Here is a 108,734-nt window from a genome sequence, read left to right on the forward strand (position 1 = left end):
AACAATTTTTTTTTCAGAATTTTTCCAGAATTTTTTTTTCTTTTTTTCGTCACAAAGAGAGGAGGAAAGGGAGGGGTTTTATAGCCCATCTGGGCCCAGTCTCGTTGGCCTAAAAAGGCAGCAAGAAGCAATCTGCGGACTCGGTCAGCCCGCGGAGGGTGCTAGCACGCGCCCGTGAGCGCATGCAGGCGAGCGCCCGCGAGGTGCGCTTGGGCCGCGCCCGGGACTCGCGAGCGCACATGGGCTGCACTCGGGACGCACGAGCGCGCGCGGGCCGAGCACCCGGCACGACCCAAGACACACGAGCACGTGTGGAAAATTATTTTTTTTTTCTAACAATTATAAGAATTGAAAAGTTGAGAAATTATAATGCTTTTATGCAACTTTCGGCTGGTAACACTATAACCTCGTCTCACTTCATTAGCCACCTAATAGTGGCCTATCCTATGGATCATGGATGGCAACATGGAGACAAGCATTACGAGTTAAAGCATCCACTTGGTCTGCTCTTCATTATTTTTCTTTGGCTGAGTGGCATGTACTTCCATATATGCCACCCGTTTTTTCAATTATGAAGCATGGCTAAGTGATCCTACTCATATTGGACGTAGTGCCCAAGTAATTTGGCTGATAGTACATTAAGAAATATTAATTGGTGACATGGATGGGCAGTGTAACAATTTATAAGGTGCAGCACCTGAGTTCCGACAACTAAAACAACATGCATGCAGTTTTGGTAGTCCCATGACTAGCTGTAATAGTGAGCCCTATGTGATCGAAGCAAGGATTCTGTCTCCTCATGGGTGAGATGCTTTTTACTGATGAGATTCATCAGATGGGAATGAAGATCATAAGTTATAAGTTTACAATAGGGGGGTTTGAGGTAAAAAGACTTGCGAATTTATAAAGTATATAGTTATGTGGAAGCTTTTAAATCAAGTTGCACATCCACAACCCTGTATTTTGCCCTTGCTTTATTATCCTAATCAAGTTGATTGAGCTTTGCTCAAAATTTTGTTAAGAAAAAAAAAATGCATGTCCTCAAGAAGTGCTTAAAAAATTTGGACCTTGTGTTCTGAGTTAGTCTAGGCTATGGAAATATAAACGTTAAAAGTGAGGCAAGTCCAAAATTTTATGGAGCTAAACATAGATGTGTATAAGTAATCTACCCGAAAAACTAGGTTTATTTGGTATTGCCTTTTATTTCCTGTTATATTCAAGAAAAACAAAAAAAAATGTACTAGAATGAACAAATATGTGTAGAAAAATTATCTTACTTTCAAAATTGATTGCAAAGTTTTTATAGCTATTTTTGGAATTGTAATATATGATCTACAAAATAGATATGGATGGGGCAAATGCTTTTACTATTAAACGGACAAAAATCTTATGAGATAAGCGCTAGAAAAAAAAAATATAGGACGAACTTCCTCTTTTACCATATTTACTTTAATACTCATTTTAAAGAAGAAACCTCAAAGCCAAAAAATCTTCTTACGGATCGAGTCGTGTCACTCCTGTAATTAAAAATAAATAGCATCCTCTTTCTTCATCATTTTCAAAATATGTTTTTATTAGTACATACTACATAACTAGATGATACACATCAAGCAAATTAATTATTTAGCAAGTTGATACACATCTCTAGGTAAATCGATATACAATTTGCAGAACATGGTGTTCATCAGTATATAATACACAAACAAGTGATACACACTTAACAAATTAGACAACTACAAAACTATATATCAATTTACTTAGTGGTGTGTATTGGTTTATTGGCTTGTTAGATGACTAATTTGCTTAATGTGTATCATCTGATTATTTAGTGTACAGGGCCCAACTCTTAGGCGACTGAGGCGGTCGTCTAAGGCCCCGACCCAAAGATGGCCCACCGCAGGAAAGGCCTCAAAGACAAAACATAAAGAAAAAAGGCCCCTCTTAGTGAGTTCACTTTAGGGCAGCCCACTTCATGAAAGGCCTCAAAGATAAAGCAAAAAGAAGAAAGATATATTTTAGTGAGTTCGTCCAAATGCATTGGGCCACTCTTGATAGTGTGTAGTGATAAAAGCATGTTTTAAAAACTGTCTATTAATTCATTAAGAGGTATATATTGGATCACTGCTGAGTTTTGTAGTGATAAAAGCCACCCAACCCCCCCCCCCCCCCCCCCCCCCCCCCCCCCCCCAAAAAAAAAAACCCAAAAAAAAAAAAGGGTAAAGTAAGACCTAGAGGCTGCCCAATTTGGTTACATGGGGTTAAAATTAGCCGACTTATTGGACCCATTATTTTCAGGAGGTGCCGTGGGTGGGGCCATCACGTTGGACCACTCTCGGTATCATGTCAAATGATAAAATAGAAATAGTCTTTAACTTTTAGATTTTTTTTATTTTGAAAAAAATATATGATAAAATATAAAATCCACCCTATATACCTTTTTTTGGGTGCCTCGGTCTCGGACACAGCTGTTCCGCCAGAAAAAGCTAAAGAAAATCTGACAACGATCTTTGTCTTCATGCCCTTAACGCAATTGCAGGACACCTGGTGAGGTGACAGTGATGTTGATAAGACCGGTCCTACAGGCCGTACTCTTCTTGGGGACGATGGCTGGTGGCCTTCAGAAAATCCAAACCTTCAGAGAGGAGTCAATATTACCATTGATAAATGCCCCAATGCTTTTAATCAGAGTTCCCATATTATGAAATTATCATTAATCACATACATATTAAAACAAAATCGAAAGACAATTCTGCATGCCATTCACGAGAAATAATGCCAACTTATATAATGTTACCACCAAACAAGTCATGAAACATTACAAAGGTGCAACATAATTCTGTAATTGGAGCTATACTGAAGATAGTTCAAGCTAAGCACTTAGTTTGGTTCGCAGAAATTTCTTTTTAATCAAATTATTTTTGTAAAAAAAATATTTTTTTAAAATATGATGCCTAAAATGATTTTGTGATATGTTTGATGGAATGCATTCCAAAATAATTTATATTTAGTTGATATATTTATTATATTATTCATAAGTTTTGATAGCTTAAGAATAATTTTTCATATTTTTCATGATTTTTTTATAAAATATTAAAATTTTATTTTCGTTTTTTTTAAACTTTGATCAAACATAAAAATTTATGTACTTTTATATTGGGCTTTTTTTTTTTTCTTTTTCTGCCAACCAAACGCCAAACGAGCCCTTGGAAGTGTAAAAAAGCCAACGGCGGGTAGCGGGGACCAATCTCCGCGGTGTTTGCTAAATATTCCATCCACCACACAATCACATTGGAGTTCAGAAACCAGAGAGAGAGGATGGAAGCAGGGAACCTCAATATCAGCAGAGCACAAGGTAACGCATGCTGGGGAATCAAAATTGTTGGTCTCTGCTCTTTTGTCCACTGCACATATGGTGGTATTCTGTATTTTTATCTGCACTTCAGTTGAATCTTTCCTCCTTCCTCATCCACATATGCTTAAACCATCATCAGTTTAGAATGTTACTGTTTAGATTCAAAGCATTAATTGAGAAAGCACCTGAAAAAACATCAATCATTTGAAAAGCATTATTGCATCATTAACAATTGGGAAAGTAGGAGGAGGTTTCTACTTTCTCCATCACTCATGTTCAGTTTTCCTTTCAGAACTTGGTTGCTCTTCTCGGCTCGGATATTATTATACCACTTTGAAGCAATAGCAGTATTTCATAGATTCGTGCCTTCTCTAGCATGAAGTTTTTATGACTCTCTTCGGCCTTTCCATCTTCATGCCGCCCCTCCGTTAAAATTTAGCATTTCCAACTTATAGTTCGCTTCTGTTTTTATTCCAGTTTTATTCTCAGATGCTCAGCAAAAAAATTTTCATGGCTATTCTGATATTTCATTTTTTTAAGCATACAAATCTATTGGATTGGATGGCCAGCAACATGCCATGAAAACTTCAGCTGGTGTCTTCTCCTCCTTCTCTTGCTGACAGAAAGAACGCAAAATAAGCTTCATAAACTTGTGGTGCACTTTTGGTTCATGGCATAGCAGGAGAAATGCAGGAGCTGGACTCTGCAAACCATGGGGGGGAGAAGCAGTGGCCTAGCATGACACCAGAGGAAGAAGACCTCATAAGCAGGCTCCACCACCTGCTAGGAGAGAGGTAACTAGAACCTTAAACCTTTCAAGTTAAAAAAAAAAAAAAAAAGTGAACTCGGTTCTGCATAAAGTAATCACAAGTCCTTTTTTTATTGTGAAGTATGTATCCAGCGCAAACAAAAGGCAATCATAGGTGACGACTCATACAGATATATGAGATCAGGAGCTTTCCTTTTTTTCCCTTTCAATTGGATAAGTGTAAAAATTGCTAGCTTTTGCAGGGAACCACAATATTAATATTTGTGAGATCAGTTGATTGCTGCCTTATGTTGGGAAATCTGGAAGGAAAGGAATACAAGAACTTTTCTCAAGAGAAAAGGCACTATTTACTATGTTTTGCAGAAGACTCTCCATACGTACCAAAGCTGGGAATATTTAAGACCCAAGAAGATGATTGACTTGCACCAAAACTTGTGGACAGCTTCACTTCTGCCCATGAGGCCACCTTGATGTTTGTATTGGTGTTTGTTGTTTTTCAATACCTGATCCTCGTCTTATTTTGATGGTTATCTCCCTTCTACTTTCTTGTACATAGTGCTCTTTTCTGAATAAAATTTGGGGCAAGTGTCTTACTTCCTCCAATTCACACACACACACACGCACAAAAAAAAAATTAAAATTAACGAAAGCTAGCTTAACCTGGAAAACTGATGCCCATGGACCTCGTATCATTTCTCCACTGTTCTTCAAATGTTTATTCATTGTTTTTCCTTTTAATGTCAGGTGGGAGCTGATTGCTAAAAGACTACCTGACAGAACAGCAGAAGAAGTGGAGAGATACTGGGGAACGAAGGAGAGGAGAGAACTTGGGGAGGACAAGATCCATAAGCCTGTCTGTGCAAGATTAAGTCCATCCTTTAAGTTCACCATGGATGAACCAGTAGAAGGTGGGAAACCATCACAAACTGGATCTTGAAATGCAAGGCTCCTTCACTCCTGGTATTCGGACAAATAAATCCATCGCATGTCAAGAACCGCTTGTTCTTAGAAAACTTCGTAACGCCAACCATGTCTTGTATAAGTCATCAGTTAACCCACCTTTATTGCTATTTGGTATGCAACGTTTGCCATTTATGCTTCTTTAGATGTTGAACTTTGGAGTATGTTCTATGGTTTGCTGTATCAGTATGAATCGAATAGTATAGAGTGGACCATATCTTATTAGTATTCGGTATAGATTGCGTACCGACGTTCGATACGCCGAAAAAAATTCATACCATACCGTACTGACACGGTGCTAGTATAGCACTGGTATGAAGTTCTATACCGAAATGGCGAATCTTGATAAGAACAGCTGCATAGGTAGTTCTTGCGACAACAAATATGGATCAGATAGCAAAATAACATGATGTATATTACTGAAGCATCCAAAAGACTTAAATTATGAGAACTCTCATCAATATGATACTCCTTTATCTCACCTGCTAACACCACTGGTATTGTTTTGATTTATTAAACAGGGAGTAAAAGCTTGACAGATCTGAGCTATTAAAAAAAAATCATAACTTTGTGCTTATCTTGGACCAGAAATTCCGTGAGTCATCTACGTGGTCATATGGCCGGTATGAATCATATGATCCACCAAAAGTGGAGAGTGTTTTGTTATCGTCTCTTGTCCATATGTTATCCCTCCATAAGTGAGCTCCAAATTTCTACCGTTGGAACTCTGGGCAATAGAGGAGCTCCAGCATGAAACTTAGAAGGCCATCAGAAAGGCAGAAAGAAGGTTGCTCTTTTTTTTTTGTGTGTGTGTGTGTGAGTGTGTTTTTCTTCTCTCTCTCTCTCTCTCTCATAAATTGTTCAAACAAAATTTTTCTTATTAGATAGCTAACTCTCGAAGATGCAAGAAGCCTGCAATACCAGAAAAAAAAAAGGGAATTGTCTTGTTATTTTGTCTCCATATGGAAATTTGATGCAGAAATAGTCTAATTAGATACTAATTTCCATAGGTCCAACGTTTTAACAAAAAGCTAGGAATAGATGAAATGAAACTTCTTGAGTTTTTCTCTAATGGATCACAAAAGAAAAATATTTTAGCATCCATGTACTCAAAAAAAAGAAAAAGAACTTACAGCTTTTTTTTTAAAAAAAAAAAGAGTTAAGAGTTATTTTACAAATATTTTACAGAATTTGAGTAGGACTCTTCTTAATTATTTTTTAAAAAAGTAATTGGCCACTTGGCATCCATTTAGCGTCCATCTACCCAAAAAAAAAGAATTTAGAGTTATTTTAGAAAGTCGTTAACTAATTCCTGCACCTCCTCTCTCTCTTAAATTCTTCAAACATAATTTTACTTTATTAGATAGCTATCTCTCAAAGATGCAATAAGCCTGCAATACCAAAATAGTTGAGGGAAAGAAAAGGAGTTCTCTTGTTATTTGGTCTCCATATGGTAATTTGATACAGAAATAGTCTAATCAGATGCCAATTTTAGTAGCTCCAACCTTTAAAAAAAAAGCTAGGGATAGATGAAATGAAACTTCCTAGGTTTTTTCTAAAGGATCAGAAAAGAAAAATATAACTGCAAGACTGCCAAATAAAAGAGAAAACATATATATCGCCATAATATGTAGCTTCCATATGATGTTATGTATGCCGATGTGGCTGATCACAGGAAAGCCAAGGTCGATTAGTGTTTCTTGTTTTCTTTGTTGAGATTTTTGTAGATTTCTATAATATATAGAGACATTTTCTATAATTATAATATTTTATTATGGGTATTTTGGTCAAAAAAATAAAATTTATAAATCAAAACAGCTTTTCTACGCAGGGGCCTCGCTCTGTAACAAGATTGATCTCGCGGTGTACCATGGACTGTGAGATCAATCGGGAGATAAACAGAGAATGGGTGGACCGCGATGCCGTGGTCCACGCTTAGAGGTGGACCGTGATGTCGTGGTTCTCCACACTTAGTCTCTTCCTCTCTATCCCTCTGTCTATTTCTCTGATGCCGACCACACTAAGAGGTGGACCACAATGCTGCACTTCTCCATCACCTAGTCTCTCCCTCTTTATCCCTTTGTCTATTTCTCTAATGCCAACCACACTGAGAGGTGGACCGCGATGCCGCGGTCCACGCTGAGAGGTCGGCATTTAGAGAAATAGAGAGAGATAGAGAGGAAGAGAGTGGGTGATGGAGGATGAGGAGAAAAAGGGAAAAAAGAAGATGAAGAGAGAGCTTTGAAAGGAGAGAACGAGAGATCGATGGAAGATAGGGACGATGACGAGACTCCATTATGGATTGTTTTCAAAAAAATGGAGAACAAAACTAATTTTTTCTCAAATAAAAAATAAAATAATGGATAAATAAATGGAGAAAAAAGGAATACCTTGATCACGAAAAAGCCCAGGCCAATTAGTGTTCCTTGTTTTCTTTGTTGGGACTCCTACAAATGTCTATAATATAAAGAGATATTTTCTATAATTATAATATTTTATCATAAGTATTTTAATTTAAAAAGAAATATAAATCAAAAAAGCTCTTCGACACGTGCTAAAAGTGCCTTTTTTTTTCCAAGAAGCTGTTTTAGTTTTATGGCAAAATTAAAATAGCTTTCCGATTTTTTTACCAAATACCCCTATTCAATGCAAAAGTACTTTTGGAGAGTCAGAAAGTGCTTTCTGGCCCACCAAAAGATCTGCCTAATAGGGCCTAATTATCAGCTTACTAAAAATTGGAAAACACACTTTGAAGCATTAGGTTATTGTTGTGGAAATAAAGGGTCTCGAACTTAGTCCCACATTGGCTAGGTAGCGAAAAGGTCTGTGCTTTAAATGGAGGAGGAAACTATTTTCCTTGTGAGGCGCCTTTTGTGGGGCAAAACCGTCTCGGGACGGAAGAGACTATGAAACCCCTCCCTAGAGCAGACAATACCTTGCAAGGAACGCAGCCGTTCTTCTGCCTACATTTGGTATGGACTGAGCTCTGAGGTCGAGGGATACCCTCAACCTCATCAATGGTGCTTTTGTTGAGAGCCCTTGACCCCGGCAAAGACCTTCCCGCTAGGGGGGCTATATTGTGGGAATAAAGGGTCTTGAACTTAGTCCCACATCAGCTAGGTAGTGGAAACGTCTATGCCATAAATGGAGGAGGAAACTCTTTCCCTTGCGAGGCGCCTTTTGTGGGGCAAAACCGTTTCGGGGCAGAAGTGACTATGAAACCCCTTTCCAGAGCGGACAATATCTTGCGGGGGACATAGCCGTTCTTTTGCCTACATCCGATATAGACTTAGCTCTGAGGTCGGGGGATGCCCTCGACCTCATCAGTTACTTACCTCTTCTCGCTTTAAAATCCCACTTCAGTTAGGCGGGGTAGGTTCACCCATTAAAATACAATTAATTTTATCATTATTTTAAAAGCCAAACAAAGTTAAAAATTAAGATACTATTGGAGGTAGAGTCTCATGCCCAAGATGAATGAAAGATAAGATCGATCGGGCGGTAGTACCTAACCGCATAAATCGATCTAGATAAGATGAACTCAATCAATCAGGATCAGACATGATGTAAGCAACTCAACAAAGATCAATAGTGACGAATTCTAAATAGATCTGGCAAGGAACGAGGTAATGGGTCACCCTACCTTTCATTTTGGGGCCAACTTGGATCCGAGAAAAAAAAAAAAAAGTCAAGGCTTGAACTAAGATCTCTTTTTTTTTGTGGTAAAAACGGCTACTCATATCATATAGTACGAACGTGAGTACAGCCCTCCAAGTCATGGGAGAGTAAAAGGTACAACTGTGAAGGGACGTCTACATCAGACGTCCACAAAAAAGCACCTGAGTGCCGAGCGACAAAGGAGGCGACCCAATCTGCTGCCCGGTTCGCCTCCCTAAACACGTGTGCTGCCTGAAAATCAGCCATCATCTGAACTAAGATCTCTGGGTCTTGCTTGGAGCGAGAAAGAGGGCGAAGGGAGCGAAACAATGTAGAAAAATAAGAAGAGGAAAGTGAGGATGAAGAAGAAGAAGAGAGAGGAAGAGGAGGAAGAAGAAGAGGGCCACGACCAGGTGGCTGTGGGGTTCAACAGCCGAAAGACTGGCGACAAACGGGCAACCAACGACGGTAACAGGGCGGCCGATGACGAAAAGAAAAGGAATAAAGGGCTCAAAACAGGGGTTTGAGCCCCTCTCTCTCTTCCTTCATGATCTCCGGTTGGGTACAAGTCCCTATCTTCGGCGACAAGCGCCAACAGCGGAGGAGGCCAAAAAAAGGGCTTTTCGGATGGGAAAACAGGGGTCTATCGGATCTAAAAATAGAGCCTCATATTCTTGAATTTTTTCAATAAAAACTCAGCTGAAGGTGAGATTAGCGAACAAGAAAATAAAGGAGAAGAAGATTAAGTCTCTTACTTGTGCTTCCGATGAGGAAATTGTGGCATTTTCCGGCGAGCACAAGAAGCTTATGCAGTCGGCAATGAAGAAAGGAAAGAAAAGAAGGGCAGCGGCTATGAGATCTACCGGTGAAGAAGATCTACCAGAGCACTGCCCTGTTTCAAATCCTGACAGGCCTTCGGGCTTTCATTAGGCGTCGGGCCGGGCCAACAGGCCGGCCCAAGGAGGCTGAGCGTCACACTATCCTCTTGGATCATAATGGCTCCGAGGATGGTCTTCTTTAATGTTTGGTTCCTCTCACAGCCACCTTCAAAGAAGAGGAGAGGAAGACAGAGGAAACGGATTGCATTTTGATTACATGCTTCTTTTAAGTTTCCAACAAGAGGAGGTTGATTTAGTGGTGAAAAATACGACCTGAGGGAATTAAAACAATCTGTGCTTTAACAAAATATATTTCTTGTATTTCCTGGATGTCTGCATGATGTCTGGCCAAGCCTAGTATTACTTTCAATCAAACTTGATGCTGCCTTCATATTCTCCACTATAAACTGCATCTCACTGGGGGTGAAAAGGATTGCTTGGGCTTGCTGAGGAGTTTGCAGAAACTATGATCATAAATCTGAAACTATATAGGAGAAAGGGAGAATGAGAAGAAAAAAAAACCAAGAACATAGAGACCCTTGAACCAATTGGGAAGAGAGAGCCACTGATCTTACAGAAGGCATTCTATGTATAAATCTACAGGAACTCCTATCATACCCCAATTTCCTGGAAGAAAATTTATACAGATCCATTGACTTCTAGGAAAAAAATGGGGAAGCACCAGTATAACTGATCTGGAATAGATAAGGAAGTATCTTCTTGGTGTTCTTTTTAATTTGTCCAATTTTCATGCTTTGGAAGGTGGACAATGTTCAGAGTTCAAGTTCCAGCTTGGTACCTGCACTTGGTATACAATAATTAGGTCGAGTTCAACGACAGGTCTGTGTTCAAAACTCATTCTCTTTCTTCAGTTAGATTTATACAGAATGTTGTTTATTCCTTTATGATTTTATGAGAAGTGAAAGCTTTATAAGGTCATGCAATGAGACTTTAGACCATAAACAAAAAGTTGGAAAATTCAAGTTATTCTAAAATGGATGTCTTATAAAATGATAAAAAATCAGGGCCTTCCACAGAGAAGTAAACTGGCTTAGCAAAGACTATTGATAGAGAATTGGCACTAGAATATTCAGAGACCCAATTCACCAAAATATTGTGTCATTCAGTTGTATTAAGAATCTGTGCTCCTGGTATCAATGCATAACTATCAATATGGATACCTAAATTACATGTTTGGTTTAAAAATGCTATATAAACTCCATCTATCATGGTTTGCTAGCTTACTGTTCATTTAATTTTCCTTTTTCAATGTTCAATTAGTACAATGTTGTCAATTATTGTCATTCATCTTTGACCGATTAAGATAAGGTCATAAGCTAATGAATGAGAACATAGTAGAGGCCCCCTACCATGCCTAAAATGGTGGCAATTGCATACACTTATAACAAATATTTTACTAATAGAGTATATTTAAAAAAAGCCTTCTGAGATTTATATTTATTACACTTACATCTAATAGTTTGTAATTTCTACCCTTACATCCAATTAAATTAACGGTGTTAGTGAAACTTTTTTTACCTCATGTGAAAGTCAAAATTACCTTTGAGTAGAAAAGAGGATACACATATTTTCTTATGTCCTTGGATGATTGTTGTGTCACTTAAGATCATTTTGGTCTTTTTTTTTTTAAATATGGCATTTGGGCTGCATTTAAGATTAATGGTTTGGCTAACGTTTGTTAAGTTATGATTAGAGTGTCGGATGAAAATAAACCTTATGAGGATAAGCGTAGGTTTTTCAAACTATTAGGTGTAAGTATTATTTACCTCTAATCGCGGGAGGGTTTTTATAATTTACTCCTACTAATATTTAAAAAAAGAACTAACATATTCAAAGGGTAAAGTGTTTGTAGAGTACCATCTGATGCATACGTTGTTCACATCAAATCATATAAAATGTAGATTGAGCTCTATCATGGTATCATAAGAACATTGAAAATTTAATAAATCGGACAAAACATAAAAATGGGAGCACTACAAAAATTAGATAGAAAATCAGCTGTTAAATTCCAAAATGGGGGAATACAAATGACTTGGGTAGGCAATTCCAAAAGTGTACAGATTCTAGCAAGAACTTTCAAATGTATCTTTTCACATACATTTGTAAAGCTTGTTAAACTCAGAAAAGTTGATAGTGCACATTCCAAAATATAGCAAAACTTCTAGCATCAAATCATTAGAAAAAACAAGAACTTCCAAAACAGGATCAAAATGCATACTTTCTATTAGAACATAGCTATAAAGTTATTCTGAACTCGAAGAAGCTGACATCTCAATGGTCAAACTACTGAAATAAAACTGAAACTTCTCTTTTAGGAACTTGAAGCCAAGAAATCAAATAAAAGCTGTAAAATGCACTAGGTAGGCAAAAAATTGGGATATGTTTCAAAATTGAATGAGCATTACAGCCTGAATCTGGAACCTGCATTCAAAATGAAACTAGAAAGAAAAATAGAATCTTACAACTTAAATGATCTGATAAAAGCATAAAACAAAAGAAAAAAATAGGAACTTCATATTTGTAGAGTCATAAATTCTGACAAAATACTTGGAAAGAAAACTCATCCCACTAATTATATAGAAATCATCAAGCATAAGGAAATCAAAAAGTATATAAGCCTAAACAGTGTCATGTATGATACTCTGTAGAAATAACAGAGAATAACCTAAATTTTAGGCAAAGTCTACTTTCAGGATTCCACAGGCAAATACAGATAACATTTGAATAAATTTTGCCTAAGAGCTAAAAAACTATTGGGTTCAGAGATCCTGTGCCGAGTAGTCACTTAAGGTTGTAACCAATTAAGGTATCGTATAAGTAGCTTATTGTTATAGGTTTTTATTATAGAGTATTGCTGTGTTTGGTTATAGCTTGGTGGTTGTCACTCATCAATTGGCTACTTATTGTTATAAACTATGTTTTTATAGACCAGTAGCTATAAATGGAAGTGAAGAATGCTATGGTTCTAAAACATAAAAAGATTTAGGAGCTTTGTTTGTCCTCAAATTGAGTCAACTTATTGTGTGCATTCTATTTCATTGAAGAGATACATATCATGAACAAATTGCCAAACCTCCAAGAGAGATTCCACAAAAATCTTTGATAGGAAGTGAGACATCAAAGGGAACCCAAGATGTACAAATGGAAACAAATTCAAGATTCTGAGTGATGAAAATGGGCCCACAAATCAAATTAATTTTCATTGAGCACCAATATTTTTAGTTCTTCCTATTCATCTTTTAACTTGCGACATTTTTTATTTTTGTTTTCATTTTCTTGTTAATTCTACTGCCAAACATTGTTATCATGAAAAATAAAGCCAGATAAATCTTCCTTAATAAGATTGAAATCAAAATCTCTTTTCCTAATCAAATAGGAGATTTCTTCATGATATTCCACCGTATGAATTGCTCATGTCGAATGAATTCCAGTGTTCCACTAGGAAAAAAAAGAGGCACGCTCAACGGCTAGTTATACTTTAATATTCTAAATTTATTCATTTCATTTATTTTTTGTGTGATGGCATTGGAGCATGAAATTGGTTGAATCTAAATTTTGTGAGGCAGTTGATTAATTAGATTCAATTTAAAAAAAAAGTAGGGTCAAATCTAATTTCTAAACTTGATACTATTTCGAGTAAACTCGAGCATAATGGGCTATTCACCCGTCCCATATTTCACTTTAGTTATTTTATTTTTTATTTTTTTTTGTTACAGCGGCTATTCACACAACTCTAACATGAGTATAACCAGCCGAGTCAAATGAAAGTAGATGACATAGAGATAGAGGAGACGATCTAGTCTATTGCCTAGTTCATCTTTTGATATATATATATAAACAGCCAGAAAAGAATTACAATCTCTCATAAGACTTTTATTGGAGCGATGCTAACCAATTAAACTATGCCTTAAGCTCGGTCTCTGTCTGAGATGAGTCGAGCACTTGAAAACCAAGCCATTCCGGTCGCGCTCCTTGGGTATGCCGCTGCACCAAAAATAATGGAAAAAAAAAAAAATTCATTCCGGGTCACGTTTCTTGTCTCTTCCTTAGCCATTAATTTATTATTCCATGTACGCCAAAACAAAATACCAACCTTGTTCGTTCTTTCTGGGAAAAAAATGTCCTCATTATTAAATACGTACAAAGCTAGGCACAAAATTGAAAAAACGTCTCCACGGAAAAGTGACCACCCATCATTAGGTGTTCCTCTGTTGATGGTAACGCCCACCCAATATATGCTCTCCATCAACACCATCAGTTCTCGATCAGACGGTCAGGAGACGTTTGCTTGGCCCCTTTACTGGGCAAGTGGAATTCCGCATTACCGTACCGTCTCCAAAGCACGACCGACGAAAGACCCATCAAACGAATCAAGAAAACGACGGCGTTCTGTTGGAGAAAATCCCACCGTATTCATTGCGGGTGATTTCTGCCCCTTGGACATAACGTCGAATCCTCTCCATCTCTTCTCGATCAGACGGCTGAAAAAGAAAATATTTATAGACTATATCATAAATTCGCAAGTCCAAGGGACTGCTTATAAATTATGTACCGTCATATGCGATAACACGACACAAGTGAAGAGACATTCTAATTTCCAATAATGCCAGGGAGCTAATAGGAAGAAAATCCCGCTCCATGATAAAAGGCCCCAAGAATCTTTTCATTGTAAATAGAAAGAGGAATTCCTCTGGCATTCAACTTTCGTTCTTCGCCTCTCTCTCCCTGGCTTGGCGGAGTCTCTCTTCTCCGCCATTTCTCCTCTCTGTTGGGTTTTCGGCTGGAATTCGAGGGGGGAGTGATGGATTTCTGAGCCTCGGAGGAGTTCTTGAAGCAATCCTTCGCTTATATTCTTGCATGCAAGAAGAGAGATGGAGAGGTTTGGGCTCAATTTGGACAAAATCGGAAGGAGTTAATTGATACCAAGACCTCCTCTTCCTCATCCTTCTCGCCTTCCCCGCCCTGATCACCGTCTCCTCTGCTGGTGGAGGAACTGGAGAACCTCCGGGCTCGGTCCCCCTCCACCGTGACCCACCTCGACCACCGGTCCGTCGCCCGCGTCCTCACCTCCGCCCTCGTCCCCCGCCCCTACTCCCTTCTAATCTTCGTGGACACCACCAGCTCCTCTCCAAACCCGACCTCCACCTCCGCTTCGAGTTCGCCCTTGTCTCCTCCTTCACCGCCTGCCGCACCGCCTCCCTCCACGTCTTCTCTACGACATTGAGTTCCAAGAATCCCAGGCCTCCTCCATCTTCAGCGTCACCTCCTGTGCGTGGAGTTGGGTTTTGAGACGGCCTCTGGAGTGCTTTGGAGCTTGGTTCTGAAGAGTTTAGGGGGAAAAGGAAGCATCTTTTTGAGGTCTGTTTTGTGGTTTTGGTGCGTTTTGGGAAGGGGGAAGGGATAGGACAGATGAGGAAGACGAAGAAGAACAAGGAGGAGATAGCGGAGGACTACTGCTTCACTTGCAAGGATGGAGGGCATCTTCGAGTGTGCGACTACAAGTGAGCTCGATTTTTCTCCTTCTATTCTTGTAGAAATTTGCTTAATTTTTGTATTTGGGTTCCTTTATTTAATCTTCTTGTTTATTTCTCTCTATTGGCTTGTATATATTTCAATTTTTGGATATTTGGGTGCGAAAAATATGACATGCATTTTTTTTTAATATATATATATAAATGTTCCGATATTACGTTAGTAACTTTTTTTTCTTCTCTTTTTTCCCCCTTTTTCCCCCTGCCCTACCAAGAGCTGAATCGTATCTGTATCTCTGGAGAAATGTATGTTCTTTGCAGTTCTTTGAGTGGGGCTGCTTCTTTATCCCCTACCAGTTCTTTGACTCGCATACTAGTTTCGCTTGATGGCACGATATATGTTGTGGTGCCAGTGTTTCCTCAAAGTAGCCCTTAGCACGCCTTGCTTGCTCTTTCTATGATCGATGCGTTGTTGGCACTTGTTATAACTTCTCTTATAATTTCTGTAATTTAAATGATGTTCGTTTGTTGGGTATTTGAATATGTGTTTCTCATGCCTCCTGCATGAATTTCTTATCCAGTTGAACTGGAAAATTAGTATGAGCGAGTAAGTCGTAGCAATTTCATTAACATTATTCATCTTGCGTGCACACTTCAAACAATAGAGCCAGCATGCCCGTTTCTTACGTGACACTTAAGCATGCATATATATATATATATATTTGGTGGGCTTACTCTGACCATTGTATTTTTTACTGTTACGTTGATCATAATACGAACATTGCCATTTTCATTGGGAACTTGATTTCGACAATTTGCAGAATGCAGACTCAATCTGTCTGCATCTTTAATTTAAGGAAAGTCACTACTCGTCTCGTCTGATGTGTGCTTCCAATGTCAAGTACCATGAAGGAATGCAATTGATTATACACTAAATGTTGTTCATTTTGATCAAATTTAACAAACCTTCACGAATTGTCTGTTAGTTGGGTGGCTTTTAAATTATACCTTCAATTGGAAATTTTATTGGTCATACTGCTCTTTAAAAATAAACAAAAATTATCCAGAGTATTTTTATAAACCTTTACATGGCAGTGGCACACCTCCATATCGAAGCTAATGTTGTACAACATCCAGGGACACATTCTTCTGGTTTTTGCTTGAGTTAACCAATGTTTGCTTTGTTGTACATCTTTCTCATCTTGCCTTACGGGCTCGTTTGGTTCGCGGGAAGCATTTTCCTTCCTAGGAATATGATTCCTGGGAAGCATTTTTCTTCTTAGGAATATGATTCCTGAAAAACAGATTTCTAGGAAGAGGATGCCTAGGAAAGTATTTTTGATATGTTTGGTTGACCATGGAAAATTGATAGATTTTCAGAGTGCTTATGTTTGGTTGACTATCCACTTTTCTGAAAAAGTTATGTGTAATTTCTATTATACCCCTAATAAAAATTAGGTCTTTAATGCCTCTTTAATGCTGAAGGGCTTTTTTGGAAAAAAATAAAAATGGAGTGATTTTCGGCTTACGAAAAAGTAACTTTCCATGTTTCGCATGGGAAAGACTTTTCCATGAAACGTGGGAATCATATTTCTATGGGAATACAACTTTTCCGTCTTTTTCTTTAGAAAACTCTAACCAAACAAGAGGCATCTCATTACTTTTCTGTTGACCACACTTTTCCCCCTCATTTTTCCGCGAACCAAACGAGCCCTATATGTTCTCACCTTTACATCCCACCACAACTGGAAGAGAACAAAAGAGGAGGGGTCCCAATTGCATGCATTGTATAATACTAATATTTACATGAATCAGTTTAAACCGAAGGTACTTGCCTTAGCAGAGAATCTATAACCGAGTTTTTATTTTTGACAAGGGCTCAGTTTTAATATTTCTTTCTGTAGTTTAATTTCAATTTTCTGTTTAAAACTGTTAAAAGTAGGGGAATTATTTGAGTAAAATTCTAAAAGGTAAAGATAAGAAGTTCAGTTTTTCTTTTGAAAGAATGATATAAGTTAAAAATATATTTTAAATGGTCTGGGTTTAAAACCTTTTTTATACTAAAAATTATTCACAATTAAACACATTCAGAAAAACTATAGAATTAGAAATGAGGGAAAAATTTAAAAGTGTGAAATGAGTTAAAAATTTATTGAATTAACCTTAAAATATTCTATTTGATGATAAAGTCTTTATATAGACAGACAAGACATATAAGAGATAAGTCTATGGCTTGAAGTCAGAAGCTATGAAACAAATAACTAGCTATCTAGATCGGACGTGCATATATAAAGATATTCTTCATAAGAAAAAGGAAAGAAAAGATGTACAAAGTGACATACATTCCTAACCTCAGCTATTAATCTAACATGATTAGTAAGTTAAATAAGTCAGTAGGCAGGAATAATTGATGAAGAGTTAGGACTAAACAATTAATCAAGGGTCACAGGAACATTTAATTTAAGTTGTCACCATGCTAATGTGTTAGGGTACCAACAGGAAAAACAAGTGGGTTTGTAGCATGTCAGCTCGACCCACCTGATACCCCAGGATACTGCACCTAAAACCTGACTTCTTCAAAGTCACAGCTGGATTAGCTTGAGCTGCATAGGCCTAAGCAAATTGCTTGGGTTCCTGCTAAGTGGTCAAGCCACCCTACGTGGGATGCTTAGGGTCCACCTAAGCCTAGGAGGCTGGGATAGCTGCCCCTAAAAATACCACTCATTATGATGCTTCCTGATTGTACTTGGAACTAAGCTCCATATTTCTTAGTGCTTATGCTTTTCTATAAAAGAATGGAATGCCGACACAAGACTCTAATACCTTGTTAATATTGCTCTATTTTCCTAGCTATATTTCTACACCGGACAACTTCACTTCTTCGAGATTTAATAAATATGGGCAGTCTTTAGAAACCTAAAGGATATGGGAACCTATTAAGTCGGTTGTTATGAAAAGAGAACCCTCTTTGAAAGTGGGATTTTTTGAGAAGACAATGATAGAAAGAGAATGTGATTAGCTATCATGAAAAAGAAGGGGATTGGATTAAAATCAAAAATTCCTGCACGGCGGGCCGGGTTGGGGGAGCTAATTTTTGGAGGGCGCACTCCATACAAAACAAGCAAGACATAGAGAAGGTTTTGGTCTTGGGGGAGCCATAATCTCCCTTGGAGTAAACATAGCTCTGCCTCTGGCTTGGTTGAGTAAACTAGAGAGACGTAGAGGGAAGGAGAGGAGAAGAGGGTTGGGGGGGGGGGTGAGAATTTGGGTTTGGCGAGGCTAGGTGTTGGATAAGAGAGAGTTGCATTAGGGGTGGATTTGTGAGATAGGTAGATCCTGTGGAAAAAGGGAGGGGGGGTGAGACTTCTGACTTTAGAGAGAGAGAGAGAGAGGTGCTTGGGGAATTTGGCCAAGACTTAGGCCTAACATGTACAGGAAAGTTTTGGAGAGAGGAGAATGTGGAATACCAGAATCTCTCAAACTACACCTTCGTTTTTTCTTTTTTTCCCATTTTTAAAGAAGGGACATGTGATTGGAGGCACATAATGAAACTCATGATTGTTCCTTTTCTTTGACTGAAGTAACTACTCCACCTGGCAAATCTCATGCCTTTTGAACTCTTAACACTTGGGATTCTCCTAATGACACAACGGGGTTTGGGAAAAGGACCCAAAACTGACTTGGTTAATGGTTACTCCCAGACAACCCAAAGCTTGGCCCATACATTGAAATACTACACACAGACCTTGTTATTTTGAATGGTTTTGGGCTGAAAATTGCCATCCCATCATGTGGGCTTTTTTCAACTTATTTAGTGTGAGTTAGTAGTACTATACACTAGGTATCACGAAGATCATCGTTGAAGTTTCATGAATTGGTATTAAGGTTCCGGAAGAAAGAGAATTTATTAGTCACGAGGAAAGTTGCTGGCAATGCATAAGCACCAAAAATCATTATATGCTTTTGTGGGATTCAATTACTAAAATATCTAAAACTTGTATTGCATAGTTTAGTATCATAGAAAAAATATGTGGTTTACGTAATTCAATAAATAACGTCTTTTACAATTAAGCATTTGACCCAATGTCATATTTCCCAAACTCCAAGAAACTTGTTAACATAGTAATTTCTCCTTATAAAAGGGACAGAATTTGCAATTTGAAAACTTCCAAACATAATAAACTGGTCGTCCACAGATCTTTTGCAACTTTCGACATAAACCTTGTGACATGCTCAAATTATTCAACCCCGCCCTCTTCAGTGACTTGGTTATTGTTCTTGCTGAATCAAGGATTGTCCTATTCACTTTTGCCTTGATGAACCTGGCCTACTCATTGCCACTGAACCTCCTCATCAAAGATCATTTTAATCTAGTTTTATAACCAAGTTAGCCATCTTTTGTTTAACATCCATACTAATAGTCAATTACAATTTCCCCTTGGATGCATACCATAATCTCCTTAAAGTGCCATGGATTGTCAGGTTGCCTTTTAATGTCAAAATGCATACTCCTCCATGTTGGATGTTTTTATGGTAGCATAATATGGCAGGTCTATTGATGTTTATATTATGCTTTATACTTTTTGGGGACTTCAGCTGGGATTACATGGTTATGATGATCGCCATTGATTGCCAGAATGCATACTTGGGCATATCTTCCTCTTTTGTCTTTTTCATGATAGCATTAAATGATTCAGTTATTCAGACTTATATGATACCTTATATGTAAAGTTGCTTACTACATTGTTCAATTCCTTTGACATGTTCAAAGGTGCTGTTATTGTAAACTGACATGAGAAATGCCACACAGACTCGAAGAGCCTATCAGCAATAATGCATAAAAAAGGAAGCAAACTAAAGAGTACGGAAGTTAATTTGTTCACCTTGATGGTTTTTTTCAGCATACAAAGAAGATAATTCCCTTTGCTTGGTGGCCAAGATGATAACCCCTTTAAAGAGCTCCCATTAGATATTCCTAATAACATTTTGCCATAACTTGATATTCTACACATTTTTAACATTATCTAATCAAGTTATTCATGTCCATCCGAAAATGGTATCTAATGGGTTTATTCATGTCTAATAGTAGGCGTGGTGAAACCAATGGGTATCCAATTACTGTGGAGCCATCAACAGTTGGCATTAAGCCATTCCTCGTGTTGATTCAATGCATCATGGGTACTGGGTTCAGTTACAAGTACACAGTTTCTCCATATGTCAACCAATTTTGTGTAAAGTTGGCATTACAAATAGATCTGCTTAATCCTGCTGCTGAACCTTCTTGACTTTTGAGTCATACTTCATAGAATTCCATTTTGACAAACAAAGGTGTAGTTATTTGGTCGAATGACTAATATTTGTTAGTTACATGGAGTATGCACTTTTTGGAGCTTTTGGTTTGTGTGATGGTTATTATGAAAATATGCATGCATTAATATGCATAGTATGTGTATTTTCTCTAGGATACTAATTGCATATGCCAAAGCTTTAGTAGTACAAAAGGTTTACACATAATATGTGTAGCATATTACTAAATCAGCTTTCTTTTTGTATCAGATTTGGATTAATTGATATCAATTCTTTATTGATTTCTACGGACTTTCTGTTTTATTGAACGTTCAACTTGATAAATGTCTGGTCTATTGTCAAAAAATTCTCGTTCATTTAATATGATGCATTTGTAAAACTTAAAAAAGCATGTTTGCTCGGGCAACAATCATTATATTCCCCTCAAAAAAGGTAATGTTCTTTATATCTCAGAATCATGCTAATTTTCGTTTTTCCAGGAATTGTCTTAAATCTTACCATCCTCAATGTGTGGGGAAGGATCTTTCATTCTTGGAGACAGATGAAGTTTGGACTTGTGGTTAGTAATTTCCTGTATGCCTTCACAAGTTTGTTTTTCAGTTAGCTTTCTAACTTATCTGGAATTGAGAAATGATATTTTAATCTTTTTTGGCATCACTTTATGAGGATAGTTTGGTGCATTATAAATGATGTTCAATCTATTGTAAATTCATTGTGTGGGAAACAGTACCAGTGAATTTAATCACTAAAATCTGGGTAAGAATTTTTGATTTAAGCAGTATGGGAACCAGAATAATTGATTCCCATGTCTGTCAGCCAGTGGATTTGCCATCTTACTGTATGCAGTGTCCTTAAATAGACCCTGTTGCCCTCTAAATATGCTTCTTATCAAGCTCTGTCAATCACATATTTGTTATTCTAGATTTAAGAAAATCGATCTGGTGGTTTTTACATACAGAAATAATCTCCAATGCAAAAATTGTTTGTAGCCATCAGAGTATGTGAAAGTATTAAATAACTATTACTTCTTTTCTGTGATAGGATGGCATTTGTGCTTCATATGCCAAAAGAGCTCAAGGTTCCAATGTTTTTGTTGTCCAAGCTCAGTATGCCGCAATTGTATCAGAGAAGCTGAGTTTGTGCAGGTGAAAAAGAGGATGAAGGGCTTCTGCAATAATTGCTTAAAGCTGGCAATTCTGATAGAGGAAAATATTGATGTTGACTCTGATGGGGTAACACTACTAAATAAGCCTTGGCAAATTCTTAATTGCCTACTATAATTCTATTATTTTAATCTTTATTATTTTTGCCTTTACCTTGTCAAAATTTTTACCTGTCTTTTTTTTCTGTATGCATGGCTTGTGTTAACTTAGAAAATCACATTGGCAATAAGGAAAAAAAAACAGAAAACAATAAACACAACTTGATGTATTTTTAAGTTTGAACATAATGCAAAAAGAGAGCATTGATAACAACTAAATATCATAATTAAGAATTGATCTATTATTCATGCGACATTCTGCAATTCCAATCAAAAAAGACATTTTCTGATAAGATTTGTTTAGAACAAGTTGGTTTCATCGCACGATGTTCCAGAAGAGAGAAAAGGAATGGCTCTACATAAAACCTAACATTTTCTGTTGCCAAGTCTAACTCAATCCCATGAACAAAATAAAGTGATAAACAATTAAAAAAGCTTAGGAGAGAGGATTTATATTGCTCATCAATGAAGTCCTTCTGGAGAACTTTTAACATGGGAATTGAAGCTTTTTGTTGTTGTTGTTGGAAACACGAAGGGAGACATGGATGTTTCAGTATTAGAGGCGTAATCAAATAGACATGCTGTAAACTTGAAAAGAAAATTTAAGAAAGAAAGAGAAGATATACAGAACATAGTCACAGCAACTGCTTTCTCATTTTCATTTCTTCTATTCTTCTTCTTTGACTCCTACATGGCAGCCTTTAGAAAATATACCTAAAATATTGAACCAAATTAGCTGAGGCTTTACATGGGACTAGCCTCTTTAGGACTTTGATATCAAGTTCATGCTATTAAGGAAAGAAAAATCTTATAAATTCTACACTTGTGAATTGTTTGGGATTTTGTAATAAATAATTACACTGGCAAGTATTTCTAAACAAGGTTTTTGAGTACTGGCACTATCAGCTGGAGGATGGTCTTCAGCAATGGGATAGTTTATTAGGCAACTAGCTTGAAATGGCCCACATCTGCTCCAAATTGTCCATTATTGCACTTTACCAAGCTTAAATATATTTTACACCAGCTCTTTTTCTGTATGTTTTTTGTACTGATTGATGCTGTTAGTATAGGGACGCATTGCAAGATTTGAAACGTTGCTTCTAGATCAGATATCTGGTTGAGTTGAAACATGAATTTGTACCTTGACATTAAGACCGAGAAGCATCAAATATTTTCCGATATGGTTAGTTTAGTGCTTCAATGCTTGTAGGACTTGGACGCATGGTATGCTGTACTGGCCCGTACCGGTCGGTTTAGCATGTACTGTACCAGTCCAGTACGGTGGTGGAAAGCAATTCTGGCCCCTTTGGGGTTGGAACTGGCTTCATCGAACGTTGCAGGACATTCGCATCGACCGTCTCCGATACGGAGGCGTACCGGACCGGTTCACACCGGTATGCGTGGTACGCACGCTCGCGCGTGCTGGGAACCATGCGGAAGCGCGCCTGCTCGCGTTGGGCTGCGCTCCCGCGCGGTTGTAGGTAACAGACCAGTTTGGTATCGGTCCGAACTGATACCGTACTGGTCCGATAGGCAACTGGTACGCCTACCGGTACTGGTACGACATACCTTTTGGACATTATAAATTATTTTTTAACTATTTTCTATACTATGTGTATTTTGTTCTACATATCATGATGCAAAACTGAGTTAATTAGAATTTTGAATATGGTAATAGATGTTAGAAACCAAGGTTTTGAATACAGGTATTGAATCTTGTATTGTTTTTCTATTACAATTGTGCAATGTCGGTACAGTACGGGTTCCGACATTATGTACCAAAACTGAGAACATCAAAAAGAGCAAAAAATTGTCCGCATGCATTAGTACAGTTGGTAAGGTACCATCGATGCAAAGTGGTACAAATCAGTATGGTTAGTACGTACCAATACACTGGGTTTTGGCATCCAATCTTCATATTGGTGCTGGTTTGTGTCGAAACCATATGGCATCATGTTTTAGTGGTTTTTGAATCCATTCAACTCTTTTTTTTTTTCATCTTAAGGGTCATACTCACCTATTTAGAATTTACATAGTTTTCATCTTGGCCGAGACTCGGTTTGTATTGGTGGTATTGAATACCAGTCGATATGATATATGTAAAAATCTGGGCCCTATTATCTCGGTCGATATAAACCGATAAAACTCGAGATATTGCCTAATATGATGTAATTCATATCGGTCCGAAAATATCACCCAAGATATTAGAAAATCTCAGTTCCCTTTAATTTTTCCAACTTACCATATTAACTGAGCTAAACACAGATTTCGGTTCATCTCGGTCTTGGTCACCCATCTAGGTAACTGATGTATCAAGATTTAAAAACCTTGATTTTACACAAGTGAAAGGACCTAGTTTGTTTATGGTGCTTTGGGTGCTGCCTAGGTACTTAGACTGGGTAAGGCACATCTGAAGCCCCAATAACTCCTGGTGAGGCAGGTTTGATAAGGCGATGTGTTAGAGAAATCACTTCTCTAATCTTAATTCTTAAGCTCCATTCTTCAAAATTCCTTTTTTCTCAAGATCTTTAATATCTAACTTTTATTTGAGGGGCATTTTTGTCCAATGCAACCCTTAAAAGTGATGGGCTAAAAGAAAAAGGAACCCACTCTTCTGTATTCAGCTGGGAACTAGGGTTTTCAAGCAAGAGGGCAAAGGTGGAGCATGAGGTAAAGAAGAGGGTTAGCAATATCTAAACCCTTACAGTTTGCCCCCTCTTTGTTACTCCACCTTCTCCCTGTTTTTCCCATTTAATCGGCACTGGTCTTCATTTTATTCTTCCGATGTTTTTTGATGGTCTCTCTGTGTGCCTGCGTGCATTTATGTGTGTGTTAGTTTCATCAAATCAGGAAGCATAAGGTTTTTTTTTTTTTTTGTTTTTTTCTATTTTTTCTTTGTTTGATCTGTCTATTTAATTTCTGTTTCATTTCTCTTCTATTTTCTGCTTCTTAATTTCTTTTTATTTTTGAATGTAGTGCACATGTTTGATGTGCCAGAAGCTATCACCCGTGAAATGCATGTCAGGCATCTTGTACTTTAACCTAATCTTGTTACAGCACCAATTTGTTATCAAATTTAACATGATCGTGAACAGCATCAGAAGTTTGGGTTCAAATTTAGTGCTGAGAATCTGGGAATCAACATAGGCTGCTAATGCCTTTTTCTTTTCTACCTTAACTATTTAGTAAACAGAAGTCATTTATGTTAGGTAGTCGCCATAATAGATATTCTATTTTTATATGCTTGGTTCAGTTATAGAAGCAATTTGATGTATTCGTTACAAGAAACTTGAAAAATTTCATTATGACCTAAAAAATTTTCCATGCATTATCCATGAAGTCTATTAACTCCATATGATAGAGAAAAGGAATGGACAGCTTGATGTTTATATGATATAGATTGTTTCAAATAGACAGGTTTTTGAAATTATGAGCCTTTTTCATAGTTTGCTTTTTTTCAGTTTTCACCGAAATAATTCTTGTTTGCAGGGCAAGGTAGATTTCAAAGATACAGAAACATACGAATTTTTGTTTAAGGACTACTGGGAAATCATAAAGGATCAGGAAGGATTAACGTTGGTTGATCTTCATGCTGCTAATGCTCTTCTTAAACGAGGTGAAAATTGCAAGAGTGAATCAGATTCTGATAAGTTTCCCGAGGAGGAGTTCTTGTCTGAATGTGATGACTTGGGAGATGATTGTCATAATGAGATGTCACTCCTTGATGATTTAAAAGTAAAGCGTGGTAAAATGAAATTTCCAATAAAAAGGTGTAGGTCAAGGAGAAAGTATATTGGTTGGGGTTCAGAGGAGCTCATTGGATTCCTTACATCCATTGGTAAGGGTACAGAAGAACCTCTTACACAATTGGATGCTTCTGAAATTGTTAAGGATTATGTCCAAGCAAACAATCTTTTTCATCCTGACAAGAAGAAGAATAAGGTCGTAGTGTGTGATGAGAAGCTGTATTCTCTTTTCAGAAAAAAGAAAGTGAAGGTTCATAAAATCTACAGCTTACTGGAAAGCCATCTTGCTGCAGACGATGATATGGATGATGAATTTTCTTTTAGCTCGGATGATGATGACAACTCAATTATCAGGAGAAAGTGCCGAAGGACAAATTCTGATTCCAAAATTCGTAAATCAGAGCCAAATCATTACAAGCAAAAGGTTATGGAACCACTCAAAAGCTGCTATGCTTCTGTGATCGACAGAAATATTAAATTAGTCTATCTGAGAAGGTCTTTAATCATGAATCTTCTGAAAAACCCTGAGACTTTTGAAAACAAAGTCACCGGTTGCTTCGTGAGGGTTAAAAATGATCCCAAAGATTTCTACTGTCGACCTCAAAAGCTATACCAGCTTGGGCAAGTGACAGGTACCTGCATTCATGTGCATGCATTTATGCTTCCTGCTGTCCCTTTTAAGCATGTGCTCCTCCTAGGGGAGGAGTAGACCTCAAAATGGGTATGTGCCATATGTTGGCACCTTTTGTTTTCTGCCAGAGAGAAATATACAAACCCCTTTGACTTTTCAGTCAGGGGTAAGTGACTTATGCAAGTCTGGGTGAATATATGTCTACCATGCACCCATTTGATATTAGTTGGCCTTTTCACAGAATGGAGAGCCATGTATACACAAACACATACATACATACATACTTATATATGTATATATATTGGTTGTAGAAGACATAATTTCTGTTTTCATACCAGGTATTAAGAAGGCTCCACATGCATACAAGGTAGGAGAGACATTGATGGATACCGTCCTATGTGTTTCCAATATGTGTAGGGATATCCAAATAACTATGTTGTCAGATGATGATTTTGAGGAGGTATTCCCAGTAAGACTTCTGTTGTACACTTTGTTAAGCATTGCATCATTTCATACAATATCTTATTTCTCAAACTCATCATCAATGAGTTTAAGTGAAAATATGCAATTCTCTGTTCTGAAATGTATACTGTTGGGTTACTATACAATTCTTATCTTCTCTTTTGGCAGGTGTTGCTTTCGATGATATTTCTAATTTTTTAATTCACATGTAACTCAGCACTATCTTTTGAGATTTTATGCAAGCACCTGGCTTAATTCCTATTCTGCATCCCTATTGATAGGAAGAATGTGAAGATCTCTGTAAGTTGGTGAAGAAAGGCCTCCTTAAAAGGCCTACAGTTGTGAGTTTTTCCTCCTCAGAGCTATTTAATCTTGTGATACCATATGCCTAAGCATTGCTTTTGCATCTCTGTACCTTATAAACATAGAGAATCAGTATTTTTCAACCTACAACATGAAAGAGACTCGTATGTCAAATACTATCAATCTATCATGGTTATCAATATACACTTTTATGTTTGTATTTTCTTATTTTATTTGATAAGTTGTAGGCTACCAGAATTTATTGAAAATAGAATATTCATTCTTATTTCCTTTCTTCTGCAATAGTTTTTGTATGAAATGAAGAAAGTAGTAAGTTTCTAGGATGGTCATTTTGTTTCAGTAGCTGCATGAACAGAAGAAAAATGCTCTTTCATTTATAAGTTTAGGAGACTTCCATGCAGATAGTTGACTCGGTCGACTGAGTTTTTGAAACACAGTTTATATACTAGAGCAGTGTATGTTAAGTATGTTATTGTTGGATGGTCTGGAATTGTAGATAAGGTTAGTTCAAGGGCAAAAATGGTGGAAATGTGGTGCAAATTGCTAAGGAGGGTAGGCAACCGTCATTCAAATCAAGGATTATGAATTCAGCTTTCATTGGAAGACAAAGGAAAACAAGGGTTTGATCTTTGTTTGGTCCAGTGATATCCAAAAGCCATTGTTTTAATTATTTTCTTTCACAAGAATTGGGCTATAGATATAGGTATGTATAGCAGGATCTCTGTAATTTGGATGAAGTGGTGATGCTCTCATTCTTGATCATCAAAATGTTGGGGCTAGCGGCTAGCTAACAATGTTGTATGTGTTGGCATGTTGGGTAAAACGAATCATGTTTGCATAAATTGGTCAGAATAGAAATGACTGCTGAACTTAGTTTGTGGAAGCATTTGGAACATGCTTTAAACATGAGTGTGGAAAGTTGACTTCAATGCACTGTACACCGCAATGAAGCCTGAGAATAGCAAATAGAAGGGACTTATGGGCTTTGGCTGGGATTCTTAAATTGAAGTGATGAGACCAAGGAAAATGTGTATTGCAGTGAACTGAGGGAAATGTAAAAGCTCATCACTATAGAGGTTGGCCTTCTATAGTAGCCATTAAGGAAGCAGAATTCATAAACAATGCAAACTGAAAGACTTTTGATATTATGACTTTTTATTTGAACATAATCATCTGTACCTTTGCAACTGCATACTGATTAATTTTTGTAAGAGATATATTTATCTTAAATACAGTTTTAATCTTTCAGAGTACTATTTTTGAGTATAACTAATTAATTAAGGAAAACTGGAAAAGTGATAAGTTTGGTTAATTCTTAGGTCAATAGAGTCTTAGTCATTTGAACTGTTTTTTAGAGTAGCTTTAGTTTGTTTATATTAAGATTTATTTCAAATTTCTAAAGTCCACAATGCTTATTGGTTAAAGTTCAACTATCAAGATTTAAATGCTTCCAACCTTATGAACTTGACATTTTATAATTTGAATATTGGTCATATATCAAGTATTGAAGTATGACCTACTTCTGCTCTCGCCTATGTCTAACATCTCTTATAGTAAAGGGGTTCTAGTGTCTATCACTTTATCTTACTACTACCTTTTGCTTCTTTATGTTGTGAAGATATTAATTCATCAATATCGAGCTAAAGTTCCTTAGAGGCCTTCTTTTTTTGGTATTTGCATCGAGGCCTTCATTGGGTTCTAAACATTCCCTTCTTTTTCTTTGGCATGCAAGCATAAATTCTTAATTATTTGTATAAAAAAACCTTCAACTCTCTTTTCTAGGTTCATCGATATTGAATCAATCGAATGCACTTCTAAGATTTGTTCCACTTTTGGAAGACATTTCTCAGCTTTCGCTTCCTCCTTTTATTGGTCTTCTTGGGTGGGAAGGAGTTGGTTAGTTAAGTATGCCAACATGCCGCTTTTTCTTTTTTTCTATAACTTTATTGGTGAACTAGAGAGAGGACCTATTTTAATGGCATAAAAGCAAATGAGTTAATGGGAGTCCTATAGTTCTACCAACCACAGATGAATGGGAAGATGCAATCTATGAACTAAGGTAGCTCTCTCTTCTCCAGGGGAGGAATAAATAGGTGGATCAATAAGGAGAGTCTTACTTGAACCCACTTACTGAACTATTCACGAGTAAGTATGCATAGGACTTATTCTGAAGGATTCAACTTACAAAAGAGCTCTTCTTCAAACAAGAGCCTGTTCGTGCTTGTCACAGTTTCTTTCTAGCGAGGTGATGGAAATCCATTTTGAGGACAAGGGGTGGTTACAGCTTGAAGAGGAAGGACCACTCACTCAGTCCTTCTGAAAAAAGGAGAAGAAGCCAATTCACTTCCCGGGAAGAGTTGCATGTAGAGGGTTCGCCTGACGCTAGCTCCAGCTAAGGATTAGAACATCCTTGCTCCTCTAAAGGAGATCCTTTCATTGCAAAGTGTCTATGACATGCTCCCAGAACTGCATTTAGAGGGTGAACCTTGGCATGACAGTTAGGTTGCACCATTATGACTTGGAGGTTATGGGTTTGAAAAACGGAAACAACCTCTTTGCATGAGGGGTGAAGGCTGCATATATGCAATGGTGGGATCCTCGTGCGCTGAGCTGCTCATTTACATTAATTTGGTTTCATTTTCATATGTCCTAACTTCAGTTCTTTTGATTAACACTTTTTGGTTACAATATTACTCTTTGGCACTTGATTATGGGGGTTTTCAATATATTCATAAAGATGGCTACCTTTTAAATTATGCTCTCTTTTTATTAAAGAATGGTCCACCACACCGTTCTATCTTGTAGAAAAAAGATGTTGTTTTAGATATGCTAACTTTTTGGTAACCATTTGGAAATGCAGAAGGATCAGTTCTGGTCCATAGAAAGAAAGGAAAAAGGATTGATTGTGATTCTCGATGGAAAATGTCAGAAAAAAGGGATGTGATTTCTTTTCTTGTTTTATGACTAAGACAATAATAAAAAAAAAGAAATGGAAGAAAAAAAGGAAGAGTGAAACAAGATGAAATGATGAATCCTTGCATCAACAATATCAAATGTACATATACCACAAAAAAGGGATGAATTATTTATCCGTTAATTGTATTCTTCAATTTATGGCGTAAATATATGTGAATGCCAATTTTCTTGCTTCAGACAGCGAAGTACATTTACATTAATTGCACAGTTATCTAAGAAAAGGATCTTGTTTCACATGTCCTTTGCAGTGATTATTCGGTAACAGAACTTTGGTCGTATATGTTTTCTTCACTGTAATATTATGTCTGGAAAAACAAACTAAAGATACTCTTATTGGAAAACTCCATGAGTTATATTTATAGGCCTGGTTTCTCTTTTTCTGCTTAATTACATATTTATCCGTCTTTTTATGTTTTCCTGAGAAGACAAAATTATCAAATTTCTTTTAGTGATTATGTAAAACCCTAACAATATTTCTTTTACATATTTTCTTTTACAATGTAAGAAATTATGTAACAATATTTGATTTTTCTTGCTCTTTTGGCAGGAAGAGCTTGAGAAAAAGGTCAGAATTGTGCATGAGGATATTACAAATCATGTATGTAATTTTGCGTCTTAATAAATCTTTTTGTTCTTTGATAATGTTAACAACATGGTTTCCTGAGTCTGCCTTCCATTTTGGAAGATCAAAATTCATGTTCTCAGAAATTTTAGTTTTGATGATCTTCTTTTGTTGCTATTTTTTGATTTTGTTCTTTCAAAAGTAATCTTGAAAATTGCAATAATTGCAGCATCATGTAGTCTCATGACTTCCTAAAAATTATGTGCCCCTATGTTTTTTTTTGTAAGAATTAGTGGATTGATGCAAAACATAAGCCTGGAAACTAGTTCCTTTGTTTAATTTGCTGATTATTCTATATGTTAAGTTTCTCTTTTGCTAATCTAGTTGATTTCTTCTCAGTGGATTGACAGAGAGATTGTGAAATTACAAAAACTGATTGATCAGGCAAATGACAAGGGATGGCGCAGAGAATATCCTTCAACATAAAAACTGAAAACACAAATACATGTGCACATGCTATAAAATATGAGAAGTCCATTCATCTGCTGATCTAGCACATTATCATCTCGTACATTTCACTGGCTTAGTTGATATGCTTGAAATTATTTTTCCTTGACTTTATGGTACGCTATTTGAGTATATTGACAGAAGAGAACTGCTCTGCACGCCAGCTGAAAGAGCACGCCTTCTAAAGGAGATTCCACAGGTCATTGCAGATACAGAAGAAGAGGTTGAAGTGATCACTGATACATTACTAGAGTCCCATGGAGAAAATAAAGGTTCACTGTACTCATTGATTTCTGTTTAGCATTTGTTTTGGATATTTTCTTTTTCCTGGTCTTGAGAGTTTTCAGTTTCTGTATTCTGATCGGTTCTTTTTTGGGTTCTAATAGAAATTTCTTTGAGCCCCGACGGTGTGGGCTGTAAAACCACATCTCTTTTTGAGCTGTATGTGGATTCCAATTTTAAAACACTCTTATTTTCATAAATATAACCTCTCAAAATAAGAAGGAAAAAATACAGTCTAATAAATGACTACCAAAGAGTATATAAACCAGCAGTTCTAATGCTGCCAGTTTGGTATCCTGGTACCATACTATTCTGACAAGAACACGGGGCCTGTGTAGGTGCAGGACACCGGTCTCACCTGAACCAGTATGTACTGACTTACTAGAACGTACCAACCATATTGGTCCATGCCGATTCCCAGGACATGATGGGAGTTGGTATGCATTAATTCCTTTTTATTCTTGTTGATTCTAATTGTTTCAGTCCATGATGATCATACCAGTACGTTACTATTTTGGTTAAAACCAACACAGGCCTGGTACTTGTATTTTTAATCTTAAAATAAACTAAATTGGGAATATATTTTTTAAAGTACGACGCTCAATCTTGATTGATCAGATTTTGGCATATGCTTATTGTTTATCAATAAATCATGTAACTTGCATATGTGGGGATCTCTTCGTATTAACTCTAGTGTGGCATGAGTAATGCATGCGGCCTTAGAAACGTGGAAACATGGGTTCATGGAGATTCATGAATGAACTCCCCATCTGTAGTTTGGTTATAGAGTTTACCATGTAATATATGAGCAGCCTGCCCCTATTAAAGCAACTGCACAGCAAGTTTATTGATGTTACAGGTCTTGAAGGTTAACAAGGTTGTTTTGAGTAGCAAGTTGACCCGATTGTTGTCCTACTAAATTATTATGGGTTTTAAACCAAACTGTGATACTGCAGAAGGCCAAATGTGGAGTCTTGAAGGGAGTCCATATCAATTAAAAACTACTCATTATACTTTGAAATAGAGACTCGAAGGATTCAAGGTTTTCGGCAGTTTATAGTTTTATTGTGGTTACCCTGAAAATTTGAAACATTGCTGGAAAGAGAAGATGATATGATGCAGAGGTGTGAGATGCTCAAATTGAGATACTGATATTTCAAAATGATAATGCTTTAAGATTTCTCAAAACACTGGTTAAAAATATAGGAAGAAATTTCATTTGTCCAGCTTGCTTACTTAAACATTAGTCTTTCTCTTTCTCTGTCCTTTAGCTTTAAGCATTTATCATTTGATAACTTCTAATTATTTTCTTAAAGACATTCATTTCTTTTTCATGCATTAGTAAGAATGTTATGGAAGTCCAAGTTTTGGATGTATGTGTTGATGTCTGCATGTGTGATTCCTGTGACACTCTCATATCAACTGTTATTATGGTTTTGTCTTAAGTAGCTGTTAATATGATTGGCAGGTGGAAACATTGCCATCATGGAAGCCCTGCCAGAGGAAGCTAAATGTTTGTTCTCCTTATCCAGTTTCTCTCTTGGCCCATTACAGTTTATTTAAATTTTTAGTTTATTGAATTAAAAATGGGTTGGAGTAGATTGGGACTTTGATGTCCAGATTTTATATAAAAAGCTCCAATCTAGATGAAAATCCCATGGAAATTGCATTGCTTGGGTATCTCAACGTGATAAAATGACTATCAGGATTGGAGAAACAACTAGCCTGTGGATCTTAGAAGGAAATTCTTTCAATCTTGATGGAACGGATTTGATCAAAAGATGGATATGGGGATGGTCTGAAGAAACTTATTATAATCCTATGTTGAATAAATTGCCTCTCGACTTCTAGGTGTTAAATTTCCATCTAACAGAAACATGCTTTGCAATTTTTGTTCTTCACATCTTAATTGCAATACATGCTGCCTCTCAAAAGAAAAAGAGGCATGAAGAAGAAGTAAGGAACCCTTTGATTGCTTAAAGGCACAATTACGGACAGAAAAATGCAATGTGAGATGGAGGAAAAAATCATGAACTTGTCAGTTCTTTTGAAGAAAACAAAAACTCAGTTGTATAAATTACAATTTTAATTTTAAGACATACCCAAAATTAAAAAATATTATTTTTGTTACAATACATCCAATAGCACCCTTCAACTCTTGGAGTCTTGGTAATGATTTTCTAAAAAGGAAAAAATGCACATGTTTTAAACTGTTGTAGTGGTATAGCAGGGAATGGAGCGTTCTCTTGTGAAAATGCTGCTGAAGAAAGATCTGAAGGTATGCTTATATGTGTATTTGAATTTTTTTTGAATTCTTTGTAAGTAACAATTGCTAGTTATGCAAGATGGAATTAATATCTTCCATAACCTGTTTCAAGCTGCTGCTCTTGTTTTTCTTTGTAAGATTTATCTGATCTCAACACTTTGCATCTTTGCTTTCTATATTTTAATAAGCTCTTCCTATCTTAATTACTTTAGGGTGCTTAGTCAGCGGATTGTGCGGTGTTGAATGTTTGTTTTAAGGTTCGCAATCTCGGTATCAGACACCGTATCAGTGCTATATTGGTATAGTGTTGGTACGCTCGATGTAGGGTTGGTTCAGCATACCGACTGGGTATGCCGCACATACCGAGTATCGGTTTGTTATTGGTATGGTGTAGTATGCCTGTACGGGTGGTATATACCAGTATTGCGAACCTTGGTTTGTTCTTTTGCTCATAAATCATTCTCTTTTTCCATTCTTCTTAGTCCGCTTATAGTTTGCACTTGTAAACATTTTGGGATTTTCTGTATCATCTTGAGAATGACACTTTACTATTCGCTCACCATTCTTGGTTTTAAACCACTAGCAATGGTTAATCCTGAAATATAGAAGCACTTGTTGGTGGGATTGGAAAAAGATAAAATACTGAAGGGTCCTGGATGTTCCTGTCACCTTATTTTCTTTTTGTTTCCTCTGATGATAACTTGGCCACAGATTTTCTAAACTACTGATATAGGAGAAAGTTTTTTTTTGTATTCTTTTTCTCAAGTTTTTCGTGAACGCGTCATCTGCAACTCCTCTCTATCTAGCTTCATTCATCATCCAGTAAATTACTGATTCTTCATTCAATTTTCAACTTGCATTTGTGTTCACATATATTCTTTTCTTCTCTTCCTTCTTTAGCCCTGATCATTTATCATTTGAGAGTTTCTGCTTTCAAACACATTTCTTTTTATATCCCTAAACTAAGAAAGCTTTTTGTGGCCCAAATTTTGATTATGTTTTCTTCTGACATTTTTGATTTTTTTGTTCTATAATATTTTGTTTTTATTTTTTATTTTTTTGAAAAGATCACTTGGTTTATCAGATAGACATAAGCAGTGGATTCAGGTTAAATAACTGTTGTATATAATTAGAAGGTCTGCATGTGGCTACTGTGGAAGCCCCAGCACAGGAAGCTAAAGGTCTGGATACTTCGCAGATAAACTTGAGAGACTTCCTTGATTCCTCTAGGAATAAGGGGAAAGTTCCTTTTCTCGTCCTTTCCTTAGCTCCAAGATTGTTGAAACTATTGCTATTGAATCAGGGGAATACTTTGTTCACCTGCTGTCTGAACACATCCTTCATTTTTTTGTTTCTTTAGGTTTTCATCCATTGCCCATTTTTTAACTTCATTAAGTGGTAGTCCTTTCACTTCTTTCCCTGTTTTTAGTTTTGTGCATCTGTTAAACATTTCTGATTGCTTTCTTTCCTCTGTTTCCTCAAAAAAAGATTTTTTTAATGATAGTATAAATTTTACATATATTTATTGAGTGATGTTGTCTTGATATTTCTTTTTTTAGTATTATTGTATTTATTGATCTATGATATCGGTCGCTTGTTTGTCAATTTTTCATATGCAATGGATTTTGGCTTGAAAAGTTTTAAATATTATTATAAGTTATGTCGCTCATGAGGAAGTCCCACTATGATACGCTAAAGGTTCATCAAAATATACTTGTTTCTTTAATTTTTAAAACGTTATTATGTGCATTATAATCTGGTTCTGTTGTATGAACTAAAAACTGGGTGTACTTGGCTTTGCAAATGCAAGGCTAAAATGTATAAATAAAACTTCAGTCTAGGTGTATATACCATGGTTCTATTTTTGTAACTGCTTGGCTTAGGCATCTCCTCTGAGGATGAAATGTCTGCCAGAGTTGAAGCAGTCAGGCTTGCAAACTTAGACAGCCATCTAGACTTGATAGGACAGTTTTTTTATCAAAGAATGCATATGCCATTGTATGCAAATCTTGCCTAAAAAGCTTATTGGATTATCTTGACCTGCTACCTGTTAAGTTTCCATCCAATGCTATTGTCTAACTCTGCTTTGGATTTTTTGTCTTGATCTCTTGATTGCAATATATGCTGCCTATAGAAGATGAACATCATCATCATCCCAAAAAGTTGAAAATAAAGGGAGAATTTGCAGAAATTTAAACTTTTGCTCTGGTGTAGCAGGGAATGGAGCTGATTCCCATGAGAATGCTGTGGAAGGACAACCTGAAGGTTTGCTTATTTATATATTTTTAAATAATTTCAATTTGAAACATTTGTAACTAGCATAATGATCTTGGGTGTGATTAACTGTAAACCCTTCTAGAAGCAGAACCTATTTTTTAAAGTATGTCTTGTTGTTGCTGCTACTGCTGCTGCTGCTGCTTTGTAAGCCATTTTGGGTTTTCAGTTCACATTTTGCTTCTGATCTAGCTTCATTAAACATTTTATTCTATGACTTTTGGATCATAATTACATTCGCTTTTGCTTATTCCCCCGATTGTGTGGTAGCCTTTTATCTTATAAATCTCTCATATTCTTTTGTTATCTATAGAGAATCATCATATTAATATCCTTACAGAATTTGTTTTCTTTTTTCTTTTTTAATTGTATGCTTTATCTTGATTTTTGGGAATGGCATTTAACTGTTGCATTGCCACTTTTTAAACCTTTAAGACCTCTGGTGAGGTTTGATCATTAAATGTAGTTGCCAGTAGATGTGATTGAGGAAGATTAACTTCTGAAGGTTCAAACGGTACAATGTTGTGCATAAGCTTTTGGTTCAAGATTTAAAAACTATTTCTTTTGATTTAGAAGAAGACCTCATCATTGCTCGTCTAAACTTCTCTAGAAACACTTGTGATTTGTGAAGCTTTCTGTCTGCTTTTGAGCTAATTTCATTTGTAATCTCCATATCACTTCAATCATTTTTTATTTTTAATTTGCTTCTTAAACATGGCATGTCATTAGAAAATTATCTATGTTTCCTAGTCAATATCCCATTAATCTAGTTAACAATTAGGAACTTAGCTTGAGTTTTGCCTCCAACTATGAAGCCTTATTGTAGCTGTCTGGATTCAGTCTAAGAGTCCTTTATGCATTTCTTCCTGTTATTCCAATGCTATTGCAAGTTTTCCAGTTTCTTTTGTATAATTTTCGTCCATGCAACCCTTGAATCTTCTCCTGCTCTTTCTAGATCCTTAAACACAGATTTGAGTACCTTTCCTTAGGGGGCCTTAGAATTTTATGCACAGGTTCAAACCATGTTTGATTGATTCTCCATTACTTTAGCCCCAATTCATGCCAGTCTTAGGCCTTCTCCATTAAATACTTATTTCTCACTCCTCCTTTTCTGTTTATGCAACATATCTGTTTCAACATTCATTTTGTCATACCTACTTTGTCGAAGCATCTATTGCCTAACATTATTAACCATAAGTAGTGCTGGCCATGTTGTTGTCTTACAAGTTTTTTGCTTGTCCTTAGGGTATACATGGATATAGACACCACAAAACAACTTGCCCATTTTGTTTACTATGCTCCAATTATATTAGACATGTTTCATCCCCGTCCGCACCTCCGCACCCCCCCCCCCCCCCCCCCCCCCCCCCCCCCCCCCCCCCGCCCCCCGGGGTCTCATGCAGGGTTTCAAGTGCTGGCCCATGTTGGGCCAGTATTGGCATGTGTGCTGGGTTGATACTAGCATGGAATGGGTGTTTTGGCATAGCACTGCATGTATGTTAGCACGGCACAACATGTTCCTTGCTGGCCTTTGGCCAGCATGTTCCATGCGAACAACACTTAAATCCTTCGTATCATGTTTGTTGGGCTCTCAGTTTCAGTTTTTTACGTATCCATTACATTTCATATATGTTCCTATTGTTTTTTTACACCTTATCTTTTAAGATTCCTGCTCATAGTTCCAATTTCACATCTAACCTTGTCCTCTTATCATCAAGCAACTTTACATCATCCACAAATTAGATACACCAAAGCACATCTTCCAGATAAGTTCACCTTAAGCGATTCAGGCTAGCTTTGGCCCTTGTTGTAACCACAACATGACTTAAAATTCACCTGCTACTGAGAGCTACTTCTCTATGTACTCTATCCTGTGCTTTGTTGAAGTTGATAGCGACCATTCATGGAATCCTTTCTATACCCTACATCTTTTCATCTATTTCTTAAGAAACATTAGTCTTTGTATTACCCTTTTTGGTCTAAAATGATAGTTGATTCTCTTAGATTTTGCGTTCTAAACAAGGTCCGCTGAACCGATATCGAAACCCGTACCAGTCGGCGGACGGGTTGGTATGGTACTGGTTTGGTATCGTAACGACACACGGTACGGTAAGGCATACTGGCATACTCAATTTTTTTTGAGTTTTTCAAGTTGATTTAATTGGTAATCAACTTTTTTGAACTTTTTCAATGATTTTAAGTCTAATTTGATTTTTTTTTTGATGTTTCTATGTCGGCACACTCATTTTTTTTGAGTTTTTCAAGTTGATTTAATTGGTAGTCAATCTTTTTGAACTTTTTTAATGATTTTAAGTCTAATTTGATTTTTTTTGATGTTTTTTGATGTTTCTATGATCCTGGTTTAACCTAAATGATCCCTCTTATTGTTTTAAAATGATACAAATCATAAAATGGTTAGTAAGATGTTGCGTGCTACAAGAAGCTACATAAAATATCTTCAAATCAAGTAGTGAGGTAAAAAATATAAAATAATACAATCAGTTACATATATTTAAAATGCAACATACATACCGATTTCTAAAATCTCATCGAGTGGCAATGACTCTCCTATCTGATCAATCACCTCCTCCATTAGTTTGAGGATGTACGTGGCATCATACACCTAATCAGCAGCAACTGACTTGTGAAAGAAAGTCTTTATATCATAATATGTCAGAAAGTTGATAATAATCTACTTGGTAGGACCGGTCCAACCATCACACACCACCGTCAGTCCATATGTGGATCACTTGTGGGTCACTTGCTCTTGTATGAGACAATCCATTTCTCTAGCTCCTCATTACTGTCAAGAAGCTCACTATAGATGTTCTTTGGGCCTGGAGGATCTACATTGGGGCCGACAGCCTGTATAGCGGAAATGATAGCCCTATAGCACATCTTGTCTACCATATTTGTTGGAATGTGGCTGAAATGAAATCAGGATCTAATAGCTCGCCACATATCCTTCTTCTTATTCTTCTTCAGCATTGTGTCAACCTTCTACTGCTTCGAATCTCTGCTAGGAAGGTATGTGGATCTAAAGAATGGATTGCTGCTAAAGGTGAAATATGTCTGAATGACTTTTTTTTGCTATCAAAAGCCTCCAGCATAGATGTAATACAACTGCCGCCTTTGTTAATGGCCTCCCTGACTAAGGAGGTCCTTCTGCTCGTAGAACCGGAACCTGACTCATAGTATGAAAGCCCAAATCGAGCCTTATACCTGGCCACCTCATCCTGCTGCCATTGATCATCCACACTCGCCTACATGGCAGCCTGGATCTGTGCCTCCTTGTTATCCGGAGCGGACGTCTTCTTTAACTCTCTAGAGTGATAGGAAGGTGGCCTTGCCGCTTGGCGGTCCACCTCCGCCTTCCATTTGGAAACTCTCTCCTTTGCTTTGAAATCAGCAAAGTATTTCTTCGTCAGCTGCCGAAACTTCTGTGGGCATTTTCGGCACATAGATACGTCAGCAAGGTCGGTAGAACCATCCTGAACTGCCTGGTTTGGGGTATTCCGAGCCATACCGGCTGCGGACCGGGACGGTTTCGGCGACGAAAATGAGACCGACGCCGAAGAAGTTGAAGAAAAGAGAGGAAGAGAGAGCGGGGGAGGGAGGGAGAGGGAGAGGAAGAGAGATTGGTTGAGGCTGGCTGGGGAGCCTCCGTGCAGAGGGAGCCGTAGAAGAGGGGATTAGCAATTTGCCAACTTTCACTTAAAAACCTCAAAAATAAAAAGGCCCCCTCCGGCCCCTGTTTCGAATGAAACCGGTTCGGACCTTTTTCGGCTAGTTCCAGTCTGTTCGGAACTAGTTCCAGCCGGTTCGGGGCCGGAACCGACTCCATAGGCCGAACCAATCCGGTTTCCTACCGGGTGGGCTTGATACGGGCCGAACCGGATGGTTCAGTCCGGTTCGGCAATCCTTGGTTCTAAATATTCATTCTATCACTTGTTCCCGCTACTTTGCTCGTGGCTTATAAGTTTAGTTCCAAAATAATTGGTGCAAATGTGCAATTTTGTATAGCATGTTTATTCTTAAAGACATGTACCTAATACTTGTCCAGACATTTTTCCTCTTTTCTGCTTGGGCATTGCCTCTCAAGGTCAAGCAGCTATGAAGATTGGAGAAGCTACCAGACTGTTTGACCTGGTTAAGTATTTTTTCTTGTATAAGCCAGTGTTGATTAAACAGCACCTTTGTACTATATGCAGAACTCTTGCAATCCTAATTCTTTAATAGATGACCATGTATTTGCCAATTCTTAAGCTTCCATCTATGGTAGCTACATTTGATTATTATGTTTCACTCTCTTGATTGCTATATATGCTACGAAAAGAGGACAAACAGCTTGAAGAAAAATTGTCTGACTCACTGCACTGGTGTAGCAGGGAATGTAGCTGCTTTCCATGAAGATGCTGCAGAAGAAAAATCTGAAGGTGCGCCAATTTATATATTTAATTCAACATAGTATGAAATAATTTTATGTAATTATTCCTAATTAGGATGGTATAATCATTGCTTGTGGTAACCTTTTATTTTATTGTGTTGCTCACTCTAAATTAATTTTTATTCATGGGCATATCACAACTACATGCTTATTTGCTTTCTGGTCACCAGATGATCTCATAATACTGCTGGATCTTAACGGAAGCCCTTCATGTTCTTTTGCTATGTACTGTCCTAGAGAGCTAATTTATTTTGTTGCTTTCCACGTAGCATACTTTTTTCATCTTGAGAATGACATTTAACTTTATGCTGCTGCATTTATGGTTTTTACTGATGGCCTGTCCAAAAATGTAGTTCCCAATTGCTATAGTGGGAAGAATATGAAATGTTGAAGTTTCTGAAAATAAAGTTCCCCTTTTCCACTGATAATAATGTACAGTCTTTTGGTTTGAGATTTTTGAAATAGTTGTTTCTGAATTCTGATTAAGGAGAAAACTTCATTCATCACTTTTTCTGAACTTCCTGAAAAAAAATCCTTTGCTTGCTCTTATTGTTCTCTTACCATTAATATTTCAGCTTGTTTCTGGACAGACTAATCTTTCTTTCTCTCCTTGCTTTTGTCCATGTCGCTCAATTTTTTTTCTTTCTTAAAGCACTTTTTTTGTGGCTTTCCCTGTATTGAAATCTTCAAATTAGCATCTATTTTTCTGGTGACATTCTGGTGATATTTTCTGATTTCTATTCTTGTTCTATTCATCAACTTATTTATGGAATGGAGTTTGTCGTAGGTGATTGTAATATGATAAGTGGGTGCACCTGTTGCTGATGTGGAAGTCCTGACAGAGGAAGCTAAAGGTTTAGGTTGTTAACCTATACTAGATCAGCTTTTTTAGCCACTTATGATATCAGTAATATCATGAACCTAAAGTGGTTGAAATATCATATTGCCAATGCCAAATCAAATGGATTAAATTTCTACCTACATCAATATCATATGAATCTAACTATGTACTGCTTAATCAGTGCATCTCCTCTCAAGAGTAATTCGCTACGATGTTATACATGAAATATGGCCATGAATATAACAAAATAATGATATGTTGATACGAAAAATCTTGAAAAATTTCATAAACTCCATCAAGCAAAGCAGGGTAACAAAATGACATAGTCCGTACTTCATACAATTTTATAAACTTCCACAAACTCATCATTTAGTCAGCTTTGAAATCAATAAACCCTCCACACTTTAATGTCAACATAACAGAATCCAAAATCATCCATTCATTGAAGGTTTACACTATAAAAAGAAAGAAAAGCTTCCCTCTCTTTCTTGGAGGTATCATGGAAGTACCTTGAGTGAATGCATGAAGTATATAGAACTTTCTTTAAAAAAAAAAAATATATGCTTAACATAACTATTGGCATGTATTTTTGACGTATCTGATGAGTATTGATTTCTGATATTGACATGGCATCCGATTTGAAGTTGCTTCCTAGATGGTTAGAGGTGTAATCGAAATGGAAAACTTAGACAGCAATCCAATCTTGCTAGGACAGATTGTTTAAAGAATATGCTGAGATTCATTGAGCATTGAGTGAAGAAAATCTTATTGTAACCCTTACATTTTATGACTTTCCTTCTCTTTGCTTGTGGTTGGGGTTCCATGTAATCTGAATGGTATGCTTTTAGTTATTAAATTTCAATCTCTTCATTGAATGAAAGAAAAGAAAAGCATGATTTTTTTTTAATATTTATGTTAATATCTCTAAAAGAAGTAGAATTTTATCTTTTTTAAACTATTGCTTGGGTGTTGACAGATAATGAAGCTGCCTTGCATGAAAATTCTGTGGAAGTTAGACCTGAAGGTTTGCTATTTCTTAAGAGTTTTTTTTTTCCTAAGTTCTAGAATCATTGTAGGTTAGTTTGATGCGATGTTTGCTATGGTTCTTCATTGTGGTATTTTGTTTTAAAGTGTTGTTCTATCTTTTCATTGTAAAATGCCTGATGCCTTTGATTTGGAATTTTCTACATTTTAATTATGATCGTTCTAACTTTATTGAATTTAGTATTCAGTTGTTTTTGCATCTTAGTTATATACACTTATGTCATCAGGATTTAATGAGTTTGATATTGTAAGTTACTGTTCTTGTATAGATAATTTTCTCTCATCAGTTATCTAGTGTTCTCAAAAGATACAACTTACTGATTTCCACTTAATATACATCAATGAACTCTTTTTATATCTTATGAGAAAGAAATTTAACATTGCATTGTTGCTTTATGAACATCTGCTGATGGTGAATCCTAAGATGTAGTTTCTGACTGGTGGGATGGGAAGAAGATTAATTCTTAGAGATTCTACAAGCTAATATTGTCTTTCTTGCTGCTGATAATACGTGGTCTTTGCTTCTTGGCGTCACTCTTTTTTTCCCCCCAACTTCTTTGTGCACGCATCTTTCATTTTCTGACTCCTTTTTTAAGCCAGGTTTGCTCATTATTCACTTATCTGATTTTTATTATCCTTTTTTTATTTATGATTTACTTAAACAGGAGTCATCAAGCTAGACTTGTTCCTTTTTCTGGTTGAAATGGATTAAATAATTTTTCCACATCGATGTTTTGAACTGTTATAGGTGTTTGAATCTGCCCTTGTAGATGTCTGGTTAACCATTTAGCTTAATTAATACCAGTATTCCATGTTCCTGTCTAGGAATTGGTTAGTATATGGATTTCCTCCCTGGATCAAATGAATCTTATGTGGGTGAAACAATCATTCTGGGCACCTTAGTGTGTTTGCACTAAGAAGACCACCTAGAGTCTTAGCAATCGAATATTGGTAGCTCAGGTGTGATAAAGAAGAGACATCTTGGCCCAGGGTGTTGGAGTTCTGGTCTACCTGTTGTGTAAAAGTCTCCTTTATTTTGCTACTTAATGTGTCTCTCTCTGATTTTGATGGTTTGACATTGTCTTTATTGTAATTAATACTACCTAGAGGGGTAACAGAACTGTGGGAAGGAAACCCTTATTACTTCAGACACTCTTGATAATAATATCCATAGAAAAAGAAGAATCACATAATGTCTTTGAACTTTAAAATGTTGCTCTGGTATATCAGGAAATGGAGCTGCTTTCCATGAGATTGCTGCAGAAGAAAAACGAAAACATTTGCCAATTTATATGAATTTACTTATTCAAACTAAGTTCAAACACTTTGTATATAAACCTTAAGTTTGTTAGATATTGTTCTAAAGGAATCAACCTTTTTGTTTAGTTAGTTTTGCCTTTTTAATTTCAAGCCATCTCTTCCTAAATTAAGTCATTGCTTCTCTCATGTCATACGCACTCTATTCTCTACTTCATCTCAAGCTGTTAATTCCTTTGTGGATCTTTTGGGTTTCTGATGGAACATGTGTATGTGTTAGTTCTCTTTCTAATTATTTTAGTTTTACAACTGCACTGTTGTTACTTTGATTGTTTTTTACATCTGGTCATTTCAGTTAAATCTTTTCTTTTGTTATTTGCCACTCTTAGATTGACTGTTCAAGACAAGTAAGATACAATTTTTCATAGTTTCTAGTCAGTTCTTACATTGTGCAAGGAATTATCATTCCATTTGAATTTGTTGTACTTGTACTTTTCTTTTTCTTTTATATTTTGTGGAAGAAGAATTAGGCTGACTACTAAGGGATTGCTATTAATTTTGTCATTCATCCAGCCAAATTACTTGAGATTACTTTGCTTGAAACTGAACAATATTAGTAACAAGCTCACCTGATTCTTTCTAATCTGCTTTGGGGTTTATCTCTCTCTCTCTCTCTAATTTGGCTAGGTTTAAAGACTTAGTATTGCTTTGTTAATTCTCAAATCTGCCTTCTGAAAGTGTTATATGTGTTTTGGCAGGGAATGAAGCTTCTTCCTATGAGGCAGCTAATAATGAAGAAGTTGAAGGTTCTCATGACTCAACTTCTTTTCCTTTCCATGGTTAATAAATCTTTTCCATTCAAGAATCTAAATGCTGCTATCCTTGACATGATAGGGATGGGAGCTTCACCAAAAGTCACTGGACAACTTGGCATAGGTGGAACTCCTACATAATTCTTGATCAATATTTCAGACTTATTTTCTTGTTTAGAAGTGCATTTATATGCAGTGGCCTATTAAGTATGCGGTATGCCATGTCAGATGTCTAGTCAGGTAGAAATGGGTATTGCTTAGTTAATGTTGGAAAATTTATCATGTGAAGCCAGCTTAGCAGTTGGTATCCTTGGAGCTAGAAGTTCACCTGATAGGGACTGGATCTTCTTTGTCTGATGACTGCATATGTTGTTGTTCATCTGCTTGTTTATTTCTTGGGAGATTCTGTTTACATTCTAAAGTATGTCATGGCTTCAGTTTGTGTCAGTTATTAGATACTTCTTTTGCTAGTTTCTTTTTGCAATTATTGCTGTCTTTTCTTATCTGATAGAGTTGATATCTTAAAAAACTAAGAAGCTGCTGTTAATGAACTAGTGGGGAATAGAATTCTCTGTATTAAAAATTTAAATGCAAAGAGCCTGTATTTCTCTAATCTGTTAGGACTGTTTACGAGCAATATATTTTCTGTGAATTTTTAATATTTTGTTGGCATGCCCAATCTTCGTATCCACATGGGCCTCTCCTGAAGGGTTAAGGAATCTGATATTCCAAGTCATTGAGATTTATGGCTTAAATGAATCACAAGCTTTGAACCTAGTTTTTTTCTCATCATTTCTCATCTGCAGTTTGTATTTTAGGCATTTAATTGTTGCTATTAGATCTTTTGCTGGCTGATAAAAGGGGAAAAACATGTTAAATATTGTCAGTATTACATATGTTTCCAATGCAACCCCAAGTTCGGAAGCTAGTTATGGCTAGGATGTTCCAAATGGTTGTAGGCACTCACCAGCAATTCGCTTCCATCCCTTACAATATAGAACTTGTTTTATATAATTATCTTCAATAGATTTTGTTATCCAAGAGGAGATTCCTTAATGCCATTTATTTAGAAATGATAGTTGGTGTATTTATGGACGAAGTACATGATGAGGCTTAGGTTTGAATTTCAGGAGGAATCAGTATGGAGCAAAGGTTTGCTACTAGTTGGACCAGAATATGGTGCATGTAAATTAGAATAAGGGGCGAGAGATCCCACCATTCTACATAATTTTGAAGAGAAACAATTTATGTACCATGTATTGCAGTTGTATTATGGGGCTGCTTTTCATTTGGCTCATTGGCTTATTTGTGCCTTTGAGATGAACACAGCTTCTTAAATCAAAAGTTATCATCCTCCACCTTCATCTAGGCTCTTTCCAAGTTTAGTCAACTTCAATGGGTTGTTCTTTGCGTGAGCTTAAACTGCAATCAATAATGTAGATCTTCCTTTCCACCATTAGTCATCCAGGTTTCATGGTAGGCCACTCTGTTGCTTAGATTTGCCTTTGCTAAAATTTTGGCACCAATTTCTAGAGAGTTGATTTAAGGTTGACAGCGGATGGTAAAATCTGTTCAATCTATTGAGCCTTCTCAACTTTGAGTCGTGCCCTATAGTCAACCAGATAGTTGTCAGGGAACAGCTTGGTTTGCTACGAAAGAGAATTACCCTTAATTTGAAATCCAAAATTTGACTATTACATTCAAACAAAAGTGGCGTTAAAATTTAACCGTCTTTAAAGAAAGCGTGCAATTGAATATAGTGCAAGTAAAGGTGCATTACAATTCATGAATCTTAAAAAAAATTTAATTACTAAACTTTGAATCATGGTTGGCCTCACTGTACTGTACTGGCCTATGCCGACACTATACTAGCATGGTACTTATATATGTACTGAAACTGGTAATCCAAGCATTGCTTGAACATTGCCTATTTGCATAAACTACCTTCATAATGCAAACAAAATGCAAACTATCTGGTGCTGGTGTTCTTCAATAATCACTAGATCCAAAAGCAACTTTAAAATGTCGAGCTCTCTTTTTTGAAAAAGGTCTATTGGATCCCTCACCAAACACTCTGAAAAGATTATGAAATGGACAACATGAGGTACACAACTTAACAAGTAAACTTCTTCCATGGTTAAAAGAATTTAAGTTCCTGTTGAGAGCGAATGACCTTTTAAAACATAGCATGAGAATCTGATTGTCATTAAGATGAAGGTTCCTAGAAAGCATTTTGATTATAAATGCTAAAAGTCAAAAATCTTCTTATAAGGAACAAAATACTGCGACAACGAAAACACATTTTAGATTTCAGAGAAGCTATGATATTTCAAATAGTTAATGTTATCCAATTAAGGTTCCGTTACACTTTCAAGGCCAGATAAATCATCAAGTCCACATTTATCGCTTGGCCAAGGGTTCAAATATATCCTCATTGATTATCTGAAAGAGACCACAAGTACCACCTAGATAGAGGTCCATATGTATCTTCATCGAAATTCGAATGCTAAAAATATCACTGAGCTAGAGATCCACATTCAAGTATGATGTTATTTTCAGATTTGCAGTGCTCTCGTAAATGCTATAGTTAAAGAGGTTTGAATAACAAGAGAATGTGAAATCATAACACATATACATGAGCTCAAAATTAGCAACTAAAATCTCATATACTTTTAAAATTCCACATCAAAAACTCGTAGCAGGATTTCAATGAAAAATAACTTAAATCGTTGAAACTAATAGTCAATTTCAAAATAAAGAATAGTTGCACCCTTTGTGGACTCCAAAATTTTTGAAACCCTAATTTGAAAATGATACTGAGATTTATCACTTAAAATTGAAATTAACCACACTATTGGAAATATGCTAAAGATGCCAATTTTGAAAAAGTGACTAGGAATTCATAATTTTAAAAAATCATTATGTTTGAGACTGAAAATGACTATGGACTCAAAAACAGTGATCAGATCTCATTTCCAAGGCATGGAGAAGGATACGTACCAAAGAATCCTTAAGTCCTTCTCCGAGCTCCCCTTCTCCTCTTCTCTCTCTCTCTCTCTCTCACTCTTTTTATTAGAAAGGTCTAATACCCTTCACTTCCTTGTCTACTATTGCTTGCCCCTTCTTAGAGACTCGCTTGGTTGGTTCGCTCGCATATGTCAGCCCCCATACCATTTCAGTTCCTTTAGGTTGGGTGTTGGCTAGGTCGGTTGACTGCTCAAGTAGGTTGGATTTGTGATTCTGTAGATGGACCACTACAGAGAAAAGACTGCTGAAAAAGGCCTTTTAAATATGAAAACTAATTGCCACCTTCTTTTCATTTCTATGTTTATTCCCATTTACTTGAGATATTACATGTTAATAAGGAACTACTCTCTGTTCAAGTTAAATAAAAAATATTTAAATTTTCAAACTCCTTTAGTTTATAAAATGTTGATTTTCCAACTTTAAAACAAATTTCAATTTTTTTCGAGATTTCAACTTTTAAGTATAGAGCCAAGGTCCGCCGTACCGCCATACCAACGTACCGGTAGGCACTGGTACCGGTATGGTACCGGTACCATATTGAATCGAACCGGTATTGTACCGGTTCGGCTGGTTCGGGTCAAAAGCCAAAAAAAATTTGAGTTCGGTACGGGTTGCGAATAGTTGGAACCGAAAAATATAGCTGTACCCTACCGGTTCCGTCCGGTATCGGTACGTACCGGTCCGTACCGATCCATACTGATCGGTACGGCAGACCATGTATAGAGCTATATATGTGAATGAGTCGAATTACTTATCTCTCGGTCTATTAGAGAACTATCTCTCTAGGGATTGTAAAAGATGTTCCACTAGAAATATTCTTGTTATTGCTTCGACTCATATTTCCCGATCTGAAAAATTGTCTGACCTGAAAAGAAGAGTTGATCAAAGGAATACCTGAATCAAAGAATAAAGACATGGCACAGCTGGGTGCTAGAATAGTAGTCGATAGAAGTTCGTTTTAGACAGGAAGGGTCACGAGAAGCGGGAAAGCATTTCGATGCAGCACGGGGAATCGACTCAAGTCAATTCTCTTGCTGGATCGAAAGAAAAGATTTCGGAGTTAACTATAAGTCAAGCAAGAAAAACATACATCTGTCTCCAAAATGTTTCACTTAAAATAATGCTAAAGAGATCTTCAGCTTTAATGCAAAGAATCTTAATTTTTAATGTTACACCCACTTTACATATAGTTATGTATATTTTGTTTGCACACGCTGGTTATGATATTCTATCCTCATTAAAAAAATTGACTCCTCCAAAATTCTTGTATTCTCTAACTAAAATAAAGGAGGGTACACTGAAATTTCATTCTCCCACTATCGACTGGCTTCTTGTGGAGTGATGCTATCATTTTACCTTTATCCAATCAGATTATTTTATTTCATAATACTTGTTTTTTCTATGATTTGGATTGAATGGTCCACAATATGCTCAAATCGCCCCTAATTTGAATTGGCCTGTAACCTATGGTATGTGACATATGGGGATGTATTTTGCGAACATTGACATGTGGATCACATTATGAGCACATGACAATTTAACAGGCAGGGCCAAAGTATGCCACTTTTTCGACCCCACAACTATCATCATGAGTTCTCTGTCTACTATGAGCATTTTGAGGTCTATTATCTATGAATTTGATCTTTTCGGGGGTGTCTTGAACAGACTTTGACTTAAGCAATTTCCTTTTACTCATCTCATCCTACCAATCTGGTGATTTGCACTTTCTTACTGGAATACTTAATTATTTATAAAATGAGTTGCAAATCTGTGCTAGATCGTGATCATTGATGTTGAACTGAAAATCAAAATGTGGCTGTTGCTCTTCTCGTGAATCTCCATTTATTGAATTTGTTTAGATCCTAATTTTGCTGTTGTTTAAATCTGACACGATTAGATCATTGGCGAGCTTTGTAATAAATTAATCTTGGAGCACAACAGTCATGATTTGACCTATGACAGGATATTTGGACAGTTGTTCTTCAATCATGGAAATTTTAGACAGTAATCATAGATTTTTGAATCTTCACCTGCTGGGTGCACATCCTATCTCATTGTTTTGCGGGGGAGAAAAAGAACTATCTCGAAGAAGATGATCAATCCTCCTGATCAACAAGCAAGCCTGTAGAATTTCTAGATAAGCTCCTTATTCTCCCAGTCAAAACATTGTTCTCTGTGATCAGAAGTACAATGCATGTGTTAAGAGAAACTCCTATTGCTGTTGAAACCGCTCTTGCATTGTCAATGTTGTATCTAGTGATTGATGTGTTACCCAAGGACTCAAGTCCTGACAGGACATCCTGTGGGATGTTGGGATGGGGTACTATCCCAAGTGTCAGGATAGGACTGTTCCGCCATTGTCCCAACATCTCCATTGGCACGTCTTGGGACATCCCCTGTCCCCAGTGTCGGGACGGGGCGGGATGGTGGCGCATCCCATTCCATGGAAAACTCGGGACAACCCTATCCCATAGGATTTAAAACCTTGGATGTGTCACTACATGTTGAATATGCTTGTTATTGTGATTTGCAGTGAGGATTTTTCCATTTGAAACTACTTAGATATGGAAATGATTTCAGCGGTTGATTCTTTTAATAACTTGGAGCCTGAAAATTTATTTTAGATGCACACAAAAAGAAAACAGAAGTCTTAAAAAGGTTTTGGTAGATGTTTGAGGGTAAATCCTCATGCGCAAAGAGAGGGAGACTAGGAAGGAGGATAACAATCAAGGGGGAGGGAAAGAAAAGGCTGATAAGAATTCTATTAATTCAATTCTGGATTCTCCTGTATATATAACTTTTCTCCTATTTTGACTCTAAACTTGGCTAAAATAATTTACAGGACCATGATTAATGAACTTTCAAGCTTTTCCTAACAAGAAGTAATAGAAGAAAATATTTAATTTTGGATTCTGATGAAAATGTATTGAAAGTCATCTTGCTTCAGACTTAATACTTTATAACTGTCCTACCCTGACCAGTACCTAAAGTAGACTTATGGGCTCTAATGCTAGTTAAAATAAGACACAATAACCCAAAAAAAAAAGAAGCCCTAAAGTTAGTGAGAATATTATAAGAAAATATAAGAAAAGATGAACTAATGAAGACCCCTAAGTCAGAAGATAGATATTGAATCTTTAAGCCTGGAGATAAGTATAATGGTAACAGAATAATAATCTTGTAAAAAATAGATTCCTGGATCTAGACATAGAATGCTGCTTGTTTTTTTTAAGGAATTTGAAATTCAAAAGTTTCCGATTTGAATATTGCGCCAAAGCAAGATGGATGAGGACCTTTTTTAGGCTATTGTGATCCCTAATGGTGCTGATAGTGGTTGGTTGGGCATAAGAGAAAAGAATGGGTTTCTTAAGGTAGAGAAATGATTGCATGTGAGGAGTACAGATCCGTTGGATGCTTGTAATTGTACAAGGGATGAGGGAGAAAGGGGGTTTTGATTCAAGGGACAACAAAGATTATATTGTTCAATGAGGTGATAGGACAGTACATTTGAGAGATAAGACTACTGAAATACTTAATTAGTTGTGAAGTATGGACATGGATATGGGAGATGAATGCTACATGATACTGATGCTCCTATACGAGAAATCTTGAAAAAATAGGATACAATATGACTAGGATGTGACAATGTATGTATATACTTGTGTTTGCCATGTGCAATTAACGTGATTGGATGTATAAAGGATATAATGCCATAGAAGGAGAAATAGTTAGCTTTATTATCTAATACACTTAGGAAGGGGGAAGTGGGTTTAACACCCTCTCCTAGAGACTTCCTTTTTTAGTGGGACTCTGAGATGTATATTTTTAGGATCCGAATGTAGATGGTCTAATTATAGATTTTTAGTCTGGCTGCAAATTGTTGGCCTCTCTCTCTTCTAATACACTTGTGAATTTTTCTACGAGGTGAAAAAAAATGCTTTAATGCACAAGTCAGTAAAAATCTTCAGAAGTCATGTTTTGAACAATTAAAGTTAAAGGGATAAAAAATATAAACGGAACAGAAGACCAGCATATTTCGTAGGTACATAATGTTAACTTCAGCTTAAAACTGTTAAAAACTGCACAAATGAGTCTATATAACAAAAATATACATTAAAATGTTCTGTGATAATTTTTCTCATTTTTTTAAAAAAAATCTTAGTTTTTATTTTTGGAATATTTTGCCAGAACTCTCGAAACCGAAACCACACAAACTTGGCTGAAAATGAAAACCAAAACAGAGTTTTCGAATCTTGCTTCTGAGAGCATTGGGCTTCAAATGCTTCTCTTAAAGTCAAAATCCACACTGTTGATCATAATCTACATTGTATATAATGCCTAGAGACTAAAAATCATTTGTTTTTAAGCATATCATCCTAAATTTCAGCTGAGTTGGATGTGCAAAAATATTTTATAGACTATACAATTTGCAAATCCAGACTGCTGATCTTTTTTTAGATTTTCTTAAGCATATCATCCTAAATTTCAGCTGAGTTGGATGGTTTTATTACTATAGATCAAACCAAAATGTGGTATCATACTGCTGCATTGTGTGTATAATATGTACATATGTATGTATTTATATCTTACACATGTTTGTGTGCATTGTGTTTGTGTGTGTAAAAATAGCATCTATAAAGAATAGTGGGCTATCAAAATAAAATCCGTACTCTATATCATAGTGCCAACTTCCACAAACTCGTCATTTAGTTGCCATTCAAAATCCAAAATTAACCATTAAATGTTAAAAGTTTAACGTTCATTTTAAAAATGTTTAAAATAAAGACCTTCCCCCACATTTCAAGAGGAACCAAGGAAATATCTTAAGTTTATGTAGAAAGCATATGGATAGCTTTTTCGAATTTGTAAAAATGAGCTACCAAATGTAGTTAGTGGACATGTATCCTAGAAGTGCCCTATGAATATCGATTTCCAATGCACATCCAATGGGGACATGGTATGCAGTTTTGAGTTATCTGTACTTCATATCTAATTAGCCTTATGGAATTAGTTGGATTTAGGGGATATGATTATGATATAGGGCTCTTGAGATTTAAATTTAGAGGTCTGGTGAAACATATGGATAAATTTGAGGTATCCTAGAACTTCTTCACTGACAAAAAATTGTTTCAGACTGAAATGTTTGGAGCAAAAGAATAAGGATCTACAAGAATCTGCTGGATTTCTGCCTTTGTTTTACAAGTCTAAGGTAAAAACTAGGTTGTTACTGGTTTCCTTCAGAAATAGAAGTGGTTTAGAAGTTAACCAGAAAGCATAGAAGGAACATGATAGCTTAGAAGCTGTCATCGTAGGAGTTCTTACCTAGGTCTGCATGAATCAGGTGCATATAATCATTATTGAAAGAAGAGATCGACAACTTCTCAAAAGATTTAAGTGTATCTTACACAAGGGGACTGACTGGGACTGATCAACATATCAGCAGATTGCTGGTACCTTCTAGCTTTCGGAACACAAAACACAAAAGTGAAGAAACCCTTCTTCCCAAGAAGAAAATAAAAGCTGACCCGTGAAAAAAGGTGAAGGAACTTAAAACTTTTGATCCCTGTGGGAATCTGTAGACAGACACCTAAAACACTCAAAAACTCAGTCTAAATTGTTCTAGCAATTCCTGAGCTGCCGAGCTATGGCTTAATCGAGATATTAGACACTAATCTTTGTCAAAAGGATCTTAAAATATATGCTAAAGGCAATGCCAATCAAAGGGAAAAAAGCATACCTACTGTTTCATTCTCTGCTAATGGATGACCTTAAAGATTATATGAAACCCATTGATTCTCACAAGAAGTCCTGGTTTTTATTAGGAATTCTTTTTTTGGAGTTAAACGCAATTCAATGTGGGGGTCCTGCCAACCTGTTTTAATAGGCCGCCTAAGTGATAAATGGAACTTCAAAACACTGCCTTAATTCTGGAACAACAATATTTGACCTCCTCCCTCTCCTCCTCATCTTTTGATCAGTCCATTCATATAATTTAAAGCTTCCATTTCATTTTCCTCCTTTCTTTCTTGTTTTCAAAGAAAAGTTGAGCAAAGCTCAACCGCATTAGTTTCTCTCCTTTCATCTTCTTACTGCATGAAGGTTTCCGTTATTGCTATTACCATTTCTATTATTATTATATTTTCTGTTGCAACCTGGCTTAACACCATCGTGCCTTTATATCTCATATTTAATGGCACAACAGTTTGGACCATGAATACAGAAAGAAAGCAGTAGCTATCTCTTGTAGGTATTGCTTTTCCGTATTGCCATATTGTCTGCATTACGTATTTGTGTTCCATGGAGGAAGAGGGATAGTCCTCACTCAAAGTGACATTACTCTTCTTTGCAGAAAGTGAGCCACTCAAGTCTAGTGTAATAAACGAAAACAGCAACACCAGCCGGATAATTGAAATCGTAGAGGATGAAGAAATTCTAAGGTACAAGAGGACTGCAGATGTACAGATAATTGATTTAGATGAAGATGAAGAAGACTGCTTGGCTGCCTTGAAGGAAAATGACCCATCAACAGCAGATACTTGCTATGAGATTGTGGACGCAATGATCTCTGAGAGGCAGAAAGTATGGAACTATATTGACCCTTCAGGGAATGAACAGGGACCGTTTGCATTGGCTTCACTGAGATACTGGAAGGAAGAAGGCTTCTTTGATGATGACTTCAGAGTGTGGAGAACAGGTCAATCCAAAGAAGAAGCGATCTTGTTGATGGATGCTCTCCGTTAAAGTCATAATTGCTGACTATTTTCACATGCAGAATCTGAAGGCCTAGATCATTAATTGACTGGCCCATTTTGTGGAATGCTCTCCCCAATTTCCTCAATGCAAAAAATGAGTGTTGAATTTTGTTCATGTAAAAAGCAGTTATGTGATGGCAAAAATACCATTCAATGATATGCTATTAAATCCCTGAAGAATTTGTTGTTGCTGTTGTCTAATCGGAGCTTTACTTCATTTCCATCACTCCCTGAAGAATTGTGTGACTGGGTGGTGGTTAAACAGTGAAAAAGTTAGAAAATTTGGTTGTGCTGCTGAACATTGTACAGGTGGTACTCATCCACAGTCGGTGCTTTGGTAAGGTCATTGCTTTCTCTTCAGGATATTCACATTTTTAAATAATGCTTCTGTTCCTTGTCTTGAGTTGCAGCTTACAATTTCCGATGTGCACAAATCCTGGGATGGCACATTGAGAACAAAATTGAGATCACAGGTTTGTAGACAACAAAGAGGCTGACCAAATCTCAAGTTCATGTCTTTCTTAGCACCCCAGTCCTTTGTATTCTGAAAATGGATTTGCAGCTTAAACTAGGAGAACAGCAATAACTTATCCTAGCTGCAAATGTTTCACATTAGCTATATGTATACAAATCCAGGTGTGACTTATAAAAATTTGGGAATGTATGATGGTCAGCCTTTACACCGTTCCTTCGTGACTTGCTGGTTAATGTTTCTCAAGCTATTTTGGGCATAAATGTGGCTTCATTAAAATCTACTGACTTTTAGCAGATAGGATATACTGGCTTTGTAGTATACCATATACAATTCATTAAAATTTGCATACATCTCCAACGACATATTGCTATGTGAGGTTGATGTTAATTTTAGGTTATTGTTATTGAAATCTAGATCTATCGCACCAATATTATCACCTCTCACTTAATTGTGTTTTTTTTCTTTGTTTGGTATGTAGAGACCCTTTCTTATAACATTGGTAACACTAAATTCGCATTTTTTTTATTATAAGAGACGGACCGACCGGTTACGAATCTAGATTTTTGGGATGCATCATCTGAGGATCAAAGCTAGAATCTCTCGTCACCAGGTGCTGCAAGATATGCTCGCTCGCACTCCATGGACATCAATACCCCAAGTATGCCTTCCCGTATATAGTGTGAACGGGTGAGAAACCTAGGGCAACGAACTCTAGCTGGTTAAGAGTAAAATGTCTCTCATCTAAAACGCTTTGACTGGTTCCTTGGAGACACCTACTTCCATCCAAATAAAAGTTCTGCTATTCTTTCATGAATTCTCTTCTAATCCAGAGACCCCAAAAAATGATATATTTTGCGTAGATAAGATAAACAACATTGCTTATCCATCCAACAGCTATAATCCGAGCAATAAACAAAAAAACAAAAACTAGCATATCGTAAACATACGGTTTTGAAACTACGAGCAACCTGAACTAATGTGCGCTATGCGTGGCGCTAGCTGTGAGCCCATGCTATCGTGCTCGGCTACGATTACTGGTTAGATTCAGTAGGATGTGGGAGGGATGTGCGAGCACCATCCGCTGCGGGCAAAGCATGTGTATCGTGAGGCCAACGGAGCAGTATGGATAGCCTCGTATGTGGCTAACTATTCTAGAAAGATCCTATGGCTAGAAAAGAGGGAATTATTCGGTACACTTCAAAATTTATTATTTTTTAACTTTTTAAAAAAAAAATAATAATATGGTTTTGACGTTTTGAATCGCTCCCCCCAACTATAGGTAACATGGTGATTATAGGAAGGGGTAAATAGAGGATCATTTCTAAGCCGGTTTGAGGCACTTCTTTACAATTTACCTTACAGACTCTGCGATCAAGCGCGACATTCGCTAAAGAAGCCAAGCCATGGGCACCACATATAGAAATCTTGGAGTCTGTCCGTATCTGACACCCAAACGTATCCATACGCCAGCCTGTCGCCATCCTATTCCCTTGTCTGTGTCTCCCTTCAACTCTCTCACTTTCGTTGAAACAACCGTTTCTCTCCATCCATATTCTCTTTTTTTAAGTGATCTCATCATTTAGAAAGGCCTGCCCTTTCTCTCCATTAAGAATCCCCTTCTGTGATCTTATAGTTTTGACAAAAAAGGCCTTTAGATTCCCTGTTTCCTCGCTATTTCTCCTCTCAAACCCCCTCCCATTAAAGAGATCCATCCACTGTGAAAACCCATCAATTCTTATAAAACCATTCGGTTCCAAACCTGTGAACTCCCTCCCTCACGGAAAAGAACCAATCTTTGAGATAATCTCAGCATTTCCTAGTTACCCATTCCATCACAACTCTCATCTCATCAAAAAAAAAAAAAAAAAAATCCCATCTTTGACGGAAAGGCACCATTTGTGCCCATTACAGAGGCCCCTCCTTTGAGGAAAACCTTCACGATACCTCCTAAGACGAAACTTCTGACCATTTTCTAGGAACCTATTCCATCATCAATTTCCGCATATTAAAAAGATCCCACCTTTGACAGAAACAAACTAGTTTCCATTCGTTTCCAATCAGAAGATTCAGAACTCCACCAAAAAGTTTGGTTTGTTGGGAAAGACTCACCATGTTCTAGAAAATCCATACCATCGCCAATCCCGTTCCACCGGAAAAATCCCACCTTTGAGAGAAACCCATCAGTTGTTTGTTTTTTTGCCCATTCCTACCAGAAGAAAGAGAAGGGGTTGATAAGAAAATCAAAACCCCCTCTTCTTCCCCCACAAACCTAACCCAATCCGTTCCTCCTTGAAAAAATTCCACCTTTGAATGATGCCAACCTCCAAAACTCTATTGGTTTTCCTCCTGATCTCTTCCCTTTCCCTATCATTCACAGAGGCCCTGGTCTCCGACGCCCCGTCGGCCTATGAGATGCTGGAGAGGTTCAGTTTTCCCAAGGGGATCCTCCCAGAGGGCGTGCGGAGCTATACACTGAACCAAGATGGAAATTTTGAGGTATTTCTGAGTGGAGACTGTGAGTTCAAGGTGGATGGTGGATACTTGTTGAAGTACCAAAAGAAGATCACAGGGAAGGTGGAGTCTGGCTCGCTCACCAATTTGAGAGGGGTAAATGTTAAGGTCGTCTTCATGTGGTTTGGCATTAATGGAGTGGTGAGGAGTGGCGGAGATCTAAATTTCTATGTTGGTCCACTCTCTGCATCGTTCCCCCTCTCCAACTTTGAAGAGTGCCCGAAATGCCACTGCGGCTTTGACTGCACCGCCGCCGCCGCCCTGGTATCAGATTCTTAGGCCTGCACTGTTGGTTCTGATCTTTGCCTTCTCTCTTCCCTTGCCCTTTGCATTGTTTGCTTTGTAGGTTGAGGATTTGATGGAGGATGGTGTATCTGTTATTATTGCAATTCGATTGTTGAATTGAATAAAGATTATATGCTCCCATGATCTTGTTATTAAAGTTATACTGCAAATTGTTGACTTGGTATTCATCTGTTTGAGATGCAATTGAAGAATTCATGTATCCTTTTTATTTACCTTAATTGTATTGGGTTTTGATGGAAGGATAGATGGATATACATTGGAACTATCTAGTGCTTGCATGTTTAATTACAGCTAGGCTTTTTCATGGAGGTTGTTGAATTATAAAGAAGAAGAAATAATGAAGTTTGGGTTTGATGGAAATGATTTTCTTCTCTTGAAATCAATCATCATCTTAAGCTTTGTTGGGTCTTCTTTTACTGAAAAGTGGATGCTGAGTGTCTCTTGTAGGTATCACTATATTCAGAATTTGCAGGTTGGGATCTGTATTCTCTTTTCCTCTTTTGAGATGAGAATGTGGTTAGCTGAACAATGAGAACTGGTCTTGTTATGGTTTTGGTCATAAGGACCTTACTTTGCTATTACATTTCCTGAATTGTAACATTGATTTCATGCTGATAGACAATTAATTTTGCCATATGTCAGAAACAGAGAGATTAGTAAAGAGGCCTGATGGTTGCGTCTGATGGTAGTGTACTTTTATTCTTTGAGAGGTCTCATTTGATTTGGATTTCAGTGTGCTAGGGAAATTTGGTATGTGTTCTTAATATTCCTTTATCTTCCCTCTTTTGGTTCGTGGATTTAGTTTGTTTTACTTGGTTTCTTATAACTTAACTTTGTTTATTCTTAAATGAATGAGGAGAGGAGGTGCGGGTGGGGCATGTTATAAAGCCAATTATGGGCCGGGCTTGGGCACAGAAAATGTCAAATTTTACATAGGCCCAGCTTGAAGCCCGATTAAAAATGAATAGAGTCTAGGCCCGAGGCCTGGCCTATGATTAGCTCTAGGCATACATATTGTTCGCCATACATATCCTGGATCATACATGGAATAGTTACAATTTTATTAGAGCGAAAAAATAGGTGGACTTGTGCACTAGATTTTCGATTTGAAGATTATACCAGCTCTGTTGCTTTAAGGCAATATTTGGGCCTACCCTCTTAGGATAGAACTAAATCATCCATCTAATTGTTGTGCGCAAGTTTTCGAAGTTTTTTTTCTGCCCTATGTTAATGTTGGGATTCTTTCCTCTTGAAATAAAAAAGGAGCAAAGAGGGCAGGTATTCTATATATTTTTGGTTGAGATCTATGTTTCCCCTCAAAAGAAAACAATCTATATATTTTTATATGACTTTTTTTGGTGTTTAGAGACTGACATGGTCTGTTGTAAGGTCAATAATCAGTAAGTGTGCAAGTTCAAGTTGTATGAGTTAGTTTAGTGGAATGTCAGTTGCTTGGTATTTATGTTATTACCAAATAATCAGGAAGAATTGGAATCACTTTGAGATTTTATTGGTTTATATGATGATAACCTATTTACCTCATGACCCACATTTTTAGTAGTTATAAGGTGGTTTAACAAGCAGTTCATTTGAGAAAAATGGCTAAGACTTCAAAACCACTGACCTTTCAAATGAAAACCTTACCATACAAAACAAAATGCAGGTTATTGTTCGTTTGCGGTTGCAAATCGTTAAAGAATCAAAGTGTTACAATCAGGGAGGTAGAAACATAGCTTTGTCAGAATGATGTGCTTTGATAAGTAATCATAGGGCTAATGATCCCTGTCTATTATTGTAAGTTATGTAAGCTAGCTAAATATACAGAGCTAATTTATGTTGCTGAGTAGAAGTTTTGACAAGAAAACCCATATACAAGTGCAAAAGATCCAATTTCTGCTACTCTAAATCGTTCATCTCTATTGCAACTGAAAGAGCCATACAGATGTGATTTCCAACATTAATTTTCACACATTTTTTTGACGAGCAACTGGGCAAGCTTGGCCATGAAATAGAATAAAATAATTAAGAAAAACATCTCTAATGATGGAAAGTTCATGTGTATTCTATGGAAAAATAATTTACCGGCTAAACATTTCATTATGTAATGTTCCCTTTTCACGAAGAAATACAGGATGTTTTGATCATACATTCCTATGATTTACCTTCTGTTGCATCTTCATCTCTTATCTTCTTGACAAACTCTTCTTTTTGTGCTAAATATCTTGTGCATGCCTCATCCTAACAGAACTTTAGGTCCTTATTCTTCTTCTGTATTAAAAAAAATTGTGGTTTTTGTGAGGGAGACTGAATGAATAGAGACTTTGGATCTATAATTTGGTGTTGACCTTAAAAAGTTATGATGAGGTTGGATTTAAATACTCTTAATTGTCTGGATAGTGTTTATTTGTTGCCTCTTTTTTTTCTCTAGCTGTAGTTCATAAATTGCTCATAGTCATATCTATAACGAACTTTTGGAGAAAAAAATAAAGTTTGAGTTGATCATGAATATCAGGTTTAGGTAACAATACCTGGTCATATGTATATCTTACAAAAATACTAACTGAAGATATTACCATTCAAAATCCTATTTGCTATGCTTGTAATATCTCAAGTTCAAGTATGCAGAAATGCTTGGTCCCCTCTACAATTTTATATGAATACTCAAACTTGTACATGTTTTATTTCTTACCATCAGTGCTAAAACTGTCACTTCTGATTCACCTTGCTTCTTTAACATAATCTGTGCTTTGATAGATGATGGTTGGTTCGAAAACAGATACAGTGGAAGTACAAGCTCAAGCATTGTCTCACTGATGCATAACTCTTTTCTGTCTCATAAACCATCATTAATTCCTTTCTGATATCTTCTTTGATGGTCCATCTTGTTCTATCATAAATCAAATGCTGGCTCCGGACGAAATTGTATTTAAGCATAGGAATAAGATGGAGAGAAATTATATTCTATGCCACGTTTATCATATCGGCGGTGTGCAGTCCGTTTTCTATAGCCAACCAGATGAATTCCTTAACCTTTTCTGCTCCCTTCCAAATTATTTTGTTGAATGGACAAATGAGGCCACTGTTGTTAAGAAATTTATAGAATGAGCTGACCGTGAAGAAGCCACGTTGAGTATGTTTTCAAATAGGGTATTGGCAACCTTTGAAGGAGGCCCAGAAGATTGTCATCTGGATCCGAGGCAATATACCTTCAACTTGTTTTTTTTCTTGCTACAGCAGGAGACTCACACCACTCTAGTGTGAATATATTCAATAAAATTAGAAAACAAAACATGCCGCAGGGCTCTTGGCAGCTAAGCCTCACCGGTCCAGAGTACCCCATCTGTATAGTCTGCCATAAAGAAGGCCATCCAGTCAGCAGCACTATTTGCTTTTCTGTAGATGTGCCTGATTCGAAACGAAATGCATCCTCCCACTAAGCTCTGGAGATCTCGAAGTAGGGAATGGATCTGGACCTTCCTCGCACGTCTCTATATCCAACTGACCACTGTAGTCGAGTTACCTTCCAACTGAATGGTACCGGCTTTCAAAACACAGTAGGCATAGCTGAGGCCAGCCTATGCAGCTCTCTTCTTCGCTTCAGGAACCGAGGGGTCGAAGATTTAACTCCCACAAGCTGCTACCTCTAACTTTGATGTTCCATGTGGCTCTCCTCCAACTCAATTGTGAGGCAACTGAAGAGTTGGACTGGATTACGATGGAATACAACTCAGGTAGTAGACCATTTAAGGGCACCATGTCAAGCCAAGTATCTTCTCCAAATCTAACATTATTTCCATTTCCTAGGGAGAATCTTGTGCAATTCCAGTAAGGCAGAGAGGTCCTTCCTCATGTCTCTCCAAATAGGAGAGAGAGTGACAAGGCTTCTTCCAACGCATATCCCAATCTTCCTTCTGGAGTAGCAGGAACTTCTGGCTAGCTTGCACCACGATGTTTCAGTCCCAGCTGCGAGTTTCCAAATCCATTTTGCAAGAAGGGAACAGTTCATATATTTGATGCATCTAATGCCAAGGCCGCCCTCTTCCTTCCAGCCGCAAACACAATCCGAATTCCCTGTCCACAGAAAACACCCGTCTCATTTGATCAATCTTGCGGGCAACCCAGACATCAGACATGAAGGCATGGCCGAGAGTACTGTATTAATGAGAGTTAGCATTACACCCGAAGATAGAAGCTTTCCTTTCTAGGTGGCAAGTTTTGAATTCATCATCTTTTCAATGAGAGCCATCCAACATTGTTTAGGAATTTTTCCTGTCATAAAGTGGAAGACCAAGGTAAGTGAAGGGCATCGATCCAAGCCTGCAGTTCATCATCTTGGCAATTTTTTTTTTCTTCCTGCACATCCATATTGAGATAGAGAATCATGCTTTCAGCAAAAAAATTAATTTTCAGCCTCAAAGCAACGTGATACCCTCGGGCCCGGTCTATTTGACCGACCCAGAGTATTTGGTCCAAAGGAGTTGGCCCAACCAATTGATGCACGTGCGCGGCATGTGCTTCTAAGTTTATCGGACGGAATCCGACTCCGAGTTAGATTTCGATCGTGATCGAGCTTAATTTAGAGCTCGTCCCTCATCTCTCTTCCACCATATCAGAGAGCCCAAGTCCTCGATCAACGCTGTCGTTGGAATTCCTCGATCAACTCGGGTCGAGGGCATGACATTTCTGGAAAAAAAAAAAAAAAGAAGAATAGCTTTAATTGTCGAGATCCTATCCTCCCCTCCTGCACAAAACAGAAGTATGTGATCCGCGAAATAAAGACTTTAATTCCTCTGAAACAAGAAGGATTGCATCCAATTCCTTCAAGGAGATCCAAAAACCCAACTTGCTTGAGGATTTGAGAATGAACATCCATAACTAGAATGGCCACATTTGGTCCATTTGCCTGTAAAATCATTTACCAACAGTGCAATAGAAGTTGAAGAGCGTATTCTGAGAAAAGTCTCTGGTCTTTAAAGATGGTAATAAAAAACATTAATTTATTTTATCAATTTTTTTTTCAAAAACCAGCTTGTAGAGTGTCCCTTCAACCAAGATTGATTCAGAAACAGTTCAGTTCTGTGGTGTATCAAAGTAAGAGAAATCCTAAAATAGAACAATATTGAGAGAAACTAAAGAGAAAAAGCCCTCAAATCCATCTATTCCTCCTCCCAAGGTCAAAGGGTTTTAGCCATCTGGACCCCATGCTATATAAACCCCCTCTCCTCCACTGACCGCTACAAGTCGGTAGGGTTTTGGGTTCTCTTTTTCTCGTTCTCTCTCATTCTTTCTAGAGTAGTAGCAGGCGGAGGAGGAGGACAGCAATCATCGTATTCCCATGTCGTTGTACCGCCACGTCCTCCGCTCCCTCCGCCGCGCCGGCGACCCCCGGCCTCTCGTGATCGCCCGCCCCTTCGCCTTCTCCTCCGCCGAGGAGGCCGCCGCCGAGCGGCGCCGGCGCAAGCGGCGCCTCCGCATTGAGCCCCCCCTCCACGCCCTCCGGCGCGACCCCTCCGCCCCCCGGCCCCCTCGCGACCCCAACGCCCCCCGCCTCCCCGACTCCACCTCCGCCCTCGTCGGCCCCCGCCTCAACCTCCACAACCGCGTCCAGTCCCTCATCCGATCCGGCGACCTCGACTCCGCCTCCGCCACCGCCCGCCACGCCGTCTTCTCCTCCGTCCGCCCCACCGTCTTTACCTGCAACGCTGTGATGGCCTCCTTGCTCCGCTCCCGCCGCCTCGACGACGTCGTCGCCCTCTTCACCTTCTTCTTCAACCAGTCCAACATCGTCCCCAACGTCGTCTCCTACAACATCCTCATCAACACCCACTGCGACGCCGGCCGCGTCGACACCGCCCTCGATGTGTACCGCCACATCCTCGACCACGCCCCCTTCTCGCCCTCCCCCGTTACCTATCGCCACCTCACCAAGGGCCTCGTCGACTCCGACCGCATCCAGGACGCCATGGATCTCCTCCGCGAGATGCTCAACCGCGGCCACGCCGCCGACTCCCTCGTCTACAACACCCTCATGGCCGCCTTCATCGACAGCGGTAACATGGACAAGGCCCTCGAGCTCTTCGACGAGCTCCGCGAGCGCTGCCTCGTCTATGACGGCGTCGTCCATGCCACCCTCATGGAGGGCTACTGGAAGCGCGGCATGGACAAGGAGGCTATGGAGTCCTATCAGTCCCTCCTCGACCGCCAGTTCAAGATGAGCCCTGCCACCTGCAATACCCTCATAGAGACCCTGCTGAAGCACGACAAGCAGGCCGAGGCCAACAAGCTCTTCGAGCACATGCTCGACAACCACACGCCCCCCAGCTTCGTCGCCATCAACACCGACACCTACAATCTCATGGTGAACCAGTGCTTCAAGGAAGGAAAGTTTTTGGAGGCCGTCGAGGTGTTCCACCGGACAGGGAAGAAGCCGTGCGTGATGGATGTCAGCTGCTTCAACAACATCATCGGGAAGCTCTGCGAAAATGGCCTCCTTTCAGAAGCAGAGAAGCTGTTCGAAGAAATGCCTGGGAAATCAGTGAATCCAGATGCGCTGACCTACGGGTTTTTGGTTGACACGTGTTTCAAAGAAAGAAAAGTGGATGATGCCTTGCGGTATTTTGAGAAGATGGTGAACACTGTAGACGGGGCTCCAAAAGTTGATGTGGGATTCTACAACAAAATGTTTGATGGGTTGGTCAAGGCAGGATCAGTCGGTCATGCACTGGAGATTTTTGGGAAGATGGGGGAGAAAGCGCTTAGGCCGGATTCAGCTAGTTACGAAATTTTGGTTAGAGGGCTGTGCAAGGAAGGAAACCTGAACCGAGGACGGGATTTGTTGGAAGAGATGGTGAGGTGCAGAATAACTGTGTCGCCTGAGTTCCATAGGTTTTTATTGGATGCTTTCGTTAAGGCAGGACGAGGTGATGAGATAGAACGTCTGTTCGTTGGGAATGCAGGCAATGTTCCTCCTCAATTCCAACAGGTAGCAGCCTGAACTATAATATTCTATGCTTCATAAAGCCCTTCTCTCTCATTCGTGATGGAAGAAACTGGCTTCTTAGAGTATAAATTTGAAGTGAGTTTGTTTTCCTCTCAGGAGTTACAGTATTGAAGTATTAGGCTCTGGTGGTAATTGTTGTGTCTTCCTATGAATTGTGCTATCTGATCCATAATATTTATGATTTTGGTGTATGAACATATTGAGAATTATTTAGTCCATGTTATAAAGCTTTTATCATTTTGTCTGGTATAAGCACGTGAGTAATTCATTGGTGATACATGATATGTTCTCCATTTTATGCATGTGCTGTTGATTTAATGTGTTGTATGTTCATTTTGTTTGTGTTCATCTCCCTTAAAATTTGGCAAGTAACATTTGTGTCAAATAACTTCTCTCATTTTGCAGGAAGTACTAACTTTAGTTTGGTTGTTTGCAATTGTTGTTATACTTTTTCTTTAAAAGGTAAACAAACTAGTAGAATGTATCACGTGTTCCTCATGTTATGTAACATCTGTATATTCATCATTTATTTTCATACAAATCTATCATCTGCAAAGGCTAAAATCGACTCAAGATAGCATTCCTTTACACTAGATAAGCTTAGTTATAAGTGAAAACAAAGTTCTGTTTTGTGCACTTTATAATATAAGATGTCTCCTTGAACAAGGAGATATCTTTAACTCTCATTTCTTTTGTTTGTTATTTGTCCAAAATATGTCTAAATCACTGTTTGTGGATCAATACTAAACTCTGAACAGATCTCACAAGCATCATTACAAAACATAAATAATGCTCAGCACACTCAAGATTTCTATCTATGGGTGGTTTACAAGATAGGCATGCGGCTTCCACACCTAATTGCAGGCAATTAGATGCTAACCTCTACCTTTGGGGTCATTTTGACATTTGTTTGTTATTGTATTAATATATTGTTTCAAACATCACTAGGAAAACAGTAAGATTCAGGTGCACCCCTAAAAGAAAGGAAAAAAAAGAAGTATAAAAGGTTAACAGTCCAGTCACTGCTCAGTTCTCCAATCTTATGGGTGATCAGTTGAATGGTACCCATGGCCTCAATGAGCAACCATCTAACCCCCTGTGCTGCATCAACTCCAGCTGCCACATAGGGCCAACGAACTCAGCAATAACTGGATGATGATCTCTAAGAATACTCAAAAACCTCGAATGATAAAAAAAAAGTCTTGCACTAACCCAATGATTTCATGAATTACCCTTGCATAGGAAGTCTTTTTTGACAACATGGATTGAGAAAGGAACCAATTCTTGGAGAGGGGTTAGTAGGACTGGATTAGTAGAAGTAGGGAGGATCTAAATGCTACCCACCAAGATTGCCATGGTTTTCAAAATCAAATTCTATATGGTTGAGAATCTTATGAAGTACGAGGTGTTATGGTTGGATTATGAAGGAATACGTGATGCACTGTTTCTTTGAAGGTTGTCTTCTCGTAATCTTGATGGTGAGATGTGGAGATCAGGACTGTGTAGTTAACTACATCATTCATGACTTTCTGGTTGGCAATAGCACTTATGATAAGTTAAATGGAGAGAGTGATGGGTTTTTAGAGCTGTGCAAGTGTACATTATACGTCTCATGTGACTATGCTCCCTGCACACCTAACTGCTTTCCTTGTTCTGTGAACTTCTTGTCAGGTTCTACCTGTTAGCTCCACAATGTTAAGTACATTGTTTGGTGCATGGTGTGTGCAAGTGTTTAGATTTGAAGAATCATGCACCTTGAGCATGTGTCTGAGTTCCTAAGAGGAAGCAACATGCCTTGTGTTATTATGTTTTTAGTGATTTGCTTTTAAAAACATGGGAGGTAGCATGGCTTGACCAATGAAATCCTTTAAAAGGGACAAAGTTCTTGATTGATAAAGCAAATGGAGGTGCAATCTCATCCCCTGCGTGATTTGGTGAGAAATTTTGGTCGATTAGAGTTGTCTCTATGGATATACACTTTAGGTCAATGTCGGCAGAACCGGTACTGAGCATCGTATCAATTCTCCAACGGCACGAGTCGTTATAGCCCCGCGTCGTGCAGTGTCAGGCATATACCGACAGAGGAAAGGGTATGCAGACCGTGGGATAGAGGAAGAGAGAGAGAGAGAGAGAAGGGGGAGAGGGAGAGGGAGAGAGAGAGGAGGCCGACAAAAGCCGTAGGAGGCGAGGCCGCAGCTGATTTTTAAGTGAGTCGGCAAATCGCTTGTTGACTTCACTTAAAAATCGCAAAATTTTTTCTTTGCCTCTCGTAGCCTCTACTGGCCCTCCGCTGGCGTCCCTCTCTCTCCCTTACCCTCCCTCCCCGCTCATTTTCTCTTTCCTTTTTCTTCTCTGGCTCTGGCAACGGTTTTCGTTTCCGTTGCCGAAGCCGTACTGGTGAGCCGTCGGTACGGCTTGGAACGACCAAAACCGCCCGGTTCGGGATGCTTCCGCCGACCCTACTTTAGGTCTTATCTGCATCAAATATAATACTACTAATGCCCCTCGTTGAAGTATTTGAGAAAAAAGGGAAGTATGTATGCATTCAAATTAATTGGACATCAAGTTTGGCCTCTTTGGTGCATGCTGTATTGTAATAACCTTAGTCATCCTCCATGCTAGGAAGGATATGATGATATGTCCTGAGTGTTCATCCAATAATTCATTTGTATTATCCTACAGCGTTTCAAATGCTAATTGATAATTGCCTTTGAGCCACTGCTACTTATCTATGTTGGAAGACAAACATCTAGTTTATTGATGCCTTGAAGAGGTACATGTGATTTGTTTGTTGGAAATCCTAAAATGGGATTTTTGCATTTCTTAGCTTATGGTGGCAAGTGACTACGGGCATTCAGTACAAATAGATAATTGGTTAAGAGGTAGGGTTTGGGTGAAGTTGGGAGAGGAAGCTAGTGAGTTTATCCCAATGTTTGATGAGAACCTGAATGGAACAAGGGTTCTTGTTGTAGATTCACTCACTTTGGTCAAAGAGAGTTCATATTTTTCTATGTAAGCAATCCAAGTGCAAGTTAGCTTTTAGCTAAAGCTGATTGTTGTTTTAGCCCTGCTTAGCTTATCAAATTTATAAGGAAGAAATGCTTAGGCCTGTTTGTTGTACCCTTTGCATATGCAAGGTGATTAGGTAAACGCTATCTGCATTCTGTAATTATACATGAAGGAGAATGAAGTGAATATGGGGATGGTGGTGTTTGTGTCATTGCCCAGGGAATCAGGAGTGTGCATATTGTTGAGTGATTGGAAATGGACAATTGACAGCCATTCTGTCTAATGCAGCTACAGTATGCATCTCCATGTGATAAATGTGTGAATAAGACCTGAAATTTTATAAGGTTAGTATGTCCAAGGACCTTATTTTGGGTGAGGAACTATTTTCACCATGGTGATTTCTCCAGTAGATGTCAAAAACCTAAAGAACATCATCCCTGAGGCATAGATTAATCAAGGCTTTTCTAGTGGGGTAGTGATCCAGTGATGAGTTTGTCAAGGCAGTCATGTTGTCGAAATATCTGCCATCTGTAGTGATCAATAAGATACAGTGACAAGCAGGACATGTGGTTGATGTACTTATTTTATATTTTTGACAATTTGACATTGCAAGGATAATTGTGATGCCTCTCTTGTTCTTTTTGGCATAAATTATTGTTGATGATGCTGTACTTTCTCAACTATATTTTAAAGGAGGTTATGCTGCTGATTTGGCATTGGATAGAGATGGGAAGGGGAGATTTGTCGATGATGTGGGCGTTGATGCCATCAATAAGCTATGCTTTTCGTTGTCATGATGGCTGCACGTAGCTATTTTTTAAAGAAGTTTAGCAAGTTGTTTTTGCTTCTAAGTTGGCGGTTGCAGTACTTTTCATGCAGTGAAGAGGAAGGTACCTTGGTGGGCCTCCATATGTTGCAATTTGTAGGGTATGGGTAGCAAACATTGGTAAATTACATACATAGATGGTGATTTGTTGAACCCAAAAATCATTAAATAGAAAGGTGGTTCACAAATGAAAAGAGAGTATACTAGGATTCAACCACAAACAAATATCTTTTGAAAAAATTCATCACTAAAAGATTGGGATGCCTCAACACTATATAAGCAAACTTGTTTAGATGATTTTAAATCATTGACAAGGCTAGAAAATTCCAATCTTGAAATAAAATTTAAGAGAAACCATAATCATGGATATAAGCAATCTAGCCCTATCCCTCATTTATACAATTGGCATTAATCAAGGCTCAGAGTTGAATGATTTGGATGTAGACTTGGATTGTTTTCTTTTTCTGCTCAAGAAATTAAAAAAGATACTAATTCTGGTTGACCGTGTGATGTTGGTAGGTTATTCTGTATGGGTGGAAAGTTTACTATACAGTTTAAAGGTGCAGTTGTAGAGTTGAACATACCATGAGCCTCCCATTTGCTGCCATCTTGAAGGAGAATTTGACTCTTGGCATGGTTATATGTAGACAAGCAAATTATTTCATAAGCTCAATTGTTTCCATAACTTTCTTATGGACAAAAGATTATCACTTGTGATATTATGACTAGAAAAAAGTTGCATATAAGGCCTTTCTTATAAAGACAAGACTATATCTTGTGATGTTAGTATAGAAAAAGTTGTATAAAGGCCTTGTCAGGGTATTTATAAGGATCATCTTTGCTTGCCCTAGTGAAGCAAGTGAAGCTCCTGAAAAGGATCTTTTAGTTGGGTATTTCTCATTTTGAAGTCCTATTGTTGGAATTTTGCCACTGGAAGTTTTGCTATATACAAGGTCTGATTCTCTGAGATTCTGTCCGCAGGATGGTGTTTAAAGAATTAAGGTGAAAGTACTTCTCTAGCATCCCTCTTGGTTGTTGAAACCCAGTGTCTTTCACCGAGGGAAACAAGAGATCAGAAAGAAATCACTGGTAGTTGCCTATGTTGATAAGGCTCCTTGCTCTCTGAGATATAGTTCTTCAAAATAATTGGGACAAACATGTTTCCAGTAATGTATCAATCAAGGTTTTAAATTTCGTGGGATGAGGCTGTCCCATTTTTTCTATGGAATGGGATGCGCCGCTGTCCCGCCCCGTCTCGACACTTAGAACAGGGAATGCCCCAAGACGTGCCGATCGAGATGCTGGAACGATGGTGGGACGGTCTTGCCCCGACACATGGGATGGTATTCCGTCGTGGTGTCCTGCGGGATGTCCCTCCGGAACTTGAATCCTTGGTATCAATATCACTAACCAGATATAGCTATTAATTAGATAGAGCCTGTGCTAAGAGCAGTTATGGATCATTTCATTGCATGACAGTTAATTCTGTTCTCAAATATGATGCACCAGATTTTGTATCTTCAGTGACATGACCTATTTCTGCTGCAGTAACTGAAAGAGCTTCACAGATGTGTGATAAGTTCCCGTTATCATGGTCAATTAAATGGAAGCTATCGCTGAGAAGAAAGGAGAAGCATTCTTTGCCACAGCTGTTACATTCACAAAATAGCATTGGACTTGCAACACAACTTCAATTATTTATATCCTCATGATTCATCTGTATGCCTGTTTCAGTTTTTACAGCTCTAGTTTACAAAATTTGTTCCAACATCATAGTTACTGATGGGATACCATGATTAGACCATTCTATGTTTGTGGTACATGAAAACATTTTTGCTTCGGACATGTGTACCTCTTCTTATTGAAATTACTTGTTGTCTAAGATTTATCATGGAAGGGTGAGAAGACTCATGGAAGGCCTATTTATTGTCTAAGATTTATCAGGCAAGGAATGCTTTGGGATTGGTATGTGAGTTAAATGTGTTTTGACCTGCAATATAGGCTCGCTTTAGTCTGAAACCAGTTTGGTTGGGTGACCCTCTGGCCTAGTGCTGCTATAGATAAGTCTGATAAGCTCTAGCTCTTAATACTCCAATTTTACTGTATTGTCATTATATTATGATTGAAGTATGTGAACATGAGTGGTGCTTAAATTTTGTTTATCTTCTTCGTTTGATATGTGCTATAATCAATTATCCTTACCCATCTGATTTAGTTGGATTAGAGTTAATCTAGTAATGTTTGTAGGATCTGTTACCTTGAAATGAGGAAATACTTGATGGATTGGAAAAGCAGCATAGATAAATAGGGCTTTGATCACTCCCTCCACTCCATCAACAGCAAATGTCAATAGAGATAGTAATCAATACTCTGATCAAATAAGAGTGGCAAGAGAAGGCCACTATGCTTGACTAACTCTAGTAGACTGTTCTACGATTCATTACAATTACTGACAAAGCATATAGCATAATTTCTGATCTTGCTTAACCTTGAGAACACTATTTTGGAGAGAGAAGAACTAAGAAAATCTGGAAAATTGGTTCGGATGCATTAGCCGCTGCAGTTTAATTTTTATTTCTATTTAAATCAAAAATATTTTGATTGCTTTCAAGATAATCCCTCTCGCTTTAGAGATTAAAGTATTCTGTTGTCTTTAATGGTCTGGTATGTTTTTAATTAGTTTTCAGCCATGATTTGTCGTTTCTCTTTCTTTTCTTTGAGAAACATGAGGCTTTATCGGATCAGAAATGTTAGTACTTGTTAGTTTGCAACATTTTCTTAAACCCATGAGGACTTTTCTTTTCTTTGAGAAACATGACGACTTTGCTTGTCTTTTATTCTCAAAGGAAGAGAGAGAGAGAGAGAGAGAGAGAGAGAGAGAGAGTCTTTTTAGTCACCATTCTTGTGTTCTGATGGGAATCGTATATACAAACAACCCAGTGCTTGTCAAGAATTAGCCTTATCTTTGGAAGTTGAAATTCTTAGTGGATATGTAATTACTTTAGTTTACTAATCACCATGAAGAACCAGCACTGAGGGATGCTAGGAGAGTTATCACGATATTAAGCTGACACAAACTCACATTATTCAAATATGTTCTAAAGGTTAATGGTCCAAAGCAACCCAAATTTTACAAAATATGCAGCAAGCGTTAACAAATATTTCCATCATCTACATTGTATTATGGTTTATTGGTCTATTTGATGTAATAAATTCCATGACTTCAACTTTTGCGCGCGTATCTTCCTTTGGATGGAAAGTATAAATACTTCTTCAAGACTTTGTCAAGATGAGAAATTCTGAGATAAGTTCCTTGGAACACACAGAATGGGGGCGTAGAACATGTTTCTCCATCCTTCCACATCAAAATGATCAAAATCAATAAGCATTTAAAAGAACATAATGATATCATAGCCAGTTTATGTCAAGCAATTGGTGGCTGATGGTTAGCACAGTTTCAAACCACATATATTCTTTGCTGCTTCTAATTCCTCTTTTTTTTCTTCTTTTTTCTTTTTTTCTTTTTTTCCTTTGTGTGTGTGTGTGTGTGTGTTTTTTTTTTTTTATTTATGGGGTTTCTCAATGGATGTCTCAATCGGATGAATTCTTAAATCGAGATGGATTCTTGCCTGATGTAACACCTATGACATACAATGGGTGATTTTACCTCTCCCATCAATAAGTTTCTAAATGGATGTCTCAATCGGATGAATGCTTAAATCGTGATGGATTCTTGTCTGATGTAACACCTATGCCATATAATGGGTGTTAACCTTTAAAAAAAAACGTGTGTAGAAATAAAAATTAAACAGATTTTAAGAGAGAGTATAAGCATGAGGATTTTATTAGAGTTGGGACCCAAAGAAAACTTGGGCATTTATTAACTGAGCTCTAAATAATGAGCTGATTTCTTACTCTTATGGCAATTGGATTAAACAAACAGTACTTGCAGCTTGTGCTAACTTTAGTTTTTTTGAGAACAAGATGAGAATGCCCCCTTCCTTGACCTTGTTTTTTTATTCTTTGTTCTCTCTACAAAAAAATAACGGCATGCCACCACCAGGTGGAAGCCCTGGTTGGAAAGGATGCTTAGCTCCTGGTACTTGTTTTTTTTTTTTTCATCTTTAGTTTTCAGCCAAACTTTGCCGAACGTCCAAGTCTGCTAATGAAGGATGCTTAGCTCCTGGTTCTTGTTTACCTTCAATGTAAGAATTGCTGGAGTATCAACCAAGTTGAAAAGGTTCGATTACGTACTATAAGGTGACAGCAGAGAGCTTAAGGCTTAAGGCTTAAGGTGAAGCAAAGAAAGAAACCCGCTGTGTGTTAAAAAAAAAAAAAGAAGCAAACAAACCCGATGGACATGTTTATTAGGCATGTTTGGTTGGAGACAGTTGGGCTTAAGTTGAAATGGGAACGGGTAATTCTCATTTCAGCTGTTTAGTTAGAGAGAGTCCCATCCCCATTTCAATTCCAAAAAGAATAGGCATTCCTCCAAAACCTGATCCTAACTCTTTTCTATTATTTAAATTTCATTATTATTCCAACACCGATTCTTGTCACGAACCAAAACACCGAGAAATATGGTCATTTTGATTCCCATGTCAATCCATTTTAATTCCAATTTCAATAACAAGCTAAATACACATTAGCAGAGTATATCTTTAATCTTCGGGACTATAGAATTGGTCCCTACAAGAGCCTATGAGTTCATGCATGGTACTTCCACTTAGCTGTTCAAGATCCAAACCATACCAAACTCCATACTTGAACTGCACTGAAGAAACATCCACCGGTGATTTAATTCAGAGTATAAGAGGAGACTGCATAAACATTTAAAAGACTAAAGCATGAGCTAAGTCTAGCTAACCAGAAAAGGGGCTAAGGATGCATTTGGTTTGTTACCAGAATCGGAATGAATTGGAATGGTTATATTTCCTGACGCATTTGATTCTTGACAAGAATCGAAATGGAGTTGGAGTTGGATTTAAAGACTAAGTGAGAACCCAGATCGGAGTTTGGGATGTTGAGGCATTTTTATTCAAAAAAATTATGACTCGTTATTGCCTTACCATTTAGCCATCAGCATGGAGCTGATCTGGTGCCCCATGAATGAATAGCCGAACGTTCATAGAACAAACACATCAACCACCCATATATGACTCACAACTATATATCCCCAATGGGTAATTGAGCAGGTATAAGGAAGTGGTTCCCTGCAGTATTACCCTTGGTGAAATCAAAATTCCCAAAAGAACTCTTCATGAGTCTATTATTAATGAGAGAAGTTCACACAAGCACAACCTCTACACTTAGCGGAGGCAATGGCTCAAGGCAGGTGTAGTTGCATGCAGATCAAAAAAGAAGAAGGAGAAGAAGAAGAAGTCGAACCAACCCAACCTGCATCTACCACTTTATAAACAGGTTGATTTCGAACCCAAATCTAAAAATGACCAACCCTAACATTTCATGTCGATTCACGCGTGTTGTGGGTCTGGTCAACTACGAGTGAGCAGGTCTTCAGCCATGGAGGTTGATTCATTTGAATGTCATCAGTTTGGACCACGACCCATCCCCCTCTAATTGAGCTATTTTGGTCGGTCTTCCAATAACGCGTCGTGAGGTCCAAGTGTTAAACCACGTGTTTACGAGCCCATGCATGACCATGACAGCGCTACTGTTTAATCTCAGATATAGGCATTTATAAATTGGATTCTATAAGTCATCAAGCTATATATTTTTTATATCGTACACCCATATCGAAATAGCTTTGACGCATAGACTTGGATAAGTATTCATATTTTTTATCATTGTTTAGTTTCTGCTCTCTTTTGTGCATCAGGTTCTTCACCTTGAGCTGCATGCATGGTCTCTTAATTGTGACATTGCAAGCAAGCATTCATCTTCTTTGCTCGACCAGTCTTTGGCTTCTTTTCAAAGCCTCCATTAATTCTTCTTACGGTACGAATTTGGAATTGCAATATCACAAGACTCGATCTCAGAGCTCACAAACAATTGACCAAGACTCGGTCAGAAGTTTAAAATAATGGCTCCATGGCCCATAGTTCCGTGGTACATACATTAACGAGAAGAATTATTTTCCAATAGCAATCCAACTGGTACAAGAAGCTCAACAAGGATATCGAAGTGACTAGGATCATATTCATCTCTTGATACTTGTACATTTCCTTCAGAAGAATGCGTGCATCTGCAGGAAATATTTTGGAGACAAAAATCTCGAGTTAAATGGTTAAAAAATGGCGATATCAATACTAGATTCTTTCATCAGCCTACCATTCTTAGAGAGTGGTGTAATCGCATTTCTTCTTCACTTAATAATCAGGAGGAGCTGGTCTCATTTAGTTTACAACATTGGTGGGAGGCTCATGCAATGCCTGATGAAGGCCAGATTGCAGCTCAAAGTCATATGCTTCTCGCGTATCGGCCCTCAATATCAGATTGTGTTATTTCACACATCTTGTCTGCTGATGACTGTCTTCTACTAGCTCGCACCATGACTCAAAGATGCTATATGGTTAAAAACTCTAATTGATGGTCAATCTTTGTTAGTCTCATATTGTGCTCATCCCATCCACATCAAGCACTCAAATGCAGAAGAAGGCAGGCACTTGTAAAGACTTGGAAATACCTCTATTAGGTATGAAACCACTAGTTTTTTATTTTAATTTCTTAATAGATAAGGTGTAGGCATGGATTGAGAGTTGGAAATGGAAGGCTCTATCATTAGCCGGTAGAGCAATCTTGCTCCAATTCATATTGTCAACTTTAAAAAAAATGGAAGGGATTTTGTGGTGACATGCAACTGTTTAAACTTGCGGCTCATTTGATTCTTCACTCAAAACTCCTTATGGGCCCGAGTAGTAACAGCTACATATAATTTTTGGGGAACCTGGTCGCACTATTAGAAACCAAAAGTCGACCCTATGCTTCAATATCAATTCATCTGGTCTATTGGAAATGACCCTTTGGATCCATTCTATATCTTTGAATGCTTAGCCAACTTATCTGAATATGGATGTGGATTATGTTGAGTTGACCCAATGGATTATATTGGTCTTAGAGGCTGGTTCTCTTGAGGTTTTTAGTAGAGTAGGTTTCTCTTCTTATTTTGGTTTGGGTTGCGTGGTTAATGGTGTTTCTGGTCTAAGCGTTCTTGTTCTTACTACGTTGTTTTGGATGTAGGTATATTACAACTGATGTTATTGAGTTGTCCTGTGCTTAACCATGCCTTCAAGAGAAAAAAAAACAAGAAGAATGACTATTTGACCTCTTCAATATTAATGTAAATAAAATAATATATTGAATTAAAACTTGGAAAGCCATAGTTATTTATTGAAAAGCGCCCTGCCGTATAATAAGAAAAGCCCGTTTGACATCCTCCATAATTATTTAAATAAAATTGTATTTTGAATTCAAATAGCCAGCCTAGTTAAGGATTTACTAGAAGCTGGGTATATCATCTTTGAGGAAGACTCAGACGTAATGATTAAGTGTATACTAGAGGTAGAATAGGGAAAGGCAGATGTACTTTTCAGGCCGTGTACATGTTTCATAAAACGAATAGAGTTGCTGATTGGGTTGCATCATTTGCTGGCCAACATTCTAAAGAGATCTTTTAGACTCGGCATATTTTTTTTCCTTCATCATTGTATAGTCTTCTTTCTATGAATTCCGCTTGTGTTCATGCAAGATCAAGACGGACAATTGATGTAAAAAAAAAAATACTTAAGATTAGTAATAAATATTTTATTTTATATATTTATATAATCTATCTTTAAATTATTTACATGTTTATATATATATATATATATATATATATATATATATATATATATATAGTTTGAAAAGTTGGCATTGGTCCCGCGATCAGGTGAACTTGGTAACCGTTTTTTCCTTAGCACATTCAAAGTCCGACGGGTTCGGGCCCTACAGCGAACGAGCTGGGTTTGACTCGTAGACTCGGTCCGGTTAATCCCACCGGCTCTCGCCGGTCGCCACCCCCTTCCTCGCTGTTACCATCGGAGGGCTGGTTCGCCTCGCTCTCGCGACAAAGAGAGGGAGTTCGAGTGGTGGGGTTGGAGATAGCGATCGAGAGCGGAGAATATTTGCCCCAATCCACGCGTTTCTCATCGGGATCCCTATTTAAATCCCGTCCCTTCTTTCCAACGGCTCTAGCCAATCGATATCGATCTCGCCCCTGCCCTAGATTTGATGGAGGAGAGGGGAACAAGGGGACGGATTTGTTTGGCTTCGATTCTTCTTTAGGTCATTCTCGTGTTCGATCTCGATCCCGGGGGATTTCGTTTTTTTTCTCTCTTCTGCCCCCTTTGATCCTCCTTTGTGCTTGAACATTACTCTCAAAATTCGATTTTTATTCTCTTTTTTTGGATTCGGAGCTGTGGCTGATGACCAGATTTGAGGGGTTGGGATCTCTTTCTGATTCTAATTCATTGTGCCGGCTCTTTGGTTACCTATACTAATTTTCCCGTCCACTTGGAGCTGTTGTCGATCATACCATTTGGCGATTGGTAAATTGCTATCAATAACTCGTGATCGGAAGCAAATTGAAGGCGATACACGACTACACGAGGTGTAATCAAGTGTATGTGGAGGCAGATGAAGCCGGTATTGAAGAGCCAATTGGCCGAGGAGGAGGGAGATTATTTCCCTGCGACGCCGAGGAAGGGCTGGTCGATCGGGCTGATGAAGTTCGTCTCGATTCTTGTTGTTTTCATGGCAGGGGCGGTGCTGGGCCTGTCGGTGAGCGCCCATTTCAACAAGTACTTCAATTCGCAGGCTGATCTCTTCTTTCCGAGGACCATGTACACGGCGAATTGCGACAGGGATTGCTTGAGCATCAAGAGTTTCGTGAATCCGTCGCATCTGATGCACACCATGACCGATGATGAGCTCTTCTGGCGGGCGACGATGGTGCCCAAGATGGAGGACTACCCCTTCGAGAGGGTGCCCAAGGTAGCCTTCATGTTCCTCACACGGGGGCCTCTGCCGTTTGTGCCGCTGTGGGATAAGTTCCTCAGAGGCCATGAGGGCTTGTATTCAGTTTATGTGCATGCGCTTCCTGACTACAAGCTCAATGTCTCGGAGGATTCTGCTTTCTATGGCCGCCAAGTCCCCAGCTTGGTAAGACATTGGTTTGGTTTATTTTCCAATCTTTCTGAATTGCCGATCATTTCTAGAGTGATTATTCGGATGATACGTACGATGAGTTTGTCATTTAAGGTTGCAATACAAAGGTAGAATCTCATACTCCTCATTTAGTTTCACTAGCTGCAAGAACTTGGGTAATGCATGTATTATTCCAATCTTTTAGGATCATATAGCGCCTCATAAATCAGCAAAAACAAAAAGCATTGGCCATCCAAGAACCAAATTATTTGTTCTGTTCTTTTAAACTTAAAAACGTGTTGATAGTATTTTTTTTATATTAAATTACTTTATATCCAACATTGAGTAGGGTTACTTAGAATGCAATTCTCGACATTGTAACACGGTATACATATAATGATCCACTAAAATTTGCTGTCATGACTGATGTTTCCAAGAAGGTTATGGATCCCCTGGATTAGAAGATTTCATGCGGGCAAGTACTCAGCACTTTTAGAATAAAATCAAATGTCTCTTGGAAAGCAAGTATTACACGATATGCATTTCAAAATCTAAATATGATCCGCAACGTATTCTTATAATCGTTTATGTGAAGTGTCTATAGCAGTTGGTAAAATGTATTAAAACAACATAAAACGGATCAAGAAAAAGATTGTAAAATAATCATAACTACATAAAAGAAAATGACAACCCAGTTAGATAAAAAGGGGCACAATAGTGATGCAAATCATCGTTTACATTATTTTTCAAAGTCTTCGTTGATTTCAGACTGTCTGGAATGAAAATATGCTGTTTGCATTTCATCTAACTTGCATCATTCTTCTGTGTTCCTATGCAGGAAGTTTCATGGGGTTCGGTTACTCTGGTGGATGCAGAGAAGCGTCTCTTGGCCAATGCTCTCCTGGATTTCTCCAATGAGCGGTTTGTTTTGCTCTCTGAGAGTTGTATACCAGTACACAATTTCCCCGCTGTATATGAGTACCTCATAAACTCAGAGCACAGCTTTGTTGAGTCCTATGATGATGATTCCTCACAAGGCCGCGGCCGTTACAGCCGCTACATGGCCCCTCATATCAAACTCTATCAATGGAGGAAGGGGTCTGAGTGGTTCGAGCTCAACCGTGATTTGGCTGTGACTATTGTTGCAGACTACAGGTACTATGCCATCTTCAGGAAATACTGTAAGCCTTCTTGCTATCCTGATGAGCACTACATCCCGACTTACCTGAATATGTTCCATGGGTCTCTGAATGCAAACCGGAGCTTGACTTGGGTTGACTGGTCGAGGGGAGGGCCTCACCCAGCGAGATACGGCGCTCCAAACATTACAGCGGAGTTTATTCAGGCAATAAGAAATAATGGGACCTTCTGTATGTACAATTCAAGGCCGACTTCTGTTTGTTTCCTCTTTGCAAGGAAGTTTGCTCCAAATGCACTGGAACCTCTACTCAACCTCACTTCAGTAATGGGTTTCTGACTTCTTTGTTCGGCATGCTGATTTATTGCCTTCAGGTGATGCTCCATCCACTTCTCAGTGATCAGGGTGGAATCATTCTGATGCTACCACCAGGGCATCCTTGCCTCCTCTGGATTTGGACTAGAGGCGAGTCTCGGATGGTTTTTTTTCTAGTGGACTTCAGATTAGGTGGCAAGGATGTGAAGGTGCCAGACACGGAGCTTCAATTTCTTATTCAATATCCTTATTTAATTTTAGTTTTGTACAAGAGATCTTGTAATGCATTTGTTCGGATACTAATCTGTGAATACGAATTCATCATTCATTTTGTCATTTTAAGTTCAACAATGCCATTGGATTTTTATCTCCTCGATGTTGGTAATAGCTTAAATATTTCTTCTTTGTGTCTTAAAAGAGGTTGGCAGTGTTTGGGGTGTATTACTAACACTTGGATGATGATCGAAGGGAGAGCAACACAAAGTGAAATGTGCTTGCACCTAACAAAACTAATGGATAGATTTATTTATTTATTAGGATTTCTAGTTTCATCTTACGTAGTACGTGTTGATTACAGTTTAACTAATCTGAAAACATGTTCTATGGTTTCTATGTCAGGATTTATTAGTGTAAGAGGAAAACGATTTTCAACTAGGAATTGAATAATTTTAATATATATATATTCAGGTATCTTCCAACAGTTGATAGCAGCAATGTTTGTGAGACAAGGATGCAATATTTTCAACTTGATCTTGTGTAGTCTGTCCAAGCTGTTATTGAAAATTAATATCAAAATGCTTGCTTCGTTTACTAATACACATCGGAATAACATACCAGAAGCAGTGCTCGAGTACATGGAAATTTTATCAAGGAACTTAAAACATGGTCCTTCTCTTGACTGTCATTTTACATTTACCTTTCACACAGCAGTCCAAATTTAGTTTCTGAACATAGATCTATATATGGCATGGAATTATAAGATAACTATATATATCTGTTTAGTACATAATTATCTATACAAAATAGAAAACTAAACATACGATAACTATAAAAATTAATTAAGAGGTGGGAATAAAATTTTCAATCATCAGGGATTTAAATATTTAATAAAATATGGCTGAGACAATAAAGAAAATAGAATACAACATGAGGTCTTGCCCTCGGGCTCGAAATTATGCGAGCATCTTCAGCTCTTTTTCTTCCTTACTCTAATAAGTAACCAGGTCAAGTCAAAACAAGATCCATCTTGACCAAACTCATCCGCATGGCTTAGTCTAACCTGTCTGCGTCCAAACTGAACCAGCCATTTGGCAGAAACGGCAGCAGCATTGTTCACATATCATACAATTTAGGTACATCAGAATATATTATTAAAAATTTTAATCAAAATAAAAGGAACAGTTCATCATATTTTCATTCCATTTATTATGGAGGTCTTGACCCAAAGACTGGAAATAGATGAGTATTTGCTGAAACGAACTGCTTTTCTCTAGTGAAACGTAGGGAATGGGAGGATAAGAAAGCTTACATGCAACTCCATCCAAATTTTGTAGTTGATCAAGCTTGTGACCTAGCATGCAACTCAGACATTCCATATATTTGAAGTCAGTGTTCGAGAATAGAGGGGAAGGGATGGTACGCGCGAGATTTGCTATGAAGTCAGCAGCCTGATTCCCTTCGCAAAATACATGATTTTTTGAGAACGCTTCTTCCGAGGAAGGTTGTAGCTCTGGATGATTTGCCTTAATATCTCGGAGATATGGATGCAGAGTATTGGATTGGCCATTCACCCAAAAGAATTACGGTAGAAGAATGCCCCTCGAAGGAATCAAATGGATTAAGCTAAAATTACGTGGCAGCTCCGAGCCCTTCTCTTGCAGCAGCGAGCTCAGCAAAAGAAATTGAAGCCAGAAGAATCAGCAGCAAGCGGGCCGGATGGATGGCTGTGGAAGCCATTTGATGAGGAGTACCAATTTTGCCTTGGTACATTTAACACATTCCTACTGGACTACTAGACAAGCAAGAGAGATGATATCGCAGATTTATAATTCATGATTCCAAGATCAAGCTTGTACTATATTTTGATGAATATAAATAAAAAAATAGAAGACAATAAGTGAAAAAGTATTAAAATTTTGTCAAATTTTTTTTTAATAAAAGGTAATTTTCCATCTTTAGTATGCTTCATTCAATATTCATCTTTGTTTGTATCCTTCTAATTTAAAAAAATATATAAATTGGTGACTTAGAATGGATGGATAATTTTTTATTCTATTTACTTTTTTAAAAAAAATTCAATGGTGTATAGAGATATCCTTTTTTTATTATTATTTTTTTGGTACCGGCAGCTCATCCACATCGTGTGTGGGCACAGCCTATGAAGTCAGACAATAAAATAGAATGCAAGAAAGGCTATACAAAGTCTTAGGTCTTCCAAATAAAATCTCCGAAGTGATAGGTTGGACGCTGGGTGGCCTGAAATGCGACCCAGGAGAGATATCCATCCTTCAAAGCTCAACCAATAGCTAAACCACCCAGGAGAGGACAGGCCAATCCGGCGAAAAAGGAATTGTTCCGTTCCTGCGGGGCCCCACCTCCACCTCAACCCCTCCGTCTCTCGCCTCCCGTCCTCCAAAACTGCGGCTCCGCCGTTTTCCTCCAAAACTGCGGCTTCCCCGGCGGCCGGCCCACGAGATCTGGCAGCTGTGAGTTTTCCGATTCGGCCCAGCATTTTACCTTGTCGTTGAGATTTGAACAGCAAAATCCAGCCCTACGGAAGATCTTGTCGGTTGGTTCTCCTTTCCAACCAATGGGTAGTTGACACGAAATCCGAAAAGGCCGGTGGGAGGCTGATGCTGGACAGCTAAGCCCGAGTCCACTTTCCCACCACCCCATTCTCTTCCCTTCTTCCCTTGAACAGGAGAAAAACACCCATCTCCCCTGCTCCCTTCTTCTTCCTCACCTCTCTCTCACAAGTCTCTAAGCTAGAGAGAGAGGGAGAGGGGAGTTTGGGAGCAGGGGAGCGAGGGGAGATGAGGGAGATGAAAGAAGGGGGGGAGGAGGAAACTGGAAACGAAGATGGTGGTTGTGGTGGTGGTGGTGGAGGAGGAGGGGGAGTGGGGGTGGTGAGGGTGTTGGTGGTGGATGACTCCCCTGTGGACAGAAAGGTGGTGGAGATGCTGCTAAAAAAGAGTGGGGGAATGTTTGAAGGTAAGATGAGGTGGTCTATGTTTCATGGAGATCTCATTTTTCTTCTTTTTTCCTGAATGGTTGTTTTAGTTGTTGCCATGGTGTCATTGAACTTCTTTTATATCTTTAATGTTGTTATTCTTGTTGCATTTTTGTATTGTTGGTGCAGTTGTATTCTTTAGCGGGTGAAATAAATCGGAAATTTTGATTTTGTCACAATAAAGGACCTCACCCAAAAAAGCTAATCAGAAAGTATTATATGAGTTTCTTAGTCCTATATAAGTATCCAAAATCTTCTCGGCCAATAATCGATATGGAATTGGGCCTTCACATTCTCTTCCCATTCGAGCCCTGACGTCCTCAGAGTTCAAATCCATTCAAATCTAATCACAAGCATCATAATCAGCCTTTGGTTGGCCTCCATGAACCTGTGTTGTAGTGTCCTCTATTTCATATAAGCTATATCCGAGTTCGCTCTGATACTATTTGTCACAACTCAAGACCTCACCCAAAAAGGCTAACCGGAAAGAATTTTTTTGAGTTTTTTAGTCCTGTATAAGTGCTCAAGATCTCCTTAGTGAATGATTGATGTGGGACTAAATATGTGTCCGCACAGATCATCACATATAAATAATAAATTTACGACAGGTGAGATCCATTAAGACCGACCACGGGCCGATCGTGGTGTTTGTTATTAGATTTAAATGGATTTGAACCCTTAGCACGATGATAACGCCAGAGCTTAAATAGGGGGAGTATGTGAGGATCCGTGCGAGCGTGTATTTAGTCCCACATTAATTATTCGCTGAGTAGATCTTGGGTACTTATACAGAATCAAGGAACCCAAATAATATCATCCGGCTAGCTTTTTTGGGTAAGATCCTAAGTTGTTTCAGATTTTGTGTATTTTATAGGTATTTGTGGGATTAAATTGACGGAATTCTTGTACTTGCACTTCTTTTTGAATGTCCATTTGTGTACAAAGACATGTTGTTTCCTGTTTGGATTTCTACCTTCCAATTATTTTACAATTTTTCCTTTTTTTGTGTTTTGTTTGGAATTTAGACTAATTTTCAGCTTATCGAGCAGCAGCATTCTAGTTACATGTGTGTACAGGCGTTATTCTCTTAAATCAGAATTCATAGTTATCCCTTTCGGATTGTTTCATTACATTTTCATGCTTGGTCTTGTGGCAGTCTTTTCTTCTGCAGGATGTTAAAAATGCTGAGATGTAAATGAACTGAACTTTAATATAGATGGATGAAACTCTATCGAAATGGCCATCATAGGTCATGTTATTCTATAATTTGGTTCATTTCATGATACTTGATCTACCTCCTTTATGATTGTGCAGCCTAATCCAATTATTTTGACTACTATCACTGTGCCTCTGTGATGTCCAAGTGCTCTCTCTCTCTCTCTCTCTCTCTCTCTCTCTCTCTCTCTCTCATGTGCATGCATGCAATCCATGGCCTTTCATTTTTTTTTTTTTAACAAGAAAGTGCTGGATATTGGTCTAGTATACTTGGATGTGCCAATATGACAAATTTGGAGAACTATGTTACAATATGGCCATGATGCAACAATATATATATATATATGACAGACACACACATACATCTAAAATAACATCTATGAAGTATAGTGGGTTATCAAAATAACATATTATTATACTTTATAAAATAGCACGACATCCACAAACTCTATTATTTAGTTATCATTTAAATCAATAGACCATAGTTCATATGCCATTAAAGGGCGAACAGTCATCAAATAATGAAAGAAAACAAACCCCTCTCCCTGTATCGAGGAAGTGTATCAGATGAATTGGGGAAGTATCCAAAACCCATTTTAGGTTTGAAAAATAGGATATCTAAAGAAAGTACCTGACATGTATTCTAAAAGTATATAACCAGTGTCTGTATCTGATACGAACATTGCACCCAATTGAAATATCCGTGCTTCCTAGGTTTCTGGTATCATGGATTCCTTTTGTATTTTAAGTTATAGAAGTTATTATTGTCTAATCTAAACAATTCCTATTGAATCACACATCTTCATCCCTTTGCTGCAGTTTAGGCTCTCCATTGGTCTGACAGCCTGAGTCTGTCTTGAGCCGGCTTGAATACAAGCTCAGTCAGGCTTGGCTCGAAGTTAGCTGAGCTTGAACATGGTTCTCCAGCTCAAAGTCAATATTAACCAAGCCTGAAAAAGAGAATAAAATGAACAGCTCGAATAGGCTTAACGTGATAAGGCTTGAAGCAGCGTACAGGCATGTAACATATGTTTTAAGAGTGATAGTACATTTTATTTGAGAAAAATAGAGTGATAATACATTCGACAGTATATTAACTGGTTCTATTTCTATATTCATGATTCATAATTAAATTTGACTTGTAAGTATTTTCAACTGTTGGGATCAAGTTAATTTTTGTTCAAGCTGGAACCAAGCTTGAATCAAATTCATACTGAGCTTGGTTCAAGTTTAATAAAAGCTTGAATTAATTTTGGATTGATTTAAGTTTTTAAGCCGATGGAGATAAACTCGTATTTCAGCTTGATTTGAAACTAGGCTCAATGTAAGCTTTAATAACAATTGAGTGGACCTTGATCTCAAAATTTAGGCTCAAAATTAATTTGAATTTGAGCTTGACCAGACCTAGGCTTGATTAAGCTCAGTTAATCATAGGCCTACTGCAGCTTATTTTCTGCTGGCATTTTTGCTTGTTGACTGCTATCTTCTTCTATGATTAGTGTCCTAGTGTCATAAAATATTGATTTTGTTGTGTTTCAACTTGCTGCAGTTTTGATTTGATCAGTTCTTGTTTTTCCACTTATATGCCTCCTTTTATGAAGGGTTTCATAGAATTTGGTTTCCTTTCTGCTGTCACTTGTACTACTTGACTTGCAATCATTTGTTAACACGGAGACCGATATGAATTTTAATGATGCATTGTAAAGCCGAAGAAGCCATGGATTGTTGTGGTTCATTCATCTTTAATGATGAAATTACTTCATTGATTGTGCTGATGTCAATTGCTTTTGAGCTCTGACTAGGTGCATACCAAAGTTATTTATTCCAAATGCCTGTCCTTTCTGTCATATTGACCAATATATTAATGTTAGATGTGTTCTTGAGTTCAGAACCTTAGATGTCTAAACTTTTCCGCTTTCGTTGCAGTTATTGCTGTTGATAGTGGAAAGAAAGCAATGGATTTTCTTGGCTTGAACAAAGGGAAGGTTGAATCTCCCAAAAGCGATGTAAGTCAAGTTTCCTGGTAGTCTTTTATGCTACATTTCATAATTTACTTGTGGTTCTACAGAGTTGTACATGGTTACCCAAGTTCAATGCGATGAGCTCTATCAAAATATTGGACAGCTCAACAAATCTTTGGATGATGACACATAGTAGTATGCCTAAAAGTATCATGGGCTTTGCCAATTAAATTGGCAACAAAATGTTTTTTGGGAAAAGCTAAAACCTTTAGCAGCAGCATAATTAAGAAAAAAAAAATGAACTGACAATTGTAGTTTGCAAGTGTTGCCCGCTATCATGTTGAGACTTAAAAATTTGGGAACACTTGAAACTTCTGATTTTAAAATGGAAAAAGGCAGTACATTCTAAAAATAAAGAAAAAGAAAACAACTCTGCAATAAAAGTATTCTATCATAGACTTCGTAAAAATAAAATTGTATCAAGTGGGGTCTTTTTGATAACTTTCTCTAATGAGGTTATGCAAAAGCTGAGGCTACATGTGCTAGTGTATTGATGAAGAGCATATGGTCTTATGCAAGTGGCGAACTTAAGGTTTCAACATGGCATGTTTCATATTTCATGAAAATTTGTGCAAGAAAATGTGAATGTTGGAACAAGCAGCCAAGAGGCAATTTGATACAACACAAGGTGCAGCCAACAGGTACAATGACCAACTAGACCATACCAAGCCTCGAAGGAGCCAGCGGATTTAGAGGTTTCTGCAGATTTTTTTATAAATTTTTCATTAGGGATAGTATCAAATTTTAGTCACATTTTAATATTTGTAATAGAATAGCTCTAGTATATTTTCTTATTGTTGAGTCCTATTTCGAGTATGGTTCGGAATCGGGTTTCATACTTGAATTAGCATTTGGGTATTATGTTCTATAAATATACATCTAATACATTGTAAGGGACAACCTTTGAGATATTAATAAAATTCTTTTTGAGAGAAGTTCTTTCACCGATTGAAGAATTCTTCAATTCGGTTTTTTTCTATTTGATCGAAGCATAACCTCATCAATCAAATAGCCCCTTCTTCCTTTTCCCGTTGCATCACAGTTCAGTGTCTCATATGAATATCTTTTAGTTTTAATATAAGTTAGATTGCATTCAGGTATATTATATGAACTGCTTGAAAGATAGAGATAGCTGAAAGAAGGAACTACTGAAGTTACCAGAACTACATGTGGTCATCAAAATGTGACAAAGCTAGCGAAAGATTGTTATTTATTGTGCATATGGTGAATTAAGGTGGGATATTGGAAAAATGGAGGTTAAGAGTTTGATTGTGTTTGACTATACTTTTATATTTTAGAGAGTTCTTCTGTAAGTTGGCTTGAAGAGCATAATATGGTATTCCAGGGTGGACCAAAACCCTTGGTCCACCTGACTCAACCTGAACTGGGTCTCCAGTGGCTTTGCAAAAGGAGAAAAACATTTGGCTATGAGTGTAATGCATAGGAGTTTGTGGCTTGTTATCCAACAGGAGTTAAGATTTCTGGATGGGAAGTGTTGATCCACCTGGTGTATCATTTCATGTACCATGCATATGTATCTCATATGAGGTTTACGAAATCTAAAGGTTACTTTTTGTATATATGTGGATTTTGTTAGCAGAAAAGGAGACTAGTGCTCCCTTATATGCAAGCTCATAACATCATCTCTCATGCAATTAAGTAGAGCCAAGGGGGGAGTTTCCCCAGCAAAAAAAATCATCATTGAATTCAGCTGCCTGTCGAACAAGCCAAGCTACAGGCTCATTTCCACCATGTAGGATATCAAGAAGACATGGATGGTATGGTTCTCTGTTTGACCACCTAGCTTTAAATCCCTTTGTATAGCTTCTTGATAAAGAGCATCTTGAATTTTTTTGACTTCTTATCCACTTACAAATGAGAGCTATGGCAGGAAGTTGGCTGTATAGTTAGTAGAGGTGGTGATAATAGGCAACCAATAGTCTAGCCGGTTAGGTGGGTATGCTGAAGGGTGGAGAATGCAAAAGTGCATAAAAACAATAGGAACATGCTAATTGAGGTGGCAATTCTTTTGTAGAGAGGTTGATGCTGTTGGCAGGTTTAGCAAGGTAAACGGAGAATGTGAGAGCAAAATAGGTAAGAACATGATAGAGGAGCGAGATATAGGGTTGAAAAATGATGTCAAGAAAACAGAAACAAAGATCTAAAATCCCACTTGATCTTTCTTCCTGCTCCACCAAGGCTGTGTTCCAATGCTGGTTATATAGGGTGGATGGCATAAAGTTATCCAGCTAACCAGCCAAACACCACTCAAAAAAGATGAATAAACTTATTTGGTCAACAAATGAAAAAGGTAGCTAACCAGTTTAAAGTTATTTCAGGAAGGAAGGTGAAATAACTTCAACCACCGAAAGCTCTCTCCTCCCTCTCTATTTTTTGTACTTTTCCACCACTTTATCCCACTAACCATTGGAGCACCAACTGAACAGCGGATAAGGTTATTCGCTGGTTAGCTGGTTAGGAGGTGAATACCGATGGCTAAAGTTATTCTAGGGGTGATTATCTCTTGGGCATTCAAATGCATCCTTACTCTTTGGTTACATGGCCTTCTAAAAGGCTATTGAAAGATGTGTCTCGAACGAATATTTAATTTTCTGGTCAGGCTGGAATGTCAATGTCACCAGTTGTTTCTTCTTTACTGTGGTAACAGTTTGTATCTAAAACTCGTATAAATTATGGTGATTCCAGTAAAATCAGCTTGTGCTTTTGTGGTATCTTCGGTTTCTCAACACATTGCATTGTTCCTCAAGTTGTATTCAACTAATTTCCGTTGTCTATACCCCCACTGACCAATCTTCTTTTTTACCAAATGCTCGTCAGTTTGGTGGGGAGGAATCATTCATCAGTTTGTCAAGCCACTGCTTAAGAAGAATTCACAACCTAATAAATTATTAGTCATGTGGTGCAGGACCAGAAGATTGATGTTGTCCTTAGTGACTATTGTATGCCAGAAATTACCGGCTATGACCTTCTTAAGGCTGTAAAGGTATGTTGTCGTGATCCCACTTAACTTCTATCACTTCCAGACTGTTTCATTCTACTACTACTACTAATACTGTATGAGCAATATTAACAAAACTAATTGACTGGATTGACCTTGCTCGGCCTAGTTCATGTAATTTAACAAATTTCTTTTTCCTTGTGTGTGTATCAGGAGAACAGTTGCTCAAGATCCATGCCAGTAGTCATGATGTCATCTGAAAATGATTCCCAGAGAATTAGCAGGTCTTGTAGCTACTTCCATCATAATCTGCTCGTCTTTTTTATTATCCATTATTTCCCTCTCAGGGAAAAAGAAGGGGAAAAAAGGAAAAGAAACTGTGGGACCAGCATTCCCTTCACCTTCCACTATCATACATAGTATTTCCAGTGATCAGTGAAACAACAATAGAATAGAATTGATTAACTACAGTGGGTTGTGCTTTGGAAAACCATTAGATCTTCAGAATCAAAGTTTACAGTCTTAACCCACCTCGGAATCTGAAGCCTCCAACTTGTCATAACCTTTTTGCTAACAATAATCACAAATCCTTAAAATGCTCTCACACCAAAAAAAACTTATGATTTGCTTTCCAAAACATCGACCGTTGCTTAATCGCAGGTGTTCCTTTCTGCAGGTGTCTAGCTACTGGAGCTGCAGGTTTCCTCCTAAAGCCTCTACAAGTGAAAGACATGCAGAGGTTGAGAAACTATGCTTGACCAACAGCGCCAGCACCCAGCCAAGACACCAAGAGAAAGCTGCCTGTAGATCTGATGGCAGGGAGCAATATCTCTGGGCAGCATCCTGGAGTTGCAGTAGCATGATCAAACACTTAATTCCACATTGTTTTTTAACACTAAGTCTAGGTAGTGAGATTCAAGGGGAGTTCTCTGTCTCACCTTGTAATCAGGATATGCTCCTGATTAGAAATATCTTATTTTGATTTTCTTGTTCTTCCCATATGCTATGGGGATTTTTGCTGGATTTATGAGAATGGGAACCGTGGATTTATGTTCTTTGCATGATTGAGAGCTCTTCAGCTGGTTTTATATATCTATTTTGGGATCTGAGGGAACAGGATAGCTAGCTATAGATAACAAGCTATGATATCTTTTCACTTGATGAGATTATTGCAGCAGGTGAAAGGGCCTAGGCAGAGTCAAGATGAGGCTTTGCTAGCCATTTGGGTCTGATTTGGAGCTCTGAGATTGGAAATGGAAGGGAGCTGCAAGTAGTCATGCAAGCTTGTGTGAGGGGTCATGCTGTGATAGAAGCCTTTTAGGTATCTACTTTTGAAATTACCACCACCAACATCAACTCCACCATCACTGCTACCATCGTCATTATCACCACCCCACCATCACTATTATTAACATCATAATTATCACCACCCCACCATCACTATTATTAACATCACTATTATTAACATCATAATTTCTATCGCAGCTACTATCATCGTCGCAATCATCACTGTTACAGCTGCTGCAGCCGTCATAACCTTTTACCACCACAACTGTCGCTACAAGCTTAGCCATCGCCATTATATTTATATTTTTAAAAATAATTAGCTATTCTAAATATATTTATACTTTAAAAAAATTAGAGATAAAATAGAAATATTTTTTTTACTTTTTATTTTTCAAAATAAAATATAAAAATGATGCAAAACGGCACCAAAGTGTTAAGAAGTCTTTTGCTTTTGAAACTAAAAAAATAAAATAAAATAGCATCACCATATGTTCCCTTGCATTTCACAATGGAAGCAGCCGGTGGCCCCCGGAGAAGCGGATATGATCTGACATCCCCCTTCATTGGATAGCGTGTAGTCCATCTTTAATTCTTTATCTTCTGGCATGCCATTTATTTATTGGTTTGGATGTTTTGCTCCTTTTCTAGCACTCTATTTTATTTATATATTTATATTAGTATTAATTATATCAGTATTAATGCTTTTGCTTTATCATGCTGCTGCTTTTTACAAGTTGATTCATAGACCAAACATATTGAAATCATATATAATTTGATATTTAAGCTTTTCTAACACTCGAAGCAAGCATTTGATAAAACTGATTACAGGGGTAAAAGATGGCATAGCCTAGGTTAAAGTGTGCCCGCATAAGGCAAACATGGAGCAATAGAATGATTTGCCAAGACACATGCAATTGCAATCGTGCAGCAAATTTGCCAAATTAAGTTGAAGCTATTCAAGCTAACTAGCTAAGCACCATATGTTTCCTTTCTGGTTGAATGAAAATACCACTGGAAAAATATGGCACCTTCAAACAAATTTGTCCGAATTTAACTTCACCATGCCTCTGCTAAATGACATCATGTTTAACTTGCAAGCACCGATGATAAAATTCTTCGAAGAAATAATTGTCAGAAAACCTCCGGCATTAGAGAAGTGGCTGCAACATCATATTCTACCTGTCATGAATAATTTAAGAACTGTTCTTTTTGGGTCAGAAATTTCATAAATGTTTTTAATTTCAAGAGATTATCATTTTAGCAAATGGCATGATCCACCACCATCCCTATAAGCAAGAGCTCCTTCACATGAGCAACATGAACAACAATGCACGTAGAACAAATCACTGGATGAATCATGTCTTTCAATCAACTAATCATATTGCAGCTAACCAATCAATTTTTACCAAGATAATTTAAACTCACAGATTAAACCATAATGCTACCATCTGTTATTCTGCATCTTAATGAAAGCAAAGCTCAAAATTACTTTCGGTGTCTTTATCATATAAAAATAAGAACTTGGGCATAAGAAACTACATAATTGTAGGGAAGAATAGAATTAAGATTATAAGTTCAGTTTAGAAGCACCTTCTGTACAAATGATTCCAGTATTTGCCACGCGCAACCTTCTTCAAGAGCCATCTTGCTTTGGCTTCCTGCTCAATTCTGAATACTGCCCCCCCATCAGCTGCAAAATCTCCTGCCACAGATTGGATGAAGAATCTGCTAGTGCGCTTCTAATCAATTGTGAGCTGCATGCAGCAACGACCCAATAATCCGATTCAATCTCCTCTTGCAGTTGATCAAACTGCCACCCAGCATATCCGACAAAGAATCTGAAATCCTGGGGCCTAATGGCCCCTTTCTTGACAAGTCCTGCAGCTTCATCTAAGCTGTTCCTGGCACCAAAATAAATGTCTGGAACCACCTGTTCAAAGCCTGGAACTGACGAATTACCACAGGTCTTCAGTAAAAACATACTAGCATCGAGAGGGCCCCCAAAGTGAAGTGAGCAATCCGCAAAGGTGGTTGCGAGGTCAGGATTGGATGGCTTCATATGCTTGATCTTTTTGTTGAGAGGGCGGTTGAGAATCACTCCAAATGGGCCCTCTCTTGGGTCTCTGGTTCCTAATCTGAGGAGTAGCACAACAGTTCTTTCAAAACTGCTTACCCCATCGAGCTTCTCAGTTGCAACTAACAAGCACCCAGTTTCTGGCATGGAGAGGGGGTGGGCCCATTTTAGACCAAGCCGCTCAGATGGCACATCTGAGGCTGTGTCCTCTGTAAGAGCATCAGGATCTACCAATTGCACCTGAGTAAGCAAATTAAGGGGTTGGTCTTTTCATTAAGTAATGGACACTGTCAGTGTGTGTAAATGCACTTTTTATGGAGAAAAATACATTTTGACCCCTCAAAAGTATTTTGAAGCTAATTAGCTTCAAGATTATTCAAGTCCATGACTTCCCCGTGGACTTCAAGATAAAAGGGTGGATAAAATTATTTTGAAGCTAATTAAATGATCAAATAGTACACTTGCCTCAATGTGTATGTATTCAAGTTCCCTCAGTGGACTACAAGATATTCAAGTCAATACTACTGACCACAAATATTGCTTCAATGGACTTCAAGATATAATGGTGGAGAAGATTATTTTGAAGCTAATTAAATAATCAAATAAATATACTTGCTGATTCTGACTTAAAATGCAGACTACAACATTAAAAGTTTAAATGAGTTAAATTTGACCATGACAGAATCACAGTAGAAATAATTAATAACTGCTGCAAGACATGAACAAGAAGCATCATGAAATTTTACAAGCAGCACGAGTGGCTTCTTATCATTATATGAAAAGCCAAAATAAGCCTCGCTGTTATATAAAAGATTCTCCAGTGGAATGATAAAGTACTCTATTTCAACTAGTCAACTCACCTGCTCGTCATGCACAAGTTTTGCTCTGAAATCTCGCCAATCAGACAATGTACGATGGGACTTGTGGGCGGACTCATTGGATTTTGATTTGTCATGTAATGGATGAATTCCTTCAGAGCCATCTCCCTCAGGAATTGATGGCTCGTTGTTTCCTGCTAACCAAAAATAATCACAATTACCAGTACCTAATCAAAATCTAATTAAATCTCATTTCAAAAATGCATGGCATTGAACATAGAGCATATTCAGGCTGCAAGAATTCACTAGAAGTTTCGATTCCATTAAACTTAACAGTATTTTAGCAACAAAAAGAGTGCAACTCTAGATGCTAGGCCATTCCTGATGTTTGATGATTTATAAAAGAAAATTAAATTTGAAATGTTGGAGAACTAACATGTTAATGGGTGACTGATGGAAATGTGAACAGCTAGATGAACACAAATAATCTCACAGCATTTCCTGAAGTAGTCATGACCTAGAGGAAATAGAGGTGGTCATCTTCATGCCTTGGAGTCTCATCATAAGTTAAATTCCAAAGACTTCATTTCAGCATATAACATAAGGCCTTATCAACCTTAACTACCTACATTTGAAACTTTAAGCCCCAAACTAATTTCTTTGCCTCGTTTATAAACCCATAACCAGATAATCTAGCGAACTCCGAAACTGTAGTTTTCATGATCTAAATCCTATTGGCTCTCCCTCATAAAGTGAAATAAGTTTTTTCATCCCTTGTTAATCATCGCCATTGCATAACATGCCCCCTGATATGGACTCCACATCAGCAAGAAATTATAGTTTAAGAGATGATTGTTGCTACTTGCTGCACATGCTGACTGTGCTCAGAGGCACCTTCATTGTATCCCTAGGAATCCTTGAAAGTTTGGTCAGCATCACTAATTAACTTTCTTAGCTTCAAGATTTCCACTATTTATTTGAAGCTCAATCAATAGTTTTATTAGCTTAGCTACCTAGATTCAAATTCTGAGTTTTTGTTGCATATTTGCATTGGGTTAGGTCATTTTCCTTGTATTAGGTTAAGTAAACTTCCATGTTTATATTCTGCTGCATCTTACCAATTTATGGCATTGTCCTTGAAATGCATTGCTGTGCATCATTAAGGAGTGCATTTAGGTCATTCTTTTAGGTTTATCCTATGTCACTTTGTATAAGAGATAATGTTATGCATGAAATAACCAATCAATGAAAATAATAAAGGTACATCAACGCAAAGACAGCATAATTGATTGTTGCTTTGCAATCAAGTTGATGCAACTCTGGACTCTGTACGAGCTTAATCACTATAACTCGAGTTATAACGAATGGATTATGAGAATTGCAACCATGGAGATTTGTATGTGTGAATGGTAAATAAAGCACTAAAACACCAATACCAAAAAGAAACCATGGTGAAGAAGGCAGCAGCATCTACAGCCTCAAACACATGCTGGGTCATAACTGAACAAAGAGAACATTTAGTATAAACAGGGTGCATTTAGATGTTCAAACTAAATAATTATTCTTATGACATTGCATGCTCTTTTCCAAACTACAAGTTCTTTTGCAATTCTAGGTTTTTGATTGGAGAATAAAGTATCATGGAAGTTGAATTTAAATTTTTTCTCTGTCATCTCACACCTCTCCCATTTCTGGACCTTCCCCTTTTAATAACAAGGCACATTCCAATATATCCCCATATTTTAATTTCAAGAAAGGGATAAAATCATGATTTTGAAATTTAAAACGTCCAAACGTAGCTTAGATTTGAGGGAAGAGGCGAAGGAGGAGGCCCCATAGAATTTTGCCTATGAATATGATCCAGTAGAGTGCAAATATCATGAAAATTCAGGTAATTGAGAAAGAATCTTCATGAGCTCGGGAAGTCAGCATGACACAACTGCCCAACATCTCCAATTCACTTCCAGGAGAGGTCCAGGAGTTCTCATTATTCAAAGACAAAGGCATGCTCCCAGTTTAAACCTGGAACCATTTAACCAAGTTTGCCAGCAGACACTATGGGCGACACCAATCAAAAAGAAAATGGAGAAACTTTTGACGGAGGGAACATCCAAGAGAGTCTTGGACCCAGTTGTTGTGCTAACTGCAAAGAAAGGAAATGCTCCCCAATCCTCCATAGCAAAAAAAAATAAAATAAAATAAAAAATAAAAAAATAAAGTCTTTCTCCTCATTACATATGAAGGTTGGAAGAGGACTTGAAGCATGTAAAAGGAGTTATATGTCCATTGTTCCACTCATAAGAGATGAAGTTCTCTAAGATGGGGATAAATTAATGTAGCAACAGTTCTGCGATGATTAACTGAAGAAGAAGAAAAAGACAAAAAGAGGATGGAAAAAGAAGAAATAAACAACATGAAGGGCCAGGTTTCCTAATTTGCATAGCTAGCCACTTGGCGATCTATAGTCAGACTTGAAATCTTAATTTGGCAAGGTAGTTTTGGTCAAAGATGGTGAAGAGAAGTGTGATGCTATATTGGCATTAAAAAAGTCTTAAAAAAAGACAATGCTGATGGTCAATAGGAATTTTCCAAATACTAAAAAAAAAATCTAGTTGATGTTTTCCTCCGAGTTTAAGAACCCAACATGCTAAAAGAGTCCTGAAGAGGAGATAGACATATCTTCAAATAAAAGAGCCTTGCTGCTCCTCTTCTTCTGGTTATTCTCATTTTCCTTGAACAGTCTTACTTTTAGGCTTTCTTTGGGTTAACAGATAATGATCAGCCACCTTTATCCTTCTTTAGTCTTTATCCCTTCAAAGGGATTTAGCAGTCATCCACCATTAGATTATAAATAGGAGGATTTGACCACCTGACAAAATCTAATTCCTCCTTATTCAGTTGTTTATATAGCTGTTCATGAGTTATCTTTATATAGCTGTTCATGAGTTATATACTAGTAATAATTTGTATATATGAGATTCCTTAGTTCCGACGAGAGAGTTATCAAACATTTCTATAAATGGGGATGTTGTTTTGAGATTTTAATGACTGCTGAAGCCTATCCCCCATATAAAGCATGGACTTGGAGTGAGACTAAGCCATTAAGAGAAATTCATAGATCCAGAGTGAGACTTGGTACTTTCTTTTTTCTCCTCTTTCACTCTTTTCTTTATTCAATGCTGTCTGCTTGCATATCTTAATGCTTTTGACAATCTTGAACCTACCAGCTAACCCCCAGAATCCCACCAACGACTCTTTCACCTCTTGTAAGCCGCCATCTTCACAACCATTAAAACCCAGTCAACAACTAAAACCCAGCAAGAACCACAAAGACTGGATGCCATTGAGAACAGACCAAATCTGAACAGTCTTATCTGTTGTTAAAGGGACATGATCCTGTGCTCCTAACAATCCCAGCAAACGCTAAAGCGGCCTTAATGTGCCCTCTTCAGGCCTTATACCATCAACTATGAAATCTTCTCGTGAATGCCCATAGTTTCTCTTTTCAAACCGAACTACTCCTTAATCATCCCCTCTTTGAATTCAAACCTGAAAACCTGTTTTCTTTCCTTTATAAACCCAAAAAAATGGATGAAAAGAAAGTCGTCTTTTATGATGCAAAAGGTAGAAAGAAATAGAATGCAAAATTAGTTGGTCAACAAAACTCACCTTTGATCACTATCTACATAGGGACCAGAAAGGTTCATAGCTATGAGTGAATTAGGTCCAAAAGTGTCTAACATGGGAAAACTTAGAGGATGGCCTAGGGACTAAAAGGTGGGAGAAACTGGGGAACAAGTAATTTGATGCCTTGCTGTTCTATAGCATAAGAGCAGAAGTTGAACAGTTTAGGGGATTGAAGGAAAGAAGGAAGATTTCTAGGTTCTTTTTAGGATTTCAAGATAGTATTTGGTGCTAGGAAAAGCTTTATTAGGGTTTTAAAATTAAACAAATAGGGTTTTAAAATTAAACAAGTTTTGATGTTGACTTAAAATTTAATTTAGGCAATAGTACATGTATTCACAGATTTAAAGTTTGGATTTCACTACAAGAAAAAGGTTTGTTTTATAGCAAACCTACATTACACAATGAAAAGGCACTAGAGAGAGATAGGGAGAATGTGAGAGAGGAAGAGGGATAGGGTGGAAAAGTGTAGAGATAACAAGCTACTTGAGAGAGAAAGGAGAATAAGAGGGAGACAGGAGAGAGGGATAGGGGTGAGAGAGATAGAAGGACAAGAGGAAAGAAACAAACTTACTCTCTTAAGACCCAAGTTATTTCAAGGCAAAGCAAACTCGGGACCCTAACTCTAATAAAATACTAAACAAATACACATATAATACATAAACAAATTTGGATGATATGACAGTTTTCATGTTTCAATATACTGCATTGACATGTCAAGTAATTGGATGGGGGCCTTGAACCATCATGACAAAAACTGTGCCTCACGATCCTAGCCCTTGACTCCATCAGTGTCGTAAAATTTTGAAAATTCAAATCCATAGAACACATTTTGTTACAATTAAGATGATAAGCACATCCGAAGTACTAAAACAATCAAAGTCCTAGCATAGTTTTGGAAAAGAGGCCAAAACTAACAACCACAGATTGACAGATGAAGAAGAGATTCCTACAAGGGGACAACAAGAGCAACAAGGGAAGTGTGTGCATTCAAGTCCACTAAGGCAATATTGGTAGTCAGAATGATGATTCCACATGCATCAAAAAAGAATTCAAATAACATGGTTTAATGATCAATAATAATTGGTTATTGTGAAGTATATTGCTAAATTTAGGACATTAAAACAGAAAATGGGCAAATTCATTTATTTAGAAACATCGTGCATGGATAGTTTAATATGGACTAACCTAGGTTATAGGTTAATCAAGGTATTTTAATCAAACATGCTTATTCTTTGATGCTCAAGATACCAATCCTATATTTGTTAAAATTAATATGAAACAGAATGGAAAGAGAACAAAAATAAATAACTTATTCCATTTCTTGTTAATCAATGTTGTTATAAGTTTAGAGCTGGTTTCAGATCTAGTTCTCAAATTTTCGCATTCTAACTTATATCACGTGAGATGTTAATTAAAATGATTTAGGCTGACCATTTCAGCAAATAAAAGAAAAACAAAAATCAAAGTGTATCCAAAAAATATACAAATTGTAGGTATACATCAGCACAACTTCTGAAAGCCATATCGATAGATATAGAATACACTTTCAAAATTTTTCACTAAATTTGACACAATTAGAATAATTAGCAATAAGGGCATGCAAGAAATCTTTGATGAGGGAAAAGTATCCCACCCCCCCACCCCCAAACAATAGACAAAATAAAATGATACCAAATATGGTGGACTCTGAAGTGTTTCAAGGAAAAGAAAAATAAAGAGAACTTCATCAAGTCTTGAATATAACTGATATAAGTAACAACAAACTGCAAATCAAATCAATTTTCAATTGATAATAATCAGAGCACTTGGTGAACATGGCACACCAAATTCAAATGCAAAAATAAACAAAACAAGTGATTATAAAATCCTAAGAACCTATGATTCAAATTCAAAAGACGTCAATCTCTTAAAAAATTGTAAGAAATTTATAAAGCAAATCTACCTGCCAGAAACAAAGGATCAAGATGTTATTTCTTTTAAAAACAATAAAAATAATCACAATCCTAAATTTATGAGAAACCCAACACGAAACATAAGTCAAAGTATCTTTAAGATTGCAAGATAGCATACTGTTTAAGAGAACAAACAATCAGTATTCATCCGTATGACTAGTCCTACCATAGGATTTTTGACCTGACTTACCAAAATCCAGAGCATGCGCAAGGTCCAGGTGCAAGAGCTGGGAAACAGAGACTTCCCAAGATTTTGAGTAAGGAAGAACCTAGGAAGGTGGTGCAGGCATAAGATTTCAAATAGTTTTGAAGCAGGGTTTTGACACTAGCAAGAAGAATCTCGCAATAAAGAATTCAATTAACCATGACGAGCCTCATGACAAATTTAACTAAACTTGTGAAACAAAAGATATGAGTCTAAGCTTTTAATGAACTGCTTAAATGCCCATAATGGATGTGTGCCCACAAGTTGTGCCTCTCCAAAGATGTTGACTCAATCACCTTCAATAACAAATCTAGCACCTCCAAAAGGCCTTAAACCAAAAAGAAGTTTTAGCAACAGCCTTTTATGACCGACTATAACTAGCAACGATTAAAGTATCTAATTTTTCGCCCTGACCTTCATACTGGGAGGAATATCATCATCTTGAATTACTGGCTCTCCAAAAATGGCAAGCTTGTCTCTCACAATAAAATCACCAAATTGCTGTCTTCAGTTTTCACCACCATCACTTTGCAGCTAAGGGTTCAAAAAATCAATATCAGTCGCTTGGTAGTTGAGCCCTATTCAACTAGACAGCAAAACCATCTCAGCACTTTGACCAAGTAGTTCATCAAGGTTGACCCCAATCCACGTATTGCCTCCAACTTCACTGCCTGAAGATTCAATTTGGTATAATGTGTCTCTTTTTCCACAAACCATCACTTTGTTTCCTAGCAACCTCTAAATCAACAAGCCGTTTATTACATGTTTCTGAAATCAACAGAGCGACCTCCTCCAGTACCTTTTGGTGTCAACCCAGTCTTCAATCAAATCTACACTTATTTATTCAAACCTGACATCAGATTTCATATTCAGAGGGAATATATATACACACACATATATATATATACATATGTATATGTATATATATGTATATGTATGTATGTGTGTATATGTGTGTAGCTATGTATGTATGTATGTGTATGTGTATCTATGTATGTATGTATGTGTATGTGTATCTATGTGTATATATGTATGTATATGTGTATATGTATATGTGTGTGTGTGTGTGTGTATTAGGTTGGCCCAGGCAAATGCATGCTTCGATCAAGTCTAACAAGAAAAATCTCTGATGCTCAAGGTAATGTATATGACCTTTGAAGAGAATATTCACAATCTTGCAGGCGTCACTAAGAAAGATACAACTGATAAAAGAACAGACAAGTTTCATGCAAATTCTATCCATCAACTATTGCTGCAATGAATAAAGGTGCTTTCATATGATTAGAGCCGGGCAAGATCTGACCATATTATTAAAATAGCAGAAACTATTATACTCTAATCCCTTGGAAAAACCAAACTATTTGGCTAACAATGTTCGCAGAAATCAACACAAGTTGTGAATTCATCTCTATATTGGCAAAAGCAACCTAAATTCCCAACATTCAGTTTTTCATTTTTTTTAAAAAGAAAAAAAACCTAACCTTTTGTTTTCCGTTTGGAAGTCCAAGAAACCGATGAACCTAATCTAAACACCGAAACACGAAAAAGAAATTTAGAAGTATGCTTCTTTTTTCTAAATGCATCCCGATCAAACACAGCCGCCACCTTTTCCATCAGATCGCAACCAAACAGCACAACCCATCTCAAAAAATCCTATAAAAACCGGAAATTCCAATCAAATTCGAGGAGCAGAGCAGCAAAGAAAACAAAAGAGAAGACCTTTACTGGAAGAAGAGGAGTTATCATGGTTTTTCTTCTTGCCCGTAGCCTTCACCACAAGAGACCGGTACCTCAAGGAAGAAGCCCTCCCCGCCCTCCTCGCCGAAACCCTGATCTCGAGACCTCCGCCGAAGCCGATGACCTCCTCGTCTCTACCGAGGACCCTCCATCCGGCGCTCCGCCTCACGGCCAGCAGCCCCTTGTCCAGCCTCTTCGTCGCCGCCCCCCAGACGGGGCCTCCGCTCTTGGGATTGAGAGCCAAGACATCCATGGCCGCGCTATTGATCTCGGAATTCTTCTCTTTTCTAGGGTTTTACTCTCGAATTTTGGGTTCGAGTTGGGAATTCTGGGAGAAAGAATCGTTTATGATGGGGAGAGAGAGAGGCCTGGGAACAGACGGGAGCGTGAGACCGGAGCGGGGAGGAAACTGTGGAGCTGGGTCACCGTCCGGTGAGGGTAAGCGACCTTTTAACCGGGTTTAAATGAAGCAGGGCTCCGATGGGCGTGTCATCCAGCTAGGCGTCTACCAGGAAGGCCGTTGTAACGGTTTCCAAAGTCTTCCCCTCTCGGTGCCCGCACCGGTGTTGGTTATGCTTTTTTATTATTTTTGTTTTTATTTTTTACTGAAACATTACGGGACGAATACATCCAATAAAATTGAAAAACAAAACATCCCGAAATGCTCCGGGCGTCTCTTCCTCTCCAGTCCATAGGGTGTCTCCTGAGTGACTCGCTACATATGCTGCCACCCAATCGGCCGCCCTATTAGCTTCACGAGCTCCGGTGCAGTGGCAGCGAGGACTGTCAGATTTTCGATATTCCGATTTTTAGGATAGAGCTGCGAACGATTTGGATAGGTATGTGTTACGTGCGGCGGGTGCTTCAGACGAGTTCAGTCCTACTGAAGGGTGATTCGGTCACGGTGATTTGGGTCCGAAAGGGCCCGAGCAGTGACGGAGGAGTTTATCCCTGCTCCACGATATTTGGGTATTGGCCGCTTCGCTTGATATACCACGCCATTACACAAATAATTCGTGATGATGTGGCAATAATATGGTAATTTCTAATTGGAACAGCCTGGTAGGTGAATCCACGTGACGTGAATCCAACCAATTGTCATAAATTGCATCGATTCTCTCATGCCGATGTATGCGATTAAAAGAGTAGTGTGATTCAATTAATGGGGGTGTTTGGATCCAATCGGGTTTATGGTGTGGAGGATTATATCACTTTTGATACAAGGATTGGTCCCCCCAAGCTTTTTCATTTTATGGTGTAAAATGCTTGTTCTTAGCATTTATACTATTTTACTTGATCACTTATTTATAAACTTTTAAAAATGATTGTTTTAGGTGTGAAAAGTTTAAAAAACATATTAAAATATATGTTTTCTAAGTTTTGAAGAAGAATGTAGTGGTGATAGGATTATAGCCAATGTCATGAGACAGCTGCCAATAATAAGGGTATAGCTACAAAAAAAAAAAAAAAAGCATTCAACAAGGCTATACTTGCTTACAATTGCATGTGCACAATTATAGGTATGGTCATCATGAGAATTTGAGTACCGAAAGATTTCACCATTATTTTGTTTTTTATTAAAGCTTATGAGAAGAAGATTCATATTGTGCTCTCAAGTTACTGTAGACATTCTTAACTTGTTAGCAATATTTTTAAAATCGGATCGGACCGGCCGGCTCAACTAATTGAACGGAAAATCAGTTGTCTATCTGGTCCGGTTCAAAAGATATTTTTAAGAATAGTTAAAACTTAGTCAAAAGTGGAAAAATCAGATGAACCAGTTAGATTGGGCGATCTAGTCTAGTTCTCATGGGTTTGATTTTTTTTTTTTTTTGAACTCATGGCATGGTTCATTTTGGGGCCTTTTCAAAGCATGCTAATTCCTCCCATAAGTCCCGCATACCTCATCCACCTCCCTTTAACCCTAACGCTAATTTCACCACCATTGTCCTCCTTCGGAAGCTCTCTCGATCTTTCCCTCTCTCCATTGCTAGAATCCAGCACTTCCTATCTCCACCCTCTAGGGTTTCTCCAAACCCTAGCTTATGTTGCACCTAGTCTTTAGGGTTTTGAGGCACTCAATAAAAGACTTTCAGTGATGGAGGAGATGGAGCCATCATCATTGTCATCGTCTTGCATCGTCACTAGAGTTGGAGCAAGGAAAGCTCTTTATCAGCGAGATCTCATCAAAGATGAGGGAGGAGGCATTCACAAATTTTACGTTAAATCTCTCCCCCAAACAATGCCCTCCCCCCACTAAATTCTGCCATTCTCTAAATCATTCTTCACCACTAGCCCCTCCCTCCTTCCCTCGCTCCTTCTCTAATTGCTTCCTCATCAGAGCCTCCCTCTTTACCTCCTTTGATGCTGCCACTTCCACCCACAATATCTGCCTCAAGGTCACCTATATTGGGCCCTTCATCCTCTGCCATACTATCGCCCCCTGCAACACCGTTATTGTCAGCCACCTCATCCCCCGCCAACCCTTCCTCGGTTCCTCCTTCCCCAGCATCCCCACCCCTCCCCCCAACTCCGCATCGTACTATACAAACCCCTCCCTCCTCCCCCTCCTCCTCGACTTTAGCCTCCACCTCATCTCTCCTCCTCCTCCTCCATTAAGCCTCTTAAAGAGAAGCCCGACAGGGAGAACATGGCGATAGTGCTGGGAGACCAGATAGTAGTGGCAACGGAGGAGTACGAGGAGCTCTTGAGGGTGATAAAAGAATGGGGAGTGGACGAGGGTTGGAGGGGTGAGGATGACACTGTATGTGGCGACGGGAAGAAGGCACGTGAGATGCATAAGGGCATCGGTTGACCGATCATGCACCAGTCGTGCATGAGGATTGAAGAGAGGTGGTCTCCGAGCAAGTAAGATGCAAGAGGTCAGACTGGCCAATCAGACCGATCCGACCAGTTGACCAGCAAACATGATAGCTTGCTGGTTCACCATCCGGTCCAGTTTTATAAATATTGCTTCTTTGTTTTCTTTTATCACACTAGTCATTTATTAACATTTAACTAAATGGACAAACAATAGTATAATAAAGACGTTAGATTTGTTCTTTAGGATTTTGCACTATAAAAATAGAGATATGAATGTATTTTAATGCTTGTCATGCTATTCAAGGGGAGAGTTTGGTTCATTGATCTACACATATAGTAACGCATCAATATTCCTTTCTCTTCAAGTTGATATCATTAGTAAAAAGAAAATTATATACATCATTGTTCGTGAGCCACATTATACTAAGGTATGACATTTTGAGTATATAACATATAATCATGTGCTCCAAAATATAATAGGCATCATATAACAACTCTAATGAAAACAATGGAAGAAGTTTTGGGCCATTTATGCGCACCTGAAAACTATTTAAATATGCACATAATAGGCGTTCTACAGCATTACTCTAAACAACTGATATTATAACAAGAATGGCATCTATTGTTACATACTTTACAATGTTTGCAAAGTACAAAATAATTTTGATATGAATACAATAAATACAAATATACAAAGATGGGTCCGTGATAACTTTTATAATAATCTCTTGATAGCAAAACACCTAGAAGCCGGAACAAAATTAGGAAGAAGGCGAGAAATAAACTCAGATGAGCCGTATCCAACTCTTAGGAAGCCGGAACAAAATTCAACCGGTCGGCAACCTTTACGTATAAACAAAATCTGCGAATCTTTTGGACAATGACGAGCCCAGGGGACCGCTGCAAGAAGCCAAAAGCCATGGTTGCAGGCTTGCAACATTGAATGGTGGATATTAAATTTGGATAGACCAATCGGTGGGGTCCTCGCAATCGACCCGAATTAATGAAGAGAAGCGTGGCTGGAGAAGCACGGAGGCCGTGACCCCTTCGACAAATTCCATGAGGATCCTCGAATATGCTTAAATAACCGGTTCTTTACGATTTGGCTAAACTTGGTTCCCATAAAAGAAGTAAACCCACCGGCTCGACCGCTTGGCATGGAATGGACCTGGTGGAATGGCCACTAGGAGAATATCTTGGTCACATGCGAGGCAAGGTTTTTTTTGAATAACATATCATAATATTATAATAGACCCATAATAAAACTACTGTAAATTTTGAAATCGACCGCAACCGATACGGCAGACCGGCCAATTAGAGCTCGTCCTGAAGCCCCCAATCAACTAATTGCACGGACGAGATACACCGAGCATGATACGCAAGTATGACATTCGGGACGTGCAATGCGTGACCAAAAAGATCGATCCACATGTCTAAATCCTTCGGCAACAGGCATCGAACCAGATAAGTGCTTTCAAGCCCTTACTGTCGCTCTATCACTCTCACAACACTACTATTCCCCAAAGTCTAACTTAAGCATTAAAGATCCTCGCCGAACACTCTCTATCGAGAGAACTTTTTTGCTTTTTTATATATATATATATACTTCATATCGTATTCAGCATCAGAGCGAAAGGTCCGAGCACAGTCTCTTCTTCTTACTACTACTCAAGAGACAGCAGTCATTGGAGACCCGAGTACCTTGATCACCATCTGGCCATTTTGAAGGCATATTATGACTTTCTGTCGAATCCTCCAGCTTGGCATCTTCGATTCTCAACAGCACCACTGACCAATATAATAACCCCTTACTTGTAACAAAAAAAAGATAGCATTTTATTTTTTTTTAAAATAGACAATATTATAACAGCTGTTATAATAATATTATAATAGGAAATACATTACAATGGGAAAATAATGATGTTAACTTTCCATCTACTTTCCATTCAATAAAGTTTTTTTTTTTTTTTGACTATTGTTATATATAATATAATAGAAGGTTCCGAAACTATTATAATTGCTGCTACGATGGTCTACAACAAGATGTTAGGGTTGGAATGTGTTACACCCTAGAAGATTATTCAATCGAAAAGTCCCATGAAAATCGATATGAGCACAAACAATATCTCTTTCCAATTTCTCTCTTTGTTTTCATTTCTTGAGCGACTGCTATGGACCCAAAGAGTTTCCATCATCCACAAACTGGGACCCTGAACCATTTTTATTCGAGCAAATAACCATCCAACAACAATATGGCTCTTGCATGCCAAGATTGCTGCAGGCCCAAACAATTTTCCTCCTACAGCATTTTATTTCAAGCAAATAACCATTCTTGTCTACAGAGCATACAAGAATAATATGGTTTTGTTTATCAAACAACCATGTTTGGATAATATGGATGCAGATATATTATAACCCTCCATTTAATGTTTCTCATGTTAATTATCTTTGTGATCCGATGGGGAAGAAGAAAGAAATTTGTCAATTTGTTCAACTCGGATTTCTCAAAAAGAATTTAGAAAAAAAATAAAATAAAAAAAAAGGATTTAAATCACATTTTCTTTTATTGATGATTCATAAACTGAGATTCACGGCTTCTATTTATAATAGTGAGGTCCGTTCTTGTACAATTCAGAGCGGACTCCTCTTTAGCTTTTCAAAAATAGACATAACTAATAAAAATAAATACAAAAAAGGCTAAAATTCTATAGAAGATAGATCTCAACTTTTGTATAACTTTGTTTTCTATCACCCCTTCTAATTCTTTCTGGATTCGGAAATGCGCTTGTTCAAAATCTTTCCAAAAAAAATTGATTTAACTGGTCTATTTCAGTATCCAAATGATGGAATTTGGATCTCATCATTAGTTACGTGGTCTTCCCTAAGACGGGCACTACGTCATAGATCTTAAAATTTATCCAATTTTAAAAAAATAATAATCTCAATCGGACATTGTATGACCAAGTTATAGCTTTTAGAAGTTTGGCACACAATTCGACTTCTCAATATGGCAAATCTTGCTCTTGGACCATATCTGGCGCTACTCATAGTAGCCAAAATAATCCATATCGAGTCTAATGATCCTCTTGGATCACTTTGCATATTATCTTCAACTTTGAAATCTAGATGTCTATCATATGTTTGGGGTGCCAATTAGTTGGCCTAACTCTAGTTGGCTATATTTAAGTTTACAAAAAAATAATTTTCACTCATTTTTGTATAATATAAAAGGAGATATGTATTACCGTCATAAGAGTTCATGTGCTTTCTTTGGCTAACAATTAAAGGAACTTTTGTTGCATACTATAATCAGAGCAATGAAAGGTAAAGAAAAGGTACTAATAACCATAGGAAGTTGGACAGTTGTTCCATTCAATTGTATCCGTCTGGATTGCAAATTTCAAGTACTAGGTATATATATATTCAATTGTTTGCCACATTACTAAAGAGTACCAAACTTATGGCTAAACATGTGACCTAAAACACACACACTCTCTCCCTCAACCACCCACCCATCAAAATTTACCGTTTCAGTACCGAACTGGTACCGATGCTAGTGTGGTGTCGGTACAGTACGATACAGAATTTTTTGGATATCAATACTAAATCGGTATAGTACGGTACGCTCCACACCATCCGCTTTAAGCGGATATGGCATATTTTGACCAAAACACTTAAAGCCGTGATGCATGATTTTTGATACTAGTGAGATCCATCCAAAAGCGACACTAAACTAGCTTCTGCTGTCTGTTGATGGACTATACTAGCAAGATGTTGATCCTCATGCTACAAGGAGAGATCAAATCAAAAATTAGGAGTTGGAGGTGACTGGCTTCAACCGGCATGGCTTGTGGATCCAAAATTACCACCAGTTGAGTTCCAACATAAAAGTAAGACCCCTTACACTGCAGCTGCCTTCAAAAAGAAAGCTGAGTTACACTCCAATAGCTGCCATGTTCTCCATTAGATGCATGTAGGAGCCTAACACTCACTTTGTGACAATCAAATGTGAGAGGATGTTTGACACCAAGTGATCACATTGAAAAAAGGAGCATCCTCATAGATACCCATGTGTGAAAGATTTGCGAGGCAATGAACTTATCAAGTAGCTATGAGAAAACTTTAATACCGCAGCAACTAATTTACAAGATTCCTAAGATCATAACTATCATGAAAATGTTTAGCTAATAAAGAAAGCATTTTTTTTAACTTTCAAGCAGATGATCATCATCAAAGGCAGGTAGAATGACTCTCATGAGAAGGTTACTATTTTATCCAGAGATGTCGGGATTACAATATGTACTGGTATTTCCAAATTAATCTAAAGGATTCATCTTGCAGAATCTTATTTTAAATTCATTTCGCAAAATCACAAGAATTATCACCAGCCAATGCAACTCAAATGTTTGATCATAGAGAGTCATTACTCCCCTAATGCAACTCGGTAGTAAAGTTTGATTGCCGATACTCTGAATTCATTTGGTTGCAGATATAGTTAATGATAAAAGGGAATGATTAGAATTCAAGACCATGGATGTAAGTTCAAATTCTCACAGCTCTTGCTAAACACTGTCCAAATCTATGCAAGACTCCATGGCTAGCCTACTCTCTAACTGATGCAAAGACGTAAACGCTTTTCTTTGGTGATCAGTGTGCACACTTTTTAAGAGAAACTTCTCTCAAGATAGGATACCAACAGCCAACCTGTGAGCCTGATTATTTATTTATTTATACAATTGTTTGTTTGTTTAGACCTATCAAAAAAGTTTGATAAGCACAATGTGGAGGAAATTCTAAGCATCAACATGTTTTTCTTTTCCTGTCTTCTTCTTTTCTTATATATATTTTGTATGCCCAAACAATGTCTGACAGATGCTCAGATTTGCTATGGATCAGGAGACCGATCCTTGCATTTTCTCAACAATGACTTGTTAATCTCCTTTTCTTTTTTGGCGAAGACTTGTTAATCTCATTTAGTCCTCATATTTTTAGGCAATGATCTTGCATATTTCGTGCTTTTCATGGTCGTTATGTGCTGATTTTGCATAAGTTATGTCTCATGCCTCCGGAGGCAAGCGTGCGCGCACAAAAAATTTATGAGAAGAGGTTTAGAAGGCTTTTGAGATGGAAACTGGAGAATACTTTTCTCAAAAAGAAGTGGAAACAGATCTATAAGGGATTTGGCATTGTGGAATATACTGTGATTATATGCTTTCATCTAAATCTTTATACATCATCCGAAAGATGTTAGAAGAAAAAAGAAAAGATTTTGAAGGCCAAAAAAGGACAATGGATTGGACTGAGGAAGAAACATAGCATAAGTGAGTGTAAAGATAGCTGTATTAGTGCCATGGGAAGTATTTTGCTCAAAAATGAATATCCCAGCAATCAAAAGCCTAAATATCACTCAGCAGTTGAGAAGAGAAGGGACTTGGCACTGTTGCAACTAAGTAAATATACTACAGTGACCATCATGCAATAGTTGAAATAAATTTCTTCTTAACTATCAAAGAAGGCACAAAATATTTGGATCTGCTCTGTCAAACCAAATATCTACCTAATTTTGGCTGATGTACCGAGTCAGGCCATATCGGAAAGGGCTATAGTGTGCACATGGTATTTGGATAGCCTGTCCCAAGCTTGCCGACCAACATATAGCTTAAGCTGATCTGCTGTATTAACCATGCATAAGGTTAGGTTCTTGGTATGACATAGACCCCGTTACTGCCTAGAATATGTTTTGATGGATCAAAGAGTTCCTGGAACTGAATAAATGTTAGGATTTCTTCTCTAAGTAATTTAGTCTGGGTGTACCCCACTGTCATCGCTCTATCCTGAAACATCTTGATGTCCCATGTTCTTTCTTCCTGTGTGCAATCATACAAAGCCTGACTCCATGAAAAACTCCATCATATATGCTCACCAAAGGCCACCCCAATTTTTCGTGGTTTCATTTGCACTCCATGCAAAACGGTTGAACCGACACAGGAATAGGCATACTTAAGGCACTTGTTCTAGCAGGACACTCACAGGCCTCAACCATAGAATAAGATCTAGAACAAACAGCCCTGGGCTACAAAAAAAAAAAGACTTTAGAGCTCCACCACATCACAAATC

General features: G+C 37.8%; 7 protein-coding genes and 1 long non-coding RNA gene across 25 annotated transcripts; 6 read left to right on the top strand and 2 right to left on the bottom strand.

Moving 5' to 3' along the window:
- Positions 1–3,210: 3,210 nt before the first annotated feature.
- LOC103719483 (transcription repressor MYB5-like) lies at positions 3,211–5,232 on the top strand. Of its 4 annotated transcripts, none has more exons than XM_039134218.1 (3): positions 3,211–3,415; positions 4,035–4,146; positions 4,866–5,230. In XM_039134218.1, exons 1-3 carry the CDS (start codon positions 3,316–3,318, stop codon positions 5,056–5,058), a joined length of 405 nt encoding a protein of 134 aa, XP_038990146.1. In that variant the 5' UTR covers positions 3,211–3,315; the 3' UTR covers positions 5,059–5,230. The 4 variants fall into 4 exon arrangements, with proteins under 4 accessions (XP_038990146.1, XP_026665190.1, XP_008806970.1 ...); XM_026809389.2 differs by having other exon boundaries at positions 3,211–3,412; XM_008808748.4 differs by having other exon boundaries at positions 3,218–3,352; positions 4,866–5,232.
- Positions 4,854–10,817, bottom strand: LOC113463556. The gene is made up of 2 exons (XR_003387976.2): positions 9,494–10,817; positions 4,854–5,993 (listed from the first exon to the last, which is right to left on the bottom strand). It is a non-coding gene; the product is annotated as an uncharacterized LOC113463556 (long non-coding RNA).
- Positions 10,818–14,292: 3,475 nt separating this feature from the next.
- Positions 14,293–54,087, top strand: LOC120113263 (uncharacterized protein At5g08430-like). Of its 14 annotated transcripts, none has more exons than XM_039134205.1 (18): positions 14,294–15,138; positions 20,895–20,974; positions 21,457–21,647; positions 25,166–26,054; positions 26,392–26,513; positions 26,797–26,856; positions 30,363–30,413; positions 30,777–30,847; positions 31,005–31,156; positions 32,635–32,679; positions 33,394–33,444; positions 35,647–35,697; positions 40,092–40,142; positions 41,971–42,018; positions 44,054–44,101; positions 44,190–44,231; positions 53,337–53,381; positions 53,484–53,620. In XM_039134205.1, the coding sequence occupies exons 1-17, from the start codon at positions 15,047–15,049 to the stop codon at positions 53,366–53,368; spliced, it is 2,076 nt and encodes a 691-aa protein (XP_038990133.1). In that variant the 5' UTR covers positions 14,294–15,046; the 3' UTR covers positions 53,369–53,381; positions 53,484–53,620. The 14 variants fall into 14 exon arrangements, 13 of the variants coding, with proteins under 13 accessions (XP_038990137.1, XP_038990141.1, XP_038990133.1 ...); XM_039134208.1 differs by having other exon boundaries at positions 53,337–53,377; positions 53,484–53,560; XM_039134177.1 differs by lacking the exon at positions 53,337–53,381 and having other exon boundaries at positions 14,297–15,138; positions 53,484–54,087.
- Positions 54,088–55,822: 1,735 nt separating this feature from the next.
- Positions 55,823–57,443, top strand: LOC120113270. Its single transcript, XM_039134238.1, has one exon. The coding sequence runs from the start codon at positions 56,672–56,674 to the stop codon at positions 57,149–57,151; it is 480 nt and encodes a 159-aa protein (XP_038990166.1). The 5' UTR covers positions 55,823–56,671; the 3' UTR covers positions 57,152–57,443.
- Positions 57,444–62,342: 4,899 nt separating this feature from the next.
- On the top strand, positions 62,343–69,944 carry LOC120113271 (pentatricopeptide repeat-containing protein At1g10270). Its single transcript, XM_039134244.1, has 2 exons — positions 62,343–64,160; positions 69,562–69,944. Exons 1-2 carry the CDS (start codon positions 62,514–62,516, stop codon positions 69,562–69,564), a joined length of 1,650 nt encoding a protein of 549 aa, XP_038990172.1. The 5' UTR covers positions 62,343–62,513; the 3' UTR covers positions 69,565–69,944.
- A 6,102-nt stretch (positions 69,945–76,046) lies between these two features.
- On the top strand, positions 76,047–78,958 carry LOC103696141 (glycosyltransferase BC10-like). The gene is made up of 2 exons (XM_008777675.4): positions 76,047–77,172; positions 77,996–78,958. Exons 1-2 carry the CDS (start codon positions 76,636–76,638, stop codon positions 78,632–78,634), a joined length of 1,176 nt encoding a protein of 391 aa, XP_008775897.2. The 5' UTR covers positions 76,047–76,635; the 3' UTR covers positions 78,635–78,958.
- A 2,172-nt stretch (positions 78,959–81,130) lies between these two features.
- Positions 81,131–89,095, top strand: LOC120113272 (two-component response regulator ORR1-like). The gene is made up of 5 exons (XM_039134258.1): positions 81,131–81,820; positions 84,981–85,060; positions 88,002–88,079; positions 88,248–88,318; positions 88,711–89,095. Exons 1-5 carry the CDS (start codon positions 81,643–81,645, stop codon positions 88,790–88,792), a joined length of 489 nt encoding a protein of 162 aa, XP_038990186.1. The 5' UTR covers positions 81,131–81,642; the 3' UTR covers positions 88,793–89,095.
- A 1,625-nt stretch (positions 89,096–90,720) lies between these two features.
- Positions 90,721–100,280, bottom strand: LOC103706109. Of its 2 annotated transcripts, none has more exons than XM_039134257.1 (3): positions 99,783–100,280; positions 92,256–92,407; positions 90,721–91,635 (listed from the first exon to the last, which is right to left on the bottom strand). In XM_039134257.1, exons 1-3 carry the CDS (start codon positions 100,045–100,047, stop codon positions 90,955–90,957), a joined length of 1,098 nt encoding a protein of 365 aa, XP_038990185.1. In that variant the 5' UTR covers positions 100,048–100,280; the 3' UTR covers positions 90,721–90,954. The 2 variants fall into 2 exon arrangements, with proteins under 2 accessions (XP_038990185.1, XP_038990184.1); XM_039134256.1 differs by having other exon boundaries at positions 90,924–91,635; positions 99,777–100,273.
- Between the last annotated feature and the right edge of the window lie 8,454 nt (positions 100,281–108,734).

Source organism: Phoenix dactylifera, chromosome 1 (genome assembly GCF_009389715.1).
Source record: "Phoenix dactylifera cultivar Barhee BC4 chromosome 1, palm_55x_up_171113_PBpolish2nd_filt_p, whole genome shotgun sequence".
Lineage (NCBI taxonomy): Eukaryota > Viridiplantae > Streptophyta > Magnoliopsida > Arecales > Arecaceae > Phoenix > Phoenix dactylifera.

Coding starts and splice junctions, on each gene's coding strand:
- LOC103696141 (XM_008777675.4), top strand. CDS start 76,636: ATGTGGAGGCAGATGAAGCCGGTATTGAAGAGCCAATTGGCCGAGGAG. Junction 77,173..77,995: donor GCCGCCAAGTCCCCAGCTTG/GTAAGACATTGG, acceptor GTTCCTATGCAG/GAAGTTTCATGGGGTTCGGT.
- LOC103706109 (XM_039134256.1), bottom strand. CDS start 100,047: ATGGATGTCTTGGCTCTCAATCCCAAGAGCGGAGGCCCCGTCTGGGGG. Junction 92,408..99,776: donor CTCCTCTTCTTCCAGTAAAG/GTCTTCTCTTTT, acceptor TTTGGTTAGCAG/GAAACAACGAGCCATCAATT. Junction 91,636..92,255: donor AACTTGTGCATGACGAGCAG/GTGAGTTGACTA, acceptor TTGCTTACTCAG/GTGCAATTGGTAGATCCTGA.
- LOC120113263 (XM_039134177.1), top strand. CDS start 15,047: ATGAGGAAGACGAAGAAGAACAAGGAGGAGATAGCGGAGGACTACTGC. Junction 21,648..25,165: donor TTGATGTTGACTCTGATGGG/GTAACACTACTA, acceptor TCTTGTTTGCAG/GGCAAGGTAGATTTCAAAGA. Junction 26,055..26,391: donor CCAGCTTGGGCAAGTGACAG/GTACCTGCATTC, acceptor TTTTCATACCAG/GTATTAAGAAGGCTCCACAT.
- LOC120113270 (XM_039134238.1), top strand. CDS start 56,672: ATGATGCCAACCTCCAAAACTCTATTGGTTTTCCTCCTGATCTCTTCC.
- LOC103719483 (XM_039134218.1), top strand. CDS start 3,316: ATGGAAGCAGGGAACCTCAATATCAGCAGAGCACAAGGTAACGCATGC. Junction 3,416..4,034: donor TGTCCACTGCACATATGGTG/GTATTCTGTATT, acceptor ATGGCATAGCAG/GAGAAATGCAGGAGCTGGAC. Junction 4,147..4,865: donor CACCACCTGCTAGGAGAGAG/GTAACTAGAACC, acceptor TTTTAATGTCAG/GTGGGAGCTGATTGCTAAAA.
- LOC120113272 (XM_039134258.1), top strand. CDS start 81,643: ATGAGGGAGATGAAAGAAGGGGGGGAGGAGGAAACTGGAAACGAAGAT. Junction 81,821..84,980: donor GAGTGGGGGAATGTTTGAAG/GTAAGATGAGGT, acceptor CTTTCGTTGCAG/TTATTGCTGTTGATAGTGGA. Junction 88,319..88,710: donor GATTCCCAGAGAATTAGCAG/GTCTTGTAGCTA, acceptor TCCTTTCTGCAG/GTGTCTAGCTACTGGAGCTG.
- LOC120113271 (XM_039134244.1), top strand. CDS start 62,514: ATGTCGTTGTACCGCCACGTCCTCCGCTCCCTCCGCCGCGCCGGCGAC.